General features: G+C 41.6%; 1 protein-coding gene across 1 annotated transcript; it reads left to right on the top strand.

Moving 5' to 3' along the window:
• The first annotated feature begins 48,718 nt into the window (after nucleotides 1-48,718).
• SNCA (synuclein alpha) lies at nucleotides 48,719-118,363 on the top strand. The gene is made up of 6 exons (XM_058193436.1): nucleotides 48,719-49,120; nucleotides 52,852-52,997; nucleotides 57,411-57,452; nucleotides 62,496-62,641; nucleotides 114,577-114,663; nucleotides 117,640-118,363. The coding sequence occupies exons 2-6, from the start codon at nucleotides 52,877-52,879 to the stop codon at nucleotides 117,670-117,672; spliced, it is 429 nt and encodes a 142-aa protein (XP_058049419.1). The 5' UTR covers nucleotides 48,719-49,120; nucleotides 52,852-52,876; the 3' UTR covers nucleotides 117,673-118,363.
• Nucleotides 118,364-144,179: the final 25,816 nt, after the last annotated feature.

The following is a 144,179-nucleotide window of genomic DNA, read 5'->3' as shown; positions in this document are numbered from 1 at the left end:
ACAGCATAGGCGCAAGTCCCCTGTCTTCTTCTTCACGAAGAGGACCGGGGCCGAGAGAGGGGACTTTGAAGGCCGGATGAACCCTCGGGCCAGTGTTGTGTCTTGCCCGCCCTCAGAGCAGCCGGGGCCTTCTTACCTGCTCCCGAACACTGAGGAATGTATGCCTCCCAGTCCCAGTCCTGGCTCCATGCCCACACAAACTGCAGAAGAAGGAGAATCTCCCTGCCCCAGCCCTGACTCCATGCCCAGGCAAACGGAGCAGCTAGACCCCTCCCCCTCCTCCACAGCATGTGAGCCTGAGGAGGGTTTATTACCAACAGCTGATTGGTGTGACCCTCGCATCAGAAGATTGGATAGGCGGAGGCAACAGAGGGAAGGGAGGGGCAGGCCTTAATGAGTGCTGAGTCATGGAGCCACACCCCATGGCCTATATAAAGGATCTACTTTCTGGCAGTCTCTGAGTCAGGCAAAAGTCGAACTTATCTTGCTGAAGTCACTTACTGGTCTCCTGCCTGCTCTGAGGACTTTGCTAGGACTTTGGGCAGAGCTGCAGAGGCAAGCCTGATTCGGATTTCCCTGACCCGGCCGTCAGCGGAGGAGTGGGACACGACAGCCAGGTTTTTGTCCAGGAAGTCCCTGAGGGCGGCCAACTCGGGCTCCGACATGGAATACAGGCGTCCCACAGGCAGTGGTGCGTTGGGCAGAAGGTCCACGGGGCAATCGTAGGGCCGATGCGGGGGTAGTCGGTCCGCCTCCTTCTCGCTGAACACGTCGGCGAAGTCCGTCAGCTCAGGAGGCAAGGTGATGGCAGCGGTGGGGACGTTCTGGCCGGCACAGGTGTGGCGGATGTGATCGACGCACTGCAGACTCGGGAAAGAGATGGCGTTCGCGACCAGGCCACCTGAGGATCGTGGGTCCGGCCAGGCCATCCCAAGGACCACGGAAAATGAAGGTCCGCCGTGACATAAAACTGGATCGCCTCCTCATGGTCCCCAATAGCCAGGCGCAAAGGCTGGGTGGCAATTTAATGGGGCCGGACACCAGTTCTCGCCCATCAATTGTCTCTACCGCATCGGAGGGTCCACGGAACCACGGGACCGCAAACTGGGTCACAAATGCCTGATCCATAAAGTTTGTTGTGGCCCGTGAGTCCACCAGCGCATGCGCCTGGAGCCCATCCGACTGGTTCCCCAACCATATCCGTGTGTCCAGAATCAGATGCCGAGGGGCCCAGAGTCTACTTCCGCAACGCCCAGTGGGGTTAGTACGTGCCCGACCTAGGGTTTCCCGAGGTCGGGCCTGCCCGCTTCCGATTGGTCACGCTGTGATTTAGGGACCGGCGTCGTGCCCCACTTCGCTTTCTGGGGCAAGAAGCGCGGCGGCCGGGCTCCCCACAGTACAGGCACAATCCCCTTGGCGCCCGGTTCCGCCTCCTGGGCTGTCAGGCGAGGTCTGGCCGCCCCAACTCCATGGGCTCTTCCGCAGCGGTTACAAAACGTGGGGCGACCCTGGGTGCTGGTGGTGCAGGAAGTGGGCGCAGATGTCGACGGCGGGTCCCGGGTGCGACGGACGGTCGCCGCTGCAGACGGGCATCGAGGCGGAGACAAAGGCACCAAGTTGTCAAGGGTCCGCGGCGCCCACGCGGGCCAGCTCGCCTTGCAATTCCTCTGAGAGTCCCTCCTGAACGCTGGCCCACCAGCGCTGCATCATTCCAGTCAGAGTCCTGGCACAAAAGACGAAATTCGCGATGTACTCCTGCAGGGGCGTTTCCCTTGACTGAGTTCCTTAAGGCGCCTGGTTGCCGTCAGCATTCGAACGGGGTCCTCATACATGGTGCGGAGGTGCTGCCAAAAACGCTGTTGGTCCGCCAGCAGGGGGCTGTCCTGGAGCAAGAGGGGCGTGGCCCATCGAGCAGCCGAGCCGGAAAGAAGGTTAATCACGAAGGCCACCTTAGCCCGGTCGTCTGGGAAATCCTCTGGCCTCATAGCCATGTAGAGCTGGCACTGTCCCAAGAAGGTCGGGAACATCTCAGGCTGCCCAGAAAACTTATCCGGCATGGTTATCGGGCACTTGCGATGAGGAGGAGGAGTGGGAGGATGGGGGGGGCTGCAGGCACATTCCTGGCAGCAAGTTGGCCTGCCAAGTGAGCCACTTGCTGCTGGAGCTGTTGATTAGCTGCTTGTAGCTGCTCTAACTGCTGCTGTACCTGCTGCTGGTCCATCTTTGGTGGAAGATGTTTTAGTCAGGTCTTGGACAAAATGTTCTGTTTCCCTCCCCCTAATACTCCCAGCAAAGAGTCAGTCAGAGGCCTCCTTTTCTCCTTTTATTACATAGATACATGTCCTGGCCACGTCTACCCACGGGCCTGCCAAGTTTCTGGAGATAACGAGGAAATTATAGATAAGGCCAGAATTACTCACGAATAGATTCTTCCCTCCATTGAGACCGTTAGCTCGCGCCAATTCATTGCTTTGTCCAAGACAAAAAACCAGGAAGTCCCGCCTCCTATTTATAGTCTCTGCAGATGTCACTGCATGACAATTATGACTTGGCTTTGTCCCAACTCTTCCGCTGCTGCGCACGCCGATCACGCCTACGTAATCTTGCATCACTCCAAAACTGTTCTTGGGGCGTTGCCAAATCAGAAGGAGGCTCCCGAGAATCAGGCTTTGCCGGCCCCTCCTCCTCCCTTTGAGTGGGTGCCAGGGAGGGAAAGGGCTCAAGAGAAGCAGGGCTGGCCAGGTCTTCTCCCTCACTTTCTGAATCATCCGAGTCCAGGAGTCCGGGTCCAGGAACCTGGGTCACAACAGAAGGGCTTTATTATTATAGTAACAGAAGTAATAAGAAAACACACAAGAAGTTTCTTTCCCAGGTCTATCAATCTAGAACTACACAATTACAAGTAACCTTGACTTACGACTGGAATTTAGCTTGACAATTAGGCTCAATAAGTCATGATGGTCATAGAGGAGGTCATCATGTGATCAACCTGATTTTACAAACTCTTTTATGGCTGTTAAGCAAAGGCAGCAGTTGTTAAGTGAATGCGGTGGTCATTAAGTGAACCCATTGTTCGCTAGGGATGCTTTTTTAGCTGGAAACCCAGAAGAAAACACTGGTTTTCCACAAAAACGTAAACCACGTTCATGTGACCATGTGATGCTTCAAATGGCTGTAAAAGCAATATGAATGCTGAGCGCCTAAAAACGTGGGCATATGGCCACAATGGGTGTGCAGTCATCAGAATTTCAGAACCAGATTGTAAGTACCATTTGGGGGAGATGGTTGTAACTTTGAGCAGTCGCTAAGTGACTAGTCATAACTGAGACTACCTGTACCAAATTGACAGTGACCGTGGAGGTCATCTAAATGCAATTACCAGTCACAGCAATCCTGAGGCATAAGGAGAACCTCTAGTAAAGTAGAACCAGGAGTGGGCTGCTGGGGTTTTGCAGGGTTTCGGGAGAACCTCTAGTTAAGATGCTGTGCAGTTTGGAGAACCCGCAAATCCCACTCCTGGCTTGCCTCTCCCACCCCACCCTGCCCCTCCCAGGAGTCCCCACACAGCCCATTTAGGATGCAGGTAAGTGCAGGGTGTGCGCAGAGGCTCAGGGAGGGTGAAAAATGGGCCTACCAGAAGATCAGGAAGGCCAGAAGATCGGGAAGGCTGAAAAAGGGCTTCTGGAGCCTGGGGAGGCAGTTTTCGCCCTTCCGGAGGCTCAAAGAAAGTCTCCGGAGCCCAGGGAGGGCAAAAATGCCCCCCCCCTGCCATGGTGCAGGAGGCTGACTAGGCCACACCCACCCAGCAATTGTAAGTTACTGTTAGTAAGAGAACCCCTTACTAAAATTTTTGAAGCCCACCCCTGAGTAGAACTCAAGTAAGTTGATGAACAATTCCACGATTAATGAATTCTTATTGCCAGCAAGCTTCGATTTTACTGAAATCTGCTTTCCTAAAATTTTCACTTGTTTCTGGTTGTGCTACCCTTATTGCAAGCATCCGTTCGGCGCATCCTTTCCAGGGAATCATGTCATAATTAGAAAATGCTATTTAGGCTATTGTCCAGCTTTCAGCTCAGTGAAGGAGTAGACATTAAAATATCACTGACAAATATCTACCCAACCTTATCTGGAATACCACCCAACAGGAACAGTTTATCACCTTCCTAGATAATTGGTTCCACTATCAAACTATTCCAACCGTAACAAATTACCTTGCTGGATTCAGAAAAACGTAGTTTCATTTACTACAAGTGCTCCTAATATATTTGGGACTTGCAGAACTGATGCATTCATATAAAAGTCCAGATAAATTCTAGTCTACTCTAGTGAGGAAATGACAGTGTTTACATCAGGGAGAGGATATGACATTGTTGTGTATGTCAGGATAATACTAGGATATAATTCTGGTGTTTTCTGGTAGAGAGATAACCTTACACACTTAATAGTATAGAAAAGAACAGAAATACACAGATAGTATACTTTAATACAACCTCAAACACCAGGGAATCATTAGATGGATAACATACCTGTTGCATATGCATATATTTACATAATTGTAGAGTATCGATCTTCACAAGGGCTTCTTGGCAATTTGACAATTAAATAAAAGATTTAGAACCATATAAGGCATTAAAAAAATAAAATAGAACCATGAAAATCCCCCATTACAAATACTTTCTGAGAAGAGTTAAAGAACTGAACACTTGGAGGAAGGAACAGAAGTATATATTCACTGCGCAAGTTCTCACAAAATTACAAAATGTGTCTTGCTGATATCCGGTCTTTCCCACTATGATGACGTCTGGTGAATTTTTATTCAAAATAAGTTGGTACATCTACAAATTAGACCAAGGAAATCTTATGCAATTATGTCCTCTGTTTTGTCCTCGCTCTCTTTTTTTGGTATTTTTTTCCCTTTCTGGCATACATTTAGAGAAATAGACAACTCTGACAAAGCGCTAAGGATAATATGAATGTATTGTTAGAGATTAAGCCATGATTCAGCATATTCCTACAGTGTAACTCTCCCCTCGCCAATTTTTTATGAAAGAGGAAGTGAAAATGGTGAATTTGTGAAATTCATTAAATAGATGGTACACGGCTGAAAGCATTGCAACACCCTAATGAAAAAATCCAAAAATCCAAAATGTCAAAACAGGATTGTTTCAGAAAGAGGACTTGTGATGTAATTTGAAGAATGTAAGATTTTTTTTAAAGAAAGGCCTTGGGTTTTCCACCCTGCTATTCTCCATTTCAATGAGAAATAGAATTGCCTACTGTTTTATAAAAGGGCATAGTGGCTTTTATGGCTAAGACACTGAGCTTGTCAATCGAAAGGTCGGCAGTTCAGGGGTTCAAATCCCTAGTGCCGCGTAATGGGGGGAGCTCCTTTTACTTTTTCCCAGCTTCTGCCAACCTAGCATTTCGAAAGCATGTAAAAAATGCAGGTAGAAAAATAGGGACCACCTTTGCTGGGAAGATAAAGCGTTCCATGCGCCTTTGGCATTTAGTCATGCCGGCCACATGACCACGGAGACATCTTCGGACAGCGCTGGCTCTTCGGTTTTGAAACGGAGATGAGCACCACCCCCTAGAGTCGGGAATGACTAGCACATATGTGCGAGGGGAACCTTTACCTTTTACCTTACTGTTTTATAATTGCAGCAAAGCAATCCTTAATTCTGACAATTTGGGAAGTGTAGCCTGCCTTTGGAGGTTCCCTTTCAGGAAAGTCCTAGGGGAAGCACACTCATCATGAAATCTCAGACCAAAAAAAGAATTTATTTCTATCTTCTTGTAAGTCATGTGAACTGCTTTCACTGTGGATAGTTTTAGAAACCAGATGAAAGTGCATAAAAATGCTCCTTTCACTTTCTTCTGCTTTTCCTGTTTTTAAAAAGCATCAGGATGCGGCGATCACTAAAGCAAGGGAATTGACCGAGAAGAATATTTGCATTTGAAATGAAGAGTTCCTGCTTTCTGAGCTTGGTTGTTTTCTTGCTGATGTTTCATTAGCCAAACTGAGCTTTATGATGTTACCTAGACTGGGTAAACAAAAACAACAACCAAGCTCAGAGGGACAACTCTGAGATGAGTGTACTCAACTCAAACGATCTAAGCCCCAGAGCTCACTGTAACAGCATTGCCAAAAAGGCATTAAGAATTGTTAATCTAATTTTGTGAAGCTTCTTCTCCGGTAACACTGTATTGCTAACTAGGGCATACAAAACCTTTGCCAGACCAATTCTCGAATACAGCTCATCTGCCTGGAATCCACACTGTATATCAAATATTACTACAATTGAGCGGGTCCAGAGATATTTCATGAGAAGAATACTGTACTCCTCTACTCACAATAGAATCCCTAATGCCACCAGTCTTAAAATTTTGGGCTTGGACAATCTGGAACTGGGCAGCCTGCAGTCTGAACTAAGCATAGTACACAAAATTGTCTGCTACAACATCTTACCTGTCAATGACTTCTTCAGCTTCAACCTCAATAATACACAGGCAAACAATCAATACAAACTCAAGGTAAACCGCTCCAAGCTCGATTGCAGAAAATACGACTTCAGCAACAGTGGTCAATGCCTGGAATGCTCTACCCGACTCCGTTGTTACATCCTTAAACCCTCACAGCTTCAACCTTAAACTGTCTACCCTGGACTTCACCTCATTCCTAAGAGGTCTGTAAGGGATGTGCATAAGAGCACCAGTGTGCCTACCATCCTTGTCCTACTGTCCCCATTTATTTGTATTCATTTCCCTCTGTCATGTCCATGTTCATATTCATACCTGCTATCTTGTACATGTTTGACAAATGAATAAAATAAAATAAAATAAACCAAGGACCTGTCAGAGTATAAGAAATTAAAATCTCTATTCTACCTGTCTGCCCAAGCATGAGAGTGACACGGTGACTGTATCTTGAAGAACATTCCCCAGTCTTCTCTCACCATCTCCATTTTTTTGCTTTCTGTCAAAGATGGGGTGTTCTAACCTCTACCAACACAACACACAACAGTTCCTCCACCCCTTTCTTAGGTGAAATTATAGATGCTGTGGGTTTCTTTTTCTAGATCAAGTGGAGAGGAAGAATGTGTTGTGACCCAGGCCCAAGTAGATAGTAGGAAACTCAGTCCGTGAAAAAACAAACTTTATTCAAACAGCTGAGAATTACTTCATTCCCAGAGTCGTTCAACTCAAATTAAAACAAATTCCTCCCAACACAAATTCCTCAGTCCTATCGCAAACCTTGGTCCAATTAGGCAAACTGCCAAAGGCCTTTCTTGGCAAACATTCAGAAGTCACAAAAATAAATGCAAGATGAAGCAGAAGACAAAGCTACCAACGTTGTTTTCCGGCAAAGCTCAAACGCCGTTGCTGGTCTGTTTTAAGCCTTATAGGAGGGGCCAATCATCTCTTGGCTCTACTCCCGAGTTGTCCTTTTTGCTTTAGCTGCTCTTGCCTTCTGGCAGCTCTTCTCATGCGTGCATTAGGAACAGGCTCCTTCTGTTCCTCTGCCTCACTATTGTCAGTCTCTGGAGGCTCTGGAGTCCGCACCTCACTTCCCGATGGCCCTGGGCTCACCTCAGCCTCATTGCTATCTGACTCCGTAGCCAGCTCCACAGGCTGCTGGTGGACCACAACAGAATGATTCACTGGTAACTGCACTGATAGCAAGGTGTCAAGTAGATAGAACAGTCAACCCCAAGAGTCTCATTAAAAAAAAAACATGATAAAAAATACCAGTGGAAACCACCTATCCTCAGAGATTTGCTTGGTAGAAAGGAAGTTGACACTTGATTTATTGGCACAGAATGGAAGGGTCACGGCCACGCTAACTGTTGTAGGAGGAAGCATTCCTGAGAGCAGGACTCTGACCTAACTAATGATTAATAAATCAGGTTGTATAAACATAAGAGAAAAAAAAGATTTATTTAAGAAAGGCAGTGGTTTTCATCCTTTTCTTCACCGCAAACCCCATTTAAATACCTTTTGTGGCTATGGACCATGGCCACAGACTTAACTCAAGATTTAAATCATCATTTCTTCAAGTCTTTGCAGGGCCCCTATGACAACATGATAGCGGTCTTCCAAAATTTGAGGGACTGTCACAGAAAAGAAGGGGTCAAGCTATTTTCTAAAGCACCTGTAGGCCAGACAAGGAATAATAGATGGAAACTGAACAAGAAGAGATTCAACCTGGAAATAAGGAGAAATTTTCTGATGGTGAGAAAAATCAACCAGTGGAACAGAAGTTGCCTTCGGAAGCTTCATCACTGGAGGCTTTCAAGATGAGATTGGACTGCCATTTGTCAGAAATGGTGTAGGGTCTCCTGCTTGGACAGGGGGTTAGACTAGATGACTTACAAGGTCCCTTCCAACTCTGCTAATCTGTAATAAACATCACAGACACCCAGGGGTCCCCACAGATTGGGAAGCACCGAATTATAGAACTAGGCAAAGTTTATCATCTAGCTAACTAAAAGGGCCGTGGTGGCTCAGGCTGTAAGATAGCCTGTTATTAAAACATAGCAGCCTGCAATTACTGCAGGCTCGAATCCCACCAGGCCCAAGGTTGACTCAGCCTTCCATCCTTTATAAGGTAGGTAAAATGAGGACCCAGATTGTTGGGGGGGCAATAAGTTGACTTTGTAAATATACAAATAGAATGAGACTATTGCCTTACACACTGTAAGCCGCCCTGAGTCTTCGGAGAAGGGCGGGATAGAAATGTAAATAAATAAAAAAAACAAAAAAAAAACACTACATCCTATCAGGAGGAGAATCAAATAAGAACTATTCCATGGTGTGTTCATCTAGAAACAAAGGAAGACCTGAAACTAGCAATCCCTTGCCCAAAGAACAGCAGACAGCAGGACAAACGAAGAGTATACAAATATATCTTAAGTCTGTCTAGAATTCAGGGTCCCCCTTATGGAAGTAGATCATGTAAGTAGATCATGACATGCTGAAAAATCTGTAACACTAAATTCACATCTTCAACAGCCATCCAGATAGGACACCTGCCCACATGTTGCCAAAGCTGAAGGACAAATAGAAATCCAGTCAAGAGTTGCTTAAAACAGCTTCATTTCCTACCTGTTTAAGCACCACAGACAAGAAGTTTAAAGCTGACATGCAGAAGTGATGAACAGGACTATCTTCCAATCATACAAAAAACATTTGCAGAATTTTTTTTCCCATCACAGTACTTTTGGGGAAGGATGTTGAATCAGATTTTAATTTGCTCAATTCTATTCAGTATTGCTTGCTTTGTTCGCCAGCAGGAACATTTGAACAATGTTCGTGAAGAAACAAGAGAACTGCTAGAGATCTTTACAATTCTGCACTCAGCTCTTAGTTTTCCTGCCCTACAGCATCACAGTCCCTGTGTTACACTACCATTTTTCTGAGCAACATTATACTGATAATATGACTCGTAAGCACCATGGTGTAACATCATCTTTGCTGGTTTCTTTGTAAGCTCCATTCTCTTTACAGAGCACCATTCTCTGTGCTGACAGAACGCAGCCCAATTCTCTCTAAGTTCCATTGTGTAATATCATCAACTTCTTGCTAATTTCTCTATAAGCTTCTACTAAAAGATTTGAAGCAGCTAGTTTGAATTGGCCCTGTGAATGTCTGGAAGTCCCCAATATTGTTGTTTTGACGCTAACAACGGTTTTTAAAAAAAACAGCAGAAGTAGTAAACTTTCTTAAAAAGAGAATCCACTTGTTCTTCTTTCAAGAAAATTTACTTTTTTTTTTTTTTTTTTTTTTTATTATTCAAAAAGTTTTTATTAGTCAAAAAAAGGTTTATACAAATACATATCAGGTATGGTAAATTTTCAGTTTTCTTATCTAAAATAAGAATTTTACTCAAATTTTTTAACACATACAACAGCCATATGGCAAGCAGGTGACACGAAGTAGCTAAGTTTACAAATTTTAAAAACGTAATAAAGAAGAGTCAAGAATAAACAGAATATCGTACAAAAGAGAATAAGGAAAACCAACACAATCCCAAATATCTTTATCACTTCCTAGTTTTGGATCTCAGAACTCTGGGTTCAACCTGACCCAACTCCAGGGCCGCAACAGCGGCAGCCGCTTCCGCCCCATGATCTATAACCTCCCCTTCTTCAATTCCTGGATCATACTTTTTCAAGAGAAAACAGTTTGTATGCACACAAAGACAGGAAACCTATATTTCACCTCAAAAGTTGCTGAATTGTAATTTTAAAAGTGACAAAGGCAGAAGATCATTATATGCAAAGGAAGCTGACATCACATGCCACAACGCATGTTTTTCATTTTGTTGTCATCGTGATTCCTGTCAGATATGATGTTATGAGCACCACAAGAGAAAAGTAGGTTGTAAATATAATTAAATAACCACCTTGGAAATTTTTGACAGTCTGAACATTGTTTGTTCCTTGGTGTTCTCTTGATTGTTTCCATTACCAAACTAAGTAACTTCATCAGTGTTTCTACTCTAGGGAATAGGGTTTTGCTCTCATTGCATATATTAGTGGCTTGCCCTGTCTGTATTGGCGGGAATAGTGTTGATGGTTCCTTAATTGAACTGTTGCTTATCGTTAGCTTGTTTGTCTGAGTTGACAACTCAGAATTCAACTCTGTCTAACTGAGTCCATTGGTTTCATTTGATAATGAAAAGACTGCAACCAAACAACCAAGTTCAGAGCGTACCAAGGACCCCACATTTCAACCATGCGCTACAAATATTCTCTGCACTCTAATGATTATTCAACCTAAAGCCTAGAAACAGAGTTTTCTGAGGGCAGGACAAGAAGCAATGGATGGAAACTAATCAAGGAGAGAAGCAACCTAGAGCTAAGAAGATAATTCCTGACAGTTAGAACAATTAATCGGTGGAATAACTTACCTCCAGAGTCCAGAAGTTATGAATGCTCCAATAGTGGAAGATTTTAAGAAGAGATTGGACAACCATTTGTCTGACATGGTATAGGGCCATTATGGTGAACCTATGACACATATGCCAGAGGTGGCACACAGAGCCCTCACTGTGGGCACACATACTGTCACCCCAGCTCAGCCAGCTGATCTTCGTGTTTCTGAGGAGCGTATGCGTGCCGGCCAGCTGGTAGTCAGGTTTTTGTTGTACTGGTATTCATGTGGGCACGCATTCCAGTTTGGGCACTCTGTGCCTAAAAGGTTCACCATCACTGGTATAGGATTTCCTCCCTGACAGGGGTTTGGAGTAGAAGACCTTCAAGGTCTCTTCTAACTCTGATCCTATCCTATCCTATCCTATCCTATCCTATCCTATCCTATCCTATCCTATCCTATCCTATCCTATCCTATCCTATCCTATCCTATCTTACTCTACTCTACTCTACTCTGCTCTGCTCTATTCTACTCTATTCTATTCTATTCTATTAATTTCTTCCAGCACTTTTCTACACTTCATCCATTCAAGTTTTCAGGAAAAAAAGCAGTAAATTTGCTTTAAGCATTCGTTATAGATGAAGATGTAAACTTTAGAAAAGATGTGCTCTTGACTCTTTTCTCTTGATGAAATGTTCTCCTGGGTACATTATATTTAACTCAGTATTAAATAAAGCATTAAAAAGTTTCACACTAGACTAAAAGTGTTGATTTTTTGAATTGATTGCTCAGTTGAGAATGCTATCAAAAAGTTCTAGGAAGTAATATATCATAACATGGAAGATTAAATATGTTCTGAAGTAGCTTCTGGCTATAATTCATGTGTCTGTTTAATGCCATAACTAAGTCATACAACTTTTTCACAAATTAATGTGCTTCTTGTCATAAACACATTAGTTTGTAACACTTGTTTTGCTTTATCTATACACAGCAAGAAGCTAGACAGTTGTTGGGCATGGCTAAATTGGACATAAGTTTAATTGTGTCTGAAAAATACAGAAATATTTGCGTACTCACTCTGATTATTAGAAGTATGACCTGTTAATAGTCTTGACCTGTTTATGTTTATGTTTTTGACCTGTTTATCAGTCTTCCCCAACCTGATAGTTAACCTCTTTTTAGTATGGCCATTGCTGGTATGGGATGATGCAGTATTGTTCCCAGTGGTGGGTTTCAAATTGTTTTATTACCGGTTCTGTAGGTGTGGCTTGGTGGGTGTGGCATGGCTTGGTGGGCGTGGCTTGGTGGGCATGGCAGGGGAAGGATCTCCATTCCCACCCCACTCCAGGGCAAGATACTGCAAAAATCCCCATTTCCTCCCAATCAGCTGGGACTTGGAAGGCAGAGAAAAGATAGGGGTGGGGCCAGTCAGAATTTTTACTACCGGTTCTCCAGAACTCGTCAGAACCTGCTGAAACCCACCTCTGATTGTGCCCCAACACATTTGAAAGAGCAGAAAATTATGCCTAAATGAGAAAAACTGTCACTCATATTTCCTATTTAAAAATATCCTCTAAAAGAAGAAAGCTAGCATATTAGACACATCTTTTTAAAAAGCCTATATACCAATACCAAAGAAAGGAGACTTAACCAGAAACCAAATGTACAAATTACTGTATGATTTCTTTAATTTCAGATGCTTGCAAAATAATACTTAAGATCAGCCAATACAGATGAGAGCCAAAAGTGGACAAGGAAATGCCAGATATTGTAGTTGGGTATAGAAAAGGCCTTGAGGCACATTTGACAGACCTCAAATCTTCATACTTTAGGCATATTATAATTCTGGGAAAGAGAGAAGGAAACATAAAACCAGTAACCAGAAAAGAATAACCACTAGCAAAGATGGTAGATGATTCTATTATAGTACTAGTGGGTGCACCACTGGAAGATATGAAGAAACAAGTTGGGAAGAGATTATCCTGGAAGAGTTGATTTGTGTGATCACAGAGTTGACAGCAGTTTGATGGCACATAATTAGTTAACAAAATTTCATATATGCAGTTATTATTATTATAGTTGGTCTCACTGTTGGCCTTTTTTTCTTGCTTGTTTATTTTACATCCAAGGTGTTCAGTTATAACTGCAGCCATGCTGTACATTAGTTGGTTTGTTTCTTGCAGTGAGCTGTTGCTTATATTTGACATTACAGCATCGGCATATTTTAATACCTGTGCTAGCTGTTTGCTTGTAATAAGCTTCAGCGCTGGCAACCTTATTCTCTTGTTTTTGCTCTGTTCTAGATGTTCAGTCATTCAGGCCAATAAAATTCTATTCTATTCTATTCTTTGTTTCAATACTTCATTTTTTGTTAGAGAGCTTTGTTATTTCTGAGGAAAGGGTATTATTTCTCATATATTGAAGAAATGGATACTTCAAAACTTGTTTTTGTATGGTGCACTTCTTCTCAAGTGTTGAATACTGCATAACACAAGTAGAAATTACAGTTCTTGCCTGACTGAGGAACATAATTAAAGTAGTATTTTGGATACGTATACTTTTTTATACTATAGAATTGCTGGCCATATGGGCTCATTATCTCTAACCAGATTGTCATTATGATGCTGCCAGAGAAATAGTTGGCACTGTGACAGAAATATTCCATTTGGGAATGGAGATGATCTATTCTTTACAATAGTGACTTTATAAGTGGCACGATGTAAGAAGAAAAGGTTTCAGATGGTTTCTCCATGGCAGCTGCTTCATACTTATATTTTGATGGGAACTTAATTTAGAAAAATAATAAGCAGGACCCGAAACCCTTTGGAATAACTTAAGTCCATTAATTGCTGTCTGTAGCATCACCCAACAACCCAACTACATAACCCTGTTCTAATGAAATGATTTAGCAATGAAACCCCCCATATCACATAGAAACAAAACCACCTTCCACCCAATAAATTATTCTTTCTCTCCAGCAAAGTTCCATATACAGCATCTACTGAGATTCCAAGCCAAATGTGGGTGTGGTTAGCTTCAGAGCTGTGATTAAATAGTGACACAGTGTCTTATTAAATGATCTACATGCTGGGTATTTTTAAACCTTTTGCAGTTTTCCTGGAGACAAAGGCACAACACTGGATTTGTTCGCTGTCTAAAAGACCTTCCGCTCCCAAGGAAAATAATCCAGTCGTTCTGTTTTGCTACTGTTTGAGAGGGCAGATAAACAAAGAGTATCAGCCACCCAAAGCCTTTACATGTTTGGGACCCTCCTGGGTTTAGGAAAGTCCCTAAAAATCCTGTCATTTCCTAAATCTATCTCAGCCAAGCAGTGTTCCTGTCTGGTGTTATTGTTTGGTGACTATTTTTATTCTTTATTTCAGTTTGGGCGTACCTCTTCCTCTAATTTAACATAACATAACATAACATAACAACAGAGTTGGAAGGGACCTTGGAGGCCTTCTAGTCCAACCCCCTGCCTAGGCAGGAAACCCTACACCATCTCAGTCAGATGGTTATCCAACATTTTCTTAAAAATTTCCAGTGTTGGAGCATTCACAACTTCTGCAGGCAAGTCGTTCCACTTATTAATTGTTCTAACTGTCAGGAAATTTCTCCTTAGTTCTAAGTTGCTTCTTTCTTTGATCAGTTTCCACCCATTGCTTCTTGTTCTACCCTCAGGTGCTTTGGAGTACAGCCCGACTCCCTCTTCTTTGTGGCAACCCCTGAGATATTGGAACACAGCTATCATGTCTCCCCTAGTCCTTCTTTTCATTAAACTAGACATACCCAGTTCCTGCAACCGTTCTTCATATGTTTTAGCCTCCAGTCCTCTAATCATCTTTGTTGCTCTTCTCTGCACTCTTTCTAGAGTCCCAACATCTTTTTTACATCGTGGAGACCAAAACTGGATGCAATATTCCAAATGTGGCCTTACCAAGGCATTATAAAGTGGCACTAACACTTCACGTGATCTTGATTCTATCCCTCTGTTTATGCAGCCCAGAACTGTGTTGGCTTTTTTAGCAGCTGCTGCACACTGCTGGCTCATATCTAAATGGTTATCCACTAGGACTCCAAGATCCCTCTCACAGGTACTACTATTGAGCAAGGTACCACATATACAGTACCGGTGCATTTTGGGTTTTTTGCCTAAATGTAGAATCTTACTTTTTTCACTGTTGAATTTCATTTTGTTAGATAGCGCCCAATGTTCAAGTTTGTCAAGATCTTTCTGTAATTTGAGCCTATCTTCTGTGTAGCCATACAGGCAGCCTTCTGCTTACAACTACAACCGAACCCGAAACTTCCGTTGCTAAGCGAGTCATTGGTTACGTGAATTTTCCCCCATTTTACGACTTTTCTTGCCAGAGTTGTTAAGTGAATCACTGCAGTTCTTAAGTTAGGAACACGGCTATTACATGAATCTGGCTTCCCCCCCCCCCTTGACTTTGCTTCTCGCAAAAGGGCGCAAAAGGTGGTCACATGACCCCGGGACCTTGCAACCGTCATAAATACGAGTCAGTTTGCCAAGCATTTGAATTTCAATCATGTCACCATGGGGATGCTGCAATGGTTGTAATTGTGAAAAACAGTCACAAGTCACTTTTTCAATGCTGTTGTAACTTCGAGCGGTCACTAAATAAAGTGATGTAAGTTGAGGACTACCTGTACTGGTTGTATTTTTGCATCTAGTCATCACTGCATATCTGGCAAAACATAGGTGGAAATGGCTTATTTGTAAACAAAAGAAAGAAAGAAATTCTCTGTCAGTTACAGAGCTCTGAACATTTTCCACCCTGTTTTCAGTGCTGCTTTAATTTTGAACGGTCACTAAATGAACTGTCGTAAGTTGAGGACTATCTGTCAGCTGCTCATCTTCGCTTCCTTTTGAAGCTCGCTAGCAACTGTCATAACCGGAGAGGAGAAGAGAGAGCATTTGGGAGGAGAAGAATGCTGGAGGTGTGAAAGAATGCTATGGGAAATTGTATGGACAATATAATTATGGAGTAAGGACACTAAGAGGAACCAAAGGTGCCAAACCAAACCATCTGCCTGCCCTTAAGGATGTCAGTCCTGGGAAAGGAATTTACACAGTGACGAGCCACGCTGGCGCAGTGGTTAGAATGCAATATTGCAAGCTGCTTCTGCTGACTGCCGACTGCCTGCAATTTGGCAGTTCAAATCTCACCAGGCTCAAGGTTGACTCAGCCTTCCATCCTTCCGAGGTGGGTAAAATGAGGACCCAGATGGTTGAGGACAGAAGTGAAATGTAAAATTTGTTACTACCGGCTCTGTGGGCATGGCTTGGGGGGGGGGCCGCTAATGTGACTGGGTGGGCGTGGCCAACTTTTTTTTTTTTTACTTTTAAAAGCATTTTTTCTACATGTTAAAAAAATGCCTTCAAAAGCCTGTGATGATCAGGCAACTCAGCTGGGATTGCCAGAGGAAAAAAAGCTTTTAAAGGCTTCTGATGATCCCCGTTGAAGTTGCCTGATCACCAGAACCTTTTAAAAACATTTTTTCTACAACCTCTTCGACCGGAGAGGTTGTAGAAAATATGCTTTTAAAAGGTTCTGGCGATCAGGCAACTCAGCTGGGATCGCCAGAGGAGCCTTTTAGAAGCTTTTTTTTTTTTACAACCTCTTCAGCCGAAGAAAAAAAAAGCTTTTTAAAGGGTTCTGACAATCCCAGGTGAGCCATGCGATCATCAGAGACTTTTTTTTACTTTTAAAAGCATTTTTTCGGCCAAAGAAAAAATGCTTTTAAAAGTTTTAAAAAAAACTCATGATCATGCGGCTCAGCTGGGGTGGGGGGTGGGGCCAAGGATTTTGCTACCGGTTCTCCGAACCATCTGCCACCATCGCTACCGGATAGGGCGATCCAGTCTGAACTGGGAGCATTTCACTCTGGTTGGGGGCAATAGGCTGACTTTGTAAACCACTTAGAGAGGGTATAAAGCACTGTAAAGTGGTATACAAGTCTAAGGGCTAATGCTACACTGGTGCCAGAGGCACAGAGTTCCCAAAATATCATAACAGGACCTGATTTTTCTGATCTCCTGGGAGTGGGTGAGATTTTGGGGTATTGGGGATTACTTTCAATATATGATTTTCGCATGGTTTTCTTTCTCAGCTTGCCTCACTCAAGCTGCACTCAATATCTCTAGTAAAAAGTACCTTTTCTCTAACACCTATGGAGTCATGGGTCATCCTTTCCTAGAGAGTAAGCCGGGCCAGTCTGACACTCCCTATAATCATTTAAGAAGTTTTAAGAAGTGGAGATGCTTTAAGAAGTGAGAAGCTTTAAGAAGTAGGGATGCGGTGACTCAGTGGCTAAGACGCTGAGCTTGTCAATTCAAAGGTTGGCAGTTCAGTGGTTCGAATCCCTAGTGCCACATAATGGGGTGAGCTCCCATTACTTGTCCCAACTTCTGCCAACCTAGCAGTTTGAAAGCACGTAAAAAATGCAAGTCGAAAACTTTGGTGGGAAGGTAACAGTGTTCTGTGTGCCTTTGGCATGTAGTCATGCCGGCCACATCACCACGGACATCTTCGGACAGAGCTGGCTCTTCAGCTTTGAAACAGAGATGAGCACCGCCCCCTAGAGTCGGGAACGACTAGAGCACATATGTGTGAGAGGAACTTTTACCTTTACCTTTACCTTTAAGAAGTGGAGATGGAAAGTCAAGAATTCTGGAAAGTATCCAGTCAGGAAAGGCTGCCAAAGCATTCCTTACATGACACCATCAGAAATGTATAACAGTGACAATGAACAGGTATAGTGGATAAAAGTGAGTATTTGCAGTGTAAGTTTTTCCCTTCTTCCCTTCTACCCCATTACCTTTTTTCAGTTGGACTAAGAGATACTCTACTGTGTTGTAGTTTTTATTATATTACATTTAAAAATCCTGTATATTATTTTGCTAACAGACCGGTTATCTGGCCATCTCCTTTGTGAAGTTTAAACCAATGGTCAAATTCAAGAAGAATCACTTCCGTATGGACCAACCAGTGTAAGAATCTGCCTCCTATGGATTCGGGAAGTGGAAATGTTGCAGAAAATTGTATAGGAGGAGGTAGAATTTTACTGTACCAGTTTAGTAATTTAATTAATATATCAAAAGGATAGGGATCCCAAAGTCAGTGGTCAATAGACGGTGTGGTTTATGTGGCTCTTTTTATTATTCAAATCATCTGCAACCTAATTCATGCTCTTAACAGCAAATGTACCCACATACCAATCTGGAAATTCCATTTGAATTCCTTCCTTGGAGGTTCACCTTCAATTTAATTAAGGGAACATGAAAAGCCTCCCTTCTCATCAAACGGAATAACACTGAAGACATAAAAGCAGCCAGCAGCTTGCATCTAGAAGTTTATTAGTTAAACCTGGTAATCATATTTGAAAAGACACTAATAGTGAGATCAAACAGTGGAAATATGTTGCTTTAGGTTGTTATAGTAACAGGCAGGGCAGCTCATAGAACACTTTCATGAGAGTTTGAAACACGGAGTCCTGACTTCCAAGGAGAGATTCAACTGGAAAATGTGTATCGCTGAATCATGAGAACAAGGGGTGATGTGAATTCTATATTGTCCCATTGGGGAACACAGCGAGTCTTAGCAATTAACAATTACATAATATCCCCCCCTTCTCCCTCCCTCCCTCCCTCCCTCTCTCTCTCTCTCTCTCTCTCTCTCTCTCTTTCACTCACTCCCCTCATCCACTGACTTGTCTCAGTGGTGAAATGTAAAATTTGTTACTACCGGTTCTGTGGGTGTGGCTTGGTGGGGGGAGTAATGTGACTGGGTGGGCATGGCCAACTTTTTTTTTTTTACTTTTAAAAGAATTTTTTTACAAACTCTTCTGTCGAAGAGGTTGTAAAAAATGCTTTCAAAAGGCTCTGATGATCCCAGCTGAACCACGCGATCATCAGAGGCTATATTTTTTACTTTAAAAGAATTTTTCGGCCAAAGAAAAAATGCTTTTAAAAGTTTTTTTAAAAAAAACCTTTGATGATCGTGCGGTTCAGCTGGTCATGTGGTGGGGGGAGGGATTTTTGCTACTGGTTCTCCAAACCACCACCCACCATCACTACCGGATAAGGTGATCCAGTCTGAACTGGGAGCATTTCACCCCTGGCTCGTCTCCCTCTTTAACAAAAGAGAAAATGAGAGAGATTCACAAAATGAGTTTGCATGAGAGAGAACCGACAGAAGACTGAAAATGAGTTGCTTTATGTAGGAATGCTTGAGTCATCTTCGGTTTGCTTTCTCCATCAACCCAACTACATTTACTTATTTTATTTATTTATGTAGAAAATTTATTTAGGAAATATATATAGCCACCTACTCTCTCAAAGCCACTCTAGGTGGCTTATAAGCAATGAAAAGACAGCACAGGAAGTCCTCGACTTATGATGCCAAACGATCCCAAAATTTATGTTGCTAAGTGAGATTTTTCTTAAATGAGTTTTTTTTTCTTTCTTTCTTGCCACAGCCGTTATTGAATCAGGGCACTTGTTAAGTTAGTAAGACAGTTCTTAAGTGAATGTGTCTTCACCATTGACTTTGCTTGTCTGAAGGTTGCAAAAGAGGATCGCATGGCCTCAGGACGCTGCAATTGTCGTAAATATGAATTTTGATCCCCGTGGGGATGCTGCAATGGTCGTAAGTGTGAAAAATGGTCATAAGTCACTTTTTCAGTGCCATTGTAACTTTGAACAGGCACTACATGAACTATTGTAAATCAAGGGCTACCTATAAAGAATAAATAAATAAATAAATAAATAAATAAATAAATAAATAAATCACCCACCCACTGCCAGCAACAACATAAAGTCAAATGAGCCATTTGATGCGCTCCAACCCACTTTGGGCTCCAATCCACTTTGGGCTCCCCAGGACCGCTGGCAAAACCACGTCCTTACGAAAGGGTGTCGAAGTATCCATTATAGTTATCATATGTATTCCCCATCAACCAAAGATGGGTTGAAGGTAGGCTGTAGATGGGCTACAATACAAGTCTGAAAGCTCGGAAGACAAAACCCAGATTGGATCCTGCAGCATTATCCTGGAACACATATATTCGCCTTCATTTGTATGTTCTTTATAGACACTATTTATTATTGACTGGGACGAATATTTCTGTCTCTTCTAATTTTACTGCATATGAATCACCTTGGACATGTAAAAACACACATGTATGAATCACTTTGGACATGTAAAAAGACACAAGAAAAATAAGATTAACCATTTCAAATTACCATAAGAAAAAAGAAAAGAAAATCTATCAGCAAACATGCTGGAATGACCACCTTCCTAAATAGAAAGTCTTTCATCAATCAGGAAAAGATCACCGTCTGCAAATACATTCGTACTGCTATGGCAAAAGTCTCTATAATAACGACCAACCAATAAAAGGCCCTTTTTCGAGGCTCCCACTAATTGTGCCTATATATGGGGAAAAAATTAAAAATCCCTTTTCATCAGAGCTTAAGAAGCTGGAGCAGATCACTCAAGAGACCTTGTATCTCAAGCCTTTAAGGTTGGGTTACCATATTTAAGTTCCCCAAATCCAGTTGACTACACTTTGGCGGAAAGTTTTATACTTTTATATATCTGTGCTTCCATTTATTAGTCAATCACATTTTTGCTGCAGAGATACGGCAATTCTACTTTTAAAACTTTAAACATTTTGTGGGATATTTATGGGACAAGCAATCAAAATGTCAAACTAATGACCACAACGGAGCAATACTACTGATTTTTTTTTCCTATGCATCATATTTTAAAATATGATCCATTTTCTTGAGTGCTTGCCAAAGCAGACAATTCAGTGCCAATTAATCAACCAAACCAAATACTGCAAAAACCTTTGAAAAAATCAATTAATCAATCAAGTCAGTAAATCCATCCCTGAATGTAGGGGAACGGCTTTGTTGTTGCCAATGTTTCAAAAAGAGAGAGAGATCTGATTCAATACGATGCGGTAGCTGACTGTCTTTGGTGTAATTCTTGGAAATAATTGCATGTTGAAATCTACAACAACAACAAAAAGCGCAAACTGAGGTTTCAGCTTGCTTATCTACAAAGACAATCGTATGAATTGCTTCTTTTTTTAAAAAAAATGACATTTTCAAGAAGCTTGATTTTTAATTTTTCTGTACAGTGCTCTCAAAGAATGATTAAAACAACAGTGCCTGTGTCAGACATTTGATTCATCATGCATTGTGCTGAAGCTTGTACGGATCTCCAGAAAGTGCACAGAGATGATTCAAAGCAAAAGAAACCATCCCTAAAGAGATATAAGAATGTTGATCCAGGAAAAAAACTTCCTACTGAGAATGAAATGATGAAGCAAAGGTTTGTTAAGCATCTAAAATAAATTGCGATTTTGTGCACAAAAAATGGAAAAGAAAACAAACGAACGAACAAATTTTACAGACTGGATGTTGTGTCTTGCCCGCTCTCACCTCAGCCGGGGTCTTCTTATCTGCTTCCGAACATGGAAGAAGAAATACCTCCAGCCCCCAGCCCTGGCTCCATGACCAGACAGGCTAAAGAAGAAGAAATACCTCCAGCCCCCAGCTCTGGCTCCATGCCCAAGCAAACGGAGCAACTAGACCCCTCCCCCTCCTCCACAGCATGTGAGCCTGAGGAAGGTTTATTACCAACAGCTGCCGACTGGAGTGACCCTCGCGTCAGAAGACTTGATAGGCGGAGGCAACAGAAGGAAGGGAGGGGCAGGCCTGGATAAGTGCTCAGTCATGGAGCCACACCCCATGGCCTATATAAAGGATCTGCTTTCTGGCATTCTCTGAGTCAGGCAAAGTCTACCTTATCTTGCTGAAGTCACTTTCTGGTCTCCTGCCTGCCTTGAGGACTTTGCTAGGACTTTGGCAGAGCTGCAGAGGCACACCTGATTCAGATTTCCCTGACCCGGCCGTCAGCGGAGGAGTGGGACACGACACTGGACTACAGCCTTGGAATTTTCAGGTGTTCCTCATCCAAATATTGATTTGGTCTGCCACAAAATAGGACATCAAATCTCTATCTACTGTATATTGAATGTGTTCTTCTTAGCCTACATGGGTATAAAATTCAGAAATGCTAGATTGAAGTTTGAAAAAGTCGGAAACAGAATTCAGGAAGGCGAGAAATATGCCTACCCCATTTGCTATTGTGATTTGCAACAAATATGATAGCACTAGCAATAGCACTTAGACTTACATACCGCTTCACAGTGCTTTACAGCCCTCTCTAAGCAGTTTACAGAGTCAACTTATGGCCCCCAACAAACTGGGTCTTCAATTTACCCACCTCGGAAGGATGGAAGGCTGAGTCAACCTTGAACCGATGAGACCCGAACTGCTGAACTGCTGGCAGCTGGCAGTCAGTCAGCAGAAGCAGCCTGCAGTACTGCATTCTAACCACTGCGCCACCACGGCTAATAATGCTTTATGTCCAGCTGTTTGGCCAGTTAAAAATATATCTTTTTGTTGTTGCTCCTTTCTAAACTGTATCCAAGCCTTGAGAAGAAATGCCAAAGCAAGTGTAATATGGTTGGCAAATCTAATAGTACAAGGCTACTCCTTCACAACAAAGAAAGTAAAGAACAACGAAAAATCAGGGATTAATTTCTATTCCTTGTGTGGTACAAGAGCTGAAAAATTAAGACTCATGTATTATAATGCTACAGCCATACTGGGGGAAAAACAACAACAACCACAAAACAGCAAGAAGTGAGAAAGTATGAATTATTGAGCAGGATTTGCAGAAGTATTTTGATCTTGCAGGCAGACACTGCCATGAAATGTAGTGCAAGACTGGATGCCAAATTCTTATCAGAATAAAAGCATTGCGCTTTTTAAAAAATGTCTTTCTTTGGTTCCCATGATGCAGTTGTAAAATAGTAAACGCCGTAATCATATAAATAAAACCTCAAGTACGATGCATTTTGGCAGGCGCCGATAGCAATGACTTTTTTGTGCCAGATTAAGATAGGCTACGGATGCAGACCTATTCATTTTTGTAAATAGGTCTTGTACCATTTAGCTATTCTTATTCTATTCTATTCTTAACTCCAAACTATGTGCACTAGGAAAAAGAATGTGTTGGCGCTATTTTTATATTTCATAACAATTTCTAGGGGGAAATGGATAATTTAGGAAAGGAACCAAGCCTGTAGTACAGTGTTTCTTAATCTTGGCACCTTGAATAGAATAGAATTTTTAGAATAGAATTTTGATTGGCCAAGTGTGATTGGACACACAAGGAATTTGTCTTGGTGCATATGCTCTCAGTGTACATAAAAGAAAAGATACATTCATCAAGGTGCAACATTTACAACACAACTGATGGTCAATATACCAATATAAATCATAAGGATTGCCAGCAACAAAGTTACAGTCATACAGTCATAAGTGGAAAGAGATTGGTGATGGGAACGATGAGAAGATTAATAGTAGTGCAGATTTAGTAAATAGTTTGACAGTGTTGAGGGAATTATTTGTTTAGCAGAGTGATGGCCTTCGGGGAAAAACTGTTCTTGTGTCTAGTTGTTCTGTTGTGCAGTGCTCTATAGCGTCGTTTGGAGGATTTTTATAAAAAAAATTATAAAATTTTATAAAATTTATAAAAATAGGATTTTTGAAGATGTGTGGACTTCAGTTCCCAGAATTCCTCAGTCAGTAAGCTGGTTGGGGAATTCTGGGAGTTGAAGTGCACACATATTCAAGTTGCTAACTGTTGTTTGCTTCCATTTTTTGGCATGTTCTTCTGCAGCAAGGAAGGAGCTGGCCAAGGTGCTGAACGTTGATAATCAGAAATCCTATTTGGGAAGAGGAATACTGATCTTCCTTTCTTTAGTTTAGTAGAATAAACCCACAGAATCAGTGGTGGGTTTAACATATTCTTACCACTGGTTTGCACGCGCCCAGCCTTCCGTCCATGTGCTTTGCTTGCACACACGCCTTCTGCACATGCACCTAGCCTCAAAAATGTGGCTAAATATGATGGCATTACGCTGGGGCAGGTGGGTGGGCGGGGCGGGGCAGGCAGTCACTGCTACCAGTTCACCTGAACTGGTTCAAACTGGCTAAATACCACCTCTGAACAGAATCAAAGCTATTTTACCAGCTTTTCTTTCAACTTTCAAACCTAAGACAGAAAAAATAAAGTAGAATAGAAATAATGCAGAGAAAATAAAGTAGAATAGCAATTATGCATTATCCTAAAGTCAACCCTGGAAGCATATAATCAGTCTAAATAGGTAACTTTTAAAAAACAGAATGGAGATAAAGCAAGTCTTTTGCACAAGCCTCAGACAGTCTGAATCTCTTATTTTAATCAGGAACTGCTGCAGCTACCAGGTCTAGGCCATAAACCAACCAGAAGATCAATAATAATAATAATAACAACAGCAGCAACAAAAACAACAATAGAGTTAGAAAGGACCTTGGAAGTCTTCTAGTCCAACCTCCTGCCCAGGCAGGAAACCCTCCACCACTTCAGACAAATGGTTATCTAATAACTTCTTAAAAATTTTCAGTGTTGGAGCATTCACAACTTCTGGAGGCAAGTTGTTCCACTTACTAATTGTTCTAACTGTCAGGAAATTTCTCCTTAGTTCTAAGTTGCTTCTCTCCTTGATTAGTTTCCACCCATTGCTTCTTGTTCTACCCTCTGGTGCTTGACTCCCTCTTCTTTGTGGCAACACCTGAGATATTGGAACACTGCTATCATGTCACCCCTAGTTCTTCTTTTCATTAGACTAGACATACCCAATTCCTGCAACTGTTCTTTATATGTTTTAGCCTCCAGTCCCCTAATCATCTTGTTGCTCTTCTTTCTAGAGTCTCAACATCTTTTTTACATCATGGTGACCAAAACTGAATGCAATATTCCAAGTGTGGACTTACCAAGGCATTATAAATTGGTATTAACACTTCACATGATCCTGATTCTATTCCTCTATTTATGCAGCCCAGAACTGTGTTGGCTTTTTTGGCAGCTGCTGCACACTGCTGGCTCATATCCAAATGGTTGTCCACTAGGACTCCAAGATCCCTCTCACAGTTACTACTATTGAGCAAGGTACCACATATACAATATCTGTGCATTTTGTTTTTTCATTAATAGCACTAATAGCAATAACAGCATCCGATTTTGATGTTAATCTTATTGATTATATTGTACACTACCCCTTTCCTCTCTGAAAGGAATGGAGGGTTAAGAAATATGAAATATGAATAAATAAATATAGGTAATTTAATGTTTTCTGCCTTTCTTTGCTGTTATTTGGTGTCATCTGGAATTTTGCAGCCTAGATATGGCAGATCTAGGGATCGCTGATCAGGATGAAATTTGAAAATATTGTATGTTCAGTTGCATCAGAGGTGGGTTTCAGCAGGTTCTGACCAGTTCTGGAGAACCAGTAGTGTAAATTTTGAGTAGTTCAGAGAACTGGTAGTAAAAATTCTGACTGGCCTTGCCCCCATCTATTCTCTGCCTCCTGAGTCCCAGCTGATCGGGAGGAAATGGGGATTTTGCAGTAACCTTCCCTTGGATTGGGGTGGGAATGGAGATTTTACTGTATCCCTCCCCTGCCACGCCCACCAAGCCATGCCACACCCACCAAGCCACGTCCACAGAACCAATAGTAAAAAAAAAAATTAAACCCACCACTGAGTTGCATGTGTTCCCAAATGACTTGAAGATCATGCTCGACATACAAATATCTACAAATGCACCAGCTGAAAACGGAGATTAGAGAAAACTTTGATTTATGTGTTCTCACTTCCAGTTTTGCTGTAGCGACTCCACTCCAGCCCTTTCTGTCTTTTTTCTGTTTTATTTCTTTTAATCCTTTCCCTTCAAACTTGTCATTTTGTAAAAAAAAAAAAAAAATGGGCCTTGTTCTTCATTATTTGTTCTTCAGCCAAGCTTTTAACCTTACAGCTGGATTATTAACAGTCTTGTTGTTTTTGTTTTAACTTGGGATATCCTTTTATTTCTTATAAGGAATCAAGCTCTGGACAAGCGACTCTGAGAAAAGTACTGAAACAAGTTAGAATTGATGACTTGCTTACAGAATTAGATTGCATGCCAGTAAGCACAGAATATTCATCTGGTTTAAATAATCACCCTGAATTTACTGACTGATTTACAAATAGGGTCAGTGTAGGAGATAGATGCAGAAAACAAGAGCATCCAGGATGAACCTGTTTCCCTTTCTTGGCAGGTCAATTTATCAGTGAATCAACAGACAAACAGCTCAAATAATAACAATATATGTAATACTTTATAACAGACACTTCCAGTCTGATTGCATGGCAAACCAGGGCCTCCTGGCTGATAGTTTTTTTAGTTTACTGAAGAAATACCATCAATGCGCAAATTAGTTTTTCCCTTAAAAGGTAAAGGTAGAAGTTCCCCTCGCACATATGTGCTACTCTTTCCCGACTCCAGGGGGCGGTGCTCATCTCCATTTCAAAGCCGAAGAGCCAGCGCTGTCCAAAGACGTCTCTGTAGTCATGTGGTCGGCATGACTAAATGCGAAAAGTGCACGGAGTGCTGTTACCTTCCCACAAAAGGTGGTCCCTATTTTTCTACTTGCATTTTTTTACGTGCTTTCGAACTGCTAGGTTGGCAGAAGCTGGGACAAGTAACGGGAGCTCACCCCATTACGCAGCGCTAGGGATTTGAACTGCTGAACTGCTGACCTTTCAATCGACAAGCTCAGCGTCTTAGCCGCTGAGCCACCATGTCCCTATTCTCCCTTACATCTTTTAAAAATATTGTCAGGTGGGTCTCTGGTAGATAGGAAGACCAGCTCAACTTACTCAATATATTTTACAACCAGTTCATATCATGCTCACTATCCAAAAAACAAGACATCGGATATTTACAAATGGGAATCATTTAAAAAAGCAGCGTGTTCTTGGGTCTTCTGTTGAGTATCTCAATCTCTCAAAGAGGTCTAGCAACTGTGACACGGTTACCAATCTCCAAAGATGTTTGACTAGCACTGATGATGTTACCTAGTTTGGGGAATGAAATATCTGCAAGAAACCAACTAAGCTCAGAGAGCATCAAAAGGGCTCCTAGAGAATAAAGGAGGATACGAATATTCTCTTTTGGTAAAGATGTTTGTCTATTCTTTTTTACATTTTAACAAACTTTTAATTCCCATATGTATTGGCTGAATCCCTAAAGAAAGCTACAAGGAATTGAGTTTTTTGGCTAATATTTCATCAGTGGAACAGCTCTAGTCTAATTAAGGCATTGTGAAATCTTATTACGTACTTCAGCAGAAAACCACACTGTTTTTAACTGTAACTTTTCCCCAGTTAAGGTTAAAGGTAAAGGTTCCCCTCGCACATATGTGCTAGTCATTCCCGACTCTAGGGGGCGGTGCTCATCTCCGTTTCTAAGCCGAAGAACCAGCGCTGTCTGATGACAATTCCGTGGTCATGTGGCCGGCATGACTAAACACCAATGGTGCACAGATTGCTGTTACCTTCCCACCAAAGGTGGTCCCTATTTTTCTACTTGCATTTTTACATGCTTTCGAACTGCTAGGTTGGCAGAAGCTGGGACAAGTAATGGGAGCTCACCCCGTTACGCGGCACTAGGGATTTGAATCACCGAACTGCCGACCTTCTGATCGACAAGCTCAGTGTCTTAGCCACTGAGCCACCGCGTCCCCACAGGTAAGGTTAAAAGTCTGTAATTCTTTACCTAACAATTCTTATTGCTGAGGAAATATTAATAGCAATATTAAATGGATTTCAGACCATTGTAATCAATAGTCGAGAACACTATTATATTGCTGGATTTTAAGCATTGGGTAATACTACCGCCACCATCGTTAATATCAGAACACAGAAGTGTTTTCCTAGCAGTCTCCTTCTGCCCTGTTAGTTGAGAGACAGATTGTGATCCTTATTTTGACCTATCAGGTCACATTTCAGCATCCTAATTATGGAGAAAAAGACATAATGACAGAGATGGACACTCATTCGGCTAGAGATGCACAGGCCCTTCACGTCAGCCAGACTGACTAGAATTGCACCCAGCTCTGCTCCAGACATACCACAGACAACTCTTATCAAAATACAATAGAGGAAAGTTAAGTACATTATAGGAGGGTAATGGCTGAGTGGTTAAAGATGTTGAGCTTGTCAGCTGGAAGGCTGACAGCCCAGGTTCAAGACCCGAGCATTGTGCAACTGGGTGAGCTCCTGTTACTTGCTCCAACTCTTGTCTGCCTAGCAATTTGAAAGCATGCAAATGCATATAGATAAATAAGCGTTCCAGAAAACCCCTCTTGCAGAAAAGACTCTGAAGCAAACATCTTTCAAAGTTCTTTTACTAGCATAGGTAAACTGGCACAGTTGGATGAAAATTCGAATCTGGGGATCCAGGTTCCTCCCTCAGTAATACAAACTCCAAAATCCCCACCCTCATGACCCCTCTGCCGATCACATGCTCCAATCTCCAACCGTCCCATGTCGAGTCATCACTCCGGCCACTCCTTCTCCAGATGTGGGCTCAGCCTGACCTTGACCGGCAGGAAGAATGTTGTTATGTCTAATAGCCTCTTGTACCACCATCCCCTTCTCCTACTTTCCCAAACAGGAGAAAGTGGCAGCGTGTGGAAGCCTTCGGCCTAGTATGGCTTCCAAAGCTGACATAAGTACCACTTCAGTGAGAAGTAACATCATTCTTTGCACCTTAGCATATAGTCATGCTTGGCTACATGATTACAGAAATATCTTTGGACAATGTTGGCCCCCTCAGCTAAGAAATAGCGATGACCACTGTTGCCTAGAATCGGACATGATTGGTCAGGGAAAAGCTTTACCTTTATGTACTGTACATTGCACTGCTAGGATAGCCACTTCTCCCTTCAATTAACTTCAATAGTTATTAAGGCACAGACAGTTTCCCATAAATTGTCTGTGCCTTAATAACTAATAATAATCAAATAAGGTCACTGCAATGTTAGATGGGGAATGCTTCCATTTCTTCCTGTTTCCAAGTTAGGGGAGGCAGAAGATCTCTGTCAAGAAAACAGCACCAAAATGGTATCCAGTTGTAGAAACATGATCGGGTAGACAGTTTCTCATTATTATGGATCCTTATGGATTCTACATATTCATCACGGGAGGTTTTTAAGAAGAGACTAGACAGTCACTTATCTGAAATAGTATAGGTTTTCCTGCTTGAGCAGGGGGCTGGACTAGAAGACCTCCAAGGTCTCTTCCAGTTCTGTTCTGTTCTGTTCTGTTCCTATTCAATTCCACATATTTTTATTTATTTATTTACATTTATATGAGTCCTTCGGGAGAAGGGCGATATAAAAATCTAATAAAATAAATAAATAAATATATCCCGCCCTTCTCCGAAGACTCAGGGCGGCTTACATTGTGTAAGGCAATAGTCTCATCCTATTTGTATATTTATATACAAAGTCAACTTATTGCCCCCCCCCAACAATCTGGGTCCTCATTTTACCTACCTTATAAAGGATGGAAGGCTGAGTCAACCTTGGGCCTGGTGGGACTCGAGCCTGCAGTAATTGCAAGCAGCTGTGTTTAATAACAGGCTGTCTTACAGCCTGAGCCACCCACGGCCCTAATATTCTATTCTATTCTATTCTATTCTATTCTATTCTTTCATATCTCAGATTATTTTTAAAAAATAGACACAAGCCCAAAACTGTAACAAAATACAGTAATACCTGAGCAAGTACCTCAGTCTGATCAGGCAGTTCTATACCTCAGAGAATTTCTACATGCATGGAGACCAAAGGAGAGAGATCAGAAGTAGCACTGATGATGTTACCTAGCTTGGTTAATGAAACATCTGCAAGAAAACAACCCAGTCAGAAAGCACCAAGGACCCCTTATTTCAACCCTGAGCTACAAATATTGCCCTTTATTGGACAGAGATCAGCAGGCATCTTTAGGAAGGGAACTTCAAAATGGTAATGGCACCTCAGAATAAGTTCATTTCTATGCAGCCAGAAGCCAAAAGTCAGTTATACTCTGTACTATTGGTACCTCTGAATTTTTCAGTTTCTTTGTTTGAGTTATCAATTTCGCTCTTAATCCCAAAGCAACCTGTTCTAGTTCCAGTGATGGGTTTCTACCGGTTCGCCCCGGTTCGGGAGAACTGGTAGTGGCGGCGGTGGGAGGCTCCGCCCACCTGCCCAGACATCATCACAGACACTCTGCTCATGCGCAGAAAATTCTGCACATGTGCAGAAGCGCCACACATGAGCAAAGCAAGCATGTGCGCATGCGCACTCCCGATTCCAAACCAGAGGTGGGTTTCAGCAGGTTCTGACCGGTTGTGGCAAACTGGTAGTGGAAATTTTGAGTAGTTTGGAGAACTGGTAGTAAAAATTCTGACTGGCTCCACCCCCATCTATTCTCTGCCTCCCGAGTCCCAGCTGATTGGGAGGAAATGGGGATTTTGCAGTAACCTTCCCCTGGATTGGGAATGGAATGGAGATTTTACAGTATTGTTCCCCTGCCACGTCCACCAAGCCACAACCACAGAACCAGTAGTAAAAAATTTTTTGAAACCCACCACTGTTCCAAACCGGTAGCGAAGGTAAGAAGAACCCACTACTGTCTAGTTCTATACGTCAATTTATACACATTTTTCACGGACTTATATTTTCCTTCTCACTTATTTTAGGAGAGGAAAATATATTTGTTTTTTTCTCTCTCTCTCTCTCTAACAATTGCACTTTTTTGCAAGCACAAGTTATGTTGCCTCTGCATCAGCTAGAGAACCTACGTTTTTAAAATTTGAAACAGTTTCAATATGTTTAAATGTTTTAAACATCAAATATGCATGCCTCCATTGTGCGTTATTATATGCATTGAGTTTGTATGCTTTTCATATAACATTTACTTGAAAAGTGTACGCTGTTAAAGTAATGTTTCCTTGTGTATTCATTGATATTCCTTATTTTCTCTAGAGTGTAATTTTCATAAATGTGCCCATTTTCTATTGGACAATGTATTACCGTGTTTGGAACGGTTTGGAAACTGAACGATACTTATTTAGTTCAGGAATATTATTAGCGGGGAAAATAACTCTAACCTTATTTTTGTACCAGTTCTCACTGATTCTGAAGGAACAATTTAGAATAGAATAGAATAGAATAGAATAGAATAGAATAGAATAGAATAGAATAGAATAGAATAGAATAGAATAGAATAGAATAGAATAGAATAGAATAGAATAGAATAGAATAGCAGAGTTGGAAGGGACCTTGGAAGTCTTCTAGTTTCCTGCTTAGGCAGGAAACCCTACACCATTTCAGAGAAATGGTTAACCAACATCTTCTTCTTCTGGAGGCAAGCTGCTCCACTGATTAATTGTTCTAACTGTCAGGAAATTTCTCCTTAGTTCTAAGTTGCTTCTCTCCTTGATTAGTTTTCACCCATTGCTTCTTGTCCTGCCTTCAGGTGCTTTGGAGAAGAGCTTGACTCCCTCTTCTTTGTGGCAGCCCCTGAGATATTGGAACATTGCTATCATGTCACCCCTAATCCTTCTTTTCATCAGATTAGACATACCCAGTTCCTGCAATGTTTTAGCCTCCAGTCCCCTACTCATCTTTGTTGCTCTTCTCTGCACTCTTACTAGAGTCCAAAACTGAATGCAGTATTCCAAGTGTGGCCTTATCAAGTGGTATTAACACTTTACTTTAAAATGTTTTTTCTTCTACAGGAGAAGATAAATAAGTGAAATCCTCATTGGTTGAATGTAGCATTTCTGGAATCACATGCTGTGTGTGAAGGGTCTGTCTTTCATAGAGTTATCTTTCATCTAAAAGCTAGCAGACTGCCTGGCGTCTCATCATTCTATGAAATACCAGAGGAAACGATCTTGAGAGAACTTAAGTTTTTATTAAATTTAATGTTAATATCCTGTGCTAATGAAAATTAATATAAATGCAACGAACATTAAGTGTCATTAATATGAAATTTTAACCAGCATGATGACTGCAGTAAAGCAGATATGTATTTATCTATTTGTTTGTTTGTTTGTTTGTTTGTTTGTTTGTTTGTTTCACATGCGGCCCATTTTGCTATGAAGTTACTCTGGGCATTTTGCAATGCCATAAATAACACTATAAATGAGAAGGTTAGAAACATTGAAATCTTGAGTATTAAAAATTAAAACATTAAAATTAAAAACAAACTGGATAAAAAGGGACAGTGTGTAAACAAAGTGGTGGCAGGATCTTCTCCTAATCTACTAGCCACCTCCAGAATGGGACACACCCCCATTGGGGAGCCAAGCCATGGTAGCGCTGTGGTTAGAACGCAGTATTGCAGGATGACTCAGCTCACTGTCAGTAGTTCAATCCTGACTGGCTCCGGGTTGACTCAGCCTTCCATCCTATCGAGGTCAGTAAAATGAAGACCCAGATTGTTGGGGGGCAATATGCTGACTCTGTAAACTGCTTAGAGGGGGCTGTAAAGCACTATGAAGCGGTATATAAGTCTAAGTGTTAAGTGACAAGTGTTAAGTGTTAAGTCCATTGGCAGAGCCAGATTTTCAGGATGTTTTGGAAGGTCAGATTTCACCTCTTTGAGCATGATCTTCCAGAAGGCGGGAGTCACAGCAGAAAGATCCTCACAATTCATAAACAAATCTGGTTCACAAATCAAAGGTTTATTGGAGATAAAATGAAGAAAAATAAAAAGCGGTTGCAAGCGCGGCCTCTTAGATCCTTCCCAAATGGATTGAGTTCAAAGAGCGCAAGAAGCAGTTTTCAAGCTACACATTTTATGCTCCTACACAATGCACGCCATGCCTAAGAAACTCCCCCCTAACCCCCTTATTCTACTAAGTCATTTGTTTAAATGTTGTCATTTCATCTTCTAAAGGGTTATCATGATTTTTTTTTAAAAAACTCCACAGGTGTTAGTAGCAATTTTAGTTGGAAAATTCATTAGCACAATTGCAATAATCAAAATTGAAATCCATTTGATTGAAAAACCTTTCCAGTGAGTACCAACGAATGCAATATGGGAATTTTTAGTGAAAAATCTCGGAGGTCAAATCTCTTCCAGAGCTGACAATCTCTTTCAGCCTCTCCACCACATACTGTAGTCCCATTGGCCTTGTAATGCTCAGCCAGCAAAGGAATACAAGAAAGAAAAACCAAAGTGTTTTTTCAGACGTTTTTTAACTTCTTAATATTACGTTGTTTACTATAAAAACATTAGCGGCTTCAAATACGTTGCTTTTATAATGTCCCTAGAGCACATTACAATTTGCAATTCCCTTATATTGTAAGCAAGCGTTGTGGCACATCGCTCTATTATAACCATTGGAGTGAAAAAAAATTGCATAGAGACCTGCTTTTTTCCCTACCATATGGAAGGGATTTTTGTAGCAGTGGGCATAAATATTCTCTTGCTGTTCTCTTTACCAATCCTCATTTGAATTTAGAAAAACAGAAAATGGTTTTGAAGTGATCAAAGTAATCAAATCACTAAGTAATCCTTCATGGATTACTGCCTTGTCGTGGCAAAGGGACTTGTGTAGCTCAATGAACCTATGAGCTATGCCATGTAGGGACACCCACGATGGACAGGTCATAGCAGAGAGTTCTGACAAAACGTGATCCACTGGAGAAGGAAATGGCAACCCACTCCAGTATCTTTGCCATGAAAACCCCATGGACAGTACAAAAAGGAAAGAGGAATGTTGTCCATGGGGTTGCGATGGGTTGGACATGACTTCGCAACTAACAACAACAACAAGTAATCCTATTTTAGCCACAATAAAAGCAGTTGCTACCACTTTTTTCTTTAAAAAAAAACACCTTAGCTGAACTTTACCTTCTCTATGACCCTTAACACCATTGTGGTAATATTGCCCTTCCAATTTATTGTCTAGTCTACGGTCTCCAATCTTGGCAACTTTAAGACTTATGGACTTAAACTCTCAGAGTTAAAGTCCACAAGTCTTAAAGTTGCCAAGGTTGGAGACCACTGGTCTAGTCTATGAAGACTAGCCTAGACAGAGGTGGGGAACTATGTGGACTTCAACTCCCAGAATTCCTGAAATCGACAAGTCATAAAAGGGCCATATTTCCCCACCCTTGGTTCATAGAAGGTTAGAGAACCAACTTAGAACTAAGGAGAAATTTCCTGACAGTTAGATTAATTAATCAGTAGAACAACTTGCCTCCAGAAGCTGTGAATGCGCCAACACTGGACGTTTTTAAGAAGAGATTGAACAACCATTGGTCTGAAACAATGTAGGGCAGGGGTGTCAAAACCGGTGGCCCATGAGCCAGATGTGTCATGCGCAGGCCACGCCCATCCCAGCTCCGTGAATGGGGAAAACATTGCGAAATATCACGTGACAGCAACGTGATGCAGCGTGTTTGACACCTGTGGTTTAGGGCTTTCTGCTTCAGCAGGTGGTTGGACTAGAAGACCTCCAAGGTCCCTTCCAACTCTGTTATTCTGTTAACAAAGGGGAACTAAGAAGCTCGCCTACATTCATTTAGCGATGACCTGCAGGCTGAAAAGAGAGATCCCATTCCAGCTTGCCAAAGTCATAGAAGAAGCTATTGAAACTAGGCTAAGATACATCTCAGGCAATACAGAGAGCTTCTGTAAGCTGCCCATTAACGTTTCTGCTCTTCTGGTAGCATTTGTCAAATTGCTGACATTGCTTAAGGGCACAAGCTATAGATTTCTCTTTGGATTATAATGATTAGCAATCCTATACTCTAAGATGCCAAGGGTGATACTGCACCAACAGAACAATGGCTTTATCTTAGAGCAGCTCGACAGTGAAGAATGACACAAAGCTTAAAAAGTCAGAATTGGGAATAAAAACGTTAGTCATGCTTTCGGTGTCCTTGAAAAAAACAGCTACAGCCCACTAATGAGACAGCCACCATCTCTGTTCTCACCTAGAAAAAGGCAGTGAACTCAAAACAGCCGAGAAAGAGGGAAATGTATTGTGGTACCGCCAAACATACATCTAAGTAAAATCTGCATGAATGTAACTGTAAAGTGGATTTTACTCATTGTGCATATTGTGCCTTTTGATCATGAGGAAACTTCCTTTTTTAAATAAATAAATAAAAGTTTCTTAGAATGTTAAGACTCTCTTTCCTAAAAAAAACCAAACAGGTTTTATTGCAACTGTATGGAATGGCAAAACAGATAGAAGCCTAGCTGTTCCCGAGTCACATGTCCTGTGGGCTATTCTTTCATTTTTTAATTTGAACGTCACAGTCATTCTCTCGGGAACAATATTTAAATTGTCAAATTTGGGATGGGAAATCTAAATTGGATTTTAGAAAGCTGGCGCAGAGACCCAAATGGAGCTCTGATGCTCTCCTCAATTCCTTGGGCATGAATAAAATCAAGATGAAAAACACTTTCTTTGTCTTTCCAAACTATTTCCCTGGACAAGTTTATGATTCAAGGAAGAAGATCGACTTTCGATCCCTTCCATCCACAGCCTCTTAAAATGGTGTGTTCTGAATAATTATAAAGTTTGTTTTCAGGAACATGAGAATATGAGAAATTCCTATTGCGACAACTACTCCTGTTGTTAGATTGGATCTGCTGCTGTGTCTCCAAGGAGTGACTGTAAGTAGCTGGGGAATAATTTTCTTTTTGTTCAATTACAGTACTGCACATTTATTTATTTAGGCCTCCAGGGTCCACAGGAAACACAGCAGTGATGAAGTATTACTTGAAGAGTAAGTGCTGACATATATGACCCATGGAGCTCTAACAGGGTGCTTTAACCATCACAGAGGCATAGTGTATCTATTGTAGAGTTGAATATGTCATGCAGAAGAAGAGGGGACTGCAAATTTCTGAAAATTGTCATTAAGTCCGTAGATGGCAGAAAAGTAGTTTTGCTGCTATTATAGATTAGTATAGGCCAGGTGAAAATTTTCAGGTAATGTAAAGGATCAAGGTTGGCTATCCATTTTCAAAGTGGTGATAAGTCTCAAATCCAGAAGAAAATATTTAAGGCTGGACTAAAATATGATTTCCTTGTGAGAAGATCATATATTCCAGACCCGAGTATCATATGACAAGGTGAGTTGCCTAGTTCCTGCCCCCTTGGCAGTTCAAAAGCATGCAAATGTGAATAGATAAATAGGTACCACTGGGTTAGATGGCTGGTCGCATGACCACGGAAATGTCTTTGGACAGCTCTGGGTTCATGACTTTGAAATTGAGATGAGTCCCGCCCCCTATAGTCGGCAAGGACTAGTGGAGTAAAAACTTCTCCTTATGAGAAGACGGATTGGTTATTTTAGAAGGGAAGATGGTTTCAGTGGCTTTTGGTGCCTACCAAGCCTATAACAATTAACATGAACCCTGATCCTGATGGGTATCCTGTTTCCAAGTTATTCAGAGTTTTGTATGTCATAATCAACTCTAACCATGTTTCGGAGCAAAGTAGCAGCTGCTAGAGAGATGGTATTCAGCCGGTTCGGACCATTTTGCCCGAACCGGTAGTGGAAATTGCAAGTGGGCCCACCCACCCGGCCCACCCACCCCGGTGCTATGCCATCCTATTTAGGCACATTTTGAAGCTGCGCGCAAAACGTGAAAGCCACGCACAAGCAAAGTGCATGCGTGTAAGGCCGTGCACATGCACGGAGATCACATTTGCAAACTGGTAGAGAAAGTAAGTGAATACAACCCCTGAGCTGCTGTAATTAGTTCAGCAAAGGGTAACCTGTATATAGGCCATATAATTATTGGTCATTGATTCTTAATAGGTTGCAACTTCCAGATCAAGCATCCTATAAACTAAACACGAGCTGAGCAGTGTAAGAACAACTGTAACTAGGTTATTCCTGAAAAGGCCATAGTTGGTAACTGACAACAGTACGCCCAGCACAGAGGTCATCTGTGCCTTTAACAGAAATGATGACTTTGGGGATTATATCCACACTGTATACCACTTTGGGAAAATGGAATGCCCTTTTAGAAGCTGGACTGCTTATCAAGTGATGTGTCATGGTGTCCCTCCTGTGACTTTTCAGGAAAAACATCCAGCTAGAAGCTTTCAAAAAGTGGTCTTGCTCGGGGAACCAGAATTATTGAAATGACACATTGGAGAACCTTATTAAAAGCTATTGTTCAAAAATGGTTTTGGTAATTACTGCTGCATGCGCATATATCCAGTGGTGGGATTCAAGTAATTTAACAACCGGTTCTCTGCCTTAATAATTTCTTTCTACAACCAGTTTGCCAAACTACTCAGAAAGTTAACAACCGGTTCTCCCGAAGTGGTGCGAACTGGCTGAATCCCACCACTGCATATATCCCTTTGTTTTTCATTGAGGATTATGCATGTAGAAATTCTGGTAATGGCAAGGAGCATTTCAAGCTACTATTTATACATCAAGAGGCCGGGATCTATCTATCTATCTATCTATCTATCTGTCTGTCTCTCTCTCTTTCTCTCTCTCTCTCTCTCTCTCTCATATGTATGTATGAATGTACTTTCATTTCCTATATTAGAATACACTAGGGATTATCCTTCTCCCCTGAGGGAGAGGTATGAGATAACCAGTGAATTAAATTTCTCCAATTGTTCCCTGGAGAGCTTGTTAATTCTGAATAGAACAGTACTAAAAAAAAAAGTACATGTATTTCTAGTAGCATTTATGATATTCAGTTAAGTAACAGTTTTGAAAAGAAGAGAAAATTAAATGGTGCATCTGTCAGGATACCAATGGATGCCCTAATTAAATCATGAGCCTTGAGCCAAGCTTCAAAAGAAATCCAGTTATTTATTAGGAGCTTCATGTCAGCATGTTCCAAAGTCAACTCTGACCCCACATAATTTATGACCCAGATTTGACCTTGTTTCCCCCCTCTCCCCAGGGTGTGTCATCAGTCACATTCACCAACGGAGCAATTTCACGGGTTGTAGAGATCACTCCCCTCTGGCCACTGTGAGTAACCCTGGGAGACAACCTTGAGACAGATATGTCTGGAATGTGCTTTTGTTTTTGGCTGCTGTGCTGCTTCTTCACTGTTTTCCCATCCCCCTTGCCTATGACAACTTGAGAGCAGGCCAGAGATGCTTTGCAAGTTGATAGCAACAGTAAAAACTATCTATCCATCTATCTATCTCTCTATCTATCTATCCATCCATCCATCCATCCATCCATCCATCCATCCATCCATCCATCCATCCATCTATCTCATCTATACTCATATTTATATGGCTGCTCATCTCACAGATACTGACTCTGGGCAGTGCACAATGAAAATGATTGCACATCTATAAACCAATCTTTAGGAACACAAGAATAATGATTGCTGGGAAGTAACACTTATATCTGGAATGAGAGGTCATTGATTTTAACAAGGGAGATTGATCTCCAAGTAAATTTGCCTTCTGACGTTCTGCCAATAACTGTTAGAGTTCTAATTACCCCAGAATATGTGTATTATGTCAATGTATGAAAAGTGTGTTCATCATACATGAGTTCTGGGGAACTCAGCAAGGGCAGGCATGACACCTATAGCAGAGGTCTCCAACCTTGGTCCCTTTAAGACTTGTGGACTTCAACTCCCAGAGTCCCTCAGCCAGCAAAGCTGGCTGAGGAACTCTGGGAGTTGAAGTCCACAAGTCTTAAAGGGACCAAGATTGGAGACCCCTGACCTATAGGACTTACCAAGCGAGGTCTAAATCAAACATTTATATTCATTTTTTAAAAAAACCACAACTTTTTCTGAGTTCAAAAACATGTCACATCCTAAAAACAAGTAACCAAATACAAATTCTGTACTGATAAAATGAAGAAACCAGGTTATGGCTTAACGTGAAGGCTTGGGATACAAAGCATGATGATACAGCGGCTGAATTCTCCAACGATGCCGAACTTCTAACTACCTAACCTTATTTTAGCCTAGCCTAGTATCTTTTGCTGAACTGTTAATTATTAAATTAAAGGGACAAGCAAAGAGAAAAAGCTGAGGTCTTCTTGCCTTCCCAGAAGTACCCTTATATTTTAAAAGAACTCAAAAATAATTGTGTTGCATCAGACCAGCGGCCAAGCAGATGCTTAGATGTAGCCTATAGACCAGGTGTGAACATTACGGTCTAAATAGCCAAGATGATTAATATCCATTGACATTAATTATTAAGATTTAATCTAATCCTTTTTAAAACTGGCAACTCTGTGACCTTCACTACAATTCGCCACACTATAAAAAAAAAGATGTTGAGACTCTAGAAAAAGTGCAGAGAAGAGCGACCAAGATGATTAAGGTACTGGAGGCTAAAACATATGAAGAACAGTTGCAGGAACTGAGCATGGCTAGTCTAGTGAAGAGAAGGACCAGGGGAGACATGATAGCAGTCTTGCAGTATTTGAGGGGCTGCCACAGAGAGGAGGGGGTTAGCCTATTTTCCAAAGCAGCTGAAGGACAGACAAGAAATAATGGATGGAAACTAAACAAGGAGAGATTTAACCTGGAAATAAGGAGAAATTTTCTGACAGTGAGAACGATTAGCCAATGGAACAGAAGTTGCCTACGGAAGTTGTGAGAGCTTCATCACTGGAAGCTTTCAAGAAGAGACTGGACTGCCATCTGTCAGAAATGGTGTAGGGTCTCCTGCTTGGACAAAGAGTTGGACTAGATGACCTACAAGGTTCCTTCCAACTCTGTTAAACTGTTAAACTGTTAATTCAACAATAAGATTAAGTAGAGTACTGTCTTTTTGTCCTAATGTTATAAGAGAGAGACATATCCATTTGTTCTATATTATGTATAATTTTGCACAATTCTATGATAATTACTTCTTGTTCCAGAATATTTCATTCTGAAAAATTACCAGATTACTGATCAGCCAAATTGGCCTGGTCTGGAACAAATCTCACAATTTGGAGACAGTGTGTTGTTTTCTCAGACTCCTTTTCATGTTTCTTATTTTAAGATAGAAAGTTATTTATGAAAGCAGTTAAATGTCATTAAGTTTTCATTCCATGCTTTGTTGAAAAATTAAATGGTAACAGAATAAGGACGTTTTCTCTGTAGAAAGTGGACTTTGTGAGGATTGCTTTTGTTGTGCATTTTACCTTGATTTTTAAATTTTTATATCTTTCTTTTTCAGGAAGAAAACATCTTCAGAAAAAAAAGAAAGAAAGAAATGTGACTCTCAATGTTAGGGAAACTATTGGTAATGAGCAGGCAAGGAATTTAATTATAATTGTAGGCTGAGAATGCAGGTAGCCCGTGACTTACAATCATAATTGGGAGCAGAATGTCTGATACTAAGCAAGTTGGTTGTTATGTAGGTCGCATCTGATTTTACAACCTTTTTTGTCATAGTTGTTAAGTGAACCATGCAGTCGTTAGATGAATTCAGCCTCCCCCATTGATTAGCCTATTGGAAGCCATCTTGGACGGTTGCAAATAGTGATCACATGACTCTGAGTTGTATTTGTCAGTCGTAAATATAGGCCAGTTGCCAAGCACCTGAATTTTGATCACAATGTGATGATGCAATGGTTGTAAGTGTGAGGATTGGCTGTTGAGTCACTTTTTTCAGTGCTGTTGTAACTTTGAATGGTCACTAAATGAATGGTTGTAACTCGAGGACTACCTGTACTTCTGAAAACATGTTACGGGAAAAATCACTACAACTTTCTCTCTAAATTGTAGTTGGTAAAGTTTTAGATTTTTTTTTTATAAAACTGGCTTTACCTGCATTTGCTCAAAATTATTGGCGCATACGTCATCAATTTACATTTGCTGAGAATATGGTTAATGATGGAATTATTTAATAAAAACTATAGTTAATTAAATATGGAAAAGTAGCCAGCAGTGTGTGACAGCAGCCATAAAAGCGCGTCACCACTGGAGGTTTTTAAGAAAAAAAAACACTTATCTGAAATAGTATAGGTTCTCCTACTTGAGCAAGGCATTGGATTAGTGGACTTCTAAGGTCCCTGTTCTGTCCCCCCCTCACACACCTCACCTAAGAAAACACACGTGTCGAAGAATGTTTGCCAGCAATTTATTTACAAGTTGGCCTGGTTTCCTTTGGCAGAGGAAAGTTCTGGCAGCTACTCTCCAAGTGCCTACCAAGTTTCTTATCAAGAGTCAGCATGTTTATAGTCCGTTGTCAGAGCAACCAGGAGTCTAAAGAATGGTCAAGAGTTACTCACAAAAATCCAAGCCTTAAATCCAAATACTGTCTGAAGCTCACACGATGCAGTTCACCCTTAGTAGCTTTTGTCCATCACAAGGGCCAGATGGCAACCCCACCCACTTTTATCCCCTGTGGGGTGTGGCTCAGTGACTCAGCACTCTCTGGGCTTGCCACACCTCTTCCTCTGCAGCGCATGCCTCTCTTGCCGACGCTGCCTAGAGTCAATCCAGGATTGTTCCTCCTCGTCCTCTATCTGTGGGGGCTCTGACACGCCTTCTTCCTGGCCTTCTGCTGGCACTTGAGGTGTTGCCAGGAAGGAGGGACCTGGAGAGGGAGGCCTTGTCGGCTCCGCTCCCTCACTTACCGAGTCATCCTCCTCCATGGGGACAGGCTCGGGGGCCGGAGTCACAACAGTCCCATCCAGATGATCCACTATTCTGATTGATTGGTAGACAGTGTTAAAAAGGATCAAATGAGTGGGAAGGGTAATGAATGAAAACAAGTCATTGACGGTATACAGAGGAAGCTGCCCAATGAACAGTCACTATAAGGAGGAATACCAGATTTAGATTCAAGAATGCAAACAGGATTGCAGGCAAGAGTTTTCTGTAACTCTTTGTTGTCATCTAGTAATAGTCTGGCTCTTCAGATAAGTTGGTATAGCTTTATAGTAGAGTGTGAGCATTCACAAGGCACAGCTTCCTGTACTCACAGAGCTGCTCCTTGTGAATGAAAATTCATGAAATCCTCATCCTTAATTGATAGAGACTCCCTATTGATGGAGAGGCCTTCCATTGCAGATCGTTATTCATGGAGGGGCCGGAGAGGACACTGGTTTGTTGTTTAAATTATTGAAGAATTATTGAGTCTGTCATCTGCACCTCTATAACTGTATGGTTTGGCTCTGGAACCCAACAAGACAGACACAGACTTCAGAGGATAATTAGAACTGGAGAAAAAACAATAGCTACCAATCTGTCTTCCACTGAGGACCTGTATATTGCACGAGTCAAAAAGAGGGCTGTGAAAATATTTACAGATCCCTCACATCCTGTTGAAAACTGTTTCAACTCCTACCCTCAAAATGATGCTATAGAGCACTGCACACCAGAACAACTAGACACAAGAACAGTTTTTCCCAAGAAGAAGATAAAGTTCCTGCCACAATTTTTCCTTTTGGGAATTATAACGGATTGTACAGGGATTGAGACTAAATTGATTCTGAATTTAATAACAGCAGCAAGACTGTTGATTGGACAATATTGGAAGAAAGAAGAGATACCTACAATAGAAGAATGGATACTGAAAGTTATTAATTTGGCTGAGATGGCTAAAATCTCAGCTTTTTTAAAAGACAATACGCAGGAAAGATATTTAATTGAATGGAAAAAATGGATTGATTATCTACAAAATAGATATCAGATTAAGAAATATCAGATTGCCTTTGAATAATTAGAAAGTTATTTTATGTAATGGGGAGGGGGTTGGGAGATGAAAAGCTTTGGATGTGGTTATTTCGATTGGAAGGGAAAATTTTATTCTATGTTTGGTTTATGTATAACAATACCTTGTGATTGACCCGGGAAGCCAGGGGGAAGGGGAAGGGGTTTTGGGAGGAGGGAAAAAAGGGGGAAAAATGTTTTTGTTTTTTAAAACTCTTTCAATAAAAAAAAAAGAACAGTTTTTCCCCAAACACCATCACTCTGCTAAACAAATAATTCCCTCAATACTGTCAACTATTCACTAAGTCTGCATTACTATTACTATTAATCTTCTCATCATTCCTATCACCCATCTCCTCCCACTTATGACTGTATGACTCAGGGGTAAAATCCTACTGGTTCGGACCGGTTCGGACAAACTGCTAGGGATTATGGGCATCAGTTCGCCGAACTGGTAGTAATTACCCCTCCTTAGCTCCACCCACGCCCGGCCAGTCACTGTTCACCTCTTCCAGAGGCTCGATATTCCACAGAATTCAATATTAAATGCAGCAGAGAGAATGCTAACTTTTCTCCCTCCATTCAGAACAGAGCTGCTGCAGCCTGTCCCTTTAAGGTAGTCCCCAGGAAGTGGTGGAGGGGAAGCAGTTGGAATGGAGCCATTTTTGTGAAAACAAGAAAATGGGGAAGGGGATTTTCCTGCCTGTCATTCATTCCTCAATCTCAGCACAGACTGAGGGAAGGATGGTAGGCCAAAATATTCCCCTCCCCATTTTCCTGCCATTCACAACAAGGAGTGGCTGGGGGGAGGGGCCGGTGAAGACCCCCTTGATGTGAGTAATGTCAAGTTGGCCACGCCTACCCAGTCACATGACCTCCCAACAAGCCAAGCCCACAGAACCGGTAGGGGAAATATTTTAATTTCACCCCTGGTATGACTATAATTTGTTGCTGTATCCTTACGATTTATATTAATTGTTTCCTAGTATGATTTGATTGCTTATTTGTACCCTATGACTATCATTGTGTTGTACCATATGATTCATGACAAATTTATTTTTTCTTTTTTGTACACTGATAGCATATGCACCAAAAACAAATTCCTTGTGTGTCCAATCACACTTAGCCAATAAAGAAATCTATCTATCTATCTATCTATCTATCTATCTATCTATCTATCTATCTATCTATCTATCTAAAGAGCTAGAGAACTACTAAACATACTTGACTGTCAATGAAAATACTGAACTCAGTAAGACATACTACAGAATAGGCATGCAAAAAGACCACCATCAACCAGTATAAAGAAAAGGGGGGGAATTAGAATAGAATAGAATAGAATAGAATAGAATAGAATAGAATAGAATAGAATAGAATAGAATAGAATAGAATAGAATAGAATAGAATTTTTTATTGACCAAGTGTGATTGGACACACTAAGAATTTGTCTTGATCCATATGCTCTCAGTGTACATAAAAGAAAAGATACGTTCATCAAGAATCATAAGGTCATACAGTCATAAATGGAAGGAGATGGGTGATAGATTAATAGTAATAGAAATGCAGACTTAGTTTCAATTTAATTTAATTTCATTTAATTTCAATCTCTGTTAATAATACTTTTTTCTCCCTATTTTTTCCTTTAAATTCAGAGTTACACTTTCCATGTGGTAAATATAGTATTTATTTCTGCCCATTTCATTTGAGAAAAACAAAATGACATGGTAATTCAACAAAGAAAAAAAATGCATCCTGCGATCTCATTGCCCAAATTAGATGAACAGGAAACTAAGAGACATTAAGCTTGAGAGAGGGGTGGGGGAGACAGTTTTGAAAGTGTGCTTTGATCCTGTCTAATGGCAAACATTGCAGTTCTTATTCATTCTATTCCCACAGCGTGGGAAGAAGATAAATCTTCCACCAGAACTCCTTTCTCAGAAGAAATACAGTTTATGAAAGACAATTGCTTTTTAAAAATACATAAATGAATCTTAGGAAGACTGACTTGCAAAATGACTTATTGTTTTAGTGAATGCCTTCTGGGAAATAAGAGAAATTCATTCAATAAACCATGATCAAATGAACCATGGCTTCATGGATCAACCAAGTCACTGTTCCTCTGAAGAGTACAAGTGGAATCAGCTGCACATTTATGCACAGTTTGAAGGAGAGGAGCAATATTTTTCACACTGTACATTAATTAAAAACAGATAGTTTGTTTAATTAAGTTAAGGCAATGAAACCAAGGTTAACTCAACCCATTGCCTAGGTTCACATAACACTCATATTCTTATGCCTGGAAAAAAACCCAGTTTGCTGTCTATGGGACTGCCCTTGAAGACTTCTCAGAGACTTCAACTGTGCATCAGTCCATATGGTCAAGAATATTCATATAAAAATGTTACCATCAGATCTGCATTGGCTGCTACTAGTTATCTTTCAGCTGTAAGTCAACTCTACATGTCTTGAATTTATGTTTTACCAACAAAGAAATAAAGGGAGACTAATATAGATCTATTTCAAGCTATTTAGTTCTCATCAGCTAGCCATATCCTTTTGGGATTCGAACTTGGGCTACTTGTGTATTAGGTAGATGTATTAATCTCTAAGCCACAGGTTCTCCTTGCTTTGTCAGCTGTACCAGGGGAGAGATTGTTTTTTCTTTCTTTCAGGGCAACCTGGTCTACCCAAATATGGAAAGGAGCATATAGTTTACCTTTCGCCAGTGGATTCTTGGTACCATCTCTGCTTTCTTTTTTCCACAGTCATTCTATTTCTATTTGCTGCCCTTTATATTTTGTGATTTTTCTCCAGTTCTTTCTGCCGAGTCCAGCTATCGACTCCCATTATCCAGACTTTTTTTTATCTTTCTTATTGGTAATTCTTACCAATTCTTGTGATATTATGTAGCAGATGCTCGTCTGTTGGAATTCAGAGTTTGACTGACAACAATTTATGAAGGTTTTTGCCACCTGACTCTCCACAGCTTATAATTGTTAAATTGTAGATGAGGAAGCTTTGCAACTTGAAAGCTGCATTTTGTCTTGCTGTTTCTGCAGGAACATCACTCAGGATAACATGACATTACTGACATGAAATGGGCTAAAATTTGAGGAAGCTTAAAGCTCAAACCCTAAATCAGGGCTGTCAAAGTTGGAGCCCATGGGGCTGGATGCATCATGCGCTGGCCACACCCATGCCTGGTTTAGCGAAGGGGGGGAAGTCTCGATATGTCACATGATGCCGTCGTGACACTGTGAGTTTGACATCCCTGCCCTAAATCAAAATGCTACCATGGACCAAGTCATCAAGTCTCAACTCTACATGGTTCAGGTCCAATCGTTGTCTGGATTGAATTTTGAGAATAGAGAGAAAAGGTTTGCCAAAGACTGCTTCATCAATGCAATATAATCTACGGGGAATTCTCAGTGATGCTCAATCTTTCGTTGAACTGACAAAAGACATGTTTGACCTTCCCTCCTGATTTGTTTCCAAAGAGCAAGGAAAATACAACTCATCAGGGAAGCATCTGCAGACAAGTGAATCTATACTGACTGATGGTATATTAGGTAGACAGTTACTGACTATATTGTGCGTTTGGCTTTTGGCTTTAATTTTATGCCATAGTAGATACCGTAATGTGCTCCAAGGTTGTAAGAACTGACAGCACAGAAAGAAATAAGGAAAATAAAATATCCTCAAGCGTAAGATACGACTTTTAAAAAAAAAAGAATTAAAAACTTTATTTTCAAAGAAGAATATTCTTGTTTTAAGAATAATTTATTGAGGAAACCACAGTGGCTGGTTTCTCCGACAATATCACCATTAACATATCACCATGGCTGGCTTCATACATTATGGTGAGTCAAAACCCTGGAAATAAAGTAATAAATAGAATTCTACCATAGTCCTTCTTCACATGATTTGATTTTAAGAGCCGCAGTGGCCCAGTGGTTAGAATGCAGTATTACAGGCTACTTCTGCTGATCACCGGCTGCCAGCAGTTTGGCAGATCAAATCTCAACAGGCTCAAGGTTAACTCAGCCCTCCATCCTTTCAAGGTCAGTAAAATGAGGACCCAGATTGTTGGGGGACAATATGCTGACTCTGTAAACTGCTTAGAGAGGGCTGTAAAAACACTTTGAAGCGGTATATAAGTCTAAGTGATATATTGATATATTGACCATCATTTGTGTTGTAAATGTTGTACCTTGATAAACGTATCTTTTCTTTTATGTACACTGAGAGCATATGCACCAAGACAAATTCCTTGTGTGTCCAATCACACTTGGCCAATAAAAAATTCTATTCTATTCTATTCTATTCTATTCTATTCTATTCTATTCTATTCTAAGTGCTATTGCTATTTCCATGCGGTAAACACAGTAATGGTCATTCTTGAGTGACATCAATGTAGAAGTAATTACAGATGCTTGGGAGATGCAGATAAATTTTAGCTCTGGAAATAAGGACATAAGCTCTGTGAAATTTTAGTCCAGAATTTGATTTCTCTCATTCTTCTAACATGAAAGTCCACAGTTAGAGAAGAGCATAAGGTGGAGCAGATGAACAAACCTGTCTTAGCACATCCTTAGATAAATGCTACTAGTTACATACTTGCAGCAGACATTGGGGTGCAAATATATAAGGGCAAAATCTGTGTGGTGATGTTATAGCACAATCATTGTTTTTATATCTGCAGATGCTACACCCCCTGAAATGCATATAAACAGGAGATCTAGTCCACCCTCAGCATTGTTTCCCTGCAACTGGAATTTGAAGGCATAGTGCCCCCCAATTTAGAAGTAATCCTTAATCTCCAAGACTGATAACCCTTAATGAACCCATTGTCCATGAATTTTATCCAATCCCATTTAAAAGATGTCCAAACTATAAGCCGTTATGTATCACGGTTAAATCACTGCAGTGTTAAGTTAGTAACCTGGTTATTAAGTGAATCTGGCTTCCCCATTGACTTTGCTTGTCAAAGGTTGCAAAAAGTGATCATATGACTCCAGGACACTGCAGCCATCATAAATGCAGGCCAGTTTCCACGTGTCTGAATTTGGATCATGTGGCCATGGGAACGTTGCAATAATCATTAGTGTGAAAAACAGTCATAAGACACTTGGAATATTGCATCCAGTTTTGGCCGCCACGATGTAAAAATAGAATTTGAGACGCTAGAAAGAGTGCAGAGAAGAGCAACAAAGTTGATTAGGGGACTAGAGGCTAAGACATCTAAAGAACGGTTACAAGAACTGGGTATGAAAAGAAGGACTAGGGGGAGACCTGATAGCAGTGTTCCAATATCTCAGGGGCTGCCACAAGGAAGAGGGGGTCAATCTATTCTCCAAAGCACCTGAGAGCAGGACAAGAAGCAATGGGTGGAAACTAATCAAGGAGAGAAGCAACTTAGAACTAAGGAGAAATTTCCTGATAGAACAATTCATCAGTGGAACAACTTGCCTCCAGAAGTTGTGAATGCTCCAACACTGGAAGTTTTTAAGAAGATGTTGGATAACCATTTGTCTGAAGTGGTGTAGGATTTCCTGCCTATGCAGGGGGTTGGACTAAAAGACCTCCAAGGTATCTTCCAACTCTTCTCTTCTCTTCATTCTCTTCTATTCTATATCCCCCAAAATATGTCGTCCCTGCAATTTCCCATCCTTTGGTTTACTTCAGTCATCCCTCACACACACATAGTCAAGAAAAGGACATTTGTGTACTTCCAGAGTGGCTCCTTCAATAATAAGCCTGTTGCTTTAACAGGTGGAAATAGACGGAGAGAGAAACAAAAGGGCGTGGTTAACGACCAAGGGGTGGAGTTTTAACCACTAAAACCAACAGTACAACCCCCCCCCCAATACTTCTCTCCCCGGTTTCCCCCCCCTCCCCTCCCTCAACCTTCTTGCACGGGAGCCAACCAGGTAGCGCATCCCTTCCCTCCTCTCCAAGGCTTTCCCGAGGGATGGGCAGGCACGGCAAAATAAGGCAGTCCAGTCCAGAGCTGGGAAACCAGAGCTGGGAAACCAGAGCTCGGCTGTCTTTTTTTGGAGGTGCGGGGTTGGTGGCACTTGGCACCGGGCGGAGTCACGGGAAGATGGAGGGACCAGGATGGGGCGGGCGAGGGAGTTCGTGGGCGCCGCCTGTCTACCTGACGAACCAGCACAAAGAACGAGAGAGAAGAGGCACGTTTGCTTTCCTTCCCCCACCCCCTCCCCACCCCCTCCCCTCTTCGCCCGCCCCATGTTGGAGCTGCGAAGCGGGGCGCAGTTTTCTCTCCGGTCCGCGAGGGGAGCCTTCCTGCCTTTTCCCAGCCACATCCTTGCCTCGCCTGGAAAGGACCGGCGCCTGGGTACCACCAATCGCTCCTTAGGCGGACCTTGGCAGGGATGTACTGACCGCGGGAAGGGAGCGCGGGGCGCCTCCTTAAGCAACTCTTGGGGCTCTTGGCTTCCATTCCTTTTTTTTCTTTCTTTCTTTCTTCCGAGCCTCCTTTTTCGCTCTACAAAATCGAAACAGTTGCAAAAGACTAACTGTTGATCGCTCCAGCAAAGGCGAGGCGCGAAGCAAATAAAACCATCAGGGGTAAGTAGCTTATAGGAATCTCTAGCGAACAGGGGTCGCAGGAGGCGGCTAAGGGAGGGGGTTCGTTGCGTGCCCTATCCCGGGGATCAAAGCGGGTTAAGCGGGGGGGGGGGCAGATTTTCGCCAAGACTGGGAATGGAGCTGCAACAGGACCATCGCCCTTGCTGGGTGTGATATTGATTCCCTGTGTTATTTGGAGCTGGCTCTTATGTAAGTGTGCAAAGAAAACTGTGCCGATCCGGTGCGTGCTCACTTTTGGAGTAATTCCTTCCACATGGGCAAGACTTCGGAGGAAGTCTCTGAGATTCTTTAAATAAGCTTTGGCACAGAGGCAAATAAATAATCTGGCAGACAGATTTGGCTGTGGGAGAAAGGAACATTGAGACTGGTAATAATAGATGTCTTAGTGAACATCTCAAGAATGGCCAGAGAAGTACAACTGGGAAAATATCTCCTTGTTGATGCTGAACCAGCCTTAAGCGGCATCTTAAGGGGCAGAGAAGAACAGATGCATATTCTAGCTGAAACATCATGTCTGGATAAGCAAACTTCCTTCTGGTTTTAATTGCCTTGTTTCCTTGGAATTTGAGAAAAATAAGCCAGGCTAACATGCATACTGCTTTCTACATCATGGTGGTCTCCAGATGCCCAGAATGAGAGTTTCTGCTATCTTTGCCAACCTAGGTGGTTGGAGTGATGGAAATTGTTTTGGAGAGCATCTAAAGGATGTCATGTCAGAAGAGCTGGAGTGATTTGTAATTGGGATTTGTCACAGTAGCTCTTCAACAGATGGTTGAAATATGCCCTGTATCCTTCTCATGGTAGTCTTGGAATTCAGGAATATAAAGAAAATGGACTTCAACTCCTTTAAGGCTCTTTAGCTGCCAATGAGAAAGACCTTGACTCTAAAGAGTGAAGGTGGCCTGACATATTGGACATTCAGTTGCACCCATTCTGCTAGAAATCTTGGGTGCAAAACGTCTCAGTCTTCCAGATAGTTAGATAATGATAGTATCTTACTGATTCTCTTGTAAGAGACTTGTGTGGGTGAGAAAGAGAAAAAATAGGAATTAGCAAGTGCCTACAATTTATATTGTCCCCCTTTCAAGAGAAAAAGTCAAATCTCCATTTTAGGGAGCTGGGGGGAACCTTTGGTGAGTCAAGATAATCAAGCAAAATCTGAAGATTTACCTTCTCAATGATTTGGTGTTCAAAGGGGGGAAAAAAACTCTCTTAACCTCCTTTCACACACACACAAACACACACACACACATTACATGTTCATCCATTTTTTTCTTCCTCCCTTACCCCCAATTAATTTGGCAAATATTTATTTCAGAGCTGATAGTCTAGCATGGGTTCCATGTAGTAGTGGGTTCTATGTAGATAGTCTAGCATGGGTGCCAACATTAATCATTTATCCAGTAATTTAAGGGAGAAGCGAAACAATGGCTGTTTCGGTGAGTTTAGATGATTATTGCATTTTTGTCTTCTAAATTGCACTGGGGATTGGAAATGAACCAAAGTGACTGAGCAAGCAAAAAGGTCCTTTCTACTTTTTCAGGATATTAAAAAGGGTCTTTGGTTGTTTCTCAGATATTTCGCAATAAGGGATTGTTTAAAAACAAACCATATTGTGGGTTTGGACATGATCTCAGCTAATGTTAGAATCCTCCCTTTGAGACAGACTGAGGCTCCTCCTCATCACCCCATTCCACTTCGAGTTCACACTCCTATTTTAAAAGAATTACTCACAATCTTGTGGTTCAGAAGAAATTGCTGTGATACCAGATTATGGCTTTACGTTTCTATACTTGCCATCTTGGGAGAATTGGGAGCCCCGATTTATCTTTAAAATCTGTTTGAAAGGCAAATGAGCTATAAAGCCCCCAACCGTTTAAAAAAGATATTGGGGTTTTGGTGAGAGAATCCTGGATAAAACTGAATTGTTGTAGTCTTAAAGATTAATGTTTTAGTCACTCTGGAATGAGCAACCTCCAGTTGTTATTCCATATGTCTCTGTTTTTGAGTAAAGTTTGTTCTGAGGTTTATTTGTGAGTCACAGTGCATGACATAGGCTACATGCTGGTATCCTCATTTGCTTATTAAAGTCATTTAAATTAATAGACTTAATCTCTTGCTAAACTTAGCTTGGATCGGGTTGTTAATATACCATCTGGAAGGTACCCCAAGATGTGGCAGTGATCAATCATTTCCAGTGCATTATCTGATATTGTCTGACAAGTGTGTCATGAAAAGATTTACAATGTAGGAAATATTTGTGCTGGGTTCACTTATCACATTGAGCCATAATGTAGTATGCTGAGTTTTGAGTTAGCATGTTGCATGACTCCAGTTTCCTGGTATTGTGGTTTCTAAATCATGATTCTAACCTAAGCAGATGGTACAAGCCCAATTTTTGGACTAAGGTTTTATGTTTAGCATGTTGCATGAAGTCATCCATCTGTGCTTATTGGCACACCAGGATTATAGAAACAATGGCATAGTGTACGAGTACATAATATGTGAGGGTAATGATATTGCATCGGTCCTTTCACTCCCTTGGTGGTTTAATTCCAGGAATATCAAAAAAAAAAAAAAAAACCTGAACGAACCTCTGAATCTAATATAGGTGCTTCTATCTTATTTGAGGGAGTTGGCTTTTTTTCCCTACAACCATCACTGGATGGATGTAGCTGTAGTTACTACGGGTCAAATGAGGAAAAGAGATGGTATGAGTTTACCATTTTGAAAAACTGGGCAGAATATTTACAATTAAAAACTAAGGCTAGAATGAAGTAGGAAATGAAATATTCAATGATCTTTGCATAACCCCTCCCTCCCAAAAAAAAATAACACCGCTGTGAAACAGTCCCTTTAAACAAGAAACAATGGCAGTGGTTAAAAATGCATGAAAGCAACATTTACAAAATTAAACCCCTTGAAGAAGCATAACGCGATAACAGCAAAATGCAGAGAGTTACGAGCCCGTAAGAATGAAAAGGTCTCTCTTGTTACCCTGAAGGAACTAAAAAGCTGCAGGATGCTGGATCTCTTTGGGGAATGGGGGCACCTGAAAGTACTCCCTGAAGAGATAATGCACTCAACTGCAGTCTGCCAGGATGACATGCAACAGATACCTGGTTGATGGAAGCCACTCATTTGTCGGCAGGAAATAAACACGTTGTTCTTGTTGACTATATACATGAAGGACAGTAGTTTTAATGAGCATGATTCTGTAGTTTTAATGAGCATGTCCCATTTCCCCTTCCTGATGCTTTGGTTATCTCCATATTTAGCCATCTGCATAGTTTAGACCAGGAGTCTCCAACCTTGGCAACATTAAGCCTGGAGGACTTCAACTCCCAGAATTCCCCAGCCAGCAAAGCTGAAGTTTTTTTTTTTAATTTGCATTTATATCCCGCCGTTCTCCGAAGACTCAGGGCAGCTTACACTATATCAAGCAATAGTCTTCATCCATTTGTATATTATATACAAAGTCAACTTATTGCCCCCAACAATCTGGGTCCTCATTTTATCTAGCAGTCTGAGCCACTCAAGGACCCAAGTTGAAGTCCTCCAGGCTTAATGTTGCCAAGATTAGAGACCCCTGGTTTAGACCAAGATGATTAAAGATGCATGGATAGGTCTGCTATTCCCTCCTAAACAACATGATGCTATTCTTTCTTAAATGACTTAACAAACTAAATAAAAGTTACGTATTTTTTCAGTTCTGGACACTGACGTATTTTGGCCATGGACGTATTTATGAAAGGATTTAATAAAGCTAAGGAAGGCATGGTAGCAGCAGCAGAGAAAACCAAGCAAGGCGTGGCGGAAGCAGCAGGGAAGACAAAAGAAGGAGTTCTCTATGTGGGTAAGTGGTGAGACGCCAAATCTGGAGTGTGTGGGTTTTTTTGTTTTTATTTTATTTGAGCCAAGAACCGCACAGCCTTTGATTGGCACATCCGGAACCCCATGTCAAGAACCAGGTGGAGCCAAGACAGAAAGGAAATATGAATGAAACGGAATGACATCTGGAATCATAGAGCAATAGAGTTGGAAGGGAGTTTTGAGGTCTTCTAGTCCAGGGGTCTGCAAACTCGGCTCTTTTAAGACTTGTGGACTTCAACTCCCAGAGTTCCTCAGCCAGCTTTGCTGGCTGAGGAACTCTGGGAGTTGAAGTCCACAAGTCTTAAAAGAGCCGAGTTTGCAGACCCCTCTTCTAGTCCAACCCCCTGCTCAAGCAGGAGACTCTTACAGATCTAAATTTAATTTTAGTAGCATACACACTTTCCTGTGTGTCCCAGTCAAATTAAGATCTGATGCAACCAGAGAGACTTTGGAGGTTCATACAGATTCAAGGTTCATTAGAAACATGTGACATTCCTAATGTGATGTGGGCTGTCAATTTGTATATGTACGTAGAATTCTTTAGATTTGCATTCATATTTTTTTTGTCCTGGAACCCCAGGTGAGATTCCTTGCATTCCTTTTTTTTCAATTTACCTTCCCCAAAATAATCTGGGGAGAAAAGTCGTTGTGAAGATAGACTGAAGTTTGGGTCTCCTGGGTCTCAATCCTTCGTTTTAACCATGACAGCAATCCGAATTTCTTTTCCACACTACTATTCTGTACAGAATGAGCAGTCAAGATGACCTGTGGTAATATGCTCCTTCTTTAAACCAAGCGCATTATTACATTTCTTGTGCTGTTTGAATGGCAAACTTTTAAAAACTGGAAATAACTAAAGCTTCTACTAAGTGCATGTACTTCGAATGTAATAATATTTTATTCTGCTTAAAAATGCAATAACTGTTGTGTTGGTGGATGGCTTGAGTCTCTTCAGCGAGACACCTTGAAGAAATTTTAAAGAAATTCAAAAGGGATGCATTGTATCTGTGGGGAGTAGATTCATGGTTGCTATCCCATCATCTGGCCCAGATCTAACTTGTAGAGCTAACCAAGATGAACACGGATGAACCCTGAACAAGGGTGAAATCCAGCAGGTTCTGACAGGTTCTAGAGAACCGGTAGTGGAGATTTTGAGCAGTTTGGAGAACCAGCAAATATCACCTCTGGCTGGCCCCAGAGTGGGGTGGGAATGGAGATTTTGCAGCATCCTTCCCCTGCCATGCCCACCAAGCCATGCCCACCAAGCCACATTATGCCCACCAAGCCATGCCCACAGAACTGGTAGTAAAAAAAATTGGATTTCACCACTGACCTTGACTGTGTGGTCATGTGTGTCTTAACACTTACCCCTACTTGAATTTGCTCTAATATCCTCCTCACCCAACTGAGAATAGAATTCAAGGATAGAAGCAAGCAGTCAGACAAGGAGATCCAAACTCAATGTGGTAGACTCACATTGCAATGAACAAGGACATACGTTCAATTTCGCAGCTAAGATTGTTGGCTGAGCAGGGACAAAAATAGCCAGGGAAATGATTGAAGCCTGGGAAATGGGCTGCTTGTCAGTCAACAGGAGTGCTGATTTACCACCAGCTAGTCAAGTACTTAGGAAATGAGTGCTTGGCCGCACAAAGAAACAACAGCCAATGACTTAATAGCCGGCCATCAACACCCCAGTCAACAACTAAAAAGCCACACACAACCAGGCACCACATAAATATTGTACATAGAATAGCTCAAAGCAGACGTTCTGCTAGAGAGAAATTCCCTGAGGATGGGCTCCAGCATGAGTATGAAAGCTTGGAAGACTAAACCTCTGGTCATGGTGACTGATCCAGATTGGATCCTGCAACATTATCCTGGGACATGTATATTTGCCTTCATTTGCAACTGAGAATAAATTATAGTCTAGGCTGGTTTACTGTTGGGAAAAAGAGTTGTCCACATATGGCAAGCAATATATGGTTGTAGGAACTGGGCATGGCTAATCTAGTGAAGAGAAGGACCTGGGGAGACATGATAGCAGTCTCCCAATATTTGAAGGGATGCCACAGAGAAGAGAGGGTTAAGCTGTTTTCCAAAGCACCTGAAGGCCAGACAAGGAATAATGGATGGAAACTGAACAAGGAGAGATTCAACCTGGAAATAAGGAGAAATTTTCTGACAGTGAGAGCAATCAACCAATGGAGCCGAAGCTGCCTTCAGAAATTGTGGGAGCTTCATCACTGGAGGCTTTCAAGAAGAGATTGGACTGCCATCTGTCAAAAATGGTGTAGGGTCTCCTGCTTGGGCGGGGGGTTGGACTAGATGACCTACAAGGTCCTTTCCAACTCTGTTAATCTGTTAAAAAACCCAACCTTTCAGACGTAATGTGAGGATGTCATCAGGAAGGATATAGCCAAAATATTTTGGTCCATCTTTTGGCTTTGTTATTCTTTTTAAAGGATAAGTAAGGGGAATCATTCCATCTACACCAAACGCTGAGTCCCCCCCCCTTTTTTTTTTCCTTTTTTTTTTTTGAGGGTCCTTATAGAGCAGTTTCTCCATGGTTTTAAGAGAGGTTTATGAATGAATTTCCCTCCGAGTAATTTCCCAGTTCGATCCCCATCATTAAAATTCTGAAAAAAGAAAAACAGTAGTCAAACAGTTACTTCTCTAAGGCAGGGGTCTGCAAACTTGGTTCTTTTAAGACTTGTGGACTTCAACTCCCAGAATTGAAAGCAAAGCTGGCTGAGGAACTCTGGGAGTTGAAGTCCACAAATCTTAAAAGAGCCAAGTTTGCAGACCCCTGCTCTAAGGATAAAACACCAAAATGTAGCTATTTTACTACTGGTACAATCTTACAGGATATGTGTGTATGTTTTGGAAGGGGTGCTCCTGAAAACTATAAATTTCTCATTCCTGGCTTAGATTACCATATTTCACTTTAATAATGTGCTAATTTTTGAGTCAAATTGGGAAAAAAATAGATTTATATTGGACTTACTTAGAGATTGTTTTGATGGAATCCCATTCATTAAAGAAACAGAGCCAGCGTTCATTCATTTCATTTCACAGTATGGGGCAATTAAAAGTAGAGCTAATTCCAAGAAAGTTGCATATGTCACCATAAACCAGCTAAGCACACTTACATCATTCAAATGCACAAGACAATTGTTTAAAGCAGGGATCTCCAACCTTGGCAACTTTAAGACTTGTGGACTTCAACTCCCAGAATTCCTCAGCCAACTTTGCTGGCTTAGGAATTCTGGGAGTTGAAGTCCACAAGTCTTAAAGCTGCCAAGGTTGGAGACCCCTGGTTTAAAGCATCTTTTTGATATGGAAGCTTATGCAAGCATCAGAATTTTTTTGCATCCATAAATTGTAATTTGCCACAAAAGACCTCTAAAGACTCCAATACTTTCTACCACCTGCTAGGTTAGCTAAAATGTTTAAAAAATATGTCTAGCAAATGTTGGAAATGTAACCAAAAAACGGGCACATTTTATCATATGTGGTGGAGTTGCACAAAAGCAAAAAAAAAAATGGGCAAAGATACATAGGTGGCTAGAAAAGATGATAGGGAAACATATAGATTTTACACCTGAATAGTTTTTATTAGGTATAATATCAAGAAAAAAATGATAAGAATAGTATGTACTTAATATTACATGTCTTAGCAGCAGCGAGAATTATATTCGCATAATACTGGAAAAATGAAGATATACCAGAAGGTGAAGAGATAGTTAAGAAGATTTTTAGGAAGACTTCTTCTGCAGAAGATTTCTGCTTGTGCAGAAATGGATAGACTGACATTGAAAATTAAACAGAAAGAGGATGGAGAATATTATCAAACATGGAATCTATTTTACCAATGGTTGGAAAAAATGGGTGGAGATTAAGAATGTAAATTTGTATTGTTAATCACATTAAATACCCAGACAACACGATGTTTAGTAAACACTAAGAAATATATTTAATAGAAAATCAATTTTTTAAAATAAAATTCCAATACTTTTCACCAGAAAAAGGTATGCACCAAGACAAATTCCTTGTGTGTCCAATCACACTTGGCCAATAAAATTCTATTCTATTCTATTCTATTGGATCCAATTAAGTTCCTGTTTCTGGAATGTTCTCTTGGGCAAATAAAGGCAGAAGGGTTGGAACACTACTAAACAGTAGTTTCTCTTAGTGTGAATAAAGTCCTAATGTTAAGCTATCATTTGCAATTTATTGTGTGGGCTACTATTTTATAAAAACACAACGATTTGTGTTGAACTTAGGATCAACAAGTTGTGTGAACTCTTGAACTGTATCCTTATGCTTCCTAAAACTAATTCTGTTCCGTTTCCACTGAAACTGATTTTTATTTTTATTTTTGTTGAATAAATAGGATCAAAGACCAAAGAGGGCGTGGTTCACGGTGTCACAACAGGTAAGTCCATAATTGCAATTCTAGTTGTAAGTCAGGGGTATCAAATTCAAGGCCAGGGGGCTGGATGTTTAGATTTGGCCTGTGGGGCCGCCCTGGAAACAGCGAAGGACCAGCCCGCAGTGCAGTGGTGGGTTTCAATTCTTTTTCTACCGGTTCTGTGGGCGTGGCTTGAGGGGCATGGCATGGCTTGGTGGGCGTGGCTTGGCGGGCTTGGCAGGGGAAGGATATTGTAAAATCTCCATTCCCACCCCAATCCAGGGGAAAGTTACTGCAAAATCCCCATTTCCTCCCAATCAGCTGGGACTTGGGAGGCAGAGAATAGATGGCAGGGCCAGTCAGAATTTTTTCTACCGATTCTCCAAACTACTCAAAATTTTTGCTACCAGTTTTCCAGAACTGGTCAGAACCTGCTGAAACTCACCTCTGCTGCAGTACCTCTGCCAGCGAAAACAGAGCTCAGGTAGGCCACACAAAGCCCACCCGGACTCCATTTTTGGCCATGATGGCCTCCTGCAGTCCTCTGCCAGCAAAAATGAAGCTGGGGGGGGCACGTGTAGCCTGCCCGGGCTGCATTTTGGGCCACAATGGCCTCCTGCAGCCCTCTACTGGGGAGGCTGCGTGCTCCATTTTCAGTGGCAGAGGGCTGCAGGAGGCTTCATGGTAGAAAATGAGGCTCAATGAGTGATGTCAAGCTGGCCATGCCCCCCAAGCACCACCCCCCAGCCCCCCCCTTGACATCAAACACAACCCTAATGCGGCCCTCACTGAAATCGAGTTTGACATCCCTGTTCTAAGTCATCAGTAAATCTCTTTGTTCTTTAGGAAGGAAATGTCTGCGATATGATCAGGCATTTGGGAAACAGCATTATTGGTCTGTTTGGGAGAGGAACATTCCTGCAGAGACGACATTTGGAGATATTTTTATTTTATTTTATTATTTTATTTTGTCACAACACTATATACAAACATCAACATAAACAATAATTCATCATGAGAGAAAAAGTATATATAAGTAAAAGTATAAGTAAAAGTATGCATACTCTTTAGCTTAAGAGGTTGTAGAAAAAAATGCTTTTAAAAGTAAAAAACAAACAAACTTCAGATGATCACATGGCTCACCTGGGCATGTGGGGGGCAGGGATTTTTGCTACCAGTTCTCCAAACCACCCACCGCCATTGCTACCGGATCAGGCAATCCGGTCCGAACTGGGAGCAATTCACTCCTGGTTTTGGGGCAATAACCAGTGGGCCTGAGTGATTATTTTCACTGCAAGAGAAATGTTTAATGGATGAACCTCAGTGGCGGCACAGTGGTTAGAGTGCAGTACTGCAGGCTAACTCTGCTGACTGCCGGCTGACTGCAATTTGGTAGTTCGAATCCCACCAGGCTCAAGATTGACTCAGCCTTCCATCCTTCCAAGGTGGGTAAAATGAGGACTCAGATTGTTGGGGGACAATAGGCTGACTCTGTAAACCGCTTAGAGAGGGCTGTAACAAAGCACTGTAAAGCAGTATATAAGTCTGAGTGCTATTGCTATTGCTATTGCTAATGGATGGCATCTGGCATCTGTAGTCTTCCTTACACTGAAAGCAGCTTTCATACCTAGAACTCCTTTGATACATTGGCCAATTGTTCAAAAATTAGTTATATATAGTAATATGCCGGTGTAGGCTTTTCCAGCTAGGATCTGTTGAGCTTCAAAGTTTAGTGAACATGGTCAAAGGAACAGATTTCCCGATGTTTCATGGGAACTGTGGCTGGCAAAATAGTCAGCCGGTCCCTGCTCAGTTACCTGAGGTCAGCATAGCAAAGCATTTTGACTCTCACGATGCCGACCAGAGTTGTTAGCAAAACAACAGGAGATCTCTTCTCCAGACTCTAGAAATATGATCTTCAACGGTCAAGGATGGCCCTGGAATAGTAAATAGGCTCTTAGCATTGTGGTGCAATCATTGGCTGTGTTCCCTCAACAGCAGCGAATGACTGACATTACAGTATATGCCTATTATTATATTTCCAGGCTCGCAGCTGAAATTCATGTCTGGATCTCAGAACACATTTTGACCTTGCTTGGGTATTAACTGACAGCTGCTACAAGAGCAAATTCAGATTTTGTGACTTCCTTTTTGATAAAATGCAGGTAGTCCTTGACTTACAACAGTTCATTCGGTGACTATTCGAAGTCACAGCGGCACTGAAAGTAGCGACCGATGACCATTTTTCACACTTACAACCATTGCGGCATCCTGGTGGTCACGTGATTTACCTTCAGATGCTTGACAACTGACTCATATTTATGATGGTTGCAGGGGTCAAGAGTCCTTTTGCGACCTTCTGACAAGCAAAGGCAAAGGAGAACCCATTTGACAACCGTGTGACTAATTTAACAACTGCAGTGATTCACTTAACAAAGGTGGCAAGAAAAATCATAAAATGGGGCCAATTCCCTTAGCCAATGTTTCGCTTAACAGCATAAATTTTGAGCTCAACTGTGGTCATAAGTTAAGGAATACCAGTATGGATGTAAGAAGGAAGCTGCAAAGCCTGGGGCCCTTCTGAGGTTCTACCTAATTCTCTGAATCATTGTATTTTACAAAATCTGTATCAAAGGTAACTATAAATGTTTTGGATTATAGCTAACCTAATCCATAACAATTAGCTACCATTTGAAGGCCCCAACTTGCTTGCCTCTTCCCTATTTTCAAGTGAGCTTTTATCAAATATATTTTGTTTCTCTTCTGCATTTACGCCACCAGAGCTACGCTCATTGTCTACACATCTGTTGTGCACAGGGTCATTGGAACATGTGAATAATGTCGATCCTAGCTTCGGTGGAAAAAGAACCAAACTCTTCTCATCTGATGTATTCAGTTAGCACGAACCTGTTGTACCCCTGAAATAGCCTTTAATTATTTGCAATGGGGAGCTAATTCAATGAAGTATCTATGATTTCATTTGTTAAATCATTCATTTGTTTATTAAATTGGACTTTTGATTTGGACAGTGCAGAAGAGACTTTAAAAAGGTAAAGGTTCCCCTCGCATATATGTGCTAGTCGTTCCCGACTCTAGGGGCAGTGCTCATCTCCGTTTCAAAGCCAAAGAGCCAGCGCTGTCCGAAGTCGTCTCTGTGGTCATGTGGCCAGCATGACTCAATGCCAAAGGCACACGGAACACTGTTACCTTCCCACCAAAGGTGGTCCCTATTTTTCTACTTCCATTTTTTACCGGCTTTCGAACTGCTAGGTTGGCAGAAGCTGGGGCAAGAAACGGGAGCTCACCCCATTACGCGGCACTAGGGATTCGAACCGTTGAATTGCCAACCTTTCGATTGACAAGCTCAACACCTTACCCATTAAGCCACCGCGTCGCTAGAAGAGACTTTAGTGCCCAAGTGAAAATCTGTTCAATTCAAGTCAACCTGATGTATTTGATTTGATTATATGAAGCGGACTCAATTCACTTAGGTTTATTTTATGTTCAGGTTTGTCAGTATAAGCAACTGTGTATAACAGGGATATCAAGCTCACTTCATCACGGCAGCGTCACATGACGTATCGAGACTTTTTTCCCTTTTGCTAAACTGGGTGTGGGTGTGTCCAGGGCGTGATGCATTCAGCCCAGGGGTCGGGAGTTTGACAGCCCTGGTGTCTAACTTTTGTAAAACAGCAGTCTGTAAGCATCACGAGATGGCAATTGTATGGCCAACTCGTTTGATGGACATCCATAAGAGAGACCAGGGATAAGAATGTACAAATCTTAGAGGCCACAACTTAAGTCACATTGACTTCTAAAGAGATTAGAATGCCATCATATGACAATGTGATATGAAAGGGTGGGTATTTTAGTCCTTCTGGGCAGGGGTGAAATCCACCAGGTTCTGACAGGTTCTGGAGAACCAGTAGTGGAAATTTTTAGCAGTTCAGAGATCAGGCAAATACCATCTCTGGCTGGCCCCAGAGTGGGGTAGGAATGGAGATTTTGCAATATCCTTCCCCCAGGAATGGGGAGGGAATGGAGATTTTGCAGTATCCTTCCCCTGCCATGCCTACCAAGCCACACCACGCCCACCAAGCTATGCCCAGAAAACCAGTAATAAAAAAAATTGGATTTCACCACTGCTTCTGGGGGTATTTAGGGTGGGGAAGAGAAAGGGAAACCACAAGAATTATCTTCTCTTACTTTCATTCTTGAAATAACTCAAAGCATCTCAGAGTTTGTTTGTTTTTTTCAGTATTGTTTAAAAAGACTCATTGGCTTTTGTAGGTGCTCATCCTCTTTTGAGTTATCTACTAATGGCTTTGGGAACTAACTGGATAAGAGTTTTTAAAATGGGTACTGCACACTTTTATGATCTGGAAAAAATACAGCTACTACTCTGTTTCCCCAAAAATAAGACTCAGCCGGAAAATAAGTCCTAGCATGGTTTTTCAGGCTGCTCGTAATATAAGCCCTACCCTCAAAATAAGCCCCAGTTAAGATTGTCAGATGGGTGCATTTAGTACTGTATTTCCCTCAAAATAAGCCCCAGTTAAGATTGTCAACCAGATGGGTGCATTTAGTACTATATTTTCCCCAAAATAAGACCTAACCAGAAAACAAGCCCTAATGCATTTTTTGGAGCAAAAATTAATATAAGACCCGGTCTTATTTTTGGGGAAACATGGTACATTGAAAGGACACAGGATTAATTTTATTATGCTCAGATGGGCTGACCATTCTTTGCATATTTAAGCAAGCATTATCCTGCCAGTTGGAAGGCTATTTTGGAATTTTGACTGTAGTTTAAATAAATATATTTCTTAAAAGTATTTTTCAAATTAAATTTTTAAAAATCCATGCGTATACTAGAGGCAAAGTATGCCTGTAAGGCAAGTTGGATTTAACTTTTGTGATTTTTCTTTCTTTCTTTCTTTTGCATGCCTAATAAAACTGTGCCCTGCACCATCTGTGAGTTGTCAGAGACATCCATGTTGACCTTGAAAAAGACACTTGAGAAATGTTCTCCCTCTCTTACCTTTGACGTTTCCCCCCCCCCCACAGTGGCTGAGAAAACCAAAGAGCAAGTGTCAAATGTAGGGGGAGCTGTTGTCACCGGAGTGACAGCCGTAGCCCAGAAGACGGTGGAAGGCGCTGGAAATATTGCTGCAGCCACCGGCTTTGTCAAGAAGGATCAGTTGGCCAAACAGGTTGGTGAAGCTATAGATATTTGTAAAAAAAAAAAAAAAGGATTTCAAATGGAGTACTTTCTGTGTAAGGGTTGGTTTTGGTTTTGGAAGGTAAAGGTAAGGTAAAGGTTCCCCTCGCACATATGTGCTAATCGTTCCCAACTCTAGGGGGCGGTGCTCATCTCCAATGGTAAAATTCAATTTTTTTTTATTACCAGTTGTGTGGGCATGGCAGGGGAAAGATCCTGCAAAATCCCCATTTGCTCCCCACTCCTGGGGGAAAGATATTGCAAAATGTCCATTCCCACCCCATTCTGGGGCCAGCCAGAGGTGGTATTTCCCAGTTCTCCAAACTACTCAACATTTCTGCTACCAGTTCTCCAGAACCTGTCAGAACCTGCTGGATTCCTAGTGGAACCTGCTCAACTCCATTTCAAAGCTGAATAGCCAGCGCTGTCCCAAGACGTCTCTGTGGTCATGTGGCTGGCATGACTAAATGCCAAAGGTACACGGAATGCACCTTTACCTTCCCACCAAAGGTGGTCCCTATTTTTTCTACTTGCATTTTTTATGTGCTTTCAAACTGCTAGGCTGTCGGAAGCTGGGACAAGTAACAGGAGCTCACCCTGTTACGCGGCACTAGGGATTCGAACTGCTGAACTGCTGACCTTTCGATTGACAAGCTCAGTGTCTTAGCTACTGAGCCACCACAGCCTTTTTTGGGGGGGTTGGAAAGGCTTATCTAAATGCTTACCTGTTTTTCTGTGGTAACTCTTTAGAATATAGGTAAACCCACTGAATGATGGGAAATCACTGTTTATATTGATTACTTGCTAACTTCCTACCGTTACATCCTACTTGACTCAGTTACTCATCACTCATTGGAGGGATAAACACAATGCAAAACCTCAGGATGACACAGTAGATGCATCAAACCATTATCATTCAAGGAGGGCTTGAGTGGTTTCTTTTTCAATTCTGGGCAGGCCAATTTATAATCTCCAAGCTCCTTTTGTGCCTCTGCTGTCTAAAATACCATGGTATGATTTTCTGCCATTTTGAGGCAGGAAGTAAGCAAACCTGTAACGTCAAACCCTCAGATTCAAAGGTTTTGTTTGTTTAGTTTTTAAATATCTTCCCTCAAAAATTATAAGGATGTGAGAGAACCAGGAAAATTTACCCCTGCCCCACGTCTACAGCTTACAATTCTCCTCAAAATGTAAAGAGCGACAAAAAAATGACTACCAAAAGGTTGTACAGTTCTATATTTAAATATAATAAGGGGACTGTTCCAAGGTCACATCTGTCAGTTTCAAGACCAAACATGGATTGGAACAGGGGTGAAATCCAGCAGGTTCTGACAGGTTCTGGAGAACCAGTAGCAAAATTTTTGAGTAGTTCAGAGAACAGGCAAATACCACCTCTGGCTGGCCCCAGAGTGGGGTAGGAATGGAGATTTTGCAGTATCATTCCCCTGCAACGCCCACCAAGCCATGCCCACAGAACCGGTAGTAAAAAAATTGGATTTCACCACTGGATTGGAACCTACATCTGTTTTGCCCTAGCCCAACAATTCTCTACTTTTTGTTCACCATGGACCCCCCCCCACTTTAAATACTTGTTGTGGCCACATACTCCCAAGACCTAACTCAAGATTTAAATCATAACGTTTCTGCAAGCCTTCGTTGGCCTCTGTGACAAAATTGTGGGCCCTCCCAGGGATCCACAGAGCACAAGTTGAGAACCACTGCCTTAGCCTAATATCTTCGGTTGACTGAAGTATGGAAATACAGACACCGTTTATGAAGTCAGGATGTTTGATGGGTTAATCTGACCTCGTTTGTTTTGATTGCCAGCAATTATCCCAGGTGTAGGCCAGGAAGCAAGGGACACGGTGGCTCGGTGGCTAAGACACTGAGCTTGTCGATCAGAAGGTTGGCAGTTCAGCGGTTCGAATCCCTAGTGCCGCATAACAGGGTGAGCTCCCGTTACTTGCCCCAGCTTCTGCCAACCTAGCAGTTCGAAAGCACATAAAAAATGCAAGTAGAAAAATAGGGACCACCTTTGGTGGGAAGGTAACAGCGTTCCGTGCGCCTTTGGCATTTAGTCATGACGGCCACATGACCACGGAGAAGTCTCTGGACAGTGCTGGCTCTTCGGCTTTGAAACGGAGATGAGCACCACCCCCTAGAGTTGGGAACGACTAGCACAGATGTGCAAGGGGTACTTTTACCTTTACCTTTTAGCAGCCTTTCTGATCACATTTATCCGATCCATGTGAACAGGATGTTCCAGGGACTGAAACTGGCATATTTTGCATTTCAAGCATCTCTACTCATTCTATGGTTTACAAAGAAAGTGAAAAGCAGTGTTGACAATTAAAAAGCACTGTTTGCTGCTTTAACCTAGGGTGAATATTTTTTTAAGAAGACTTTTATAGTAAATTGTTTGTCTTAAGAGGATTGTTTTATTGCACTTCCCTTTCATGTTTTTTTTAAAAAAACATATATTGATTAAAGACAACATGGAAAAGGTGCTTTGGTATATAAGCCATTTAGAAGCATTTACAACTAACATGTAGCAAATCACAGGGGATTCTGATGAAAAGCTGTTAGGCAGAAAGCACAATGTTTTATTGCTTGGATATATCTTTCTGTGTCCATCAGAAAGGGGATTTCATTCACTCTTTCTCCAAAGCTTTTTGAAGCCATATTGGCCGTTGAGCAAAGACGGTGAAAATACTGTAATATTCTCAAGCTTGTGGATTGCTTGTTTGTGTGGCTTAGTTCTGACTATTGGTGGAAATTTATATTGCAATTTTACCACTTCACACCACAGGTCTTTAATTGAATTGATCCTTTTGTTCTATCTCCATGCTTTTCAATTTTTATTTTATATTTAAAGACTCAAAATCTGGAGTAGGTTTTCCTTTCACATCTGTTTTGGCCTAAAAATCCCTAATTCTGAGATTCAGTTTGACAGACCAGCTTTCTAAAATATGCTATACCAGTTTCATAATTTATCACATTTGAACTCAATCTGAAAAGGTAGGGGGATGGGGTTTCTTCCTCTTTTGGAAGAGCCATTGTTTAATTTTTTTATTTAAAATACAACCAGCTTACAACCATTAATCTACCACTAAGTACTTGTTCAGCCCACATTAGCATGCACTTATGATATGATTCAGTGAATTAAAATAAATGCATCTGACAGCTTTTGAATGCGCCGATCATAATAGTTTAATACTGGCATTCAGTAGATGCTAGTAAGGACTTGTTTCATTGTCCAGATCTTTCAAGTCTTTTTTTATAATGGCTCTCCTTTAATATATAGAAAGCATCAGTGTTATAAAACTGAATGAAAGGAACTTGAATAAGTACAAGAACTGAATATGTTTCCAGGAATATAGAAGGATTGATGCCTCTAATAAATTGAAAAGGCATCTGCCGGAAAGGTGATTCAAAAATGAAAAATAGCTTTCAATTCCCAATAGCTTAAACTTGGAAGGCATTCACATCTTTAAACTTGCTGGGCATCAGTCCAATAATATTGGGAAAGTGCCTTGTGCAATGTATGTGCTAGGATTACAACTTTAGGGATTATCCATACAGGTTGTAAATTTGAGGTTGGAGACAGATGTGCTTGATCAGGGGTCCCCAACCTGTGGGCTACAGCTCACTAATGGTCCACGTCAGAGGTGGATTTCAGCAGGTTCTGTCCAGTTCTGGAGAACCGGTAGTGGAAATTTTGAGTAGTTCAGAGAACTAGTAGTAAAAATTCTGACTGGCCATACCCCCATCTATTCTCTGCCTCCCAAGTCCCAGCTGATCAGGAGGAAATGTGGATTTTGCAGTATCCTTCCCCTGGATTGGGGAGGGAATGGAGATTTTACATATCCTTCCCCTGCCATGCTCACCAAGCCATGCCCACAGAACTGATAGTAAAAAAAAAATTGAAACCCACCACTGGTCCACGTCCTAGTAGCCACTGGACCATGTGAATAGCTGGTCAGTGCACGCACACACAGCCCCACTCACACAAGTGTTACCATGAGTGTCATGGGCACTCACAGTCCATTCATGTGAGATTGCTGCGGGTGCTCATGGCCCCACTCATGCAAGCAACAGGTGTTCACACGGGTTCCTTGGCTACCAGGCCATGTGAGTAGCTGACCAGCGTGTACCCCACTTGCACGAGCATCGGCATGAGTTTGCAGATGCTTGTGGCCCCACTCATATGAGCAATTGGTGTGTGCACATGAGCCTACCCCTCCCACAAACCCATCCCCTCTTTCCCCCCACTCCCCACACTCCAACCCAGAAAGGTTGGGGAACTCTGTGGTAGATTGTGAATTGTAAAAAGCTGAAGTATTTTTTTTAACCCGATCCAGACCTTTGGTTAAAGGAGAAGTGGTCTCCTAACGTCTGAAGACTCCCATATTTCAGAGATAAGGAAGATGTTTTGAGTTGTGCTATAACATTTTAGAAGCTTTAACTTTGTCTGAAAAAGTTCCTGATCTTTTCTATGGCTGATGATGAGATAGAACTATTTCTCCCAACCTTAGCAAATTCAAGATGCCTGGACTTCAGTTCCCAGAATTCTTCAGCCAACGTCTGAAAGATGCTAAGACTGAGAAACACTAGTCTATTGAAGATTCTGATCCTTCTGTTTTTGTTCCTCTAGTATTTTAATAAATACAGATAAGCACATGGTCCTGTAAACAGGGGTTATTGGAAAACAGATATATATATATGCAATTTTTTAAAAAATTTGTATTTATATCCCGCCCTTCTCCAAAGACTCAGGGCGGCTTACATTGTGTAAGGCAATAGTCTCATCCATTTGTATATTATATACAAAGTCAACTTTATTGCCCCCAACAATCTGGGTCCTCATTTTACCTACCTTATAAAGGATGGAAGGCTGAGTCAACCTTGGGCCTGGTGGGACTTGAACCTGCAGTAATTGCAAGCAGCTGCTGTTAATAACAGGCTGCACTAACCTGTTGAGCCACCAGAGGCCCTGCATTAGCCTGTTGAGCCACCAGAGGCCCTGCATTAGCCTGTTGAGCCACCCAGGCAATGTCTGTCTTTGTTAACCAATAGGCAATAAAAGTCACAACCACAAGGCAGCACTACAGAGAATAGTGGTTATGCTTTGGTTTATAGGAATAAGTGAACTGGAGCCACTTTTATGAGAGAAATGAAAGAGTACTTCCACTGTGATAAAAAAAAAAACCTGAGAATAATACATAGCCTTCATCTCAGATTCTAGGACCAACCCAAACAGATGTTGCCTAAGAGACGCACCTTTGGGGATGACATCAAAAAGTCAAGATGGTAGTCTTGACTATACAATCAAACCCCCTCCCCTTTTGTATATGGATAAGGGTCACGGTTGCCAAGTCAACTTTTTCAGTATTTCTGGCTGCCTAAAATGAATTAAGTGGGAGTGGCGGCTCAGTGGCTAAGACGCTGAGCTTGTCGATCAGAAGGTCAGCAGTTCAGCGGTTCGAATCCCTAGTGCCATGTAACAGAGTGAGCTCCCGTTACCTGTCCCAGCTTCTGCCAACCTCGCAGTTCGAAAGCACATAAAAAATGCAAGTAGAAAAATAGGGACCACCTTTGGTGGGAAGGTAACGGCACTTTGTGCACCTTCGGTGTTTAGTCATGGTGGCTACATGACCACGGCGACATCTTTGGACAGCGCTGGCTCTTCGGCTTTGAAATGGAGATGAGCACTGCCCCCTAGAGCTGGGAACGACTAGCACGCATGTGCGGGGGAACCTTTACTTTTACTTAATGCTGTCACTAATTCACCCACGTTAAGGTGTATAGCATTTAAAGCTCATTAAATTATTTAAGCATAGACAGCAGCAAATTTTACCAACTTTGTCCCTCTCTGATTGAATATTAGGAGATATGGAATATTCAGATAAGACAGTTATTTATGTTTTATTTATATAGAACATTTATATCCTCACCCATCTTTCAACTAAGCCTGAGTGGCTAGAGTTATGATAGATAACTTCAAAAAGGAAGGAGTAAGTTAGACATTCTACAGAGAGAATTCAGACTTTGCCTGTAGGCGTGCAAATTTGTCTGTCTAATTAAAGATCAAACGGGAGAATTTGACAGATGTGAAGAATGAAGCACTGTAAGATCTGAAAGGTCAAGTGAGTCTTGTTAAATACCTGGGGAAACACAAACAACTTGGCGTATTTTTTTAAAAAATGGTTGCTTTTGCATTCTCTTATGGGTTCTCTTTTTACATTCCTGTTCTGACCTAGGCTTCCCCAGCAGCACGAAGCTGAGTCCTCATTCCGATAAACCCCTTTTATTTAATTTACAGTGAATTCCTCTCCAGCAAAGTGTTTCCTCTCCCACAGACTTTCAAGATAGTTCACAATTACTGACCTTTATCAGGCTTGGAGAGTGGCCAGGCCGATATCTTTCAGTTGCCGCAATACTTGGCAAGAATACAGGAATGTATTGTCTTCTGTAAATACCCCTCCCCTTTCGCTCCTCTTTTATTCCCTATGGGAAGGGCTCTTCATCGTCCACCTGTGGCCTTACTCCCAAGTCGACCCTTGTTCTTTAGCTGTTCCCTTCATCTGGCAATTCTGTGCATGTGCACACTGTTGTGACTCCAGCCCCCGAACCTGGCCCCATGCCCAAAAGTGACTCCGAAAGTGAGGGGGAAGGGCCGGTAAGGCTTACCTTGGGAGCACTGATTCCTTTGGCTCAGCTCCAGGAGCCAGAACCAGAAAAGTTGGAGGACGTAATGAGGCCGTCATCCCCTGATTCCTCCCTTCCCCAGGCTACGCCTTCAGACCCAGCTGATAATAATAATAATAATAATCAAGCTTGGCTTGACCCACGCTTCAGAAGATTAGAGAGGCGGCATCATCAAAAGGAAGGATATATAAGGAGCTTTGGGACTGCTCTCACTCCACGGGAAGCAAAAGTTTAGCTGAACCGTTTCAAAAAGAGCTGAAAGTCTTGCTACCTGAGTCATTTGTTTGAACTTTGGCAGGCAGCTGCAATTTCTCTGCCAGGACTGATAAGAGCCGTGAATCCACTGGCTGAAGGCCAGCTCGTGGGTCTGAAGTGGGGAAGGAGACAGAACACACACTGGGAACAGGCTCCAACTGTTCGTCTGCCTCACTGATGTCTGACTCCAAAGGCAGCAGATACCTGTCATACGGCCCTGTCCCCCTCTCTGCCTCTGATGCAGAACCCTTGTTAGAGCCTTCCCCAGACTCCAGGACTGACCCATGTTTCTCCCCACTGTCTGAATCTGCTGCCATTTCCACTGGCCACTGTCAGGCCACAACAATTCCTGCCAATCCCTGTCACTTGCACCTTTTCCCTTCCCAGAAAGAGAATGGTTTTCTTTAAGGAGAGGGCTTTTAAGTAGGAATGGATAGCCATTCAGGAGATAAGAACCAATTAGTGTGGTAAGAGTAGCAATTCACTATGAATGCCTGCGTCTGTTACAGCTTCAAGAAAATGAGTTGTCTTACAACACTGTTTCCAGAAGGGCAGTATAAAGAACAGAGGTCTCCACATTTACAAGGTGTCACTAGACAAGTGTCTTAGTGCCTACATCTCCCAATACTTGATTTTTAACTACCAGCAGTCCCAAGTGGTATGATCAGAGTGAAGGGTTTGGTGCTGCCATTCAAAACATCTAGAGATCATTAAGTTGTCTACCCTAGTCACATTTTAAAGCCTATCTCAGGGGTCTCAAACTCACGGCCCGCAAGCCGGATGCATCATGCACTGGCCATGCCCACCCCCATTTTAGCGAAGGGGGGAAAAGTCACGATACATCACTAGATGACAATGTGACAACACAAGTTTAACACCCCTGGTCTATCTATTCAAAAGTAGAAAGTAGATTTTTCCAAGCAAAATGTTGGAGGTGTGATTGTGATGACGCTACATATTTTCATATTTGGTGGACTTGCAAGAAAATTAAGGCCTTTTGGATAAGAATTTGGTGGATTATTCAAAATGTACTGAAGAAGAAGATAAAGTTCCTGCCACAATTTTTCCTTTTGGGAATTATAACGGATTGTACAGGGATTGAGACTAAACTGATTCTGAATGTAATAACAGCAGCAAGACTGTTGATTGGACAATACTGGAAGAAAGAAGAGGTACCTACAATAGAAGAATGGATACTGAAAGTCATTAATTTGGCTGAGATGGCTAAAATCTCAGCTTTTTTAAAAGACAATACGCAGGAAAGATATTTAATTGAATGGAAAAATGGATTGATTATCTACAAAACAGATATCAGTTTAAGAAATATCAGATTGCCTTTGAATAATTAGGAAGTTATTTTATGTAATGGGAGGGGTTGGGAGATGAAAAGCTTTGGATGAGGTTAATTGGATTGGAAGGAAAATTTTATTCTATGTTTGGTTTATGTATAACAATATCTTGTGATTGACCCGGGAAGCCGGGGGAAGGAGGGGAAGGGGTTTTCTGGGAGGGAGGGGGGAAAAAAGGGGGGGAAATGTTTTTGTATTTTTAAAACTTTTTCAATAAAAAAAAAAAGTAGAAAGTAGATTTCAATTGGACTTTCCCAGGTAAGTAAATATAGAGAGTCATATGCCCTTCAGTAAGGCAACATTCAGCAATTCAGTCAGAAAATTAGCATATATTTTTAGGGCAAGTTGTGCGAAGAGCATTCACAAGATTTAATGCATATTTAGCACTTTTCCTTCCACCTCCTACACCATGAGTTTTTCAGGTTGCTAGTGTTCTCTTGAGAAGATTGTTGTGCAGTTTATTTTTCGGACATGTGATTTGCTTTGGGCTGAAGCGAAAATGATTGATGAAATTTTCCAGGGACGCTGCATATCAACTTTACGGAAAAACACTTTATTTTAAAGATGGGTGGTCAAGTTGCACCAAAAGTTTTCTGAAACTTTCTGGGCAGAAGAAACATGAAAATAACTGTCTCCTATTTTAGAAAAAAAAAAAAGTAAAATCCAATTGTTAAAAGTCAACGCTTGGACTTTAATAGGACTCTGTATTTGATACCACTCAGTTGTTATATATTTCAACCAGGTGTGAAATGCTACCTGTTCAAACCGGTTCTCCCGAACTGGTAGTAAAAAATGCTACCAGTTCTGGCGAACCATATTTCCGACGATCAGCTGGGCAACAATCAGCTGTGATGCACGATTTATATTAGCTGGAATCGTCGGATTTCCTGCTTTCTAGCTAATAATTGCATGGTACAGCAGATTCCCCCCCCCTCGCTGTTCTACTTAGCTTTGCAGACTCGGAAGGCTTTTTTTTTTATTTGCATTTATATCCTGCCCTTCTCCAAAGACTCAGGGCGGCTTACACTATGTTAAGCAATAGTCTTCATTCATTTGTATATTATATACAAAGTCAACTTATTGCCCCCCAACAATCTGGGTCCTCATTTTACCTACCTTATAAAGGATGGAAGGCTGAGTCAACCTTGGGCCTGGTGGGACTTGAACCTGCAGTAATTGCAAGCAGCTGTGTTAATAACAGACTGTCTTACCAGTCTGAGCCACCAGAGGCAGACTTCAAAATGTTCCTTTTTTAGCGCTGCGCAGGCGCGCCTCAGCCATACATGCATGCAAAGCATGCATGCATGTGCAAAGCGCACACTCGATAGCAGACTCACAGAACCGGTAGCAGACCTCAGAGGATTTCACCGCTGATTTCAACATTGTCTAAATCTATAGCTTGATTAAATCATGGCTTCAGTGATGTATTTCTGTATCCTGTCTCCAGTTCTTAAAAAGCTCTGCACTGTTTTGTAATCTTTAGTGGATACAATACAATCATTGCCAATTTAGTTTATTTTTCCTGATCAAAATCTGATGTTTTCTCCTTTGATATTAGGTCGGTTGTTGTTATGGAAATAGCCTTTGTAGACTGAATCACATTTATAAATCTGAACATTCAGTTCAGAATAAACTTCTTTCCCACAAATGACACGTAAGATTACAACCTGCAGTCTATCCGTGTCTTAATTTATATTTGAAAATGAAGTATTTGGAATCCAGCCTTAAGATTTTGTAAAAAAAACAGTTCCATTGTCTTTAATGGAACTTATTCAGAAATGCATGTTAGTTTAGTCCTATTTCTGCATACATATTCATTGGAGGTGACATGCACAAGATTTAGAGTTTCCAGAATATAAATCAAATAACAATAACAAATATCAATTAGAGAAAAAGAGGAATATGTGCGTTGGTGAGAAATGAAGACTTAATACTCTCAAAAGATGGGGTGTTCTGACCCAGCCTTCGCAGAAGCAAGAAACAGACACACCACAAAGAAAAAACCCTCTTGATTTACACATTGGGAATTAATTGCATTCATCAACAGAAAGTCTAGGCAAGAGTCCGGCACGAAATTATCTGAAACAATAATCCAGTGGTGAAATTCAAAAATTTTTACTACCGTTCTGTGGGCACAGCTTGGTGGTTGTAGCGTGGCTTGGTGGGTGTGGCAGGGGAAAGTTACTGCAAAATCTCCAATCCCACCCCACTCCAGGGGAGGGATATTGCAAAATCTCCATTCTCACCCCGCTCCTGGGGGAAGGATATTGCAAAATCTCCATTCCCACCCCACTCTGGGGCCAGCCAGAGGTGGTATTTGCCAGTTCTCCGAACTACTCAAAATTTCCGCTACCGGTTCTCCAGAACCTGTCAGAACCTGCTGGATTTCACCCCTGTAATAATCCTTATCAGCTTGTTATGATGAATGCAAGGCTATGAGCTCTCAGCCGGGAGGCTGCAAATTAAGTCAGTTCAAACAGAGAAATAGACAAATCTCAGTTCTGGCAAAGCAGTCTTTGTCGCACGAAACACACAAGGAGCAAACTTTCCAGAAATGTCTATGATAACCAAACCACTCCCCTTTCTTTCTATATATTCCCCAGCCAGCGAGGGGCCAGTCAGCATCCATTTTGTTTTGCTTCCCAAGCCGGCTCATTGTCCTCCATTGTTCATCTCGCCTATTTACTCTGTGCATACTTGCATCTGGAACAGGCCCCAGCTGTTCCTCCTCCTCACTCATCTCTGACTCCAAAGGCAGCTGCCTCTCTGGCTGGGAAATGCCAGACGGCCCTGGCTCTATCTCTGTGTCCAATGCTGAGCATCCATCAGAGCTTTCCCCAGAAGTGGTGAGATTCAATCAGTGTAACAACCAGTTCCCTGAGTGCACGCGCGATGCATTTGAATTCAGCTCTAAAACTTGCCTTCTATTGCAGCCCCGGTGAGTAAAACAGCTGAGGTGTAGTGATCTGCTCTGCTGCGCTGATCAGCTAGGATTCAAACAAAGGAAATAAGGGTAACTAAAGCACAGGTGCAGGCGGGCCCAGTTGATCGTCGGAGTGAACCGGTTCACTCCCAGCTGATCATCGGAGATATCGGTTCACCCAAACCAGTCAAATCCCACCCCTGTTTCCCAGGCTCCAGAACTGGCCCAAGTTCTTCCCCAACCTCCTCATCGTCCAAGTCTGTCACCAGCTTTGCTGGCAACTGGCGGGCCACAACATGAGGTTCTTTAAGATCAGCGGTTCTCAATCTGTGGGTCGCGACCCCATTGGGGGTCGAATGACGATTTGCCAGGAGTCGCCTAAGACCATCCGAAATATGGGAAGTATACTTGCAAGTCGAAGAATCGCGCTCCAATGGTTGACTCCACAAGCCAGCTGCAGGCTCTTCAAATCGCTAGCCAAATTCGGCTTCAGGCACAATGAATTAAAAAAGAGAGAAATCTTGCTCTGATGTCTCCCTCTCAAGTCAGCAGCCATCACTCCCAATCACTAGTCTAATCTGGCTTCAGGCACGATAAACTTAATAGGGGAGGAGTCTTCACTTTAATGCCTCCGTCCTCAAGGCAATCGCAAGCAGTTCAGATCACTAGCCAATACGGCTTCAGGCGCGATAAATTCAAAACAAAAATAATTTTATGGTTGGGGTCGCCACATCGTGGGGAATTGTATTAAAGGGGTCGCGGCACTATAAAGGTTGAGAACCACTGTTTAAGATGAACTTTAGGAATAGAAAATGAATGATGAATGTGCTTAAGTACTGGAAATAATTTTAATACAATTTTGCTTGATTTAGTTAGCATAGCAATTTAGAACATAACTTGGGCTTTGTATCCCTTCAATCAAACAGGGACATCTATTAGGTTCAGCAAGTGCATCCGCGCCTGCCTTCTACAATAATACCTCCCTAGAGATCCATGCTGTTCCCACCCTGATGATATTCTGGAAGGATTTAAATCTTGTTCTCCTAGCCTTGGGATGGGGTCCCTGTGGAGCCCTGTAAGTCAGCAATCCTCAACCTTTCCAGCTTTGTGGACCGGCAGCAGTGAGGGGTGGGGGGAAGAGGTGATGATTCCATGCAAGCAAAAGATGAATGCATTCACTCACACAGGTCCATTTTTGCAAGCGGTGGGCCTATGCACCTGCCATCTCCGCAAATGGAGCTTCGTGCAGGAGCACAAATGCCCACCTCTTGTGCAAGTGGAACTATGTAGATGAGCGCACTCGCCTGCTGCTCAAGTGGCCTGGTTCTGAATGGGCCGTGGTTTGTACCAGGCCACGGCCAGGGGTTTGGGGACCTCTGCTGTAAATGATATTATTTGGAGGGAGTGTGTTTGTTCGCATCCATGGGATTTCCTAGGTATCATTTCCATTATTTTTCTTATTTTTGATGTCAGCTGCCCTGAGTCATTTTAGTTTGGGTGGTCTCTTGAGCCTCATAAATAAGTAAATAAATAAAATCCACTCTGTATTCTCATCATCGGCTCCTATTGAGAAACTGATCAACTAAGCTCTGTAAGACCCATTTGTTTTAAAAAGCTGCACTTTTTTAGGAAAGACTGGGGAATGGCGAGAACAGCCATTCAATGATATAATTAGAGCTGGCTCATGCATGCTGGGAGTTGAAGTCCATAGGTCATAAATTTACCATAATTGCCCACCTCTGTGTTCCTGTTCGGTGAATTTTTATTGTCCTCCTTATTTCCTGTTCATAGTTGATGAGAGCTGTAATAGATGTCACCATTTCATGATTCTTGGAATATGATTTTGTAGATTTCCTATCAAGGTTGCTTTCATGGGTGTTTTTGTTGAATTTTCGGTGTGCTGTCGAGTGCTTGGAATGGTTCCATTTCAGAACTGTTGTTCTTTGTTTGCCGAAACTGATGAAGTAGGCTCAAGGGAATGGGATTAACTGGTAGAACTCAAAGCCAGGAAGCCAATCCATTTATTTTCACAATGCACTACACTTCCTGGTACCATTTTGAAAGACCTTTCCTTTCAGCTTCAAATGCCGTTTAGATGCATGTGTCTTCCTATTGTGCTTCTGAAGTTTAAAGAGGCACAAAAGTATATTAATTATCCAGAAATTCTGTGAGTTTCAGTACTATTCACCCTCTTTCTTTCTTTTTATCCCCTACCATTAACTTTCAGTGATATTCATTATGCTTGGCCAAAGCCAATGCCTTATGAGACCAGCACAGTAGTAGATAGGTGCTGGGTGGTAGTAGACAAAACCAAAGGCACTAGAACAGAATAAATGGAAACTTTAAGGTATATGAGCATGAAATACATGTGAAGAAAAATCCAATGTGCCAGACGTTTTCCATAACATCTCTCAAATTGCTACCTGGAATTTGGGACCTTTTCAAATGTTGCAAGCGTCCCCCTTTAGCCAGCATAGCCAAATGTTAAAAAGTTGCTTTCCTAATAACGTCCTTGACTTATGACAATTGAGCCCAACATTTTTGTTGTTAAGTGAATTTTGCTCCAGTTTACGACTTAGGACTTAGGACTCCATAGGACTGTCTTTCCAACCTGGTGCTCTCCAAATGTGCTGGAGTAGGACTCCAACTTCCAACAAGAATTGCCACTGGCTATTTTGTTTGAGGAGGCTGGGAGTCGAAAGTCCAGTGAAACCCCAGAAGGTACTATGCTAGTGATGTCTGCTACTTGTGAATTAAGGCTTTGTGTTCTTCCAGCCAGAGATGTCAGGCCTGGGCGATCCGGGGCTGCCATTTGGGCAGGAGGAGGAGTGGATGTGCACATAGGGCCAGCAACAGCCAGGCCGGCATAGAGCCGCCACCCGAGAGACCCGCATCACTTTGCTCCATCATCCACAGGCTGCCGCCTGGCTAGGGCGCCCCAAACTTTGATTGGCTGCCCAGTCCTGGATCCACGGAGCTGGCTGTACCAGGCTCAGTGAGAAACAGCTGTTCGTCAGATTAGGAAAACAGCTGATCGTCGGAGCATAGGCAGCAGCAGGAAGCTGGGCAGGATGAGCCAGGATGGGCAGCTAGGGGTGTGGCCAGACTGCGGAAGCCATCTAAGCGGTCCGTGGGAGGGGAGGGGTATACACACAGGGAAGGTGGGGCACAATGTTATGGGCAGGTGAGCTAACCATGGTAGCACAAACTTTGATTCCTTTTGGATAGTCGCTTCGTGCTGGGTCCGCGTTTCCAGATAAACAATCTAACATCAATTTGTGTTGCTGGCTTTTCTTTCACGGGACACGGGAACGTGACACCAGATTAAATCCTGTAACATCTCCATCTCATGGAAGCAAGGGCTGGGTGATCCTTCATGTAAAACAGAGTCATATGAGGTAGCCTTCTAAATTCCAAAGCTGTCATGTTTCCTAAAATGGGGGTAATGATTAAAAAAGTAATGTTTTCCAGTGGGGCTATTGAAAGATTGCTTGGTAAATTACTTGGTATGGAACAGCACTGCAAAAAAGAAATTACATGCTACATCCTACACAACTGAATGCCATAAATAACCATCTGAGAAATCTCTCATTTAATCACATTGTTAGAAAAAGCGACTAAAGGCCATCTGAGTTCATTGTGAATGTCCCTTTTGTTCGTATAGCGTGCACTGGTTTGTTGAAGAACACCAACAAGTTCTAAATAGCGCATTGTCCAGATCTCCAGATCTGGAGGCAATCACATTATTGCCATTTCAATGGAAAGATTGATTTTTTAAAAAAAAATGTAAGAAGCTTTTCATTTTGGAGATTTCAATTATTTCGTAACTTTGTCTTCACAAAGAAGGATTTCAGAAAGGACTGTTGATCAAGGGATGGGGTTTTTTTTGTTTTGTTCTCCCCAACCTCAATCCATGAAGAACATTGTTAAATTATTGTATGTTGGATTCAAAAATTTCTATGCATGAATAGAAGCCACTTCTTCTAGTAGAAAGAAGAGAAGATGTTGATTTCTCCCCCTGCCCCACTGCAAAACTATACAAGCAGTCCTCGACTTACAATAGTTCATTTAGTGACCGTTCAAATTTACAACAGCATTGGAAAAAGTGACCTCTGACTGCTTTTCACACTTACGACCGTTGCAGCATCCCCAGGATCACATGAACAAAATTCAAAATATTTACGACCGTTGGAGTGTCCTGAGGGGTCATATGATCAGTTTTTGCAACTTTCTATCAAGCAAAGTCAATGAGGAAGACAGATTTACTTAACAACCCTGTTACTAGCAATTCACTTAACAACAGTGGCAAAAAATAGTTGTAAAAGGGGGCAAAATTCACTGAACAAATGCTTCACTTAGCAATATAAAGTTCAATGGTGGTCATAAGTTGAGAACTACCTGTATTTCCCTTCCAGGATTGTCCCTTGGACAGCAGTCTAACCAGGCAAGCAAATCTGTCTACTGATCACAAAATTCATTCTAAGATGTGTTACCATTTTGTTCACCGCAGTAAGTCTTCCCAAAGTCGGCTACCTAATAGCATCAATCATGTGGATTTTTTAGGCAAACACGTCTCCTTCATTTTTGGGGGAGTCAGTTACTGACATTCTAATACAAGGGTGTCAAATTCAAGACCCACAGGCCGGATGAGGCCTGCGGGGTGCTTAGAACTGGCCTGCGGGGCCACCCTGGAAACAGCAAAGGACCAGCCCACAGGGCCTCTGCCAGCGAAAACGGGCTGTCAATCTCTGTTTTCAGTCATAAGTTGAGAATTACCTGTATTTCCCTTCCAGGGTGTTCCCTTGGACAGCAGTCTAACCAGGCAAGCAAATCTGTCTACTGATCACAAAATTCATTCTAAGATGTGTTACCATTTCGTTCACCGCAGTAAGTCTTCCCAAAGTCGGCTACCCAATAGCGTCAATCATGTGGATTTTTTAGGCAAGCATGTCTCCTTCATTTTTGGGAGAGTCAGTTACTGACACTCTAATACAGGGGTGTCAAATTCAAGACCCACGGGCCGGATGAGGCCTGCGGGGTGCTTAGAACTTAGACCCACCGGGCCGCCCTGGAAATAGCAAAGGACCAGCCCACAGGGCCTCTGCCAGCGAAAATGGACTGCCAATCTCCGTTTTCGGCTGGGACAGCCTCCTGCAACCCTCTGCCAGTGTTTTCACTGACAGAGGGTTGCAGGAGTCTGTCCCAGCCGAAAACGGAGATTGGCAGCCCGTTTTCACTGTCAGAGCACTCAGGCCGCCACAGGTGCCCCTGACACCAGTGACATTGAGTAAGCCATGCCCCCCCCAGCCATGCCCCCCCAGCCCCCCCAAAGTCAAATACAACCCTGATGCGTCCCTCAATGAAATTGAGTTTGGCACCCCTGCTCTAATACCTGTCACTCAAATTTAGGCAGAGGCATAACAGTGCAGAAACAATTTAAAACTATAATTAATTTTCACCAACTTCCAACGTTTCCTTGGCAATTTTTACATGTCTCCTTATTCCAACAAAAACCAGTATAGAACTGCCACCGTGTTTGCACTAGCTCTCACTTCCAGAAAATACAGCCACTTCCAAACAATTGTATCTTGCCAGTGCACATGTTGCCCTCAGTTCCCATGTGGAATTCATCTGTAAAAAAAACCACATGCAAATTATAAGCCGTTTTTAAACATTTGTTCACATCTAAGAATAATTCAAAGTTTCGGAATTCAAGATCAGGGAATTTAGAATGCAACTATCCGCTACTGTTAAAAAACAACAACAGTAAAATAACAACAAAGAGATGTGTGCTTTTCTTGCAGAAAAGAAAAAAATAGGTATAATGTAATCTTCTGGAATATATTTTTGCCTCTGAAAATGCCAACCTCAGTGAAATTTCAGGGAATTTGTCTACACCAGGGGTGTCAAACTCAAGGCCTGGGGGCTGGTTCTGGCCAATGGGGTGCGTAGTTCTGGCCTGCGGGGCTGCCCTGGAAAGAGTGAAGGACAGGCCTGAAGTGCCTCTGCCAGCAAAAATGGAGCTCGGAAAGGCTGCATACGGTCCTCCCGAGCTCCATTTTCGCTGGCAGGGGGTTGCAGGCAGTAGTGAAATGTAAAATTTGTTACTACCGGTTCTGTGGGCGTGGCTTGGGGGGATAATGTGACTGGGTGGGCGTGGCCAACTTTTTTTTTTTTACTTTTAAAAGCATTTTTTCTACAACCTCTTCAGCCGAAGAGGTTGTAAAAAAATGCTCTTAAAAGGCTCCTCTGGTGATCCCAGCTGAGTTGCCTGATCCACAGAGGCTTTTCTTTTCTTTTAAAAGCATTTTTTTGCCTTTAAAAGAAAAAAAAGCCTCTGATGATCGGACAACTCAGCTGGGATCGCCAGAGGAGCTTTTTAAAAGCATTTTTTTACAAAAAATTGCTTTTAAAAGGCTCTGATGATCCCAGCTGAGCCACATGATAATCAGAGGCTTTTTTTTTTTACTTTTAAAGCATTTTTTTGGCCAAAGAAAAAATGCTTTTAAAAGTTTAAAAAAAACCCTCTGATGATCGTGCGGCTCAGCTGGGCATGTGGGGGTCAGGGATTTTTGCTGCCGGTTCTCCGAACCACCTGCTGCCACTGCTGTTGGGCGATCTGGTCCGAACCGGGAGCATTTCACCCCTGGTTGCAGGAGGCCATCGCAGCCAAAACAGAGCTCGGGAGCCCATTTTCACTGGCAGAACGCTTGGGCCACCACAGGCACCCCCAACACAATTGTTGTTGAACTGGCCACGCCCACACTAGTCCCCCAAGGTGAAATAACAACCCTGATGCGGCTCTCAATGAAATCAAGTTTGACACCCCTGGTCTTGACCATAGTAACTAAACTCTAATGGCTAACAGATACCCCTCCATGAAAGCTTACCGCTGTATATTTTTCTGATCTGATTAGCTTTCGGAGGGTTTTTTTTTTTTTCCTACTGGAGTAGTTTGATTGAAAACTATTTCTTTTGCTCTGAAATTTACTTGTTTGAACCAAGCAAAATTAATCCTCAATACTTTAGTTTCGGTCTGCTTACTCAATCTGTTAGTGAAACTGAAATAGGCTTCGGTGTTTCCTTCTGGAGAGAGGAGGCCCTCTGAAGAAACTTGAAAGCAAGTCATAAAAAGAAGGCCGAATGTGTGTTCATCAAAACTTACTATCTGGAAACTCTGCAGAGAATTATAACCTGAAGCTGCATGCTGAGACCAGAATGGTGTGTTGGCGCAGATGTTAGACTCATTTCAAGTCTCTCTTTCCGTCACTGAAGCTCACAGGGTAATTTTTAGCCAGTCACACATTCTCAGTCACACATAAATCAAAGAATGGGGTTGTGGGGAAAACGTTGGAAGAAAACCCTGAATTACTGGACAGCAGACAGGATGTAAATCTAACCGTCAAACCCAATGTACACTTAATTAGGCTAATTCCGATTTAATGGCAATTAATATGGCTAGGGCCATGCGATAAATTTCATGGTAAAGATTATCATGAAATCTTGATAGATCGAATTCCCAAAGTCCGTAGCTATGTAAAGGAATACATTTTCCTCCCTGCCTGGAAATTTATCTGAGATCAATTTGTTTGGGTAGCAATGTTTATATCTGTTCTTTTGATTCAGCTTTCCACAACATGACGCCTAGATGTAGTGGTACTTCAGCTCTCAGAATCCACAGCCTATATCAGTGATGGCAAACCTTTTTTCCACGGGTGCCAAAAGCACACGCCCACGAGCAACAGTGCACACACGTGTGCCGACACCCATAATGCAATGCCCCCCAAGCAGGCCCTGCCCCCCCGTGCATGCACATTTGACCCCCCCACCCGCACTCCCCTTGCCACCCGCCCATGTGCGCCGAACCCCCCCATATGCCCCATTTTTGGTCCCAGGAGGCTTCAGGGAAGCCTGCTAGCACCTAAACAGTGGGTAAGAGTCGCCACAGCCCTTCAACCTCTGCGCATGTGCACACGACACACCCCCTTCGCACATGCACATGCGTCTCCCGGCAGAGACCCGAAAATCAGCTGACCTGGCCATCAGCTTGCGTGCCCACAGAGATGGCTCCGCATGCCACCTGTGGCACGCATGCCATAGGTTCGCCATCACGGGTCTATATGATTAATTCTGGAAGTTTTGCTCAAACTATGCCTGAAGGGATCGAAGGGTTCAAAAGGCTGTTCTGATACTTTATTTTTGCCTCAACTGAAGGTGCTAATATCTAGGGCATAACTGCAGTTTTATCAGCAAAGGTTTTTGGGGAGGGGGTGAACAAACCTCTTTAAAATGATTAAAAATCTAGTTGTGAACTACATTCTCAGTTAGACCATTCTAACTTGCAATTAGGCTGAATAAGTGGTACCTGCATCTAGTCCTCAAAGAACTGACCATCACAATGTCCCCACAGTCATATAGTGGTCATTTGCAATCTTCTATTTTATTTCTTTATTTCTTTATTTTGTCAAGCATGTATTAGATAACATATATAAGTATAGACATAATTATGAATACATGAGATAGATACAAATAAAAGGGAAATTAGAACGGGGATGGTAGGCACACTGGTGCGCCTATGCATGCCCCTTAAAGACCTCTTAGGAATGGGGTGAAGTCGACAGTAGACAGTCTAAGGTTAAAGTTTGGGGAGTTTGGGGATGTAACCACAGAGTCAGGTAGTGCATTCCAGACATTGACCACTCTGCTGCTGAAGTCGTATTTCCTGCAATCGAGTTTGGACAGGTTTACCTTAAGTTCATATCTATTGTTTGCTCGTGTATTGTTGTGGTTGAAGCTGAAGTAGTCGTTGACAGGTAGGACATTGTAGCAGATGATTTTATGTACTATGCTTAGATCAGAACGAAGGTGGCATAGCTCTAGGTTTTCTAAGCCCAAAATTTCACGTCTGGTGGCATACAGTATTCTATTATGGAGGACTCTTCTCATGAAATATCTCTAGACTCTCTCAATTGTATTAATGTCCGATATGCAGTGCGGGCTCCAGACAGATGAGCTGTATTCGAGAATTGGTCTAGCAAATGTTTTGTATGCTCTAGTTAGTAGTGCAATATTACCAGAGAAGAAACTTCGCAAGATTAGGTTAACAACTTTTAATGCCTTTTTGGCAATGCTGTTACAGTGAGCGCTGGCACTTAGATCGTTTGATATGAGTACTCCAAGGTCCTTGACAGAGTGAGGGTCATCTATGAGGTCATATCTGCCCAGCTTGTATTTTGTGTTTTTATTTTTATTTTTGCCAATGTGTAAGACAGAGCATTTTTTGGTTGAGATTTGGAGTGGCCAATTGTTTGACCATTCTGACAGATAGTCAAGGTTTTTTTGTAGGGTACCAGTATTGTCAGTGGTGTTGAATAGTTTTACATCATCAGCAAAGAGAACACTGTTGCTTATAATATGATCGCAAAGGTCGGTTATGTAAAGTATAAAGTTTGGGGGTCCTAAAATGCTTCCTTGGGGGACACTGCTGTTAAAAGGTCCAGGGTTGGATAGGGCATTTCCTATTTTGACTACTTGTTGCCTGTTTGATAGGAACACAGCTATCCACTTATGCAAGGATCCAGAAATGCCATAAGATTTTAGTTTTAGAAGTAGTTTGTCGTGTACTACTGAATCAAAGGCATTATAGAAGTCTATATAAATTGCGTCTATTGCTTTATCCTGGTCGAGTTGTGATGTCCATATGTTTTTGCAGTATAAGAGTTGCAGATTGCAGGACAATTTTTTTCTGAAGCCAAACTGCTTGTTAGAGAGTAGGTTCTTTGTCTCTAAGTAGAGGATAATGGATTGGTTTATAATTGATTCCATGTCTTTGCATGTGACGCAACATAATAAGTTTGGTCTGTAATTTTCAACTAAGCTGGGGTCACCCTTTTTGAAGATAGGGATGACCATGGCTAGTGACCATAAGTTAAGTAAGGAGCTGGCTCTGAAAGATATTTCATAGATTATGCTAAAAGATTCTGCTATGGTGGTTGAGAGCTTTTTTCTATGCCAGCTTCTGACAAAATCAGTGGAGAAGCTGGCAAGGGGATCGCAAATGGCCACCACATGAAACCCTTGCTTGATGGCCCACAGTTATTCATTTAATGCCAGAATTGCCACTGTTAAGCAGCATGGTTACATGACATCATTCTTTACATTGTGTCACTTAGCAATGGCAATTTAGATCTCAATTGCACTCATAAATCAAGTTCTTCTTCTGCTTCCTCTTCTGCTGCTTCTGCTTCTGGTGTTGAGGGAGATAGGACTTTGTGTGGATCTAATAATCTTTTTGCATTGAATGTACATGGAGAGGTGTAAGTTCTGAGCAAGTCCTGCCTGAATCAGTTATCAAGATCTATATCCCTCAGTCCTTTTTTCCTGCTTTGAAAACTACCTGAATAACTAGTCAAACTATTCTCCAAAACTGAAGGCAGGACAAGAAGCAACGGATGGAAACTAATCAAGGAGAGAGACAACCTAAAACCAAGGAGAAATTTCCTGACAGTGACAAGAATAATTCAGTGGAATGGCTTGCTTCCAGAAGTTGTGGGTGCTCCATCGTTGGAGGCTTTTAAGAAGAGATTGGACAGCCATTTTTTTGAAATAATATAGGGTCTCCTGATTGAGCAGGAGGTTGAGCAGCTCTGTTATTCTTGATTTCTCACTCTATAAAATTATTTCCCCAGCTGTAGAAAAGAGAAACCCAACAATTAAAAGCAGCAGTGCTATAGCATCACGTTAGCTGTATTCAGGCACTTCCTTTCATTGCAAGCTATAAATTGGATTAGTAATGATAGTTTTTTTAGAACTTTGTTCTCTTTCTTCTTGATTCTACAGAGCAAGAAGTGTAAAACCATAGCCCTGCACCCATTCCTATGAAATACTCTTTTAGCATTGACAATACAATGTTTTGGCAATCTTACCTCCACAGATCCTTTCCATAATGCATAGCCGTGATGTCTGTTAAGCAATGCTAATTGTTAGAAATCACATTTGTCTCTTAACCTTCATGTTCTTTCCATGAATTGTGTGTTTTGCGCCTTTGCTCCATGACAAAATGCAAATTGCCCTGCAGGGTCACTCATTTATTAGTCAGGCTAAATTGTATGCCTTATCATTTGCTTAGGTTTGTCACTTTATCACAATTGGACAATTATTTATAGTCCAACAGTTCTCTGCCTAAGTCAGGAAAACAGTCCATATCCATCATCCTTAGTTAACATGGCTGCAGTACAACGCTAAGTTGTACTTAGCGTTGTACTGCAACCCTAAGTACAACTTATGCAAGTTATATAATAAGTTAACTTGCATAAGTTACAGTTAACGTATGCAAGTTAACTGTACTTATGCAAGGGACGTGCATAAGAGCACCAGCGTGCTTACCGTTCCTGTTCTAATGTTCCCTTTAATTGTATTCATTTTCTGTATTCAATTCATGCTTATACTTGTATATATTATCTAATGCGTACTCAACAAATAAATAAATAAATAAGTATTTTATCAAGACTGAAATGTTATTAGGTACTGCCTAATAAGAGGTACCAAAAACCAACTTTTACACTTTACACACACACACAACACAACACAACTGACTCACACACAATGTAAAAGCAGCTGCACTTCACACTTCACACAGCCACAAAAAGCTCAAAAACCAACTTTCACACTTTACACACACACAACACAACACAACACAACTGACACACACACACACACAGCTTTCTGAGAATTTGTGTGTTCGTGTAGTTAGAGTGAAACACTACAGAAACACACCAAATCTCAGAAAGCTGCACAAATATTTTATTTTATTATTAAGGTTTGTGGACTTCAATTCCCAGAGTTCCTCAGCCAGGAAAGCCAGCCAGCATTAGTTGCTCAGTGATGAAATAGATTAGCTAAGTTTAGATTAGTTCTGTCTGGTGCTGAAAGTGAAACTGGGGCTTTTGGGCTGGGGAAAAAGCCATGCGGTCGATCAGTAATCAGGTGCCTTAGAATCTCTTAAAAGGAGGTTTTCTACATGTTTTCTACAGAAAACATGTTTTTTTAAGGTTTTGCTGATGAGGAACTCAGGTGAGATCGCCAGAGAAGCCTTAAAAAAAATTTTTTTTTAAAGTTTAAAGGCTCTGCCGATCTCAGCTGAGGGGCGGGATCCTCAAAGGTTTTTTTTTTTACTTTTAAAGGCATGTTTCAGCTGAAGAAAAACCTGCTTTTAAAGGTAAAACAAAAACCCTCTGCTGATGGTGCGGCTCAGCAGAGGCAGGGGGGCAGGGGCAGGGATTTTTGCTACCAGTCCTTCAAACCAGCAGCCGCCATCGCTACCGGATCGCACAAGCCGGTCCGAACCGGGAGCATTTCACCCCTGCTAACAAGGCCTTTTAGGGAGGTGGGAAGTTTTGAGTAGAGGGGCTTATTTCACTGGGATTTGCCAATTCAGATATTTTAGAATAGAATAGAATTTTATTTATTGGCCAAGTGTGATTGGACACACAAGGAATTTGTCTTGGTGCATATGCTCTCAGTGTACATAAAAGAAAAGATACGTTCATCAAGGTACAACATTTAGGATGTGTTTCCCCCATCAGAAGAACTTTTTTAAACCTTCGGTTTTCAGTATTATTATTTTTTTATTTGGATGAGAAAAGAAGGCTCAGGTTCCAGGAGTTACTGGACTAAATGATTTTGGGGGGAAATAAATATCAAAAGAATCACTTTCAATATGTATTTGAGAAGAAAGGTGGACAGTACTTACACACACAAAAAAGACAGTACTTTTATCCCAGTGTTCCTCCCTAGAAGGTTGGTGTCTCTAAAGCCAAGATTAACATGCTTAATTTATTGATTTACAGTTGGAGACCAAGTGAAAATTGAAACAATACAATGAATAGTATAGAATTATGATGGTGAACCTATGGCATGCATGCCACAGGTGGCATGGGGAGCCATGTCGGTGGGCACGTGAGCTCAGCTCCGTGACGCAGCTGATTTTCGGGCCTTCTGGGCCCACTGGAAGTAGGGAAACAGGCTGTTTCCAGCCTCTGGAGGGCCTCCAGGGGGGAAGGCCGTTTTTGCCCTCCCCAGGCTCCTAGAGAGGCTCTGGAGCCTGGGGAGAACAAAAAACAGGCCTACCGGGCCCACCGGGCCATCATGTGCCAAAAGCGGGGGAACCGTGGGGGGGGGTTGCATGTGCATGCGTGGAGGGCATAGAATTATGGGTATGTGCACACGCACATGTGACACACACCCCGCACCCCCCCCTTGCTTTTGGCACGTGATGGCAAAAGGTTAGACATCACTGGTATAGAACAAATAAAGCGAATTAAGGATAGAATTGAAAAGCTGGTATGGAGAGCACCTCCATGGAAGGATAGTGAGGATCAAAAGTTCCTGATTGCAATAAAGCTTGAGCATAATTTTGCTATATATCTGGAGTTTTCTGGTTAAGGTTACAAGTAATAAGCATGTGATTTCCACATCTGACTAATCTACACAGCTGTTGTGTCCTCCTCGCCTCCGTCCAAACGATGGCTTAATTAGCCGGCTCTTATCAGCTCTGGCAGCAAAAGAATCAGCATCTGCCAAGAGCCCTCGATAGCTGCCAAGACTCTGGTGAGTCACAACCTTCAGCTCTAGTCAATCCGTGGATTTGCCTGATACAAAGAGACACACCAGCTCTTGCTGCCTTTTATATCCTGTGGGGTGTGGCTCCATGACTCAGAACTTCCTAGGCCTGCCCCTCCCCTGTTTCTGTCGTTCCCTTCTCTCCTGCCTACGAAACCTGGGATTGAGCCAAGCCTGATTACTGTCAGCTGGGTCTGCAGGCGTGGCCTGGGGGGGAAAGAGTCAGGAGAAGGAGGCCTCATTATCTCTTTCACTTGGCCTGCTTCTGGCTCCTGGAGTTGATCCAGGGAGGCCGGTGTTTCCGAGGTAAGTCCTGACGGCCCTTCTCCCTCACTGTCCAAATCACTTTCTGGCAGCAGGCCCGGCTCTGAGTCACTTTCTGGCAGCAGGCCTGGCTCCAAGGCACTTTCGGGCATAGGGCCAGGTTCGGGGGCAGGAGCCACAACAACAGCAAGGGGAAACTGGGAATACTAGCTTTATGTGTCAAGTATAATAAACGGAATAAAGGAGTAAAAAAAAGGTGCTATGACTCTATAGCAGGATCAGAATACATATAAAATGGGAACTTGTCAAATGTCAGGGAAATCAGGAGATTCAGGCAATTCAAATGAGTATAAAGATTTATTGCAAACTTAAGCTCTCAACAACAGAGGGCAGAGATCGACCGCGAGGCCCCTCACATGTGGGGTGCCGCAGGGGTCAATTCTCTCGCCTCTCCTGTTCAACATCTATATGAAGCCGTTGGGTGAGATCATCAATGGCTTTGGGGTGAGGTACCAACTGTACGCAGCTGTACTTTTCCACCCCAGGCCATCCCAACGAAGCCATCGAAGTACTGTCCCGGTGTTTGGAAGCTGTACGGGTCTGGATGGGGAGAAACAGGCTCAAACTCAATCCCTCCAAGACGGAGTGGCTGTGGATGCTGGCACCTCGGTACAGTCAGCTGCAGCCGTGGCTGACTGTTGGGGGCGAATCATTGGCCCCAGTGGAAAGGTTGCGCAACTTGGGCGTCCTCCTGGATGGACGGTTGTCTTTCGAATATCATTTGACGACCGTCGCCAGGAGGGCTTTTTACCAGGTTCGCCTGGTCCGCCAGTTGCGCCCCTTCCTCGACTGGGATGCCTTATGCACGGTCACTCATGCTCTGGTTACCTCTTGCTTGGACTACTGTAATGCTCTCTACATGGGGCTCCCCTTGAAGAGTACCTGGAGGCTCCAGTTGGTTCAGAATGCAGCTGCACAGGTGATAGTGGGAGCCACACGTTGCTCCCATGTAACACCTCTCCTGCGTAGTCTGCACTGGCTACCTGTGGTCTTTCGGGTGCACTTCAAGGTGTTGGTGACTACCTTTAAAGCGCTCCATGGCTTAGGGCCAGGGTACTTACGGGACCGCCTGCTGTTACCGAATACCTCCCACCGACCTGTACGCTCGCACAGAGAGGGACTCCTTAGGGTGCCGTCCGCCAAGCAATGTCGGCTGGCGGCCCCCAGGGGGAGGGCCTTCTCTGTGGGGGCTCCCACCCTTTGGAACGAACTTCCCCCTGGACTCCGGCAACTGCCGGACCTTCGGACTTTCCGCCGAGAGCTGAAGACCTATTTGTTTGTTCGCGCAGGACTGGCATAGGATTTTAATAGGATTTTAATTAGTTTTAATGTTTTAACATTCTATAATTCGGGGTTTTATTTTAAATGTTTTAATTCGGCCATTTGTATAATAAGTTTTTTAATTATGGTTTTATGTGTATATTGCTGTTGTTTTTTATTATGGCTGTAAACCGCCCTGAGTCCTTCGGGAGAAGGGCGGTATAAAAATTTAATAAATAATAATAAAATAATAACAGCAGCCCCCAACCTTTTGGGCACCAGAGATTGGTTCCATGGAGAGAGGTTTTTCCCACGGAGGAGGCATGGTTTTGTGTGCTGCCTGCATCCAGTAGATGGGGCTTCACTTGTTTCTGGGGCCCGATTTCTGGCGTGCCACAGACCAGTGCTGGTCCACAGACCGGGGCTTGGGGAATCTCTGTTCTACAAGAATCTGGCCAACTAAAAGTCAAGGGAAATGAGCGGGAGATAAGAAAGGCATTCAGAATGGGCTGGACTTAGATCTCTTGCAGGCATATGGGGACTATATACAGTAGTGGGTTTCAAAAAAATTTCTACCAGTTCTGTGGCTTGGTGAGCGTGGCAGGGGAAAATCTCCATTCCCACCCCACTCCAGGGGGAGGGTACTGTAAAATCTCCATTCCCTCCCCAATCCAGGGGGAGGTTACTGCAAATCCTCATTTCCTCCCAATCAGCTGGGACTCGGGAGGTAGAGAATAGATGGGGGTGGAGCCAGTCAGAGTTTTTCCTCCCGGTTCTCCGAACTACTCAAAATTTTCACTACCGGTTTTCCAGAACTAGTCAGAACCTGCTGAAACCCACCTCTGGACTTGTGACTTATGATGTATTTGACCCCTTCCTCGGGCTCAACTAAGCCATCTCCTACAGAAATCTTGTTAAATGATATCAAGGTTGCTATCGTACAAGGGTAAACACTCTTCTGTGAGTACCAGTAGTTCTTGATTTATTACCACAATTGAGCACAAAAGTTTTGTTCCTAAACGCGACAGTTGTCAAAAGCGAGTCTTGCCCCATTTTACGATCTTTCTTGCCACACTGGTTAAGTAAATGACCGCAGTGGTTAAATTAGTAACACGGTCATTAAGTGAATCTGGCTTCTCCATTGACTGCTTGTCAGAAGAATGCAAAAAGCTGATCGCATCAAAAAGGGACAATGCAATTGTCATAAATACAAAACTGGTTGACAAGAATATGAATTTTGATTACGTGACCATGGGGATGTTGCAACAGTCATAAGTGTGAAAAAAGTCAGGGTTTTTTTTCAGTGCTGTTATAACTTTGAATGTTACTAAACAAATGGTTGTAAATCAAGGATTATCGGCAGTGAGGGCAATGTACAGATCAGAGGTGGATTTCAGCAGGTTTTGACCAGTTCTGGAGAACCAGTAGCGGAAATTTTGAGTAGTTCAGAGAACTGGTAAATACCACCTCTGATTGGCCCCACCCCTATCTATTCTCTGCCTCTCGAGTTCCAGCTGATCGGGAGGAAATGGAGATTTTGCAGTAATCTTCCCCTGGAGTGGGGTGGGAATGGAGATTTTACAGTATCCTTTCTCTGCTATGCCCACCAAGCCACACTTACAGAACCTGTAGTAAAAAAAATTGAAACCCACCACTGGTACAGATACTTGAGAGCTATGAGAGAGGTCTTTGAAGCAACAGAGGGGAATTTGGTGCTTCATTTGGCATATCCAGAACAAGGATTCTTGTTAAAACTCCATCCATAGCTCTGTTGAGACCAAGCAACATGGAGAATAGACTAGAGAATCGATGAAAGATCTTTGCTATCCAATTTTTTTCCCTCGGGCCGAGATAAGTGTACCATCAAAAGTGGATTGGGTCAGCCAATATTTTAGGTGGCAGATTTTCCTTTGGGCTACTACAGAGAGGCACCCTAATTCTATCTAAAAGGAAAGTGTTTGGGATTTGCAACAGAACTCTAATATCAGCTAACTTCAAAGTAAAACAATGCAAAGCTGAACAACAAAAGGCTCAGAACTTATTTCTTTAAATAGCTTGATTGCAGCAGAAACCAAAATATTCCCATTGCAGCTGGTGAAATGTAATAATTGCATTTAGAGCCCTTTGAACCCGATCTGTGACCTCACAATTTTGATGCGTCCAGAGAATAAAGGAATGGATGGGTCTAGCTAAGTATTTGGACATCTGTACCTGCTTGACTTGAAAACCATTAATTTCTTTCTCATACTGCCTGTGTCTCTTAGCAATCTCATTTTGGAGTTATTTAATTTTCAGTCCCTTGGCCTGACATTATTTTCCTGATACCTGGATGGAATGACAAAGGCTTTCTTAGTTCAAAGAAAGAATTGTCATATCATTTGTGCAAAGAAGCACGAAGTTAAAACATGATTTAGCACAGGAGGTAAAAATGACATTTAGAGAGAGCCTGTATGAGAAGTTTATTGGAGGGGACTAAGGCTACAATCTTGTTTATCCTACTTTTGCATTTGTATTGGGCTGTGAAGGTGTCACTGGAGTCAGAGTCCCATTTAATTTGTATAAAGGTATCAGAGGTGGTATTCAGCAGGTTCTGACCAGTTCTGGAGAACCGGTAGTGAAAAGTTTGAGTAGTTTGGAGAACCAGTAAATACCACCTCTGACTGGCCCTGCCCCCATCTATTCTCTGCCTCCCAAGTCCTAGCTGATCGGGAGGAAATGGGGATTTTACAGTATCCTTCCCCTGTTATTCCCACCAAGCCATGCCCACAGAACCAGTAGTAAAAAAAATTTGAATCCTACCATTGAAAGGCATCCTTCTAAACTTGAAATAACCTTTTCCCACTTCTATAAAGTGAACATTTCCTGCTTCTATAAAGCCATAAAGTTCTGGTTCTTTCAACTGATTCTGGAGTAAGTGATCTGTTGCATGGTGGGAGATGGATGTAGGAGACGACCAGACTGAGCCCGAGGGAGGGGTCAAACCAGGGGTGAAATGCTCGCGGTTCAGACCGGATAGCGATGGCGGCGGGTGGTTCGGAGAACCGGTAGCAAAAATCCCTGACCCCCACCCAGCCCCAGCTGAGCCGCACAATCAGCTGAGGTTGTTTTTTTTTAACTTTTAAAAGCATTTTTTTCTTCGGCCAAAAAAATACTTTTAAAAGTAAAAAAAAGCCTCTGACAATCGCGCAGCTCAGCTGGGATCGTCAGAACCCTTTAAAAGCATTTTTTTCTACAACCTCTTCAGTCGAAGAGGTGGTTAAAAAAAAAAGCTTTTAAAAGGCTCCTCTGGTGATCCCAGCTGAGTTGCCTGATCGCCAGAAACTTTTAAAAGCATTTTTTTACAACCTCTTCGGCCAAAGAGGTTGTAGAAAAAATGCTTTTAAAAGGTTCTGGCGATCAGGCAACCCAGCTGGGATCGTCAGAACCCTTTAAAAGCTTTTTTTCCTCTGGCGATCCCAGCTGAGTTGCCTGATCATCACAGGCTTTTAAAAGCATTTTTTTACAACCTGTTCGGTGAAGAGTTGTAGAAAAAATGCTTTTAAAAGTAAAAAAAAAAAGTTGGCCATGCCCACCCAGTCACATTAACCCCCACCAAGCCATGCCCACAGAACTGGTAGTAACAAATTTTACATTTCACCCTTGGGTCAAACGTGTTATAAGTCACGAATCCCTACATGACCGCAAGAGATTTAAGTCGAGCCTACCTTGAATTGCCTCTCCTAACTACACATTTCCCTTAACAGCCAGTTGGTCAGATTCTTGTAGAAAGCTTAAACTTGCAATAAATTTTTATACTCATTCGAACTGCCTGAATCTCCTGGGAAGCTGGACGTGTTTGTGTTATTTCTCCTCTTCAATATATATAGATACACACACACACACACACACACACACACACACACACTGATTCCATTCCATTGTTTTTAGTTATTTTTACTTGATTGTGATATTAGATACTTAGGGTCGTGTTGGGATTGAAATGGCATGTATTAATGGGTTAAGAAGTACTATACTGTTCCAAGTGCACGGAGTCAAAATGATATTTGTTGAATGTGGTTCCATTAACACTCAAGATAAGCAACCCAAGATAGGTGTCATTGCAATTTTGTGGTTTTTAGTTTTAGTTTTATGAAGCGTAACTGCTCCAAAAAGTTTACTGAGCTAGCAAGAGATGCTTGTAAAACCTTTGTCAAAGCACACGCAAGGCCATTCTAAACATATTCCATCATAGTTCAAACAATTTAGACATTTGAGAGTACTTATATCAATCATAAATAGGGGCGGCTGATAGATCTCCTTTATACGTGGAGCAACAAAGCTAATTTCAGTTCTGTAATAGCTCCAATTATCTCTTAAAAGCTAGTGTTTTGGCATAATTCTGGACAGCTTGTCAGTATTCATTAACTTAGTCGCAGATGTTACTTGGGTGGAGAGAAAGCTATGGTTATTATCCTTAGGCTGCCCCGATCATGCTTGTAATCTGGGAAGTTTGATTTACTCTTCCTTCATGTCTGCAGTTTTGATTGATGAAACATGAAATAGTCCTTTTGGTTTAGTAATGCTATTACATTATTAATAGGGAGCTAGGGAATGGTGTTTGGTTATTTAAAGCTATAGAAGTCATCTCCTAAATTATCTGAGAGTCATTGCTAATAATTGTATTTTCATGTTGGACGCAGCTTCTTGTTGGGGAAATTGTATATGCTAGGGGTTGTTGTGAACGGTTCCTGCTGTTGAAATTGGAAACAAAATTTGCAATTGAGAAGTCAGGAGTAAAATGTTCAGGAAAAGATATTTCCTGATCTGATAGATTCTGTACACTTCAATCAGAGGTTCAGTCCTGTTTCATTTATGTCTCAGAAGAAAAGGTTTGGTTTTGTTTGTTTTTGATATTTAAAACAAAATTTAAAAAATTCATACATTGCTCATAAGAATAAGGAGGATTAAGCTATCTCAAGGCATAAGAAATGCAGACCAATTTGTCCATCTTTAAACAGCATCCTTAAACATTTTTAAACAGGGACACAGTGGCTTAGTGGCTAAGATGTTGAGCTTCTCGATTGAAAGGTCAGCAGTTCAGCGGTTCAAATCCCTAGTGCCGTTTAACAGGGTGAGCTCCCGTTATTTGTCCCAGCTTCTGCCAACCTAGCAGTTCGAAAGCAGGTAAAAAATGCAAGTATAAAGATAGGGACCACCTTTAGTGGGAAAGTAACAGCATTCCATGCGCCTTTGGCGTTTAGTCATGCCAGCCACATGACCATGGAGACGTCTTCGGACAGTGCTGGCTCTTCGGCTTTGAAACGGAGATGAGCACCGCCCCCTAGAGTCAGGAACGACTAGCACATATGCGCAAGGGGAACCTTTACCTTAAACAGCATAGCTGCAACTGTGAATGTGCTGTTTCAAAAAATTAATAAATGCAGAGATTATTCACTTGTTTACTCACTGCACTGAGTGTCTGCTATGTTTTATCAATTTTAGAGACCCTCTGAATTCTAATAATCAGCACAGGTACTTTTCTCCAACTGTGTGTTGAATTTTCTTCCAACGGATGTAAATTTTGAACAAGCTCTCATTAGGTAGAGGGTGTGTATGTAAAATACTTTTGGAAGCAATTGAGAAAAAAGCTAATAATGTCAATAACCGCAGGGAAACCACTTCAGAAACAAGATTTTTTTCCTTAGAAGTAGTGCAGGTTTTTAAACAAATATGTAGTAGTCTGGCTGTTTTCTAATAGATGTAAATATTCTAATTTACCAGGGGATGGAACAGAAAGCCTAGTTCCACTTTGCTGTGCTTTCTGTCACATTTATATCATCTAGAGGACTTTAGAAGATTAACATTGGAAAGCTAAACAGGGTTAGATTTGATTAGTACTTAGACTGGAGGCTATTAAGAAATCTCAAGGCTTTAGACGGGATGAAAACTTAAAAGAATATCCAGTAGCAAACAAATCCCTTAATTGTTGCCAAAAATATGGGTGTATTAATGACATCCTCAAGGGTTGAGTTTCATCACCTTTACCTTAACTCAAGTCAGCTTTCACCTTCACTAGTTTTTATTTTCCAGCAACAACTTTATGAAATTGGTTGGGCAAAAAGACTTATGACCTTCCCAGAATCATCCAATGTCCGGTCCCACTCACTCACACACCCACATAACTGTGGTTTAGTACAGTGGTCACCAACTGGTGGTCCATGGACCACTGGTGGTCTATGAGAAAATTTTGGTTGTCTGCAGAAAAAGTACTTGCATTTTTATATTGCACTAAATGCCATTTATCTTTTTAAAAAATTCATATTGGTGGTCCGCAGGATTTAAAATTATGAATTTAGTGGTCCCTGAGGTCCGAAAGGTTGGTGATCCCTGGTTTAGTAGGTTTATTAATATTCCCCATCAATTCCCTTCACCGAAAACCCAGAACTGTCCCACTTAAGTCCAGCCAAAAGCAGGCCAATGCTAGTTCACAGAGCAATGGCCAATGAGTTCACCAGGCACTTGAAAGTTTCTCAATCAAAATAAAGCCACCAGGCAAACTTAAATCTATAACATAAGAGTGTTCACAAGGCGGGCTTCCGGGTGGCGCCACCCTCCTCGTTGGGTGCTAATTTATGGCACTCCGCATTGAATATGGTAGAAGCCGGATTTAACAACTGATCCCGGCTTCATTTCTCTCTCTGGTTGAAAGAGAGAGACAGAGCAAGGGGGAGGATTTGGGTAGATTCTCCTAGGGGCTTTGTTTTTGTAATACAAAGCCCTGAACGGTCGAATCCCCTTATTTACCCCTCCCCCACCTCCAGTATTCTCTGCGCTCCTGAAAAAGCAGGAAAAGAGGAGGGTGTCCACTTCTGCTAACAATTGATTTCTTTTTGTGGATACGAAAAGCAGGCGGAAGAGTGTGAGGAACAATTATTGGTTTGCAAGTATTTTGATTTTCTGACTTCCTCCCCCTTCAGTTTCGTTTTAGAGAACTGAAAGCAGAGCGATACATCAAAGGGAGCTTTGCTGTTGAATCGAAACTGAATGGAGATTTTATCTTATTGTGTTTGACTGTGGACTGTTGGATTATATTACGCTGTTTAAGTACGTTACAAGGGGATTCTCAGCAGGAATTTTGTTATGGAGGTTCTTTCAGAAGAATGGGTTCGGACGTTATACAGGACTACACAGAAAGAATGTATTTAATTATTCAAAATACAAATTGATAAAAATGGGACGTTTTGGATGAGAGTTTGGAGCAAATTAACCACTGCAATTATTCGGAAAATGGAATGGAGGATATACAAATAAAAGTGGATAAATATGAAGATTTGATCGTGAAGAAACAAGGTGATCTAAAGAAGTTTTCTTTAAATAGTTTGGATGAGCTGCCTGAATTTGTGCTACAGGAGATTGTCCTCAAATGGAAAAGATTCACAAGCTTAATGTTTCCCAAGAGTTCTCTTTTGGACTGATGGAATATCGGCAGTAATTTTTGGATTTCTGGACATAAGGAATTACTAGGAAATATTGTGATTGACTTTTAAAAGGAGCAACGAAGGAAAGACAGAGATTAATGCACCAAAAAATGGCAAGAGACAAAGTATTATTTTTGAAACAAGGTTTTTAAAATATTAATAGACAAAATATTAGTGTCCCGAAGGCAATTTGTGATTATAAAAGACTAGATATTTGGATATACTGGACTTTGATGAGGAAGGACTAAAGTTGAATAGATATTGTAATTAATTAAATAATATTGTAATTTTCTCTATTGAAATTTTATAAATTTTATAATCTGTTGTATTGAATTTTAAATAGAATATTCTTGAAAGATCTTATGTAAGAAGGACTTGGGGGGGGAATTATATGGTTATATGGTTATAGAAGTTATAAGGAGATATTCACTGAACTGGATTGGATTTTTATGCTTTAGCTGGTTTTAAATATTTTAGGATTAATTTGTTCTACTGATTTATATATTTTATTACTGTTTATTGTTAATTTTTTGAAGGATTTGGTTATGTAAGGAGGAAGTCAGAGTTAGAGAGGGAGAATTGGTATAATAGTTTTGGGGAAAAAAATTTTTTTAGCATATGTTTGTTTTATTTTTAACTATACCTTGTGTTTCTTCCGGGAAGCCAGGGGGGAGGGGGGAGGGGGTTTGTGAAGGGAGAGGGGTTGGTGGGAAAGGGGGAAAAAAAATTTTTGTAAAACTTTTTGAATAAAAAAAAAAAAAAAAAGAGTGTTCACAAGGCAAGAAAAGTCCAGAGTTTCCAAGGCATGATCCAAGTCAAAGCGTCAATCCAAAGCAAGGCAGGAATCACAGCAACCAGAAAACACACAGCTGGGAAGCAAACACGTTGCTCCCCAGCATCACCTCTGTCTGTCTGCTGTGCTAAGTAGCCAGCTTCTGGCGCCGCCCATCAAGAGAGACAAAGCTGTCTCCTCATGTGTAGTCAGGCTCGCCTTCTCTGCTCCTGCCTTTTCTCTGCCCTCCGTGTCCTTGGATCAGTGCAGAAGGCAGTGCTTTCCCCACCTGGAGCCTCAGGACTGTTCTGCTCAGTGGTGGGATTCAAATAATTTAACAACCGGTTCTCTGCCCTAATGACCAGCTGGGTGGGCAGAGGGTGTGACAGGCAGCACTCGGGCTTCTGCACCCCCTTGGAAGCAAAAACGGGCCATGGGGGGGATGTGCCCCCCACACCCCATTTTGGGCCTAGTAGGCCTCCCTGCAGCCTCCTGGGAGTGAAAACAGGCCGCTGGAGGGATAGGGGTGCTGCACCCCACCATGCCCTATTTTGGGCCTAGGAGGCCTCCCTGAAACCTGTGAGTCAAAACAGGCCGTGGGGGGGGCACCACCCCCCACACCCAATTTTGGGCCTAATCTCGGCTTGCTCAGACACAGTTGTGCCAGACGCTGTGAGAATAAACAAGCCAACTTGGGTTTCTTCCAGAAAAAGTCATCTTTTATTTGGTCTGCTACACACCGGGTCTCATGTTTCTTTGGTTTCTTTGTATAAAGTCAGCGCTGAGAGCTTCTGCCTCTCAGCCCCTTTTAAACACCCTGCGCTGCTCAGGCCCCGCCCCATGGTTGAACTGCTCCGTTGATTGGACACCTGGCCGCTCTCTCCATCCTCGGGTGACAGCCTCAGCTGCTACATCATCTGCTAAACCCCGGAACTAAAGCAGCTCTTTCTAATGCTCAGCCCTCATTTTCCTCTATCCCGGCCACCAATGTGCTGTCTCATTTCTCATGCTTGCCAGACGCAGATCCCTGCAGCATCATGTGTCGAGCTGGAGCTGTGCTTGACACCTAGTGGGCCTCCCTGCGTGTACCTGGGAGCCAAAAGGGGGTGCGTGGGGACTCCTGGAAGGAGAGGGGCAGAGCCAGCCAGTAATTTAACTACCAGTTCATCCAAATCGCCCTGAACCAGCTGAATCCTACCACTGGTTCTGTAGCTACGCTTCAGCCAACACTCTCACAGCTGGCTGCTGAGAGCCGTCGATCAATTCAGGTCTTGATGTACCAGGAACTGGTTCAACCTCCCCCAAGCTACATCTAGAGAGGTATCTGGGAAGATCTAGGGAAGTCATCAGAAGATCAGCTGGAGTTGTCAACTGGTCTCTTAGTCTTAGTCAAAGTCCACCACCTGTGGACTGTCATGCTACAATGAACCTAGCTTTTCCTCTGCTCGTTGTCTTGCAAGGGATTCTCTATAAATTCCAAAAGCAATTGTGACTAAATTTTGAAGGAGACCTTTTTTGTCTGGAGAAGAAGGCTATCACTGAATATGTATTACTTTCCATGTAAGAAGCAGTTTTTGTTTTCAAAAAATTGGCAAAATTCCATCAGATTCTAGCCATTTTGTGAAATTTCATAGAACTTGAGGAAGGTTACAGAAATTGGCTTATTTGTAAGAAAATGTGTTTAAAAGGGCGGTCGTGAAATTTAACTTTACAAAGTGGGTCGGACAGCTCTGCTGTCTCCATTAGAGAAATTCTGGCATTTTTATTTTTTAAAAAAAGTTTTAGGATCCAGGGTTCCTAAGCAGCCAACCTTCTTTACTCTGTCCTAAACAACTCTGACATGGTTCGAATCTACCATTCTGTTATGCTATCAGAGGTGGGAACTATGGCCCTTTCATGACTTGTGGACTTCAGCTCCCAGAATTCCTGAGCCAGCCACATTGGTTCAGGAATTCTGGGAGTCGAAGTCCATAAATCATAAAAGGGCCATAGTTCCCCACCTCTGTTCTATATGGTACTTTCAGCCATTTGCATCACTCAAAAACAAAACCAGATACAAAATTGGGAGACTAATATGCAATTCTGAAAAAAAGAAAATACTATTTAGATTTAAATACTCCTGCAATTTTTAATCCTTAAAAATTGGTAATGAATGCCTCATGTGTTGAACTGTTAATCATGCCTGGCAGCATGAAACACGGGTGTTGCTGGTGACATTAATAAATGTATAATCAAGCATACAGTACTCCGTTGTGTGGCCCAATTTAGCTCAGGTTACAGCCTCTCTCTGCAAAAGACTGCCTCCCATTAATCATAGAGAAGCACAATTACAAATAATAGCAAATAACATTCAGGCAGACAGGGCACATCAGGCAATCTTAGCCATTTGGAAATGCATTTCTATTAATGTTTTGTCCTGCTTCCCCCCGCCCTCACCCCAGCGATCAGATAGACAGAGAGAAAAACTGCTGATATATGCTAGGTTAGTGATGGCTAACCTTTTCCAGACTGAGTGCCCAAAGTGCACAAGCGAATGTGCATGCGCGCGCCTGAACCACCAAAATGCAGTGCACGTATGGCCCCCTGCATGTGCCCTCCCCCCTATGCATGCATGCATGGCTCCCCCACATGCATCCCACACCCCCTGCGCATGTGCGGCAGAGACTTGAGTACCAGCTGGCCAGCAGGCGGTGCGCACGCATGCACCGCAGAACAGAACTGGGCTGACAGCTCATGCACCCGCAGAGAGGGTGCTGCATGCCACCTGTGTCACACGTGCTATAGGTTCGCCATTACTATTCTAGGTTATGATAATAATCCAGGCATGTGTGAAAGTTAGTTCACACCAAGTATGGTAGGTTTTCCTCTCACCTTCCTGCCTCTAACACAGTGCTGAGAAGAGATCAGAAGTTTATATTTATATTTTGAATTCAATTTCTATCGGGGTTATTCCAGAGGCTAATTATATTTTGCCTTCAGATATAATCTGGTCTCTGAGCACTTGATTTAGTGTGTTGTATGAATTTTGTAAATTGTAATTTACTATTTAACATGATGTAGCACAGCAATCAGTTATTACTTTTTTGATATCATGGCCAACCATACTAGGGCTTAATGTGTATGAGCCCAGGTTTGCAGCTTATCAAACCATGCTTTTATAAATGAACCATGGTTTGGCATAAAACTCAGTCCTAAACCCTGGCAAGCCATTTCCAGATTGCTTCCTCTATCATTCATGTTCAAACTCAATTGTGTCACATGATGTATCATGAAGTTTTTTTGCCTTCGCGGAGCCAGGGTAGCTGTGGCCTGCATGCAACACATCTGGGCCGCCCACAGGCCTGCTCTATGAGATTGACAGGCCTGCTCTATGAGGATTAAGATCAACCTTGCTCAACTTTGATGTCTTTTGGCTGTATGCGGATATTTAGCACCAGCTGGGAATTTTATAACTGCCTAAATTGGCTGGCTGTTTTTTTTTTTTTCTTCAGCAGGAACTTTGTCGGTTAGCCTGAGAAGACGTGTTTTCCAATCCCATACTCTGTAGTTATTCTGGAATAAAAACTGCAGATTTCCCAGTCAGTGTAGTCATTAGTAGCTGGAATGCTAAGGGATGTAATCTCACCATTGTTAAGAAGTTATAGTTTCAGACTGAGGTCAGATTTTTATACATATAAAAACAAGGAACTGAGGTTCATTGGAAGATGGAAGCAAAGATTGAGCTGGACAAAGAAGAGGAGGCAAGGAGTCTGTTATGTATCTTTAAATATTTAGGCGGGAAACAAGCACGTTGCTGATTGGTTGAAGCCGCCGGTTAAACAGTATATAAAGGGTTGATTTCCCCCAGCCAGGTTGCTGGGTTCACCATATATTAAAGAGCTGTTGTCACTACCCTGGTCTCCAGCCTCGTTACTTCCCGAACCTAACACTGGCGACGAAGGTGGGATCTCGAGGCTAAGGAGCACCAGAACCGAGCTGAAGCACGAAAGAACCGAACCCAGCAAACACAGGGCAGAAAAGCGGAGATGGCCAGTTACACTCCGCCCGCACCGTTTGACCCGGCTAAAGAGAAATGGGGAACGTATATGACCCGTTTCGAAAGCTTCCTAGAAGCCAACGAACTGCAAGGAGTTCCAGACAACCGCAAAAGGGCATACTTCTTGAGCCATTGCGGTCCCGAGGTCATCGACATCGCGGAAGCCCTGGCAGAGCCAACGCCGATACAATCGGTATCGTGGCAAACTCTGCAAACCCTGCTAAAAAACCATTTCGCGCCAACGCCGTCCAAATCGTCGGCGTTTTGAATTTGGAGGCGCCGACAGCTGAGGCGAATCCATAGGCGACTACATGGCCGCCCTGCGGAAAGCCTCCAAAGACTGCGGGTACCGAGACCTGGACGAGGTGCTGCTGGAGCAACTCATCAGGGGTGTCCGAGACATGCGTTTGCGGAGGCGGCTGCTATCGAAAAGCAATCTGACGCTGGCAAACGCCCTGGACGAAGCCCGAGCGCATGAAATGTCCACCCAAGCGGCGGAGACACTGCAAAAGCCTCTCACACCAAAGGCGAGCACAAAGTCAACCCCGGTGCACCAAGAAGAGATCCAGACCGAATCCGACGGTGAGGATGAGGAAGGGGTCTGCCGAACCGAGAAACGCGGCAAAGAGGACCGGGACGAATGCGGAAGTTGCGGAGGTCAACACCAGCGCCAACGCTGCAAGTTTAAAGACGCAACATGTCGGTGCGAGAAGAAAGGGCACCTAGCTCAAGTCTGTCGAGCTCCCCAACCTTCCCGCCGAAAATTCAAATCGGCCAATCAGAGCGCGGGATCGGCAAGGCGACCCGCGATTGGCTCAAACAAAAAGGCGCGATTCAACCAAGCGACTGTGGTCATAGGCGCGCCTCAACCCGAGTGGAGAAGAAGATCTTCACCAAACCCAAAATAGAAGGAGTACGGTGCCGACTCGAAGTGGACACCGGGTCAGCGATCACCATCATGTCCTGGGACACTTTGGCGAAGTCACTGCCATCAGTTGCGAAGCGCCACCTGCAAACACAACGGCTACGAGTCCACTACTACCAAGGAAATCGAATCCCTGCTCGAGGACCACCTCCGTCCGAGTCGAGTACGGACCACACAAGAAGACCCTGCCCATCACGATTGTCGAAGGGACTCTGCCTAGTTTGTTGGGACTAGACTGGTTTCGTGCACTGGGCATGGGAGTGACTGGCATCTACAGAAGTGACTGTAACCTGAAAGACATGCTCATGAACGAGTTCGAAGATGTCTTCAAGGACTGCCTGGGCAAGTACAAGGGGACCCCTATTTCCTTCAACTTAGACCCCCAGGTAGCTCCCATTAGGTTAAAGGCAAGGAGAGTCCCTTTTGCCCTTAAACCTAAAATTGACAAGGAGCTAGATAAGCTCATAAATCAGGGGATTTTGGTGCCAGTCGACCACGCAAAGTGGGAGATGCCAATCGTCACCCCAGTAAAACCAGATGGGTCAATTAGAATCTGCGCTGACTACAAGGCGACGCTAAACAAAGCCTTACAGAAAAGCGCTTACCCAGTTCCCGTGGTGCAACACTTGCTGCACTCTTTGGGGCAAGGGCAAGTCTTTGCAAAGTTAGACTTGGCTCAAGCCTACCAACAACTGCCCGTGAGCGCCAACACAGCGAAGCCCAAGCGATTGTAACTCACAGGGGCCTTCAAGTGTACCCGATTACAATTTGGGGTGAGTGTGGCACCAGGGCTGTTCCAAAATCTGATGGAACGACTTCTGCAAGGGCTCCCAGGGTAGTTCCTACGATGATGTATTGATATCAGCAGAAAACGTAGAGGAACTGGGGAGCGTTGAGAAAAGTTCTGGGCATTTTCGGTCAGCGGACTAAAGGTTAAAGTGAACAAATGCCAGATAGGGGTAGAATCCGTCAATTCTTGGGCTACGAATAGACAAGAAAGGAATTCACCCCACTGAGAGCAAGGTCAAGGCAATCAGAAAGGCTCCAGCGCCCAAAAACAAAACAGAGCTACAGGCATTCCTGGGGCTAGTGAATTTTCTGCGGTCTTTTTAAAAAACAAAGCGACCGTTCCTGAACCGCTGCATAAGCTTCTAGGAAAAAATACTGCTTGGTCTTGGGGGAAGTCAGAAAGTAGGGCTTTCGAAGCAGTAAAAAACCTGCTCTCAAGCGACAGCCTGCTCATCCAGTACCATAGCTCATTGCCACTAGTGTTGGTTTGCGATGCCTCCCCTTACGGAGTGGGGGCTGTACTCAGCCACAGACTGCCAAACGGCACAGAAGCCCCCATAGCCTTCTACTCCAGAACGATGTCCTCCCCAGAGAGGAACTATAGCCAGTTAGATAAGGAAGCGCTAGCAATTGTGTCAGAGGTGAAAAAATTTCATGAATATGTTTTCGGGCGGGAATTTGAAATTGTGACTGACCACAGACCGCTGTTAGGAATACTGGCTGGCGACCGCCCAACGCCCGTGGCACTCTCGCCACGATTGACTCGATGGACTATTTTCTTAGCCGCTTATTCTTACAAGCTGCAGCATCGACCGGGAAAAGAAGTGGGGCATGCAGACGCGTTAAGCAGATGCCCACTACCAGGGGCGATCGAAGACCCCACTCCGGGAACGCCCATCCTTCTAATTGACTCTTTAGACTCTGGCCCAGTCACATCTAAGGAAGTGGCTCGGGCATCATACCGGGACATTGTGTTGAGGACTGTACTCGGTTGGGTACAAGAGGGTGGCCCGCTGCGGGCGACAGTTTAAGGAATTTGTCAAAAAACGTGATGAGCTCTCGGCTCAAGGGGGGTGCCTGTTATGGGGTGATCGTGTGGTAATCCCGGATAAATTAAGGTGAAAGGTATTGGACCTCCTCCACGAGGTCACCCAGGGATCGTAAGGATGAAGGGGCTAGCAAGAAGCTATGTGTGGTGGCCACTCATGGACTCAGAGATTGCTGAGAGGGTAGGGAAATGCCAGGCTTGCCAAGAGTCCAGACCTCTACCCCCAACGGCCCCAGTCAGGGAATGGGAAAAACCCCAAGGGCCCTGGTCAAGAATCCACATTGATTTTGCTGGCCCTTTCCACGGCCAAACCTTCCTCGTGGTTGTCGATGCATTCTCTAAATGGTTGGAGATCATACTCATGAAATCCACCACGGCCGAGGCAGTAATCGCAGCCCTGCGCCACCTATTCGCAACACACGGGTTGCCTGACACTCTGGTGTCCGACAACGGCCCGCAATTCACGGCAGCCCAGTTCGAGGAATACTTGGCAGAGGAGGGCATCCGACATGCCCTCTCTGCGCCTTTCCACCCTGCGTCGAATGGCCTTGCAGAGCGTTCCGTCCGGAGCGCTAAGGAGGCATTGTCCAGGCTCAAGCCAGGGGACTGGCAAACAAAGATAGATTTCTTTCTGGCCGTTCAGCACAGAACCCCAAGCACTGCTACCGGCAGAAGCCCAGCCGAATTATTAATGGGACGGAAACTCCGGTGCCCACTTGACCGTTTGAATCCCCATTACACACCAGAGGGTTACAAGGGGGAACTAGAAAAAACGAGAGGAATGGGCATAGGCGACCGAGTGTGGGCCCGCAACTATGGGGACGGCCCAAGTTGGCTCGCAGGGCAAATCATAAAGGCAACCGGTCCAAAGTCATATTTAGTCGAGTTACAAGACAACCGAGTATGGAGGCGCCACATAGACCAGATAAGGAAACGAATAACTGAACAACCCGAGCTAGCTGAGACAGACAATGACCCCTCCTTATTTGACTCCACAGCTGACCATAACCCGGGGGAGGCGCAAGACTTAGCTGAGGTCCCGGAGGTCCAGCGACGCCATCAGGTTCCCGATGGAAACAGCAGGAAAATTCAAAGTAATCCAAGGCCGGAGGCCAAGAAAAGAGACTGCCAGTAATCCAGGGCCCGATGGCCTAGAGAAAGAGCTGGGAGGAGAAAAAGCCCCTCCGACCAGTTCAAAACACCACCCAGGACTGAACCGCGCAGGTCCGAAAGAATTAGGAGACGCCCAGGTTATTTGCGTGACAACGTCGAAAAATAACATGTAAATAATATGTAAATAGAGGTAAAGTGTTTTCTGGGAGGGGAGGAGTGTTATGTATCTTTAAATATTTAGTCGGGAAACAAGCACGTTGCTGATTGGTTGAAGCCACCGGTTAAACAGTATATAAAGGGTTGATTTCCCCCAGCCAGGTTGCTGGGTTCACCATATATTAAAGAGCTGTTGTCACTACCCTGGTCTCCAGCCTCGTTACTTCCCGAACCTAACAGAGTCCCAAAAGAAAGCCCTTTGCACAAAGGTGAAGCTTTTTTGCTAAATACAATGAGAAAAGTTTTATGCTACTTCAGTTTAAAATAAGCACTGTCCCATTCCAAATTCTTTGGTTTTGTTCTAGTGACAGGCAATGCAATCTTAATGGTTTTTATGCTCAATAACATTTTCACCTATTTATAAGTATCTCAGTAGAGAAAGTGATAAAGGTGTTGGACATTTTTAGACATGGTGGTGTTGCAGATTCTGGGACATGAGCCTTACAGACCTCTCTCTCTCTCTTAAAACTAGAGTTGGGCTGGAAGTTAAATTAGAATATGAGGCAGTTAGAATCTGATGTGTGACAGTCAAAGCACAACCGAGCATCTAATTTGTCCCTATTGGAAGAAGTAATGAAATGGCTTCATTAAGGAAGGTCTGAACTTGTAGCTGCATCAAGGTGTTAAATATTTCAGCGCATACCAGGAAGCCACGACTGGAGATAGAACATTATTATAAACTCTCCAAGGAAAATAGCTTTCTACAAAGTTCTCAAGAGAAATTTTGCTAGTTCTTTTGATCCCATGACTGCAGAAATGGCATTTTGTCTTTCTGTGTAACTTCTTATTTGGTATTAGCTTTTTGCTGTCATATATTTCTTAAGAAATACACATAATTGTGAGGATGTAATAAAAAGGATTGTCCCATATCTGGAATTTCTCAGACAAATCTTGTTTTAGAACATCCCATCCTGCTGGAATCTAACAAAAGCTAAAACTTCAGTGATGCTTTCATTTTGAAAGAGGCTACAGTAGCTTTGAAGATAGAAAAAGTTGAGGAGACAGTGATTGAAGGAACAGCAAAACATAAGCAAGAAGAATAAGAAGAATGCCATACTGTGCTACTCCTGATTGACTGTGCTACTACTAAGAGGAAAGGCAGGTGAGTAGCCATAATGGTTGCTGTGAGCAGAGCCGCCTTTGTTTCTTCTCCTTCGTGCCAAGATGGGGCACCTCTATAAAGGGAACTGGTCAGTAGTGGGATTCAAGTAATTTATCAACCGGTTCTCTGTCCTAATGATTTCTTCCAACAACCAGTTTGCCAAACTGCTGAGAAAGTTAACAACCGGTTCTCTCGAAGTGGTGCGAACTGGCTAAATCCCACCACTGGAACTGGTCCACATTGCCCCTTACATATCCAAGCTTTCCTCTTTCCTTTTTTACATGCATCCCCCATTCTTCCTTTCTTACCACTTCCCATGTTCCCGTTATTGGTTGTTGTTTTTTTGCATCCAGTTCTTTCTTTCTCCTTGCTTCTTTCTTCACCCAGAATAAAGTTTGAAAAGGCTAACCTATGTAAAAATATATTCTATTTTTTCCCACAATATTAAGCAATACTCATTAAATACATATGACTGACAATATCCAAAGAGCCAAGATCTGGATTCTGTACTGCGAAGTTAAATTACGGTCGGATTCAGCAGGTAAAAACACACAGGTGAACTTGCACAAATACAATCTGATGCTTTCCCACAACTCTCCATCAAAACAGTGAGTCTGCAACATCCAGAATTGTATTGCCAAGTTAAGAAAAGTTTCATAGATAATGCCATGCACAAGCATAATGAACTATAAGCTAGGATTCAAGAAAAAGTTCAGATAATTCACAGAGAATGGTCTAAACCAAGGGTGTCAAACTGGCGGCCCATGGGCCGGATGCGTCATGCACAGGCCATGCCCACCACAGCTCCGCGAAGGGGAAAAGCATCACGAAATGTCACACAATGATAACGTGATGCAGCGTGTGGTCTAAACTATGTTAGAAGAGTGGTCTTAAGGTCTGCACCCATAAACTGATGTTGCAGACCTAATTATTCTGTGAAAGCTTTCATTCTTGTGATCTGCATTGCTTCACTTTTGACAGAAAAGGATCAAAGCTTGTATGTGCAACCTCATATATAGCGTACCCGCATTAATATATTAACTGGTATGTTTGGGAAGATATGAATCTGTATTCTTTCAGTGCACAAAAAAATGGTTCCTAAGAGATCAGTGTCAAGTAGATGAAATTTCAGTCTTGATCACTTGGTTTCTGGAAGGCAGGAGGGAGCCATCTCTCTCCCCAATATTTAGCATTTTGTGTGTTGTCCTAATGACTGGAAGCACCTTGCACAGTTTTAGCTGATGTGTCTGCTACACCCAGAAATACTACAGTTATAGTGATTTATGTTCTAAATAGAAGGTTGTTCCGTGTGAGACAACTCTAGGACATGGACATGGAAACTCCTAAACTGAAGAATAGATACAGGTAGTCCTCGACTTACAACCCAAAAATTTCTGTTGCTAAGTGAGACATTTGTTAAGTGAGTTTTGCCCCATTTTACAACCTTGCTTGCCCCCATTATTAAATGAATCACTTCCGTTGTTAAGTTAGTAGCACAGTTGTTAACTTCCACGTTGACTTTGCTTGTCAAAAGGTCAGAAAAGGTGATCACATGACACTGAAACCGTCATACTTGTGAGTCAGTTGCCAAACTTCTGAATTTTGATCACATGACCACGGTGATGCTGCAACAGTTGTGTGAGAAATCACAAGTCACTTTTTTCAGTGCCGTAACTTCGAAGGGGCGCTAAATGAAGTCAAGGACGTAAGTCAAGGACTACCTGTACTTAATGTCTATCAAGAATCATATCACACCAGTGCTGAATAGTGCCCAGTATTTGCACACTATTCATTGTTGGACCAGTTTAGAGCAGCATGTTCCTCTGCAAGTCATAAATTATCTAAAAGTTGGGTATCCAAGCTTCCCCATCTCCCAAAACCAATCAGGCAGCAGCTCTTTTGACATTTCTGCCTCTAGCTAAAACCAAGCTAATGTGTGCAGCATTTATGATTTGATGATGGCCACTGAAGCAAGTAAGAGTTCTCATTTCATTGTTTTTTCCACTGTTGGTTATAATGGTTTTTATTGATGGTTTTTGTTGCTGCTTTCATGCTGCTATTAAGAACGTGGTGCGAATGGAAATAAACACAAAATAGTAGATAGGCATGATGCAATTCCTGCTTGTTCGGTGGAAAGAAAAAAAATATCTCTATATGTTTAGGATTTAGGACCAGTGGTGGGATTCAGCCAGTTTGCACCACTTCAGGAGAACCGGTTGTTAACTTTCTGAGCAGTTTGATGAACTGACTGTTGGAAGAAATAATTAGGTCAGAGAACCGGGTGTTAAATTACTTGACTCCCACCACTGCTTAGGACTAATTAACATGTGCAGCCACTTGAGGATGAGAACTTCTAAAGCCATCAAGCTTCATTGGAGTATTGGAATATTTTGTGTTCTGCACTCCTTTACAGTATATGTTAGGGGGGGAAAAATCACTGCTAATGGGGAGAGAATAAGTTGCTAAGTGCTAGTTTTAATAATCTGTCAAAATCTGTTTTGTGGAGTTTTTCAGTTATTTCAAATGTAATGGAAATGGATAGTTATTTTGTATGGGATTGAGAATATTTAACTGAACCTTTCATTGGTAGATGTCTATGGAGATTCTCAGTCATCCAGGTCATGGGTGTCCCAAAGGTGCTTTTTCAAGAAGCAACTGGACTTTCTGGTTTTTCTTTGAAGATGTTTCGCTTCTCATCCAAGAAGCTTCTTCAGCTCTGACTGGATGGTAAGGAATGGAACAATGTGCAACATATATGCACACTTCAAACCCAAGAATACACTAAGGCAGAAGCTTGTCCACCCCAAAGATAAAGGTCCCAGACGCAAACTGAGCAACATGGTATATGCAGTACAATGCAATGAGCCATATGCAGATCTTTGGATTGGGGAAACAAAACAACCACTTCATAAAGGCATGGCATAATTTAGGAGAACAAACCCATCAGGACTAGATTCAGCAGCCCATCTGCCTTTAAAAAACAAAGGCCATTTTTTTAAAGACAGCAAAGTCCACATTTTGGACAGAGATGACCCCTGGTTTGAAAGAGGGGTCAAAGAGGCCATCTATGTCAAAATTAAACAGCCCTCTCTCAACAGAGGGGGAGGGATACTATGCCATCTATCTCCAATCTATAATACAGTCCTTTCAATAGTTTAAAGAAGGCTCCACACCCATTTGCACCCCTCAGGTGACCCTGATGAAACAGATAAACCTCCAGGTGGCCTTAATGACTTGCTAAAAGAATGCAAATGACCAGCTGTCTGCAAGAAGTATAAATCCTTCCATTCCCCACCATCCAGTCAGAGGTGAAGAAGCTTCTTGGATGAGAAGCGAAATGTCTTCATAAGAAAAACCAGAAAGTCCAGTTGCCTCTTGAAGAAGCACCTTTGGGACTTTCATTGGTAGGATGTCAAATGCATTGACCAGGCAAACACTGCCATCAAAGGGAATTTCTGTGTGACTAGACTGTGTTTTGCTATGCCACCAACCCTGTAACAATCCGCAACCCCCACCTAATGTCTATGTTTCAATTTAAATCACAAAATTGTGGAGGAAGACCTCCCATTGGGATTTTACAGATCAGAAAACTGGGTGAACTCGGAAGTTTGCAGTGTGAAAAAGGAATGTCTAATTGAAAACACCCACTCTTTAGCATCACAACCATGAAACCAGAGCAAAATCATCACTAAATGAAATTTGAAAGCAAGTTGGATAGAAACAGGAAGATGCTTTTCACAACCTTGCATGGGGGAGTTTGGAACAAGAGTTGTACGTTTTAGACTTTTAAGAGGCTTTTACTGTAGGTATGGGAATGCTCAGATATTTGAGTGCCCTTCCTCCAACCTGAATGCATATTATGTCTGTGTTTGCTTGGTATGTTTTTTCAAGTACTTTGAATCATGATTTAAGCAAATCAACATTCTAAGATCACAAGATACCCCTGAAACATGAATTTGTTACACTGGCTGATTTTGTTCAACATCCTAGGCTACAACTTGTGGTTCAACATGTCTTTCCAGTGTATTATACAATCATCTCATTCTGCTCACATGTGTACACAGTAAACCAAGAATCGACAACCCAAAGGCCTCTCTATGCTTTGCACTATCATTCCAGTAGTTTTTGCGATCTCATGATGCTGTCGGGGGCTGATGCAATTCAAAATTTGAAACATCTGGTTGCTTGATTACAGCTTGTACATATTGGTTTGAGAATACCACTTTATAATGCCTTGGTATAAAAACGCCACAATGTAAAAAAAATATGGAGACTCTAGAAAGAGTGCAGAGAAGAGCAACAAAGATTATTAGAGGGCTAAAGAATAAAACTATGAAGAATGGTTGCAGGAACTGGGTATGTCTAATTTAATGAAAAGAAGGACTAAGGGAGACATGATAGCAGTGTTCTGATATCTCAGGGGCTGCCACAAAGAAGAGAGAGTCAAGCTATTCTCCAAAGCATCTGAAAGCAGGACAAGAAGCAAGGGATAAGAACTAATCAAAGAGAGAAGCAACCTAGAACTAAGGAGAAATTTCCTGACAGCTAGAACAATTAATCAATGGAACAACTTGCCTCCAGTAGTTGTCAATGCTCCAACACTGGAAGTTTTTAAGAAGATAATCATTTGTCTGAAATGGTGTAGAGTTTCCTGCCTAAGCAGTGGGTTGGACTAAAAGACCTCCAAGGTCCCTTCCAACTCTGTTATTCTATTCTATATTAGTAATAGCAGTAACACTTAAGAAATATATATATATATATATATATATATATATATATATATATATATATATATATATATGTAGGTCTTTGGTTATTCGGGTTTTCTCCCGCGTAAAATTGGAAGTGTCTTGGCAACGTTTCGACGAAGTCTCATTCGTCATCTTCAGGTTTCAGCTTCATGCTTCTGGGAGTAATGTGTGATTGCAGCTGTTTCTTCCTTTTAACTGCTAGAGGGGGTTTGAACTGATTGGGTGAGAGCTTGGCTGTGCTCTGATTGATCTCAGAATATATATATAGGTCTTTGGTTATTCGGGTTTTCTCCGCGTAAAATTGGAAGTGTCTTGGCAACGTTTCGACGAAGTCTCATTCGTCATCTTCAGGTTTCAGCTTCATGCTTCTGGGAGTAATGTGTGATTGCAGCTGTTTCTTCCTTTTAACTGCTAGAGGGGGTTTGAACTGATTGGGTGAGAGCTTGGCTGTGCTCTGATTGTTCTCAGAATATATATATATATATATATATATATATATATATATATATATATATATATATATATATATATATATATATCAAATAATTAAAGTGAATTTTTAAATTGTTCTGTGACAAGTTGTCCCATAGTGAGTTGGCCATGGTCAATTGGCCATGGCCAGTTGGCTGCGGCGAGTTCTCCCATTCCAACTGACTGCAATAGATAGCACACATTCTTTATGGTGGAAGTTCAGACGACATTTCATAGGCATGCTTTGCTGGATCTACTCCATTGCTAACCAACCAAAACCAGAGTCTGTTCTGTAATAATGCAGGAGGACAATCATGTTACCTTGATGATCAGCAGCAGCATTGATATCCAATGTATCCAAGCCAAATGATCAGTTTGTTGGGAGAGAAAATTCCTTAATATTTCTAAATCTTAAAAACAACTAATCTTTAAAAAGTAGTATTTGTTGCTATGGCAACCACATTCTTTAAATTTTGTGTGTGTGTGTGTGGTATATATGTATAGTGCATACTGTATGTATACATATTGTATTTTCAGGACAATTTTTTAAAGGAATTTGAATGTTGATATTAAACCAACTTGTGTCTTCCATAGTACACTGAACAATAACCATTGTTGTTCCACAAAGCATGGCTGCCTTTTTCTGTAATGTACCTGATGAGGCAACACAGGAGACGTAAAGAGAAAGGAATAGGTGATATATCTAAAGGAAATATATTCTTTAATGCCATATTTATTGTAGGCAGAGAGTCATGTGAGGATGAATCTGGTAATAGTTTTTTTTCCAAATGACACATTTTATAAAAATGCATACATTTTTGTGATAAAAGCTCAGCAATGTTTATGCTAAGGTATGTAAATCAGACATGCTCCTTCCAGACTCCTGATTTAAAGCCATTTTCAGTTTTCTTGCTGAAGAAAATTTGATTTGGACTGCTCAACATTGAACATATGTAATATTTCTGAATCATATTGATTTGACTAATTGTGCGGCTAAATGATGGAACCCCCATGTAGTCTTTTAATGATGTTCTTTGGTTCATATCTTTAATTATATTCATCTAAAATAAATTATAAATTATACTGCTCTTTCTCCCCGATATCTACATTTTTGTGTGTGTGCCATATCTTTCAAAAGCTCCTCTAAGTATTTTCAATCTGTGGGGTCCTTGGTACTCTCTCAGTTTAGTATTTTTCTTGCAGATGTTTCATTACCAAACTACGTAATATCATCAGTACTTAGTAATGAAACATCTGTAAGAAAATCACCAAACTGAGAGAACACCAAAGACCCCACAGTTCAAATCCGAGCTACAAATATACTCTTCTACAAATTTTCAATCTCTTTCTTCTTATATCACATCATATATGGTATTAGAAGATGGTTTAGGAGAGATTATTCAACCTACTATATCAGGAACTCCTCTGCAAATAAATATATGTTCTTTGTTAATACTGTACCTAATAGCTCATTAGACTCTACAACTAAAGAAGATTTTTTAAATCAATAATTGTTGCTTTTCAATGATTTTGCCAATGTCTCTGTTTATCCTGTATAAATTGTCCTCACTTCACTAATTGCTTTTTTTAAAATGATCAATGGATTCCCACTCCTTTGAAATCTATTTAAATTTCTAATAAGCGAATCCTAGTGTTGTGATATGAAATAAAGCTCTTGTAATCCACAGTGTGAAGGGACACGGTGGCTTAGTGGGTAAGATGCTGAGCTTGTCAATCGAAAGGTCGGCAGTTCAGCAGTTCGAATCCCTAGAGCCGTGTAACGGGGTGAACTCCCGTTACTTGTCCCAGCTTCTGCCAACAGCTTCTGTCGACAGCACATAAAAAAATGCAAGTAGAAAAATAGGGACCACCTTTGGGAAGGTAACAGCATTCCGTGTGTCTTTGGCGTTGAGTCATGCTGGCCACATGACCACGGAGACGTCTTCAGACAGCGCTGACTCTTCGGCTTTGAAACGGAGATGAGCACTGCCCCCTAGAGTCGGGAGCGACTAGACATATGTGCGAGAGGAACCTTTATCTTTTTAATCCACAGTGTAGAATATATCAATTATTCCATATTGATCAATGTGTACATTTGTAAATCAAGAGTTTCTTACAAAGTATGTGGTTCTTGTAGGGTGTGAAACGTGCAAACGTTCTACAAAAATGTGTTTGTCAGAACGAGGAGTGTCATTAACCAATTTCATTTGGGAAGTGAGTAAGATAAGATTCAATTGTAATTTGTTGTTCAGCTAGACTCTGGGCGTAAGGGAATTGATTCTGGGAAGTGTTATATATTACCAAAGATCCATACTTCTATCAGGAGGTTCCAAATTTATGATTTAAGACAACAGGAAATTCAATATCAGTAACTGAAATAAAAAATGAACATCATAAATTGGATTTCAGTGAAAAACAGCCAGAGTCTTGGTCCCATTAAGACAATGGTTTTAAGTTTCAAAACAGAAGTACATTGTTAGACTTTGTGTATCATCAAACCATCAAGGTTTCTTGGCAATTTATCATTTTTAATGGCTCCTCACAAAGAATATGATGCAATCCAGGCTTTAATCTTCTTAGAATTTTAGTCTATATTTATGAGTCTTCTACTCAAGGTTGATTTTTTTTTTGGTCAGCTTGTTACCCATATTTGGGAATGTTTTGTGTTTCCTGATTTTATGTGGCAAATACATAACACTTATGTCCAGTACTCCATTTGTCATGCTAAATGGCAAAACATTGTATTGAAAATGGGGCAATGGGAAAAAATATGTGTTTTTATATAAGTACGTTTTATTTTAATCATAGAATGAAGAAGGCCTTACACAAGAAGGAAATATCGGTAACACAGATCCAGCAGATCCAGAAAATGAGGCCTATGAAATGCCGCCTGAGGTAAATCTGTTTCTAACATCTTCCCACAGAGTATTCCAGTAATGGTTGCCTAACTAGAAAATGTGGCACTGTCTATTTTTGTTTGAAATACAGCTAGTCCTTGACTTATGACCTCAACGGAGCCCAACATTTTTGTTGCTAAATGAGACATTTAGGTGAATTTTGTTCCATTTTACCACCTTTCTTGCCATAATTGTTAAGCGAATCACTGTGGTTGTTCAACTTAGTCACACGGTTGTTAAGTGAATCTGGTTTTCCAATTGACTTTGCTTGTTAAAAAGTCACAAAAGGGCATCACATGATCCCGGGACACTACAACGGTCATAAATGTGAGTCAGTTCCCAAGCGTCTGGATTTTAGTCACATAACCATGGAGATGCTGCAACAGTTCTAAGTATGAAAAATGGTCATACGTCACTTTTTTTAGTGCTGTTGTAACTTCAAACAGTCACTGAATGAATTGTTGTAAGTCGAGGATTACCTTTACTTTGGGAATAAACCTATCTGGCATTTAATTATAGGGAAAAAGCTGGTAAGGCCTGAGTTGGTGAATTCACCCTCAATAAATTTTAAAATGGATGTTCAGGAAAAACATCTCTAGAACTCTGAGGAAAGCAAGCGGAGCTTGGATAAAAGTAATGCAATTTCTAATCTCTGGAAGCTCATAAATTGCCATAATGACACTTATGGTCAAAAATAATCTATTTCTTACTGTCAAAAGTTCTATTTGCATCAAAAGACAAGTGGGTAGAGAAATAGAAACAAGAAATCAATGGAATTTTACAAAATTTTCTGTGCATTATTATTCCAAGGTTCTATTTTAGGAATGCAAGTAGGCTTTCTGCAGAAAAAATAAAGAATAAAAAAAAATACGCTAAACATTTTGTAGACATCTTTACTACAATCAGTCTGGTGAGAACAAAAATTATGCAATTCTATGAAAAACATAACTAAGGTAGAGCCGGTAGACAAAATACTTTAGAAGTTATTGAATTACAATCCCTTCATTTGAGCCATTGATTATTCCAGATGGGGCTGACAGGAAATTGAAATCCAATAACAGTTTGTCTCGGCTTTATGCTACAAAATACCCACCAAGGGCATCCCTTTAATCACATTCTCAAAAAAAAAAACCACAAAACAATTTCTAAAACATTAAATGTGGAAATATAGTTGCAATCCTACAACCCTAATTATGCCACATCTGAAAGCTGTTTCAAGCGATAGATTTCGACAAAACATTTTCACCTCTTCTTTCTTGCAGCAATATTTTATAGAGTTATCCTGCCTCCAAATACAAAATGAGAGATTTTAAGATTGGGAATGAGAGCATTACAGCTCAGGAGCGCATATTTATCATGCATAAAGGCATTTATCTTTTTCCTCCTCTGTATAGCCGACAGAGGCATATGGATCGAGGGGAGGGGGTATTCCTGAAGGCAGACATTACATAAATGAAGCCGCATTTCCGAGGTCCCAAGAGATGGCATTGTTTAATTAAAGGAACCTGAGAACACTAGCTCTATTCAATCAAATCAACCAGGCAAATGCTAGGAGAGACAGGCAATCTGCAAAGTAACCAGGCTCTATGCCATGTAGCGCTTTATAGGCAGTGACGAACATCTTGAATCATACCCACAAGTCAACAGGCAATCTTGCAAAGTAGTGGTATCACCTGGGCATATAATGACTGCCCATGCTACTTCTTTCTGGAGCAGCTGAAGCTTCTGGGTGGTCCAAGGGCAGGCCCATGTAGAATGCATTGCCATAGCCAAGAATAGAAGCAACCTTTTTCACTTCACGGAATTTCTCCTAAATGCCTCTCAGGTGTGTCCACATACACATCCTATTCTCCACAGCTTACAAATCTTGTAAGAAACTTGACCTATCTCAGATTCACAAGGAATTATATTTCTTGAATCTACATCAGCCCCTTTTTGCAAACAATAACTTACAGTAGTGGCCAAAATTGTGGAAAGCTTTTGGGAAAAGTGTATTTTCTAAAACTAGCTAATAACACCTCTTTTTTTATCAATGGAAAGATAATTTAATCAGGAATATAATGCAATAACTTTTATGAAGGATTTAGAATAGAATAGAATAGAATAGAATAGAATAGAATAGAATAGAATAGAATAGAATAGAATAGAATAGAATAGAATAGAATTTTTATTGGCCAAGTGTGATTTGCTATTAGAATAGCAGTTACAATATAAAGAAGAAAAGTGAAACACGTAGAAAAAATGAGATATACAAAAATTATCATCAAGTCAGTTAATACTTAGTTGGGTAACCTTTAGCATAAATTAGGGCCTTACCATGTCTTCCCATGGAGTGAACCAAGTCTTTTAGTTCTGCAGCTGTTATAATGTGAAACCAAGATTGAAGGATTGCTTCTATTAACTGGGTTTTATTACTGGGTCGCTTCTGACTAACAAGTTTCTTTAGTCGACTCCATTGATTTTCAATTGGGTTAAGGTCTGGGCTATTCCCAGGCCATTCCAGCAGTGGAATATGATTATCTTGAAACTCCAAAAAAAGGTGGTGTTATTAGCCATCAAACCTCAAAAATACACTTTTCCCAAAAGGTTTCCACAATTTTGGCCACTACTGTGTAAGTACCCAACTAAATCCTGAAGCTATCAGTAGAGAAGCAAAAACAAAGCATTGTTTGGGGGGGGGGGTTGGTTTTTCACCAAAGATTTTTCTTAGCAAGACAATTCATGTTCTCCTAAAGGCTCTATAGAGTTCAAGGGATGAAAAAGTTATCTCAGGATAAAGACTAAACAGAAACAAGCCAACATTACCTTTCATTCTACCGGTCTGAGACCTATAGAGAAGAGGTCTATATTTACAGATCTCTTGTTCTTGCAATCTTCTATCTATCTCAGATCTGACAATCTTACCATTTAGTGACACCTATATTTTACTCTGACTTGAGATTTGAATTTCTCCTTCTTCTTTCTCTCCCAACAGGAAGAATACCAGGATTATGAACCTGAAGCTTGAATCTCCTCTTTCTTTCTTTCTTTCTTTCTTTCTTTCTTTCTTTCTTTCTTTCTTTCTTTCTATCTATCTATCTATCTATCTATCTATCTATCTATCTCTTGCTACCTGTCAACAAAAACATCTTGTCCTGTACAAGTGCTGAGTTCCAATGTGTAAACTACTTTTTATAGTTTTTATAGTGTCTTGAAGTTTTCCATCTGCAGTGAATGGAGCATCTATAATTGTGTTCAGTTTCCATGTCTGTGACCAATCTCCGCCTGAAATGGAGCCTGGGTCCAAGAGCCATTGTTGTTGTCTGGATATTGTGGCTTCAAGTTCTAAACACCGAAAACAATTTAAATAACACCTAAGTGTCTACTCCTTATTTAGAAAGCTGTAAATGTTTTGTTGATAGATCATTGGTAATTTAGTATCGTTTATGGTATGGAAGTTTTTAAAATGTTTTCTATGGTCATTCTTCGCTGTCTGAGAATGACCTCATTGTGAAAGTTGTTAATATATTTCTATACATATATACATATATATAAAGTAACTGAGCATGAACTATGCACCTATAAATATTAACTGTGGAATATTACTGTTTTGTGATAGGTTTTACTAACCTGTATCTGTAAATAAAGATGGCCAACTGGAATAAATAAAACACATTGACTGTTCAAAGAGAAACTGCTAAATTGGCTCTGAATAATTCGTTTTTCCCATCCCAAAGTGTTCTTCCTAAGGTAGCTTCACACACATATTAATAAGCATACAGGTTGGCTGCTGTGAATCGAAACACAGGGAACTTCCACGAAAAAAGCCAATTTTATCTCTCAGACAAAGGTTGAAAAGCATTGCATTCTTGATTAAATTATCTTTCCATTGATACATAATTTTATGGTACCACTCCAAACAAAAGTGGGGTTATTAGCCATCAAACCTCAAAAATACACTTTTTCCAAAAGGTTTCCACAATTTTGGCCGCTACTGTATCATCTATCATCTAGCTCTAGCTCTCTCTCTCTCTCTCACACACACACACACACATCTTTCTCACACACACACACACACACACACACACCTTTATCTGTCTATCATCTATATCAATCTATCTATCATCTATCAATCATCTATCATCTATCTATCATCATCATTATCATCATCTATAGCTCATTTTTGGAAAATAGAGATTACAGAGGGCCTAATCCAGATTCCATAGTCTTCTACTTATGACGGTAACTGAACCCACAATTTCAGTTAAAAGTCATGATAGGTCACCATATGACCACATCCAATTTCATGTCCTCTTTTGTGGCAACCATTAAGCAAACAAAGAGGCTATTAAGTGAACCTATTTATCACTATTTGGGGACGCGGTGGCTCAGGGGCTAGGACGTTGAGCTTGTCGATCGAAAGGTCGGCAGCTCAGCGGTTCAAATCCCTTGTGCTGCCATGTAATGGGGTGAGCTCCCGTTACTTGTCCCAGCTTCTGCCAACCTAGCAGTTTCGAAAGTAGAAAAAATAGGGACCACCTTTGGTGGGAAGATAACAGCGTTCCGTGCGCCTTTGGCATTGAGTCATGCCGGCCGCATGACCACGGAGACGTCTTCGGACAGCGCTGGCTCTTTGGCTTTGAAACGGAGATGAGCACCTCCCCCTAGAGTCGGCAACGACTAGCACATATATGCGAGGGGAATCTTTACCTTTACCTTATTTATCACTAATGGTGTTTTTTCCCAAAACTGCGGGGGGACATAAATCACAATTATAGGATGCTAAAAGGGCTGTAAATGCGGGCAGTTGCTAAGCACCCAAAATCTGGTCACATGACCACAGGGGAGGTCTGGATGTCAGAATTTCAAATTGACCAATTGTAAATCAAGGATTACCTATCTAACTAATGTTGGAATAAATCAGGGCACCAATTTGCCTTGATGTCTACCATCAGCCCTTCTTAACTCCACTTCTCTTCCAAACAATATTCTGAAGGCTTCTCTAAAGCTTTCGCTGAAAAACAGCATGTGAAATGACAGCGGGTAAAATGACAAGGTGTACTGGATGTTTAATAGCTTTTGTAATATAAGATAAATGTTGGTAGAGAAGTGTATCAATAGTTTTTAATCATTGCTAGCCCAACAGGGCATTCATAATGGCCTTTTTATAGCATTAATCTCCTTCAAAGGTAGAATATAAATGAATATCAGTTGGTGGAAAATTGGGGAGCTTTATTGCCTTTACCGCTGTTTATAACCAGCAAGTTTGGAAACATTTGGCTGATTACAGTTGAAACCACAAATCATGATGTTAATGGTCCATCAGATTGATCCACAAGGGTTCTTTTTAAATGTGTGTTTAGTTAAGATGATTTACGCAAGTACACAACTTAGCTTCTCATAAAAGTTTCATTGTTGGGAAATATCATTTTAATATTTTATAAAGCAGAATAGAAGCAGCCTTGGCCATGTTCTACTTTAACATATTTTCTGGACACAAGAGCTGGCAAATTTAGTAACCACGCAGCAATAGTTCCCTTAGGCAAAGCATATGCAGAAAATAAAATGCGATTTGCTACCGACATGTTGGAAGATCTCATCAATTAATTATTTACTATATGGTGCTATTGAGTTGTCCTTCTATTGCCTTTTCTTTTCAGCCAAGTGACTTTGGAAAACATGAAGCATTTATCTGTGAGAAGAGAGCAATTGCTATCATTTTATTACATGAATCTTCCCTTCATTCCCAGACTTTATAGGTAAACATCACCCAAACTATTCATGGTTCAAGATTATTTGCAGCCATGCTATTGGGTTCATGTGCCTTCTTGAAAACCTGCCTTCCCATGGCTGAAAAGTTTGCCGCCTATAGATTTTTGTAGTTGCCACGGTAACCCTCTATGTGAGTGCATGTGGATGTGTGTGTGAAGGACATGAATAATAAGCTGCATTTTAATGAAATTCTTCTAGAGTTGGCAAAGCCTCTTTCCCAGATAAAAGAAATGTCTCTTTTTGTTTGATTACCTGCATATCTACAAAGACCAGCTGAATTTGACCCCAGCAAATGAAACCCATACAACGATCAGATAAACAAGAACCAAAAGATACCTTGTCTGTATATTCTTGCAATGTGGACTTTGCGTATCAGGCAATGCTGCCTGCAGAATAATACATGAGGTTGGCTAGGTGATGAATGAGATGCAGAAATGTTGTTACTTACTCTCTGCTTTGGCCTGGATGGAGGCTACTTTTTAAGTGAATAGAATAGAATAGAATAGAATAGAATAGAATAGAATAGAATAGAATAGAATAGAATAGAATAGAATAGAATAGAATAGAATAGAATTCTTTTTGGCCAAGTGTGATTGGACAAACAAGGAATTTGCCTTGGTGCATACGCTCAGAGTACATAAAAGAAAAGATACATTCGTCAAGAATCATAAGATACAACACTTAATGATAGTCATAGGAAAATAGTCGATATAAATTGTAAGGATACAAGCAACAAAGTTACAGTCATACAATCATAAGTGGGAGGAGATAGGTGATAGGAACAATGAGAAGATTAATAGTAATGCAGACTTAGTAACTAGTTTGACAGTGTTGAGGGAATTATTTGTTTAGCAGAGGATGGAGTTTGGGGAAAAACTGTCCTTGTGTCTAGTTGTTCTGGTGTGCAGTGCTCTATAGCGTCGCTTTGAGGGTAGGAGTTGAAACAGTTTATGTCCAGGATGCAATGGGGTCTGTAAATATTTTCACAGCCCACTTTTTGACTCGTGCAGTATACAGGTCCTCAATGGAAGGCAGGTTGGTAGCCGTTGTTTTTTCTGCAGTTCTAATTATCTGTGCCTGTCTTGTTGGGTTGCGGAACTAAACCAGATAATTATAGAGGTGCAGATGACAGACTCAATAATTCCTCTGTAGAGCTGCATCAGTAGCTCCTTGGGCAGTTTGAGCTTTCTAAGTTGGTGCAGAAAGAACATTCTTATTGTGCTTTTTTGATGACATTTTTGATGTTGGGTGTCCATTTTAGGTCATGAGATATGGTAGAACCTAGAAATTTGAAGGTCTCTACTATTGATACAGTGTTGTCTAGTATTGTAAGTGGTGGTAGTATGGGAGGGTTTCTCCTAAAGTCCACCACCATTTCCACGGTTTTGAATGTGTTCAGTTCCAGATTGTTCCGGTCGCACCATGAGGCTAATTGTTCAACCTCCCATCTGTATGCAGATTCATCATTGTCTCAAATGAGACCGATCACTGTTGTGTCATCTGCGAACTTCAGTAGTTTAACAGATGGATTATTTGAGATGCAGTCATTGGTATAGAGAGAGAGGAGAAGTGAAGAGAGCACACAGCCTTGTGGGGCCCCTCTGCTAACAATGGACCAGGGTCCATCGTGTGGTAATCTGGTTGGCTTTGCCACTTTTGGCAGATTGTTGCAAATCAGGGACTACCATGGCAGTAAGCCTTGCAATAGAGCAAACAGATTTAGAGGACATTAAAGTCTTTCTAACAACCCTGCACTATACCTGACAAATATATTTTCCTCCTTGATAAACCTATTGGATTTGGAAGTTGTTTTAATTTAAATTCTGGAAGTGGCAGCATTTTGGAGGTAATTTCATCCAATCTCTTGATCAAAGGAGGAGAGATAAGATAGTAAATTATCACATTCTCTTATATTATCATAACTAATCACAGTCTGCTTCCTTACAATTTCTACTCATTGTTTTTAATCCAAAACACGGGTGCAGTAAAGAACACATCCATTCCCACACTGACTGGGTTTGTTAGTCCTTGTTTACTGCATAAAATGGGTTCACACAATATGTTAAGTCATATATCATGGTTTCCATAATGTCTAGGCTGATGCATCTTATAAAACAGCTGTGGTGGTTCTGTTGTTAGAATGCAGCATTGCAGGCAAATTCTGCCGACTGCCAGCATTTCGTGCTGACGGATTCAAGGTTGACTTGGCCTTTCACCCTTCCAAGGTCAGCAATTTGGCTATTTCCTTTTTTTTTTAAATTGTGGGCACTTCTACTCTAAGAATAAAAGAAGCTCTTTGTGAATGATGTCCTTTTTTTAAAATAATAAAATATCATCCCCTTAAAAGTAGATCCAGGCTATTCAGGCAAAACTACCTGGCATTTAAAAATATTTTAAGAAGCTCTTCTGATCTAAAAATGCCTGGCAGATGGAAAAACTGTAGGTGGGAAGAACACATGAGAGAGCCAGAAAAGTAGGTCAGATGAGAGCCATCATTTTAAAAGAATTCCAGAGAGTGGAAAGGAAATATTAAACTGAAGACAAAAAATATGGTTGCCCTTTACAACTTGAGCACAATGAGATTAAACACTTGAAACTTTGGGCTCGTATGATTGACTGTACATTTTTAAAATAACAGCTCTCCAGATATATCTCAAATAGTAACATAACAGGTTAGAACAGGGTTTCTCCATCTTATCAACTTAGCAGCTTTAAGATGGGTGCCTAAATCAATTCCCAGATTTTCCCAGCCAGCCTGTGGATTTCTGGGAATTGAAGTCCACACATTTGAAAAGTTGCTAAGGTTGGGAAACAAAGGGCTAGAATCTTCACCACTGTTTCATTTTGTTTTTATCTGGATCAACTGTTGTTGGGTCCTTTGTTTGTTTTGGTTAAAAAAAGACCTGTTAGATCTGCCATCTAACTGCTTCAGCTTCACTTCGCTTTGACGTTAGCCTGGCCATAAACTGTGGGGAAGGGGGAAATGGGAAGATATAGAGAGGAGGCGTGACAGGAATCAGAGGTGCCAACCAGAGACAATGGTTGAGAGATCCAAGGATACCAGACTGGGAAAGGAATGTGAATACCAAAGAGGCACCAAAATGTGGAACCGTTACCAAAACATCTAGTTTCACCCTTATTGGACATCATCAAGATGACAAAAGGGGAGAAGGGAAAATTACCAGATTTACACGGAAATTTCTCAGATCTGGCTTTGCTATGCTGTAACCACTTATCTTCAGTAAAAGTACTCCTTTCACTACACATGGAGTCGAGGGTCTTTCTTTCCTGAATGCCTAAGCTGGGACAGGTCTGATGAGACCATTCAAACCTTCAAATCGTAACTCTTCTCTGGCAGGAAATATTGATCAGATGAAAGTATATTCTCACTTTTGCTTACAAGATAAGACATTGGAATGGTGGGTTATGCTTAGCCTCCACTCTCCTTTTTTAGTGGGGTGGGGAAAGACAAGTCATTGCTTTTTAGCCAGGCTTTTATTAGTTAACAATTTTTTTAAATTTTGTACTATCTTTTGTTCAATTTTATTTCCTTATTGCTACCAGGGGCAAATAGACAATAATAACAAGTACATCTTGCAGTAGATTGCTCATTTCAATCTTCTACATTATCTGTAATATCTGCATCTGTCCCATGTGTTGATTAAATAATAAACCATATTGTGTACCTGCTTGTAAGCAAAACAGCTGAATGGATCGCAATTTTGTGCAATCTGCTGAGCATTCTTAAATAGATTAAAAACACAGTAGGGATCCATAAAATGACAGCCACAGGTTGAAGGGAATTGCCATCACCCTAAATAGCTCTCCAAATTGAATGTTTTAATTTTTTTTTTTTAAGTGCCATTAGACAGAGGGTAACTAAAATGTTGTTAAATAAATAAGTAAATCTCACAAGGTTTCAGTATTTTCACATGAGATCTCACAAGATGGTATTGTTGTGACCCAGGCCCAAGTAGGTAGTAATAAACTTAGTTCGTGGAAAAAGAAACTTTATTCGAACAGCTGGGAATTACTTCATTCTCAGCGTCGTTAAACTCAAAGTAAAACAAATGCCTCCCAAACACAAATTCTTCAGTTACCTCACAAACTTGTCCAATTAGGCAAACTGCCAAAAGCCCTTCCTGGCAAATGTCCAGAAGCCACAAAAACACAAACATACATGAAGCAGAGGACGCAGCTACAACATTGTTTTCCGGCAAGCAGAAACACCGATGCTGGTCTGTTTTAAACCTTATGGGAGGGGCCAATCATCTCTTGGCCCTACTCCCAAGTTGTCCTCTCTGCTTGAGCTCCTCTTGCCTTCTGGCAGCTCTTCTCATGCGTGCATTAGGAACAGACTCCTCCTGTTCTTCTGCCTCACTACTATCAGTCTCTGGAGGCTCTGGAGTCCACACCTCACTTCCCGATGGCCCTGGCCTCACCTCAGCCTCATCGCTGTCCGACTCCGTTGCTGTAGGCTGCTGACAGACCACAACAGGTATGGCAGCACTGAAAGGTCATCACACTGAATGCAGTCATGGAGATAGCAGGAGTATAGCGAATTTAGAAATGATTTTTAACATAGTTGATTATCAGCTGAATTTAATTTAAAGAAACAATTACAAGTAGTCCTCAACTTATATTGGTTTAGTGACTGTTCAAAGTTACAAAAGCACTGAAAAATAAGTGACTTATGACTGTTTTTCACATTTATGACCATTTCAGCATCCCCATGGTCACATGATCAGAATTCAGATCCTTGGCAACTGGCATGTATTTATGACAGTTGCAAGGCCACAGGGTCATGTGATCACCATTTGCAACCTTCTGATGAGCAAAGTCAATAGATTAATTTAACAACTATGTTACTAACAACAACTGCAGGGATTAATTTAACAACAGTGGCAAAAAAGGTTGTAAAATGGGGCAAAACTCCATTAACAGCTGTCTTGCTTAGTAACAGAAATTTTGGGCTTAGTTGCAGTCATAAGTCGAGGACCCCCTATAAGTAGGACTGATAAAGGAGCCATACCTTAGAATCACAGACATGTGATCCCCTCTTGCAACCTTCTGACAAGCAAAGGCAATGGGGAAGCCAGATTCATTTAATGTTATTCATGTTATCAGTTTAAACAACTGTTAAACATTGTGGCAAGGAAGGTTGTAAAATGGGGCAAAGCTCCCTTAACAACTGTCTTGCTTTGCAACAGAAATTTTGTACTCAATTGTGGTCATAAGTTGAGTAGTTCCTATAGAAAGATAGACCTGATTTTTCCTTTTCTCTCTGAAAGATTAATTTTTGACAACCAGATCTGAGTTGAAAACATTCCAGATTACGACTATATTGGAGCAAAGAGTTAATTTTTCTGGTCTCCCATTTCAGTCATCTTGTGGTCAGCCCATTTTTTTAGTCCAAATCTGCTAGTCGTCTCTGCCTTGTTTGTTATATTCAATTATAAAGGCTAAAAATCACAGAATGATATATTTTGAAAACATCATGTTTGGAACATAAATAGGGGCTTTAAAAACAAAATCTCTTTAATGCCTCTACATTTTCAGTTAGATTTATCTGATAGAAGCCTGTCAGGTTATATTTAGAAACCAATTCAGAACATTACTGATATTTGGAATGCAAAGTTTCTTCAGGATCTCAGAATCAGGAGTTTTCAAAGCTTGCTGGAAACAAATTTACTTCAGTATTATTATTCAACTTTAGTTAATACAAACCATCAAAGATAGATTCACAAAGCACATAAAATCATGGCCTACTTAATTTTGGTTTAAGCGTGTGTGTGTATCTATCTATCTATCTATCTATCTATCTATCTATCTATCTATCTCTATCTACATCTACTGTATATGCGAAATACCACTCACACATAATCACAAAATCTCCAGAACCGTAAAGCCTACAAACTTGAAATTTGGTACGTATGTTCCCCTTGGCTTCTAGGTGCTCAATAAGAAGGGATTTTTCAAACTGACCATCAGATCATTAGTATTTCTTATATTATTATTAACACGCTCTGATGCTAAGGAGTTAGATGTTCTATTCCCCCTCGGCACCTGAAAAGAACTCTGTTCCAACTACCACTTGGGCATGGGCCTGGCCAGCACATGACTCATCCAGCCTGTGGGCTGGGAGTTTAGACATTCTACTGCCCACCTGAAAGGGAGAGAAGGGGCTAAGATAGGAGAGGCTTCTGTGAGGCAAGCCTGAGGGAGAGAAGGGGATAGGAGAGAATCAATGGGGCCAGCCTGAGGGACAGGAGAGGAGAGGAGAGGAGAGGCCTTTGTGGGGCAAGCCTGAGGGAGAGAAAGGGAGAGGAGAGGTCGATCATAACTACTCATTAATTTTCAAGCTGTAAGTGTCAATTTATCAAGCCTGATCACATAGTGGAGCATGTCGATTTATCAAGCCTGATTTGTAGCGGAGCATGGGTATATAGCTAGTGTGTGTATGTATGTATGTATACTAAAGTAAAATAAAGAAAAGCATAAAAAGAAAAATCAAACAGAAAGCTAAAGGTATAAGAAAGAAAAAAAGAAAAAGAAATTAAAAAGTTATGAAGAAGTAAGATATGAGTTATGAAGATATGAGTTATGAAGAAGTAAGATATGCCAACAAAAGTGCGTATAGTCAAGGCTATGGTTTTTCCAGTTGCAACGTATGGCTGTGAAGGTTGGACTATAAGAAAGGCTGAGCGCCAAAATATTGAGGCCTTTGAACTCTGGTGCTGGAGAAGACTCCTGCAAGTCCCTTGGACTGCAAGGCGAACAAACAAGTCAGTCCTAGAGGAGATCAACCCTGACTGCTCTTTAGAAGGCCAGATCCTGAAGATGAAACTGAAATACTTTGGCCACCTGATGAGAAGAAAGGACTCCCTGGAGAAGAGTCTAATGCTGGGAAAGATTGAGGGCAAAAGAAGAATGGGATGACAGAGAATGAGGTGGCTGGACGGAGTCACTGAAGCAGTCGGCGTGAGCTTAAATGGACTCCAGAGGATGGTAGAGGACAGGAAGGCCTGGAGGAACGTTGTCCATGGGGTCACGATGGGTCGGACACGACTTCGCAACTAACAACAAAAAGATATGTGGGGGATGATTTATTGTATTATATTTATATAATTATATGTTATATAGTAAAGCCCACAGGTTTACAAGAAAACAAGAGAATAACCTTAAACAAATTGGTAATAAATAAAAGGAGCAATTACCAAAAATAATAAATGCAAAAACTTATTTTAAAAAATAAATTCAATATCACAGTGCAAATATTTGATGCATGCATTATCCTAACATTGGGATAGCCAACAGTTCATTTTAGACAGAATCTTTCTGAATTAACCTTTGTAGTTGAGGAAAGAGCTCTGGATTTTTCCAATTTTATTTAGTTAGAAGATGCTGCCACTTCATTATGCTTAGTCTGGAGTCAGATGGAAAACAGCATCTGCTGAGATGGAAAATAAAGCAGACAATCTGTTTCTGAAGCTAGTTAACAATGCACATTTAACTCTATATGGAATCCATTAAAACACACATATGTAATTCTCATTGCTGAATTACAATTGTCTGCCTCACCAAGTCTCTGGTATGCATGGTTCATATATTGAACTGGAAACACAAAAAAGTAACCCCACAAAATATAAGTTTTCCCTTAAATAGCTTTTTTTTTAAAGTACGTATGCCAACTCTTCTACAACTAGCAAGCTCTGGAGTCTTACCATATACCAGTGAGTATGGTATCAATATTACCTCATCAGCTGAACCCCAAAATAATTACATACTAAATGCACTCACATAGGATGTCAGACAGGAATTGCAACTGTCAATAAGTGCATAATGTTAATTACAGCCTTAACAGGGACAACGGTGGAATAGCAATTGATCAAAATGCAGCATGACAAACCAATCACGGCTTATTTGTCATGCCAGGAATGAGTTTCCCACTGAAGGAGTGCTCTGAATCACTGGTGGTGTATATCCTAATAAAACTCTGATCCTTAAGCAGCCTCTGAATACATTTTTATTGATTTCTCTTGAAATGCAGGTAGACAGCATGTTTATGCCTGAGGAGATGGCTTTAGAAGAAGGGAGGGGGAACCCTGATCTTTTATGAGCTTTTATTTATCAGAATTTGTGGGCTTGGCCTCTTAAGCAGTGGGACAAAGCAGATGACAAACTAGAGCAAGGTGGGGAATTCTGGGACTTGAAGTCCTCCAGGCTTAAAGCTGCCAAGGTTGGAGACCCCTCAACTAGAGGCTAGTTCACATTATATACCATGGCAGTGATGGTGAGCGCTTTGGGCTCTGTGTGTCAAAAATTCAGCAAATGCCTCATTTGACTCTGTTGGTGTGTCATACATGTCTACACCCATCCAAACAAAAGAGAAACAATTCTTTGAATGTTCACCTATTTTTTAAAAATAAAATGCAGGCACATGAGGTAGCTCGGGTCACAGGAAGCCTTCATTCTTGAAGCAATTTTGGAAAATGCTTTTCCGAGGGCCCTAAAATCTCTGAAAATCCGTGTGAAAGTACACCCCATTATCGTATGATTTTTGGAGGTTCCAGAGCCGTGATGGCGAACCTATAGCACGCATGCCACAGGTGGCATGGAGCGCCCTCACTGTGGGCACACGAGCCATCGCCAATTCAGCTCCACCGTGCATGCGTGTGTGCCTCCCGCCAGCCAGCTGGTTGTCTCTGCTGCACATGTGCAGTGGGTGGGGAGCATGCAGGGGGCATGCATGCATGCATGAGCGGGAGGCAGGGCGAATGCAGGGGGCTGCATGCGCATGAGTGCGGTGCATACAGGAAGACCGCATGTGCATGCACAGGGGCCATGTGCAGAGGCTGTGTGCACATGCACAGGGGCGGGGTGCATGCACAGGGGCCATACAAACATTGCGTTTTGGGGGTTCGGGCTCACTTTGGGCACTCGGTCCAGAAAAGGTTAGTCATCACTTTTCCAGAGGCTGCATGAGAACACAAGACTAAGAGTTCTCTAAGAGTTGTAAACCTAATTTTGCATAGCTTCTTTTCCAAAAACACCACACTACTAACCAGAGCATATAAAACATTTGCTAGACCAATTCTAGAATACAGCTCGCCAGTTTGGAACCCTCACCACATCTCTGACATCAATACAATTGAACGTGTCCAGAAATATTTTACAAGAAGAGTTCTCCATTTCTCTGAAAACAATAAAATACCCTATCCCGCCAGACTTGAAATCCTAGGCTTAGAAAACTTGGAACTCCGTCGCCTTCGACAAGACCTAAGCTTAACTCACAGAATCATCTATTGTAATGTCCTTCCTGTCAAAGACTACTTCAGCTTTAATTGCAATAATACTAGAGCAACTAATAGATTTAAACTTAATGTCAACTGCTTTAATCTAGATTGCAGAAAATATGACTTCTGTAACAGAATCATCAGTGCTTGGAATACTTTACCTGACTCTGTGGTCTCTTCCCATAATCCTAAAAGCTTTAACCAAAAACTTTCTACTATTGACCTCACCCCATTCCTAAGAGGACCATAAGGGGCGTGCATAAGCGCACAAACGTGCCTACCATTCCTGTCCTATTTTTCTTTTCTTCTTCATATATATATGCTTATACCTCCTTATATTTACCCATATATGTGTTTATTTACTATATAATCTTTTTGTATGATACCTACATATATTGTTGTGACAAAATAAAATAAATAAATAAACAACCCATTTCCACAGCCTCTGAAAATTGTATGAGCATAGGTTGTCATTCTGAGAATGCAGGTAGTCCTCGAAACTTCATTTAATGACCCTTCAAAAATCACAATGGCACTGAAAAAAAGTGACTTATGACCATTTTTCACACAACCATCGCAGCATCTCCATGGGTCATGTGATCAAAATTCAGACACTTGGCAACTGATTCATATTTATGACAGTGTCCTGCGGTGGTGTGATTCACTTTTGGGACTTTCTGTCAAGCAAAGTAATGGGGAAACCAAATTCACTTAACAACCGTGGTGCTAACCTAACAACTGCACTAATTCACTTAACAACTATGGCAAGAAAGGTCATAAAATGGGGCAAAACTCACTGAACAAATGTCATTTAGCAACAGAGATGTTGAGCTCAACTGTGGTCGTAAGTCAAAGACTAGCTGCAGTTGTTTTTAGATGTTGGTGAAAGTTGGTATGTCCCCCAAAACATTGTGGTCACCCTTGATATGCATGTCAGAGGTTCTCTTTTACTGTAGTATGTACTAACGAGCTCACATTTTAATTTACCATAATGCATGAAATCAGCCATATGGTTTGTTTATGGTTTCCTTGTGTCATATAAAGAAAGAAAATTGGGTTGAGTAAACCATAATTAAGTTAGCTATGGCTAAGCATGTTCTGTGAACAAAGCTAGAACTAATATTAGTTGCAAACAGTGTAGCCCCGGAAATAAAACATCAGATTACACTGGGTCACACAGCAATAATCAACATGAGCCGAATATGGAAAAGCAAAAGCATCAGTCTGCAAACAAATGTAGGTTAGTCCGCTCTATTGTGTTTCCTGTAGCGATCCATGGTGGTGAAAGTTGGACCTTTAAAAAACAAGACAGGAAGAAAATGGACTTGTTTGCTCTATGGTGCTGGAGAAGGCTCCTGTGTATTCCTTGGACAGCAAAAGTGATTAACCAGCAAGTAGTGGAGAACATAGCACCAGACGTGTCCCTGGAAGGCAAAAATCACAAAACTGTGTCTCACTGATTTTGTCCATGTCATGCAGGGAAATCATTAGAGAAAGCAATTATGTTTGGAAAGGAAGCCAGGCTGCCAAAGAACATGGTGACTGGATACCATCAAAGCTGACACCAGCCAGAGTGTAGAACAACTCAAAGAAGTAGAACAAGATCAGAAGATATGGAGTGATAGAATAGAATCGCCACGAGTTGGACACAACTGAATGGATAATATCATCATCATCAAGAGCCGTGGTGGCGCAGTGGTTAGAATGCAGTATTGCAGGCTAACTCTGCCGACTGCCAACAGTTTGATTCTCACTAGCTCAAGATTGACTCAGCCTTCCATCCTTCCAAGGTCGGTAAAAGATTTCATCCTTTCAAGGTCAGACCCAGATCGTTGTGGGCAAGATGCTGACTCTGTAAACTACTTAGAGAGGGCTGTAAAGCACTATGAAGTGGTATATAAGTCTAAGTGCTATTGCTATTACTATCAGTTACAGATAGTAAGAAATAGGTCTGACATCTACTATATACCTGAGCTGACCCTATAATAGGGTGCACAACAGAATTGACAGAGCTCATTATACTATCTTTTAAGGGACTAGCAATAATATTTATTACTTATTCTTAATTTACATATTATTTTAAAATTAAGTACTCCTTGCTCTCAAATAATATTCATGCTTGTCTAAACTCTACTTCTACTAAATTCATTAAATCCGGGTCTAAAATTACTTGGTGCTTTCTTCCCTTCCCTGGATGTTCAAAATATAATGGTCATTGAGATAATTTTGGGTGGTGTAGGCTATGTATCAGGAGAGCCACAAAGTTAGGAAAAGCTAGCAAAGTGTCAAATTAGTAGAGAACAGTAAATGTTAGTCCTATTTTTAAAAAGGAAGTAAAAAGGGCTCCGGGAGTTACAGAACAAAAATCCTGAAAGTAAAATAAGATACAACCAGGTGGGAGTTAATTAGCCCCCTTCAAATAACTAAGATTTCTGAAGCTCATCATAACTTGAAAATTCTACTTATAGAAATAACTACTAACTAGATACATTGGGAAGGAAAACATTCACACACTGTCCCGATAATAACGTTCATGTTTCAAATGAGAAGTTCTAAGCTGGAACTCCAACACACTAAGCTTGTGTTGTCATCTTAAAAGAAATCTCTTGGGAATTACAACGAGAGAGTTTGTGTTCTGTTAAAAATCTGTAGTCTGCTCACTGAGATAATGTTTATATTTGAAGGAAAGAAGGAAGCGCAGAGGCAATTCTCCTTGGGTTTAGATTCCACTTCATGACGCACAGTAGGCTTTCAAAATTTCCTCTCTAGCATTTTCACTATTTTTGTCTTCTGCCCTCATAAAAATATGTGTTAGCCCTGCAAAAATGGTGCAGCCTTTACATAGGAAACATTACCACCAGGGCACCCTGCATTAAAGTGAATAAACTCAATTGACATAATTTGATTCCCGGAAGATTTTTTTTTTTTAAAAAAATCCAAGTACCATGTGGCAAATGTTTTTAAAATAATAATAATAATGTCGTAATAATTTTTTTTGCCACAAAAAAACAGGCTAGGAGCAGAAACAAGCTGGGGTGGATCTACTCTTTCTTTGTGACTGTAATTAACTACAAGGGGGGGGGGGAATTGCCGAGGATGTTGTGTTTTTTGCTAGCATGCAAGGAACAAGATGTGCTTTCGGTATCTGAACATGTGCAGTGATGTCACCAGGCAAGCCCCACCCCAGTGTGGAGATATGTAAAGAAGAAGCTTTTGATTTTGAGGGATCTCTTGCAAATACTTTGTCCCTTTTGCTATAGACCTGCAGGCATTGGGAAAGGGTTTTTTTTAAAAAAATAAATAAATCTCAAGATAACTTTTGTATTGATTGCACATTAAAGAGAAATCTTTGATAACATGGTGATAGCTGCCATGTTTGCTGTGCAATAGCAATAGCACTTAGGGCATGGTGGCTCAGTGGCTAAGACGGTGAGCTTGTCGATCGAAAGGTCGGCAGTTCAGAGGTTTGAATCCCTAGTGCTACCTAAACGGGGTGAGCTCCCGTTACTTGTCCCAGCTTCTGCCAACCTAGCAGCACGAAAGCACATAAAAAATGTAAATAGAAAAATAAGGACTACCTTTGGTGGGAAGGGAACAGCGTTCCATGTGCCTTTGGCGTTGAGTCATGCCAACCACATGACCACGGAGACGTCTTCGGACAGTGCTGGCTCTTCGGCTTTGAAATGGAGATGAGCACTGCCCCCTAGAGTCGGGAACGACTAGCACGTATGTGCGAGGGGAACCTTTACCTAGCAATAGCACTTAGACTTATATACTGCTTCATAGTGCTTTATAGCCCTCTGTAAGCAGTTTACTGAGTCAGCATATTGCCCCAAACAATCTGAGTCCTCATTTTATAGACCTTGGAAGGATGGGAGGCTGAGTCAACCTTGAGTCTGTCAGGATTGAACTCCTGGCAGTGGGCAATGCGTTAGCCTGCAATACTGCATTCTAATCACTGCACCACCACAGCTCTTACCATTGTATTGATATATATGTATTTAATGTATTACATATGTTTATGTAGCTATCTTTATTTATCATTTTACATCTGCACTCCCTGACATTATCCCCTGCTTGCTATTTATTATTTAAATGTTCTAGTTGTGAACTCTGATGAGCATTCTTTCTAGACCAAATAAATACAAAACAATAAAGGTTTAACTTTAGTTAACCTGCAAATACTGACATACTTCAAATGATAACTTACTTGGAATAATTTTCATAGCAGAAATAGAACATCAGTTGGAATTGTGTTGTAGTAAGGGAAAACACAAATAATCTAATTACTTTTTTTAATATATGCAGCGTCGATCTATATAAATATCTTTAATGTTTCCAAAACTGCAATGAGGGCGGGGGAAAGTTGGATTTGTCTACCCATGTTAATCTCAAATATCATTTAGTCCATATGTAACACTAAACTGGAATATTTAATTGTAAGAATGAACATCTAAACTAGCTGGGACTAAATTTAAGGACCCAGATTGTTTAATTATTAAGGACCCAGATTGTTGGGGGCAATATGCTGATTCTGTAAATTGCTTAGAGAGCACTGTAAAGCACCGTGAAGCTGTATATAAGTCTAAGTGCTATTGCTATTGCTATTAAGCTTTATTAATAGAAACCAACAGAAAACCATAATATTGGGGCCGGGATAGCTCAGGCAATAGAGAAGCCTGTTATTAGAACACAAAGCCTGCAATTACTGCAGGTTCGAGCCCGGCCCAAGGTTGACTCAGCCTTCCACCCTTTATAAGGTAGGTAAAATGAGGACCCAGATTGTTGGGGGGGCAATAAGTTGACTTTGTAAAAAAAATATACAAATAGAATGAGACTATTGCCTTATACGTTGTAAGCCGAAAACAAAACAAAAAATAAATATGTTTAGCATAATGAATGCATAATCCAACTCATTGTTTCCAGCATTAGTTCTCTCAGCCCAACTCACTTCACAGGGTGCTTGTTATGGGGAAAATAGAAGGACAAAGAGGTATTATGTATACGTGGTCTGTCAGCAGCCTACGGAGCTGGCAACAGAGTCGGACAGCGATGAGGCTGAGGTGAGGCCAGGGCTTTCGGGAAGTGAGGTGCGGACTCCAGAGCCTCCAGAGACTGATAGTAGTGACGCAGAGGAATAGGAGGAGCCTGTTCCTAATGCACGCATGAGAAGAGCTGCCAGGAAGGGCCTTTGGCAGTTTGCCTAATTGGACCAAGGTTTGCGAGATAACTGAGGAATTTGTGTTGGGAGGCATTTGTTTTACTTTAGGTTGAACGACGCTGGGAATGAAGTAATTCCCAGCCGTTCGAATAAAGTTTGTTTGTTTTTCCACAGACTAAGTTTATTACTACCTATTTGGGCCTGGGTCACAACAATACCAACTTTACTTATGTTGTGACTCGTCCTCCCTCCTCTCCTCAGCCGGGCCCCTCCCATCTCCAACCAGGCCTGTTATCAGACTCTGAGTCTGATAATGAAGTTGAACGGCCTGTCATGCCTCCAGCCCCCGGCCCTGGCCCCATACCCGGAAACGATTCCGGGAGTGGAAGGAATAGCCCGATAAATCTCACTCATACAGCGTGTGTTCCTTTGGCTCAGCCATCAGAGCAGGAAGCCAGCCAGGTATTGGAATTGTTCGGGCCTACTCCTTCTGACCCCTCCCTTTCCCAGACAGCAGATCCAGTTGAAGACAATTCAAAGTGGGAGGATCCTCGCTTCCAGAGATCTGAAAGGCGACGCCAGCAGAAGGAAGGGAGGGGCAGGCTTGGATAAATGCTGAGTCATGGAGCCACACCCCACAGCCTATATAAAGGACCTGCTTTTGGCATTCCAACCTTGAGTCAAGCAAAGTCTTATCGAGTTTGCTGATACCAGACCCTATCGCTGAAGTCACAACTTGGACTCCTGCCTGCCCTGATAAACCTCGAAGGAACTTGGCAAGCTGCAGAGGCTTCGTTGCCAAGTTTGTTACGGACTTCCTTGACTCGTTCGTCGGAGTGGGGGGTGGGACACGACAACTTACTTATAAAATAATAAAGGTGGGATAAAAATTAAATAATGTAATAATAAAGAAATGGCTTCCAATCTTAACAGTAATTATAAATGCAGTTATCTCTTACCCTCCCCAATGTTACATCAAAACTTTCTTCTTTCCACAATTCTCCTTTTCTAATCATCAAATCCATAAATCACTCTCCAGTTTTCATAGTCCTTTTTATCATAGACTCTTTCACTTGTTCCTCCTCCATTCAAATTTCAGCAAGAGTTTAGACATTTTGGCAATTACATGTTCATTTACATATAATTCAATTTCTGTGTTTTATTATTTAATTCCAAATGCCCTTTTATCTCACCTTCCTCTTAGCTCTGCATACAAAAACCATTGAAAACTGAAAGTCTTTACAACCAAGTTCTCTTGATACCATCTTATTCTCCATATTCTTGTTTTAACAACTCTCAATAGGTTAACTTTTAAGAAATATCTTGCCAGGTTCATAAGAAACTTCTCTAAGGACGCAGACCTTAGAGAAGTCTTCAAATGAAGTATTTGATCAATTTCCCAAAATTAAATGGTTAAAAGGGAAGGGAGGAAAAATGTAAACGACTTTTGTACCTATTGAAATCACAAACTGGCTATTTGCAGCTTTAAATCAAAGATGGATAATATTTTTATATTTGTGGATTACACATTTTCCTTATATTTCATTTTTTAGCTCCATGGAATGTGCCACGCAATGCCTTATTATAAGGATGAATCAGCATTTTGTAGTGGACAATATTCTTCACATTTTAAGACTTTCCTAAGCTTTAAAATAGAAAAAAAGGGGGTCATATTTTACTGCAAGTGGCTTGCCATTGTACACTGACATGTCTCTTCCCTATTCCCACCCCTTTATATAATACCACTCATTTAACAGACTTCTGGAGATGAATCATGAGATTATTTCTCCCACATGAAAAGCAGGAGGGAGAATCATTTGTTTCTCTGCAGCATACAAGAATCAAGTCCTCTTGAGTCATTCACCTAAACACATCACAGCTTCCAATGAGCTACAGGTCCAATGAGCTACATGCCCCGCAGCAGTGGGTTTACCACTGGTTCGCCACACACACTCGCTTCACACACGGGCATTGTCCGCGCATGCATCTGGCCTTCCACGCATGCGCCCGGCCTCAAAAATGTCCCTAAATAGCACGATTTGGAGCTGGGGTGGGTGGGCAGGGCCACCTATGATTGCCACTACCTGTTTGCCCAAACCTGTGCGAACAGACTGAATACCACCTTTGATGCCTCCTTATTTTTTCAGTTTCTATGTGTTAGAAGGAAAATCCATCTGGTTCAGTTCCAAGCTGGGAGAAAGATGCTAGAAATAAAATGGAGGTGGAGGCTGATTGGAAAGAAAGGTTCATCATTTATTGATGAACAGAACCAGAGGCCTTGAGTTTGATACCCCTGTCTTAACTTTATGCCACACCAAACTGGCTCTCTAGAAACAAGATAGGGATTGGGAAAAGGCAGCAAATTCCATGTTGATAGTCCTCAGCCAACTGAAGAATAGATGACTATTGATTCAGCTCAGTAGCGGGGGGGGGGAGAAAGGGGAAGAATATAGCTTGAGGGACCCTCAGAAAGCTTGAACTTACATGTTATTCAAATGCTTGAGGTAACCTTCTTCTAGGAAGGTGAAAACATTTTTTTCTAACAACAACAAAACCCTAAAGACAGACTGTTTTGCCAGTTTCCCATTTTTACGATTGTGTTAGTGTCAGTAGATTACATTCAGAAAGCTTTGAATGGTGTTTTGCGCTTGGGTTGCCTGGATGAAGATAGCTTTTGGTGAGAACTGAGTGAAACATTACAGTTAAACTTAAAAAGTAAAAGTAAAGGTTGCCCTCGCAGATATGTGCTAGTCGTTCCCGACTCTAGGGGGCAGTGCTCATCTCAGTTTCAAAGCCGAAGAGCCAGCGCTGTCCGAAGACGTCTCTGTGGTCATGTGGCCCACATGACTAAATGCCAAAGGCGCATGGAACGCTGTTACCTTCCCACCAAAGGTGGTCCTTATTTTTCTACATGCATTTTTAACGTGCTTTCAAACTGCTAGGTTGGCAGAAGCTGGGACAAGGAAGGGGAGCTCACCCCATTATGTGGCACTAGGGATTCCAACCGCTGAACTGCCAACCTTTCGGTCAACAAGCTCAGCGTCTTAGCCACAAGTAAATGTTAGTACAGCTCTCCAGACATGGCTGATTGTGCAAAACTCAGACAGAACAGGAAGCTGAGCCCGCAGCTTCGCCTAGACAAGCAGCCGAAGAGCCCTTGGCTGCTGCCAAAATACTGAGTTCTGTTTACATTTCTCACAATTACCAGGTTAAATCAAGTTATATAAAAATAATCGAAATGCTTTTTTCCCCCGAGACAATACAAGCTAGACACCATCCAAAGCTTTCTGAATGTAATCTACTGAAACTAACACAATCATAAAAAGGTAAAACCAGCAAAACATTCTGTCTTTAGGGTTTTGTTGTGATTAGAAAAATGTTTTCAGTTTCCTACAAGAGGACTAACTCAAGCATTTGAGTAACGCCCAAGTGCAAGCTTGCTGAGAATCCCTCAAGCTATACCCTTTCCCCCCCTCCCCCGCTACTGAACTGAAACATTAGTCATCTGTTCTTCAGTTGACTGAAGACTATCAGCATGGATTTTGCTGCCTTTATTCGATCCCTATCTTGTGTCCAGAGAGCCAGTTTGGTGTAGTGGTTAAGGCAGTGGTTCTCAACCTTTATAGTGCTGCGACCCCTTTAATACAATTCCCCACGATGTGGCGACCCCAACCGTAAAATTATTTTCATTTTGAATTTATCGCGCCTGAAGCTGTATTGGCTAGCGATCTGAACTGCTTGCGATTACCTGGAGGACGGAGGCATTAAAGCGGAGACTCCCCCCCCCTATTAAGTTTATCACACCTGAAGCCAGATTAGGCTAGCGATTGGGAGTGATTGCAGCTGGCTTGAGAGGGAGACATCAGAGCAAAGATTTCTCTCTTTTTTAATTCATCGCGCCTGAAGCCGAATTCGGCTAGCGATTTGAAGAGCCTGCAGCTGGCTTGTGGAGTCAACCATTGGAGCGTGATTCTTCGACTCACAAGTATACTTCCCATATTTCCGATGGTCTTAGGCGACCCCTGGCAAATCGTCATTCGACCCCCAACGGGGTCCCGACCCATAGGTTGAGAACTGCTGGGTTAAGGCATCAAGCTAGAGACTGGGAGACTGGGAGTTTCTATGGAGATTCTCAGTCACCCAGGTCATGATTGTCCCAAAGATGCTTTTTTTAAGAGGCAACTGGACTTTCTTGGTTTTTCCTTGAAGATGTTTTGCTTCTCAGCCAAGAAGCTTTTTCAGAAATTCTTGGATGAGAAGCAAAACGTTTTCAAAGTCCAATTACCTCATGAAAAAGCACCTTTGGGATGAGACAGTGTGTTTTAGTCCTGCCTTAAGCAATATTCCAGCTGGGTGACCATGACCTAGTCACTTTCTCTCAGTCCAAGGAAGGAGGCAATGATAAGCCACTTCCGAAAAACCTTGCTATGAAAACTTCAGGGACTTATTTATTTATTTTATTTTATTTTATTTTATTTATTTATTTTGTCACAACAATATATATAAGTATCATACAGAAAAGATTATATAGCGTATAAACATATGTAAGAGTAAATATTAGGAGGAATAAGCATATATATATATTATAAGGAGAAAAAGAAAAACAATAGGACAGAAACGGTAGGCACGTTTGTGCTCTTATGCACGCCCCTTATGGTCCTCTTAGGAATGAGGTGAGGTCAATAGTAGAAAGTTTTTGGTTAAAGCTTTTAGGATTATGGGAAGAGACCACAGAGTCAGGTAAAGTATTCCAAGCACTGATGATTCTGTTACAGAAGTCGTATTTTCTGCAATCTAGATTAAATAGATTTAAACATTAAGTTTAAATCTATTGGTTGCTCTTGTATTATTGCAATTAAAGCTGAAGTAGTCTTTGACAGGAAGGACATTACAATAGATGATTCTATGAGTTAAACTTAGGTCTTGTCGAAGGCGACAGAGTTCCAAGTTTTCTAAGCCTAGGATTTCAAGTCTGGTGGGATAAGGTATTTTGTTGTTTTCAGAGGAATGGAGAACTCTTCTTTTAAATAATTCTGGACACGCTCAATTGTATTGATGTCAGATATGTGGTGAGGGTTCCAGACAGGCGAGCTTTTATTCTAGAATTGGTCTAGCAAATGTTTTATATGCTCTGGTTAGTAGGGTAGTGTTTTTGGAAAAGAAGCTACGCAAGATTAGGTTTACAACTCTTAGAGCCTTTTTTGCTATGTAGTTGCAGTGGGCTTTGGCACTTAGATCATTTGATATGAAAACTCCAAGGTCTTTAACAGGGTGGGGGTCATCTGCAAGGTAATGTCCATCAAGTATGTACTTAGCATTTGGGTTCTTTTTTCCAATATGTAAGACTGAGCATTTGCTGGTTGAGATTTGGAGTTGCCAAGTTTTGGACCAAGCGGTTAGATGATCAAGGTCTTTTTGAATGATAGCTGTATTGTCTGTGATGTTAAATAGTTTGACAACGTCAGCAAAGAGAACACAATTACATTTATATAAAGATCATTTATATATAGTATGAAGAGTGTTGGTCCAAGAACACTGCCTTGAGGAACGCCACTCTTGACAGGAACAGGATTTGATAGAGCATTGCCAATTTTGACCACTTGTTGTCTGTTAGACAGAAAAGCAGATATCCATTTGTGAAGGGGTCCTGAAATACTTGTCCAAGCGATCTCCGAGAATCAGACACAATAGAAAGGAAGAAGAAAGATCTTGGTTTTTTTAATGGCCAGCAAAGCATAACACATTTCCACTCCTTAAAGTTGGTTTTGGGCAATGTTGGATCAGGGGGGAAAAAGCACTACAATACAGTACAATACTAACCACTACAATACAATGCTAACCACAATACAGTTAAGGACAACTTAAACTGATTTCATTTGGTTTCCATTCCTGGGAGGGAGATGAGATAGAAACCTTGTCATGGAGACCTAGTATTAAAAATGTATTAAGGCATGCTTGTGCCATGATTCTATGCACATGTGAGTTTTAGAGGATGATCTGTGATTTTAACAGCCTTGTAAAGGAACAAGGCAGACCATGTTCTTTCCTTGTCTCTTCTCAGTTTTTGATCCAGGTTAAGGGAGATAAACATAGAACTAAAGAAGTTTAGCTATTGGTCTGGCTATCTGCATATTTAGTTTGGGCACTTTTCCTTTCTACATTCTACATAAAGCACAAACTATATAGATGTTTGCCTGGATTTCAGGTGTACTACAATACCGGAAGAAGAAATACCTCTCAGGTTGAACAGGCTGATTAAACTGAGGATACATAACAGTGGTGAAATCCACTTTTTTTTACTACCTGTTCTGTGGGCATGGCTTTGTGGACTGGTGTGGACTGGTGGGCGTGGCTTGGTTGGTGTGGCAGGGGAAGGATACTGCAAAATCTCCATTCCCACCCCACTCCAGGGGCAGGATACTACAAAATCCCATGGCTTGGTGGGTGTGGTGTGGCTTGGTGGGCGTGGCAGGGGAAGGATACTGCAAAATCCCCATTCCCTCCCCACTCCTGGGAGAAGGATATTGCAAAATCTCCATTCCCACCACATTCTGGGGCCAGCCAGAGGTGGTATTTGCTGGTTCTCCAAACTACTCAAAATTTCCACTGCCAGTTCTCCAGACTGCTCAAAATTTCTGCTACCAGTTCTCCAGAACCTGTCAGAACCTGCTGGATTTCACCCTAATACATAAAATATAAATTGATTTATGAAACCCTCCATAAATATACTTAGCCAATGTTTTTTTCTTTGTTTCATTCTATTCCATTCTACGTGTGTCCTCTAAAATCAGCCAGGCATTAAGAAGAAATGAATTATTCAAAAAGCTGAATCCTGAGCTGTTTCACATATCATGTTAAACCATACCATGATTTATTTTGCTGGCTACTTTATGGTATGGCTTATACATGATGTATAAACCTCTAATAGTATGTTTTGTTTTAAAAAATTATGGTTAAACTATCCTGTCTTACCAATATGTGGAAACCTAAGCACTGAGAGGACAGCTCAGTTCTCAGACTTCGAACTAACATTTGGTTAATTTAGAATTTTCGAGAAGTCCTCTAAATATTATTATTTTTATTTATTTATTTGTTTAGGGAATTTATGTTGCCGCCTATTTGCACATGTTGACTCAAGGCGGCTTACAGAATATAAAAGCTCATGTAAAAACAATAAAAGTAATAAAAGAGGAGTCATATAATAAATTAATATAATGAATTAATTATTAATTTCACTTTATTTGTATGCTGCCCAAACTGTATGGCTTGCAGTTGTTGAGCTTCATAAAAACATTTTTTTAAAACCTAAATGTAATCCAGAAACAACAACAACAACAATAATAATTTATTATTACAGTCTTAGACCAGAACAAATAAAAGCACTCAATATATATATACTTAAAACCTCTAGTGTAAAATAATAAATAACAACTAAAATCTATAATAAAATCCAGTGTCAATTATACATGGTCTGATTATACGATAGTTGCAATCTCTAAACTGCCTGGCCCGTTGTAGGTTCAACGCTGAAAGGGAAATGACTAAGCAGTGCAAAGGGTTTGCCACAATTGTTATATAACATCGTTATGGTGGAGAAGACATATGTTTGTGACGAATCCCCAGTGCTGCTGCACAGAATCTGGCCACCTGCACTGTACTTATGGACTGCTCATCCTTGAGCAGCCACTGAAGATAGGTAGTGTCGGAACGGCCAGGATTCCTAGCAGCTATTGGCAGAATACGTTTTTCCTAATCTCCTTATAAAAGGAACATCTAAGGAGCATGTGACCCACAGTTTCCAGCTCTCCTGAGCCGCTGGGACAGAGTCTTTCCATGAATGGTATCCTTTTATGTCCAGAAACAAGAATCAACTATTATCCATTCCCCTGAGGTGGATAGGGATGACATTTGAACAGAGCTGAATAATATTCTGGCTAAAAGTGGCACAATTTGTTGACCGCAAGATTAATGGAGAAGGGAGTTAGCCCCACTTTTCTTCAACGATCTCCAGATTAATTCCCAGCAGCACTCTCTTATAAGTCAAATAATTTTCAAATATATTTCAGGCTTAGCAGATTCTTTTATCCTTCCCATCAGTCAACTAAGTGTTCAAATACACTGGAATCGGTGTGTAATAGCTTCTATCATCTGGGGACATTTGTCTTTTATCTTGATATATTGATCATCAATTGTGTTGTAAATGTTGTACCTTGATGAACGTATCTTTTTTTTTATGTACACTGAGAGCATATGCACCAAGACAAATTCCTTGTGTGTCCAATCACACTTGGTCAATAAAATTCTATTCTATTCTATTCTATTCTATATGCTCTCAATATACATAAAAGAAAAGATACCTTCATTAAAAATTCTAAGGTACAACACTTAATGATAGTCATAGGGTACAAATAAGCAATCAGGAAACAATATCAATATAAATCATAAGGATACAAGCAACAGAGTTATAGTCATAGATTCATAAGTGGAAGGAAATGGATGATGGGAATGATGAGAAGATTAATGCAGATTTAGTTTGACAGTGTTGAAGGAATTATTTGTTTAGCAGAGTGATGGCGTTCGGGAAAAAACCATTCTTATGTCTAGTTGTTCTGGTGTGCAGTGTTTTGTAGCATCATTTTGAGGGTAGGAGTTGAAACCATTTATGTCCAGGATGTGAAGGGTCTATAAATATTTTCACAGCCCTCTTTTTGACTCATGCACTATACAGGTCCTCAATGGAAGGCAGGTTGATAGCCATTGTTTTTTCTGCAGTTCTAATTATCCTCTGAGATCTGTGTCTGTCTTGTTGGGTTGCAGAACCAAACCAGACAGTTATAGAGGTGCAGATGACAGACTCAATAATAGTGTTGTCTGCCACACCTATTCAACTCCGCCCCCTGCCTTTTCTCCCCAGAACTAGGGTGGGGCCTTGCTAGCAGCGGTGTCTCTTCCTTCCCCAGGATCGGCCCACAGATTTCCACTTCTCTCCTCTCTTCTGCCTTCTGCGCATCCACGCGTCAGGCACTGGACCCAGCTTTTCCTCCTCTTCCTCATCAGCCACCTCCAGACTGGGGGCTGTTGACTCTCTATCTGAGGGCTGATGGACAGCCAAGGCTCCACCTCTTTCTCTCTCTCTCTGCCAGCTCTCAGGTTGCCTTGCTGTTGACCCTCCCACGCCTCCTCCTCCTCTGATTCGACTGTTGGAGGGGCTGGTGGCTGACAGGCCCCAACACATATCCTCCTCTCCCCCATGATAGCTCAGTCCACTTACTTTTTATGCAGATCACCTTCATAAAATCTTTCATA

Source organism: Ahaetulla prasina, chromosome 8 (genome assembly GCF_028640845.1).
Source record: "Ahaetulla prasina isolate Xishuangbanna chromosome 8, ASM2864084v1, whole genome shotgun sequence".
NCBI lineage: Eukaryota > Metazoa > Chordata > Lepidosauria > Squamata > Colubridae > Ahaetulla > Ahaetulla prasina.
This window is presented reverse-complemented; position numbering and strand designations above follow the sequence as displayed.

Bases quoted from the DNA above. Each gene is read 5' to 3' on its own strand.
- SNCA (XM_058193436.1), top strand. From the start codon at position 52,877: ATGGACGTATTTATGAAAGGATTTAATAAAGCTAAGGAAGGCATGGTA. The intron at 57,453-62,495 runs GTAAGTCCATAA...CCCCCCCCACAG, and splicing joins GGTTCACGGTGTCACAACAG to TGGCTGAGAAAACCAAAGAG. The intron at 114,664-117,639 runs GTAAATCTGTTT...CTCTCCCAACAG, and splicing joins CCTATGAAATGCCGCCTGAG to GAAGAATACCAGGATTATGA.